The sequence below is a fragment of the Gorilla gorilla genome, chromosome 12, assembly GCF_029281585.2.
Source record: "Gorilla gorilla gorilla isolate KB3781 chromosome 12, NHGRI_mGorGor1-v2.1_pri, whole genome shotgun sequence".
NCBI lineage: Eukaryota > Metazoa > Chordata > Mammalia > Primates > Hominidae > Gorilla > Gorilla gorilla.
In genome coordinates, this window is record NC_073236.2 from 68,957,172 (window position 1) to 69,079,067 (window position 121,896).

Here is a 121,896-nt window from a genome sequence, read left to right on the forward strand (position 1 = left end):
TCAGGTACATAACATTGTGTGCCTGTTCTTGATTTTTCTATCACTGGCATGTTTATGTGACCCATTAGGTGGGACAATTTTTTTACTGTTGGCCACTATGTTCTCAGTTTTTTGTTCTCATAATCGTGACAAATAACCGATGTGTTTAGCCCTTTCTGTATTTTGTATTGTTTTTGCAGGATAGATTCCCAGAAGTAGAACTGCTGAGTCACAGGTAGGTCATTCTGTAACCTGATGCATAGTGCCAATTTATAACACCACTGGCTGTATAATAAGAGTGCTAATTCCATCACATTCTTAGCAATGAGCTCTATTAAAAGATGGAATCTTAATGGGTAAAAAAGTAGTATCTTTAAATTTAAACATCTTTGATTACTAATAAAGTTAATGTTTTGCATATTTCTTTATTTCTTTTGTAAACGGTTCTTATTTTTAACTATTTATAATGGAATGTTTTCTCTGTTTCAGACTTCCACAAGTATGAAAAATGAAAAGGCCCAGGGTTACCTTCTAGAGACAAATAAATGCAGTCTTGAAAGTTTTGGAGTCTCTCTTTTTTTTTTTTTGAGATAGAGTTTCACTCTTATCACCCAGGCTGGAGTGGCACGGTGCGATCTCGGCTCACTGCAACCTCCGCCTCCTGGGTTCAAGTGATTCTCCTGCCTCAGCCTCCTGAGTAGCTGGGATTACAGGCATGCGCCACCACACCCAGCTAATTTTTGTATTTTTAGTAGAGACAGGGTTTCTCCACGTTGGTCAGGCTGGTCTCGAATTCCCGACCTCAGGTGATTCAACCACCTCAGCCTCCCAAAGTGCTGGGATTACAGGAATGAGCCACTGTGCCCCATGGGAGTCTCTTTTTTAAAAAAGAAGTTTTGTAGTAATTCAGAGTTTAACAATTTTAAATAGCCTTGCCTCTCTCAAGTTTACTCCACTCTACCTTCTCCTTAACTTCATGCTTTGAAGAAATAGGCTTCAGGGGCTTCATCCTTTGCTTCCAACTCATTGTCATCCTCTGGGGACCTACATCTTTTTTTCATTGCTTTGAGAAATAAGTGACTGTTACCCTTCTAATAGAAATTAACCTTAATAGAAATGAAGACTTAAGCTAAAAGAGTTGTAAACATTGGCCAAGGGGAGTGAGAGTTTTCAAGGGTTTCTAGATACCCAGCTAAGGCCAAATGGCACCTTTTGTGCAAGGTAGACAGCCAAGCACCTTGAGCACAAAGACTTCGTCTTTATAACCATTGCTCACAAAGACATAGTACTTATTATAGGCTGGATTCTGTTCTCTATGCTTTCCATGTGTTAACTTGTTCTTACAACAAGCCTAAGATAATGGCATAAGTATCCCCGTTTCACAGATGGGAAAACCAAGGTACAGAAAGTTTAATTAGCTCAGCCTGCCTTAACAAATACCATAGACTGGGTGGCTTAACAACGGAAATTTATTTCTTATAGTTCTAGAGGCTGGAAAGTCCAAGATTATGGTCTGGCATTGTTCAGTTTCTGATGAGGGCTTTCTTCCTGGCTTGCAGATGACTGCCTTGTCACTGTGTCCTCATATGGCAGAGAGATAGCTAGCTTTGGTTTCCCTTCTTCTTATAAGGGCACCAATCCTATTGGATTAGGGCTCCATCCTGATGACTTCATGTAATCTTAATATCTCCTAGAGACCCTGTCTCCAAATACAGCCTTATTGGGGGTTAGGCTCTCAATATATGAATTTTGGGTGAACATATGCTGTTCATAGCATTCTGTCCCTAGCCCTTCCCCCAAATTCATTTTATCACATGCAAATTATAGGCATTCCACCCCAGCAGCCCCCAGAATCTAAACTCATTCTCACAAAGTACAAAGTCTCATTTAAATATCTTCTAAATCAGGTGTGGGTGAGACTTGAGCTATGATTCGTATCTTTCTCCAGCTGTGAACCTCTGAAACCAGAGAAGTTATGTGCGTCCCAAGCACAATGGTGAGACAGGTGTAAGATTGACATTCCTATTCCAAAAAGGAAAAATAGGAAACAAAGTGTTAATGGGTCCCAAGCAAGTCCAAAACCTATTGAGGCAAATTCCATTATATCTTAAGCCTCAAGAATAAATCCTCTTTGCTTTGATGCGGTGTCATCCTTGTGGCTTGGCAGGGTGACCTTCCCTCGGAAACTGAGGAGGAACTCAGCTCTTCTCCTGCCTGTGCCCCCTCCTCCAAAACATACACACACACACTGAGTGGCAACCCTGATCTCTGAGTTGCCTTTGGGGTCATTTCTTTCCTTTGCTTAAATAGTGCATGTTTGTAGCCAAATAGTGATATGGTCTAGTCCTCTAGAATCTGAGAAGGCTGACAGCTTACCTTCATTCTTTCCCATTTTCTCTGTCCCCTTTCTTTCCAGCTATCATTGTCTTTCTGGTATAATCCCGTCAGTATTCCTGGCTTCAGCTGAGATGGCTAATTAAGTATATGAGTCACACTCATGATCTGTTATCAAATGGTTGCTCAGCCACACCCTTAGTGATCTCTTCAGAGTAAGCTTTCTCAATTTTTGCAATATGGATAGGTTAAGAAATTTTCCAAGTCCCCAAGTTCTGGTTCCTTTTTTTTTTTTTTCTTTTTAAGACAGAGTCTCTATCACCCAGGTTGGAGTGCAGTGGCACAGTCTTGGCTCTCTGCAACCTCCACCTCCTGGGTTCAAGCGATTCTAATGCCTTGGCCTCCCAAGTAGCTGGAATTACAGGCATGCACCACCATGCCCAGCTAATTTTTGTGTTTTTAGTACAGATAGGGTCTCATCATGTCCGCCAGGCTGGTCTTGAACTTCTGGCCTCAAGTGATCCACCCACCTCAGCCTCTCAAAGTGCTAGGATTGCAGGCGTGATCCACCACACCCAGTCTGATTCCTTTTTGCTTTTGATTTCTTCAGTTTATCTCATGTTTCCCGAATTTTACTATAAGCAGTAAGGAGGACCCAAACCGCACCTTTAATACTTTGTTTAGAAATCGCTTCTGCTAAATATTTAATTTTATCACTCGCAAGTTCTACCTTCCCAAAAGCACTAGAATGCTATTCAGCCAGGTTGTTTGCCACTTTATAGCAGGATCACTTTTTTTTTTTTTTTTTTTCGAGATGGAGCTTCACTCTGTCACCCAGGCTGGAGTGCAATGGCACAATCTCAGTGCACTGTAACCTCCGCCTCCCAGGTTCAGGCAATTCTCATGCTTCAGCCTTATTTCTACCAACATTCTGCTCCTGATTATTCTCTGAGAAGATGAATGCTTCTCTCCAGCTCTCCTCTTTTCTTTCTGAATGCTTACCAGAAATATCTTTAACATCCATATTTCTACCAACAGTCCCTTTATGGCAATCGAGGCTTTTTCTAGCATAAATCTTAAAACTCTTCCATTTTCTATCAATTACCCAGTTCCAAAGCCACTTCTAGATTGTTAGGTATTTCTTACAGCAATATCCCACTCTTGGTACCAAAATCTGTATTGGTGGTCTCAAGAGAAAAAGAACCAACAGGAGATTATGTATGTATTGCAAGAAATTGGCTAATGCCTTTATGGAAGCTGAGAAGTACCAAGATCTGCAGTGAGCAAGTTGGAGATTCAGGAGAGCCAATAGGACGGTTGCAGCTTGAGTCCAAAGGTCTGAAAACCAGGAGAGCCAATGGTTTAAGTTGGAGTCCAGAAGCCACCCACACTAGGAGGACAATCTGCCTTACTTGGTCTGCTGAGTCAAATGTTAATCTCATCCAGAAATACCCTCATAGATAACTGGGATGTTTGATCATAGCCTTTTTCCTTCCCCCACCTTAAAGAGTAGCTTTGTTTGCTTGTCTCCTGGGCTTTGGGTCCCTTGTCTTCATCAGGGGGAATGGTGTAAATGAAGAGAAGGAAGGAGAACAGAAGTTGAGACTAGCTGTATTAGTTTGTTCTCATGCTGCTAATAAAGACATACCCAAGACTGGGTAATTTATAAAGGAAAAGAGGTTTAATGGACTCAGTTCCACATGGCCTGGGAGGCCTCACAGTCCTGGTGGAAGATGGAGGAAGAGCAAAGGGATGTTTTACATGGTGGCAGGAAAGAAAGAATGAGAACCGAGCAAAAGGGGAAACCCCTTATAAAACCATCAGATCTCATGGGACTTATTCACTACCATGAGAACAGTATTGGGGAAACCACCCCCATGATTCAGTTATCTCCCACTGGGTCTCTCCCACAAGTGGGAATTATGGGAGCTACAATTCAGGATGAGATTTGGGTGGGGACACAGCCAAACCATATCACCATCTTTATTAGAGAGGAAAGAGAGCTACCTACAGAAGAAAAGCTCTGGAAGGTAGGAGAAGGGTTAGGAATTCCTGGGATAACTTCCACTGGTGTGGGACTACATTGAACAAAGAGGACGGGAGAGAATTTCCCCTGCTCCCTCTCCTTTCCATCTATTCAATGACTTGCAGAACTTTTCAAGGCATTGGCAGTGGGATTATTTCTTTTGAATGTGGCATTGTAATGGAACTGGGTCTCAGGGTAAGGATGAGGAAGCCCTTAGGGATGTGAGTTGTAGACACCCTAAGCGGAATTCCTCAGAATCAGAATGAGAGCCATCTGCTGGGTCTAGCTGCCTGAGGGGCATTGGGTAGTAAGAGAGTCATGGTACCAGGAACAAATCCCTGGGTCTATCTGAGGCATCAGCTCCAAGTTTCAAGACAGACTCTGAAAGCTTTAGCACCTTCTAGGAATAAGAACTGCAGAATAATAAATCCTGCTGGGCAAGCAGTGATCATAAAAGAAAATTCTTGTGGGCTGGTAGGAGGAACTAGTGCACTTAACATCTGGGTACAGGAAGGCCTCCCCCAGAGGGACTTACATGTTATCAGGGCTCAACATGAAGAGCTCTATCCACAGCTCTCCAGGTCTGGACCTAACATGAGGGTGGGAACTGGAGTCTGGGGCTCTCTGTCTCTGGAACCACTCTGGTTATTTCCTGGTGTGGCTGGGGTTACACTGTCTGGCTGTCTCAATAGGTAATAAGACCATAAATGCTTTCACTTGGCGTCCCATTTTGTCTACAGGACAACCTTGGCCAGGTGGAGGATGTAGTAGTTTTCTGGGGCTCCCATAACAAAGCATCCCAGATGGTAATGGTAAACCACAGAAATGTGTGGTCTTACCATTCTAGAGGCTCAAAGTCTGAGATCAAAATGTGGGCAGGTATGATTTCTTCTTGGAGTGTATGTAGATGGCCACCTTCTTGCTGTGTCCTCATATGGTCATCCCTTTATGCCAGTTTGTGTCCAAATTTCTTACAAGGACTTCAGTCATACTGGATTAGGGCCCACATATATGACATCATTTTACCTTAATTACTTTTTTAAAGGATTTAGCTCCAAATACAGTCACATTGTGGAGCACTGGGGGCTAGGACTTCAACACATAAATTTGAGGGGGATGAGATTCAGCCCATAACAGAGAGCAAGTGCTGTTACCCTCACTTTATAGCTGGGTAAGGGAGAATAAGGGGTCAGGGTCTTTCCTAAGTCCACACATTCCCCTGGGACTGAGATTGGAGCCCTAGGCCCTGGACTCCCAATTCACTTCTGTTTCCAGAGCAGCATCAGCCATAGAGGTGAACTTTCATTTATTGGGTATCTTCAGAACATCTAGACTTACAATTTATCAGTGGTCTTCCTTTGAAAGCACTGCCTTCCTTCCCTTGCCCCATCTTAAAGTGGGTTCCCCTAAATGTAGATTACAATTTGAGTGTAGCAAGCCTGGTAGTCACCTGTAAGGGAGTGGGAAAGTGATATAGGGAAGAAAAGCCCAAAAAAGATGTGTGAGTGAGCAGGTAGGTTACTGCTGTGGGCAGCTGGGGCTCAATCCTGCTGAGGCTCTCTGGGAGACAATGGAGAACACTGAGGTATTCTCCCAACTCTCAGGGATGAGGGAGCCAGGCTGTTTATCCACAAACTCCTAATGGTCATTGGTTGAGGGCTGATCCCAGGGGTGTTGATTTCTCCAGCATTTCCAGCATGCCCTAGAAAAGGCCATTGATAAGCATGCCTGGGCCTATAGAGTGCTAAGCCCCCGTATTAGTTATCTATTGCTGTGTAACAAATTAATGCAAACTAAGCAACTTAAAACAACACATTTATTATCTCATGGTTTCTGTGGCCAGGAGTTGAGTCTTGGTATGACTTAACTGAGTCCTCTGCTTCAGTGTCTCTCACAAGGCAGAAATCAAGGTGTCAGCCAGGGCTGGGTTCTCAGTGGAAGGCTTAACTGGGGGAGGATCTGCCTCTAAACTTATGTGATGGTTAGTGGAATTCATTTCCTCTAGGACTTTTTTGGACTGAAGTTCTCAGTTTCCAGCTGGCTATTAGCTGGATGTCACCCTCAGTTCCTTGCCATGTAGATCTTCCAAACATGGCTACTAATGAAAGCATGCAGGTCAAGAAGCCAACTGAGACAGTCTGCTACCAAGACAAAGAATCTTATGTAATGTAATCATGGAAGTGAACATCCCATTATCTTTGCCTTATCCTGTTGGTTAGAAGTGAGCCACAGTCATGCCAGCACCTAAGGAGAGGGTAATACACAGGGCAATGGATACCAGGAGATGGGGCTCACTGTTGCACTGCCAGCTTCTCTCTCTACTAGTTATTCTTGGCCAGAAACGTTTTTGTCAGAAGACTTGGAAGATGAGAAATTTTACTGCAAATCAGTCAGAAAGTCTAATTTTAAACTATCTGGCCATGGAGGGTTAGCCGGCTGTGATTTTTCCCCAGTCTGACATGGGGGTCTCTTGTGTTTTTCTGGCCCCAGTTAAGGGCCAGGCATCTTGGGCTTGTTGCAGTGGGAGCTCTGAAGTCTCCTGGTCTCCCATTGACAGTTGGAGCCAACTACAGTTGTGGTTCCTTTTCCTGGATTTTGAAGTGAATTTGAAATTGAGAATTTCTGGAACTTCAATTAAAATTTCATATAGGCTATGAATATGGGAATTAATGAAGTCTTATTTCCTGTCTGACATTTGGACAATTCCTAAAGTCCCAGGATGGCACCACCTTCTCAGTATGCAGTATCAGATAGACCCTGGGAGAGGCCGGACATATATATATATATAAATATATGTAATATATATAATATATATTGTGTATATGTAATATATATAATATATACATATATAAACATAAATAAATATATATATGTATCTCCTGTGATGACTAGGGGAGCAGAATCATTTTTTTTTGCCAGGGGGGAAGGAGAATGTATTAGTCTTATCAGCCTTTCAGTGTCTTGTACCAGCTCTGCTTTAAAAAGTTTATTTTTGGCCAGGCATGGTGGCTCACGCCTGTAATCCCAGCACTTTGGGAGGCTGAGACGGGCAGATCACCTGAGGTCAGGAGTTCCAGACCAGCCTGGCCCAACATGGTGAAAACCCATATCTACTAAAAATACAAAAATTAGCTGGGTGTGGTGGTGCGTGCCTGTAATCCCAGCTACTCGGGAGGCTGAGGCAGGAGAATCACTTAAACCTGGGGAGAGGAAGTTGCAGTGAGCTGAGATCATGCCAATGCACTCCAGCCTGGGCGACAGAATGAGACTCTTTCTCAAAAGAAAAAAAAAAGTTTATTGTCCCCTCTGGGAGGCCATGCAGTGTAGTGGTTAGGGCCCACAAACTCTGGAGCCACAGCACTTGAGTTTGATTCATTGCTCAGCCACCCACTAGCTGTGTGACCTAGGGCAAGTGACTTAACATCCCTGTGCCTCAGTCTCTTCATCTATAAAATGGGGATGATAATAGTACCACCCTCACAGAGTTTTTGCAAGGATTATGTGAAAATGCATGTAAAGCTCTCAGAACAGTGCCAGGAACCAACAAGGGTTTGCTAGGATTCATGTGAGAAAACAAAATAACACACTAGGAAGAGAAATTTTGGGGGATGGAAATGACCAGGGTGACTTATGAAACCTGCTATTTCTAACAAAAATTCTCCATTCTTTTTGGGGGTTCTATTAAGATATAGAGCCCACCTTATCTATGACTTCTGAGCTCTGGAGAAGGGGTTCCCTGTTTCTCAGATCTCATCACCCATTAGCACCAAAAGAGCTATGGCTGCCAGGAATGACTCAATAAACATAACACTTCCTGGCTTCTTTGACCAGACAGACCTAGGTCCTGGGGTGGGGAGGGGAAGGGGTTTCATCTTGTGTGGCTGAGCCTGTTGTAATTCTTCTAGCAGGTTTTGACAGGAGAATGGGGAGAAGTCTTGTGGACTCAGTGATTCTGAATGAGAATGAGTGAGAAGCTCTGAGTGTGGAAGGAGGGTGCAGGGACCAGGTATGCATGTGTGTTTCTTGTAAGGGAAGGGGGGCTGAAGCAGAAAGACAAGTTTATCCTGGCATCTGAAACAGAATTTCTAGGGTTGTCATTAGCATTTTCTTTTCTAAATCAGTAGTATCTCTCAGAGTGGTGTTTCTAAAGTGTTAGTGTGCAAAGGAATCACTAGGGCTGCTTGTTAAAATTACCAATCCTGAGCCTACCTCCAGAGATTCTGGTTCCACAGCAGCACTGTGGTGGGGGCCAGTGACTTTTGTGGGGGTGTCTGAGGGCTGTGGTGCCCCAGAACCTGGAAGGGCAGAGGGGCCATGATCAGGTTTCAGATCAGTGGCCAGAGGCTTTTCTGGAAGCTGTACATTTTCACAAGCACATTTTCAAAAGCCCTTGGAGAGGATGTTGATTGAGGGGAGTTTTGGGGACTGGTGGAGATTATGGGGGTGAAAAGTCCAGAGCTATCTCTTAACACCCCTACTCTCTGAGGGCCAGGCCTTGAAAGTATTGGAAATGGGAGGTGCCTTAGGTACACTGTCATTTTACAGAGGAAGACAACGAGGCCCAGAGAGGTTAAGTGGGTTGATTAAGGTCTCACAGCTAGTTAAGAGCAGCTCTGAGACGGCAACCGAAGTATTCTGGTTCCCTATCCAGTTCCCCACTCACTACACACCTGTTCCTTCTGGGGCGAGAGACCTGAGGAAGGAAAGGAGTGAGAGGAGAATGTAGTGAGAGTTGGAGAGCGTTGGGTCCACAGCCCCCAAGGGCAGGGCCACAACAAAAATTTTGTCCTGGTTGAAAAGGAGTGAGAATCAGGACAGGGAGAATTTTGGTTTGGAATTCAGTCAAACAATTGCTATTAAAGTCACTAATAGAATTATCTTCCGAAGGCTAGCTGTCCTTTCCAGACGAAAAGAAATATTCCAAGTGTAAGACTTTTGCTTTCTTCCTTCCAGGGAGAATACATTCCCCCAAGGGAGCTCTGTTTCAGATTTTCTCCCTAGTAACAGACTCCCCTGCTTAGCTCTGGCCATCCCGGGTAGTGAGTGGTGCGGGGCGGGGGTGGAAGGGGGCTGGAAGCCTGGCTAGGGGGGTCTGCGGGGGAGGGGGCCGCTGCGGGGAGGAGGGGGGCGCTGCGGGGAGGAGGGGGGCGCTGCGGGGAGGAGGGGGGCGCTGCGGGGAGGAGGGGGGCGCTGCGGGGAGGAGGGGGGCGCTGCAGGGCGGTGGGGGTGCAATGCGGGGCGGTAGGGGGGGTGCTGCGGGGCGAGGCCGCTGCGGGGCGGTGGGGGGCGCTGCGGGCGGGGGCACTGCAGCACCGCGGCCCTCGGGCGGCCGGCGCGGCCTGCTGGAGGGGGCGCTGTGGGCACCGCGCAGCGGCCTTTTGTCAGCGCGCAGGGCCAGGAGAGCTCTCATTTCCTCCCAGCCTCGTGCGGGAAATGGCTTTAATTCTGACGGCAGGGCTGTGAGGGACTAGCGGGAACCCGAGCCTTTTGTCAAGGAACTGCGGCGTCGGTGGCCAGTCATCCCCGCCGCCGCGGAGCCGCTGCACTGCTGGGGGATCTCCCAGCATCTCTGACGAGCGCGGGCTGCAGCATGGGCAGAAAACGCTGCTCTGCAGATTAGCTGGGTGGATTTTTTTAAGCGCACCCCACCCCCCAAACCCATAAAATAACAAAACCAACCCGCAGTGGCCGACCGGAGATAGCTAAGATGCCGCGCAGGAGGTAAGGGTCTGGGGAGCGGGCCTAGTGGGCTGCCTGGTGTCGCTGGTCTCCTGGCGCGGAGACCCTGGCATCCCTCGGCCGGGCGGGAGCCGCTTGGCCCAGGTGGGGCGCGTCTGTTGCCGAGCGCGTCGGTGCTGCAGCCCTGGCCGGCAGCCGTGTGTTTTGCGCCTAAAGGTTTCTGGTGATGATGTAGCATCCGAGGCTCTTAGGAAATCAGGGCTGCAAGCACTGGCCCCTGCTTGGGGATGGTGGGACCCTCGCCCGGAGCGTAACGCCTGACAGGTGGGGCTTTCTTTTGGGTCCGAATGGAGGGGCGGCAAACCTCGCCTCGCCTAGCCGGGCGGGGCCGCTCCTCCCCTCCCCTCCCTCCCCTCCCCTCCCCTCCCCTCCCTTTCCTTCCCGCTCGGCCTCCGCCCTCCGGGGGAGCAGTGCGAGGCGGGCTTGGCGGGGCTGGGCGCGTCCCCGGGGGCCTCGCGATCGCTGGCTGCGCGGCGCTCAGCCGCAGTGGCCGGCCGAGCAGGTGCGGCGTCGGCAGCCGCCTACATTGAGATCGGGGCAACCGGCACGTGAGCGGGCCTCGTGGGTTTTGATTTTATGCGGCTCCACCACTTTGGAGGGAAAAATCCCACTGTACCCGAGGGGGTCTTGCCAGTCTGTTTCTTCCATCTTCCCTCTCCTCTCCCTGCCTCCCCTCCCTTTCTGCAGCCGGGGCGGAGGCCATCCCCGGTCCCGGAGGCGGGAGTCGGTGTCTGCTTATTTTTAAATCACATCACAGCCTACCTGGTGTTGGGGGGAAGGGAGGGAGGGGCAGACTGCTTTAGGATGCAGATCAGGCTCTCGGGTCTGGCCTATTGTCTTGCCTTTTCTCTTCCTTCCTTTTCTCACCCCTAATCTCCATCTCTTGCCCAAAACTAAAAATAGAAAATAGGAAATAGAAATAGAAAATAAAAAAGCAAGCTCCAGCCCACACCCTATCAAATTCTTTAAAAAACTGTCATTTATCTCTGACACATGATTAATACCCATCTGTTTCCTTACACCCACTCTTCCCTCTTGCTGTTTGTCGTCTAAGATTCAACTGACTCAGATGAGCTTTATCGATAATAGAAATCAAATCTCAGTTTCCTAAATGCACATTTCGTGCTTCCTGAGTAACCCAAAAGGAGTGGTTGGTCTGGCATCCTGGCAGAAGCAAAGGGATTGGAGAGGGTGCAAGCAACTGCTTTCACGTCTAGTTTGTGGATCTAGCTGGGATTCCTGAGATGTTTAACTTGTGCAGTGAGGGGTGTTCTCATTAATGGCATTAGAAAATTATGTTCCGTTTTAAGAGAAAAATAGCAAGTCAGCATTTGAAGTAAAAGTGTTTTAAATGAATCTGACCAAAGAAGAGAACTATGACGTTTCAGACTTGCAAATAATATCTCCATTAGCATATGAATAATATATGTTAGAGACTTAAAAGGGGGGTTTAGACCATTTAATATTTTTACTTTATAATGTTCTACTTTAATTGTGTAATGTGATCAAACTTTTCTCTGTAGAGACTTTTCTCCTATAGATCAGGATCTTGCCCAGCCTTTCTTCCCTACTCCTCCCTGCATAGGGCACAAGTAAAAGCAAAGTTTTCATTATTAGTATGATGTCAACACATTTTGAAAAACCACTAAAGATAAATTATTCTTTGATCCAAAATCCATAAGAATTTTGTAGTAAGCCCTATGTTCTTTCTTGTCGACCAAATTGCCTAGCCTTATTAGAAATATGCTTGTCATATACACAATGTACAACAATGCCTGACATGATATGCTGTGGTTTCTAGGCTTGGATTGAATTTGTTTTAAATATTAGTATAGTGTTGGAATTAGCAAATCTCAGCTATTCTTAAGGTTAACAGATGAGCAAATGTGTTTGCTGGCAGTGGGTTTAGTGTTAAGATTTTAAATATATATAAAAAAGACTAGTAGATATATTTATTTATTACCACCTCTTCCACAAGGGATTTAAGATAGTTTACAGGGATTCATAAATATGGCAAGGCAGCCTAACTTGGAAGTAGTTGGGAAAGAAAAAAGGACACTAAGGGTGGAGTCATAAAATGGTCTTAAGCGTGAGGCTGATACAAAAACATGAGCATGAGACCTTCTACAATGGCTACAGGCAGGAAACAAAAACAGCTCTAAACTTTCTTGCAGCATAAGCAAAAAAGAAATTGACGAACCCATGGCTTATATGTTTTATTTATTTGTTAAACTCATTCACACACTTCTTCACTCAACAAACATTCAGTGAGGACTTACTACGTGCCAGGTTCTGTAAGACGTACTGGGAACAAAGGGATAAAGCAGATAGACGTGGTCTGTGTCTAATGGGTGCTTAAAGACAAATGCAAGAAATGGACACTCATCAAGAAATCTCTCAAATGAATATATAATTACAAATTGTGATAACAGCTATGTGGGAAAAACACAAAACACAAAACATTATATGGCCAGAACATAAAAACACAACAATTCTTTTTTATTTTTTATGTTTTATATTTTTTTGAGACACAATCCCACTCCGTTGCCCAGGCTGGAGCGCAGTGGCATGATCTCGGCTCACTGCAACCTCCACCTCCTGGGTTCAAGTGATTCTCATGCCTCAGCCTCCCGAATAGCTGGGACTACAGGTGCGTGTCACCACGCCCGGCTAATTTTTGCATATTTAGTAGAGACGGGGTTTCGCCATGTTGGCCAGGCTGGTCTCAAATCCTTGGCCTCAAGCGATCCGCCTGCCTCTGCCTACCAGAGTGCTGGGATTACAAGTGTGAGCCACTTTGCCCAACCAACAGTTCTTGATTCCGAGACCAGAAAGGAACTTTTTCCTAATGTGACATAGTGTTTGAAATGATGCCTTCGATCACCTCCTCATCAGACACAAGGACAACTTTCATAGGGTTGTTTTTCACAATGGCCCTCAGCATGAGCTAATGATATCATGCCACAGGTCTCTCAGCCCCCTGGGGTTCTGAAGATATATGTATTTTGAAGGATCTGTGTATTCTCTGACATTAGTGGTTTTATTCCAGTGATAATCTTTTTTGCGGAGTCTTGCTCTGTCACCCAGACTGTTTGAGTAGGGATCTTGCTCTGTTACCCAGGCTGGTATGCAGTGGCATGATCATAGTTCCCTGCAGCCCAGACCTCCTGGGCTCAAGCGATCCTCCCACCTCTCCCTCCTGAGTAGCTGTGAATACAGGCATGAGCCACTGTGCCTGGCCTATTCCAGTGATAATCATAAATAATTAGCAATAAAAATGTGTTCTGGATCATCTTGATGGCAAGGCTGAAACTGATGCTGGAGTCTGCGTTTGCCTTTGTATCTTTCCATTTGAGCCATGGGCAGGCCTGGTGGCTCCAGCCACAGCCCGGGTGAAGGGAAGGGGAGTTGGAACAGTGGAGACAGTGAGTCTACACAGGACACACACAACTTGCCAACTCCAAAAGAACAGCTCCTGGCGACCACTGCTCTATTGGCAGGGATTGAAGATCTCACACCAGTTCACCTTTGTATGGATCAAGTTTGCAGCAATTTATTAGCAGCAGATGTAGTAAAAACACAACAGAAAAGTTGCTGTTGTGGATTTTAACAATATTTGAATTAGATCTTCATTTAATGCATATTTAGTAACTCTCCAATAGGCACCTTACATCTAAGAAAATGAGATGGGGCTGGGCGTGGTGGCTCACGCCTGTAATTCCAGCACTTTGGGAGGCCGAGGCAGGTGGATCACCTGAGGTCAGGAGTTCGAGACCAGCCTGACCAACATAGTGAAACCCCATCTCTACTAAAAATACTAAAATTAGCTGAGCATGGTGGTGGGCAACTGTAATCTCAGTTACTCGGGAGGCTGAAGCAGGAGAATCACTTGAATCCTGGAGGCAGAGGTTGCAGTGAGCCGAGATCACGCCACTGCACTCCAGCCTGGGCAACAGAGCGAGACTCCATCTCAAAAAAAAAAAGAAAAGAAAATGAGATGGGTAATTTGTTCTGATGGTTAAGTGACACCAGACTGTCTGACTTCAAAAATTATTTTTCTACTTACTAGCTGTGAGAGTTTAGGCAAGTTATTCAACCTCTCTCCTGCTCAATTTCTTATAATAATATAGGAATAAATATATGGCATTGATTGCATGGTGATATTATAAGAATGAGTTGTTACATGTGAAAGACTTACCTATTGCAATAAATTAATTTTATTACTTTGATATTTTGAAGTTGATAGTTGTATTTGTACATTGTTTTGGCATTTTAATAATATAAAAGCTGTAAAGCATAGGTGTTTAGAACTGGTATTTATGAGTATACATATTTAAGTTACATTTCAATAAAAGTGACTTAGGTCAACCATGAGGTCATGAGAAATTTTTTCCGCCAAAAGGGATTTTTATATAGTTTAAGCATTTTGAACTATGTACAGGGACACACACAGATTCTTGGAATAGAAATTTGAATCTTTAGAAGAGATTGCAGCCACAATATTTGACTCCACATACGTTGGCTGCTACAATTTTAGCCTGAAAGAATTTTAAAGCAATAATATGAAAAACTGCTTGTCTTCAATGACAACCACCACCAAATCTTCCAAACTCGAAGAGCACTCATGGAATGGCAAGCTTCTAGTAAAGATTTCATCCCGGTCTGTCTTCCAAGATAAACTACATAGGAAAGCTTTGCCAATGTTACTGAAAGAGATGAAGAGAAAGTGTATCCTCTGTGGAGTCCAAACTTCAGTTGTATAGATTTAAACGAGTTTATTGATTATGTTATTCAAATTTATTTTAAACTTTTCTTTGTACCTAAGTGATCTGTCAAAGAATACAAAAGATGTTAGTCTTAAATGATATTTTTGGCTGGGTGTGGTGGCTCACGCCTGTAATCCCAGCACTTTGGGAGGCCGAGGCGGGTGGATCACCTGAGGTCAGGAGTTCCAGACCAGCCTGGCCAACATGGTGAAACCTCGTCTCTACTAAAAATACAAAAATTAGCTGGGTGTGGTGGTGGGCGCCTCTAATCCCAGCTACTCCAGAGGCTGTGGCAGGAGAATTGCTTGAACCTGGGACGCGGAGGTTGCAGTGAGCCGAGATCGCACCATTGCACTCCAGCCTGGGCAACAAGAGTGAAACTCCATCTCCAAAAAAAAAAAAGAAAATGATATTTTTGACCGCTTTCCTTTTGCTATGTCCTTTAGCATGTCCTTTAAATCCATATATATATTATATACAGTTATATTTATATATTTGATATATAATTATGTAATTATATGTATAAACATGTATTTGTGTATTTTTATATGTTTTTACATAGTTATATTTGATGCTGTGTTACTTAGGGCCCTGATTGCCCAGGACTGATGGGTTTTCTGGGATGAGGGATTTTCAGTGCTAAAGCTGGGACAGTGCCAGGCAAATGGGGATGACTGGTTATCCTCTGTGACACAAACGTTGTGACCCTTGACTCTCCATTGTGGGGTGAATCTTCCATATTTCCAGACCTTTTTTGTCTCATTGTATTTTTATTTTTGTCTTAAATTTTACTGTGTGATAAGAAATCTGGTCCTGCCTTCTTTCTGTTTTCATTTCCCTGGCGTGATGCTCATTCTCTTTCTTCTTAAGCTTTCTTCTTTTATGTCATTTTGATTTTTGTCTATTTTAAACATCATAATTGGATTTTAATCCAATTGTGACTCAATTTACATTTATTATATGTGATACAGTCACAGATCTTCTAAAATTTTATTTTACATTAAAAAAATTCCAAGCTATTTTCCCACCCCCTTTCTTAACTTAAATGTAGTGTAAGAGTCCCTTGTTCTTTAGATAAAAGGGAAATTTTCTGCCCATTTTTTTCTACTAGTCTTCATTGACATTAAAAAATATAGTTGTGTTGGCCAGGAGCGGTGGCTCACGCCTGTAATCCCAGCACTTTAGGAGGCCAGGGCGGGTAGATCGTGAGGTCAGGAGATCGGCCATCCTGGCTAACATGGTGAAACCCCGTCTGTACTAAAAATACAAAAAATTAGCCAGGCGTGGTGGCGGGCACCTGTAGTCCCAGCTACTTGGGAGGCTGAGGCAGGAGAATGGCATGAACCCGGGAGGCAGAGCTTGCAGTGAGCCGAGATTGCACCACTGCACTCCAGCCTGAGCAACAGAACGATACTCTGTCTCAAAAAAAAAAAAAGTTGTGTCTATTTGTTCTTTCATAAATAATGAGAGATTTAGTATACTTTAATTCCTTCCTTCCTTCCTTTTTTTTTTTTTTTTTCTGTCACCCAGGCTGGAGTGCAGTGGTACAATCTCATCTCACTGCAACCTCTGTCTCCCGGGTTCAAGTGATTCTTGTGCCTCAGCCTCCTGAGTAGCTGGGATTACAGGCACCTGCCACCATGCCCGGCTAATTTTGTATTTTTAGTAGAGACCAGGTTTCACCATGTTGGCCAGGCAGGTCTCGAACTCCTGATCTCAGGTGATCCACCCACCTCGGCCTCCCAAAGTGCTGGGATTACAGGTGTAAGCCACTGTGCCCAGCTTTAATTTCTTTTTTGTTGCCCATCTACCCCCACTAACTTTTTGCCTTAAAAACATTTTGGCTTTTAGATCCAGATTATTGTCTTTAAAAAAAAAAAAAAGCAATGCATGCTTTTGCTTTCCAGAATTATTTTTGACATTTATGTTTCCTAACCATACTAACAGCTGCTATCTAGACTGAGAGTTATATAGGTTACAATACTCAGTCCATTTCCTATGCTCAATCTTCATTTTTACTTATTCCTTGATTAGTTGGAATCTTTTTCAGGAAAGGTAGTATATTCCGGTAGTTCTTGCTTGCCTAAGAACTTCTTTATGTTGTCGTCTCACAGTAACATCATCCTTTTGGGGCATACACTTCTTCATCATAATCTTTTTACCTAAAAACTCCAAATATTATTCTTTTGTCTTCTGGCATTTTGTATGATGGAAGATAAGTTTGTGGCCAACTTTATCAAAATAACTGTATGAAAGTCCACAAAAGTTTTGTTTCTTTCCCTTGTAATGACTACTTTATTTTTAAAAAAACCCTTAAAATATATAAAACAAAACACAGATATAGGAAAGGACATGAAACAAATGTGCAGTTTAGTGAAATATTATAAAGTGAATGCCCGTGTGACCACCATGCAGGTCAAGAAGCAGGACACAGCCAGCTCCCAGAGCCCAGTGCACCCTTGAACCACACCCTGCTTCCCCCTGGAGGTAACAACTCACCTTCCTTTTATGGTAACCATTTTCTTGCTTTCTTTTATAATTTTATAATCTAAATTTGCATCCTCAAACAAAGTACATCAGACTTGTTTCTCTGAAACTTTAAAAAATTAGAACTGTACCATTTGTATCTTATTCATTGTTACAACATCTCCATGGTGACTACTTTGATGCTTCAAAAAATATATATCAAATTTATTCCAAGAATATTTGGAGCCCTACTTTGCTTGGTGCTCTGAAACTCATTTTGTCTGATTATTGGGGAATCCAGCACAACCAAGAAGGAAGTGGTTTGTGTAAGACAGTGGTCAGTTTTAGACAAGACAAGTTTGAGGTGGGGATGGCCAGCAGAGAGGCAGACGTATGCATGTGTCATGGCTGGGACCCAAGATCTGAGTTGCAGGTTCAGGGTTATAAACACACATGTGTAGGTTTCAGAATGGCACCATGGACCTAAATATTTGCCTTTCTTTTCTTCAAAGTGTCCAAAGACAAATATAGTAAGGAAAACATCGATTTGAGTTTCAGAGAAGAGAACAAACACTGGGCCTAGATTCTTTAAGGACTCTGTAAAAGTTAGAGTACAGATGGTGCCAGCCAATATCACCCAGCCCATGAGCATCAACAAGGGGCTTTCCTGGGAAGAAGCAGTGATGTCCTCTCAGCTGAGTGCTAGTATCCCCAGGCTCAATGAAACAGGGCTAGATGGGCTGTGGTATGGTCAGTGGGGTGGGGATGAGGGATATAAATCTAAGGGCCGTGGGAAATCTATCAGCACTGCCACCTTGAGTGGCAGACCCCCATCTTAGTCTGCCTGTGTTGCTATGAAGGAATATCCAAGGCTGGGTAATTTATAGAGAAAAGGTTTACTTTGCTCATGATTCTACTGGCTGGAAGACTGGGCAGCTTGTGGAAGCCTCAGGCCGCTTCCACTCCTGACAGAAAGCAAAGGGGAGCTGGCGTGTGCAGAGATCACATGGCAAGAGAGGAAGCAAGAGAGAGGGGAGGAGATGCCAGGCTCTTCTTAACAACCAGCTGTCATGGGAATGAAAAGAGTGAGAACTCACTCACTACTGCAAGAATGGCTCCAAGCCATTCATGAGGGATCCACCACCATGACCCAAACACCTCCCACCAGGTACCCCCTCCTTCAACATGGGCTTTGGAGGGATCAAATATCCAAACCATAGCACCCTCAGTTCCTCAGACATGTGCTGAGGGAGCTCCCAGTAAAGTGGGGATTCAATATATCCAGCTTCAAACAAGGTTGATTCTGATCACTTCACCAGATGCAGCTAAAAATAAAGATACAAAAGTACGTAAATAAACGCTACTCCACCCAGCAGTAAATACCTGTAATGTATTTGATCTAACATAGGGCCTCATCCTGCAAGCTTCCAGGGCAGGATCTGGAGGCCAGGGAGCTTAGGATCTAGGTACCTGAATACAAATTTCAGTGCTCCATTTAATGCCTGGAATGGTTTTCTCTGTGCCTTTTTTCCAGCTGTGAAGTGGCTGAAAAAAACTTTCTAAGCCAAGTAGTAAATCCCTGTGGCTTCTATCAGTAGCAGCTCTAAGGACCATTTGACATCCTTCACCCCATCCCCATGGTTCCCTGAATTGATGACAATTCTAGTAGTTTCCATGAGTCCAGGCTAGACTTTGGTTTCCATGTCGATGTTGCCTTCCATTCTGCCTGGGCTACTTTGCTTGGGTTCCTGTTTCATATGGCCACACTGCCCCTGGCTGAAACTCTGGATTACTTTAGAGTCCCCCCACCTTCTTCCCTGCTTCCAGCCCAGTCTTCCTCCATCCATAGTTTATTATTATTGTTTTTCTGAGACAAGGTCTCACTCTGTTGCCCAGGCTGGAGTGCAGCAGTGCAATCATGGCTCACTGCAGCCTTGACCTCCTGGGCTCAAGCAATCCTCCCATCTCAACCTCCCAAGTAGCTGGGAGTACAGTGTATGCCAGCATGCCTGGCTTATTATTTTTTTAATTCTGGTAGAGACGAGGTCTCACTATGTTGCATAGTTGATCTTTTTAAAACAAAAATCTAATCTCATCATTTCTCTACCCTCCGGATAAAGCCCAAGCTCCTTACCTGCCTCAACTGCTTTTCCTCTTTTTCCTTTACGCTCTACCCCCTAGGTAGGCTGAACCACTCCATTTTTCTGAACATGCTTTCCCACCCTCCCAGTCCTTCCAAAGCAACTCTTTCCACCTCCTTATATGCCCTCTCCCCACCTTTTATCCAGCCAGTTAGTTCTTTTAGAAAGCCAATAAAATAGACAAACTTCCAGAAAGCCTAATTAAGATACAAAGGCAAAAAAATTCACAAAGCTAGAAATGACATATGGAGCAGCATGGAGAAAAGATGTAAAATCTCAAGAACATTGTGCATTATTGTATCCCATCATCTGTGAAAATCTTGATGAAATGGACTATTTCCACTGAAAATATGCATTACCAATATTTACTCAAGAAACAGAATGTCATGTTCCCAGATGGGAAGAACCGATGTTATAAAGATGTTGATCCGTCACAGTTCCTGCCGCGTGAATGGCAGCCTCCCTGGTAACCAGAAGTGATGGAGATTTGTTCCTATTTTTACGTTCCTTCGGTAATTTTCTGTGGAATTTTGAAAGGGTCGTTAAATGTGCTTGACTGTGAATCATTTTATTGAAGGGAAAATCAATACAAGGGCATTTGAATGTTATTTTTAAATTGTTTTTCTCCAAGAACAAATGAAGTTATTAAACTTTGAAATGCATGGAGGCTTTATGAAACACAATTTCATTTAACAATGGATGTGATTTTCTGCCTGTGTTATTTTATTGAGTATGAATTTTATCATGTTTGCTTTCTTTACTCGGCATGGAGTCTCCATAAGAATATCTAGGGGTTTACTTTCAAAAATCTACTGTGAAAAGACAGGAAAAGTGAGGGCGGGTTTGGTTCTTTCCTGCTTTCCTCATGTCAGATGGCAGAGCATCCATACTGATTATCTCAGTATCCCTTTTTTTAGAATTTATTCTCCTTCCCTCTTAACACCATATTTCTCTTAGATCTTTCCAACACCCTCATTTGTGTCTTAAATTAGCTACATCTGTTACCATAGTTATGCAGTATCCAGCTTAACCGTTCCATACTCATTCCCACCATACTGTGTGTGAGACTTCCTCTCTCTTATTTCATAAAATATATCATTATTTTTCTTTATTCGTCTCCTGTCCCCAAACTTTTAGTTTTTAAGGCAACACTTGTTCATACTTAATGAGTCAAATAGGACTGAAGGGCTTCTAATAAAAGGCAACAATCCCTGTCCAAATCCCACCCCAAATCCCTTATCCACAGGCAAACCAATTTTAGCTGTGTTTTTTTGTTCTGCTGTAGATACCTCTGTATCCCAAAATAATATGAATGTACTGCTGTTTCTGAATGTATCAACTGTGATCATTGTCTAGTGACTTTCTGCCATAAAAATTAAGGTTGAACCAGCCAGGCGCGGTGGCTTATCCCTGTAATCCCAGCACTTTGGGAGGCCGAGGCAGATGGATCACTTGAGGTCAGGAGTTCAAGATTAGCCTTACCAACTTGGTGAAACCCTGTCTGTACTGAAACTACAAAATTAGCCAGGTGTGGTGGGGCATGCCTGTAATCCCAGCTGCTTGGGAGGCTGAGGCAGGAGAATTGGGTGAACCTGGGAGGCGGAGTTTGCAGTGAGCCAAGATCGCGCCATTGCACTCCAGCCTGGGCAACAAGAGCTAAACTCTGTCTCAAAAGGAAAAACAAACAAACAAAAAACCCTCGAGGTTGAAGCTTACTTGCACTACAACTCCATCTCTTCACCTCTCTTCTGGCCATCCCTACAACTCCAGACAATAGATTCATTACAACCAGATTTCCCATTCCATCCACTGTTGATCGTGTCACCTGACTCTATGCCATAAATAAGGCTATTACCACCACGTCTCCTTGCCTGCTCCCTCCTTCTCTAGCTGTACATTTACTTTTGTACTATCAAAGTTGATAAAATACTCTATTTCCTAGCCATGGTTGGTTTCTGTGATTTGTCTATAAGGTAATTAAAACAAATGAAAACTCCTAACAGTGTTCAGTATCTGACTGAGTTGATATTGCTTACTGCACAATAAGTAGCATGCTAGGATTTCATCTTTCTTAGGACTCCAATGTCCCAGTCCAGGGTGAAATTCACATGAATTGTTATCTGGGGCTCCGTAAGTGACCCACAGAGATAGGCTTTAATCTGCGGGCACCAATACCACCATAGTATGGCCCTAGTTCTCTCCTGCAGTGTGTGCAGTTTCTCTAAGAACACCTATCTAGTGATTGAAGCTAATAAATCCAAAAAGAACTGTGTCTGCATGCTATTTTGAGATAAAGAGTTAATTCAACTGAGTGCCTGACTGGGGACCGCTGTATGTTGGGGGAGGAAAGGGGGTAGGCAGGATCTGCTGTTCTGTATAGAGAGCTGCAATTTGTGCTTGTGTTCAGCCTCTTTTGTTTTTCTTTCTTTCTCTTTTTTTTTTTTCTTTTTTTTGCTGAGATGAAGTTTCACTTTTGTTGCCCAGGCTGGAGTGCAATGGCGTGATCTCAGCTCACTGCAACCTCTGCCTCCCGGGTTCAAGCGATTCTCCTGCCTCAGCCTCCCAAGTACCTGGGGTTACAGGCATGTGCCACCATGCCTGGCTAATTTTTGTATTTTTAGTAGAGACAGGGTTTCACCATGTTGGCCAGGCTGGTCTCGAACTCCTGACCTCATGATCTGCCCGCCTCGGCCTCCCAAAGTGCTGGGATTACAGGCGTGAGCCACCGTGCCCGGCCGTAAACATTTTTTAAAATAGATAAATTTGACCTGGATAGCAGCCCCACTGTTCATTTTTATGAGGAGAGGGAGGGAGGGCTAAATAAAAAATATTTAAGAAAATGTGCATTTACATTTGCTGGAGGTGTACTAGATGATGAGTAATTGGTCACAATGGTAGGTAAGTGTATGGTTCAACCCAGCTCATCAGTCAGTCAACAAGTGTTTACTGAACACCTTCTATGTGTGGTTACTGTGCAGTGCTGGGGATGCCACAAGCCAGGAGTTTACACTCTAGTGAGGAGAGACAGACACTAAGCATAAAAACAGTGTCAAGCATTGATACCCATTATGCAGAAGATAAACTCATTTTAACATGAGGGAGGAGGCTGCTTTAGCCAGAGTGGTCAGGGAAGGCTCTTTTGGGAGGCAGCAGTGAGCTGTTGCAGGTGGGTTCGTGAGACGGATCAGAGGATAAGCTAGTGGTGGCTGATTGCAGGCATTTTCATTATGCTATTTGAGGCCACATCATTGGCCGAGAGTGGAGCGAAGAGGGAGTCAGGGAAATTTGAGATGAGAAGGTGGGAAATGATCCTGTTGAAGAGTTTGTACTTCGAGAGAAGGGCAGGTTGCTTGGCAATGTTAAGAAATCATTTGAAGGTGTAGAGGGTAATTTGAAGTGAGTCCAGTCCACAGAGTTTTGTGCAAGGGTCAATGGCCCAGATGCAGGCAGGGGCAAAGTCACATAGGGTTTAACTAAGGGTGGGGCTCTGTGAGGTAGAAACAGTGGTGGGTGAGAGGGCAGAGGAGTTAGAGGTGTTTTGCGAGGGAATGGTTATCCAGTTGGATAATTTAAGCTACATGAGAAGAGATGGGAAAAGTAGAGTTGGAGATAGATAATTAAAAAGTGATTAGCAGGTATCAGAGATGTTGGAGAATTGCTAGGAGGTGGGGTGCCAGAGCTGGGCTGGAAGGGGATGGTCAGAGTAGGATGTTGACATCCACACATTGAAGGTGGTGATCTTGGTAGCAGCAAGATCTAGGGTATGACCACAGGAGAGGGTGACTGAGGCTGGGGTGGAAGGAGAGATAAGTGGCATTGGAGGCCATGAAGATGTGATGGTGGGTGTCGGGTGGATCACCATGTAGATGTCAACGTCAGCAGGAGTGAGTAAGGAGAGTGGTGGAGGGGAAGATGGTTAGCCAGGAGCTGGAGTCCTCGGAGAATGAGAGGAGTGGCTGGGCAGTAGAGGAGAGTCACAAGGAGGAGTGACAGGAAGTCAAGTTGGAAGACTGTGCTTCCAAGGTGATGGGGTTTTGAAGGAGTGGAAATAGACAGAGGTGACTATAGGGCTCGAGGAGATGTGCACCCAGGCCCTGAGTACCTGGGATGTGGAAGAGAGTGCTGTGGGGCAATAGTGTGCTGTGGGAGAGCCACATTTTAGCTTCTTCGTTTGTGGATCACAGAAAGTGGGCTTTATGTAGCTGAATTTGGAAGTGCTGCCAAGAATTATGTGATTGTTCAATTTGATTGGTTTCTAAGCAGGAAGGAAGGTAACCAAGGAGGCATTATTGACTTTGGGCTTGTTCAAAACTCAATTAAAGGTAATTAACAGTACTTGGTGTTGTTTACCAAAGCACTTGTCTCAGGAGGGATCTCCTAGCAGTTCTTGTGAATTGTAGGAACTCCCTCCCTTGAGGCATCTTGTGTTTTCATGTCATTAATTCCTGCCTCACCCCTCAGCCATAAATCTCATGGAGGGGATAGAAGGCTTCTGTCCTTTTGTATCATCATCTTGCTGTGGCTCTATGATGACGCCCTTGTCTAGCCTTGTTCTGCTGACAGTGACCTTTAATGTAATAAAATGCTTACAGGAATAATGAGAATTGATGGAGAAGATGCACTTTCTTGTGATTTATGCCTCTATGCATTAGAACATGAGGACATTTTGGAGGAACGAAGCATGTTATGGGAGAGCGTAGGGTTTTTCAGATGCGTGGCCGAAAATCTCAAAAAAAGCATCCTGTGCTACCTGGCAATTCTAAGGCATTTACTTTCTCACTTTCCAGAATGACGAATTCACTGCTCTTTTCTCCAAATTTCCTTTCCTCTCCACCCCACCCACCTTTCTGGGTGCCTCCAGCTTCATTGAGAAACAGAAACAGTGATCCCGGAGCTCTCCTGTCTTCCCACCCCCCAACCCCTGACACACATCCCTGACATGCTGCTCTGGGTTGAGTGGCCCCTGCTTCTATCAGAGGCCGTCTTTTCTTCTGGGCTCTGGGGCCTTTTCCCTCTCACCATCTCAAAAACACCACCATGGCAATTGGCCTTTCTCTTTTCTGCATCATCAACCTCTTTCTTCCTTCCCCCCTCCTCCCATTTCTCCCTTTATGTTCTCCTTGAAAGAGTTGGCTTTGCTCTGTATCTCTTCCTGTTCCCCACTGTTTATACTTGTCCTCTTTATGGCACTGAGGCTATTCTTGTCAAGGTCATTGAAGATGACCTCCATATTGCCAAATCTAATGGCCTCTTCTCTGTTCTTATCTTACTTGACCTGTCAGCAGCACTCAACACTGTTGACCACTTCTTGAAACATTTGGATTATCTGGCCTGGAATACTGCCCTTTTCTGGTTTTCCCTTGCCTCACTTGCTGTTCCTCCTTTTCTTCTGTGCAGTTCCTTTTCCTCCACCAGACCTCTAAGTGTGAGAGAGCTTTGCCCTGCACCACTTTGTCTTCCTTATACACTCTCTCTGGTGAGCTCTTTTGGGCCTTGGCTTTAGACTTCATTTTTGTGCTGATGAATCCAAAGTTCCTATCTCCCCAGAACTCTACTTCACTGCTTCTGGAACTTTACTGTACACACTGATCACCTGGGGAGCCTGTTAAAATGTAGATTCCAGTCTCATTTGTCTGGAGTGGGGCCTGAGAGTTTGCATTTCCAATAAGCTCCCAGCGATGCTGATGTTGCTGGTCTCCGGATCTTACTTTGGGTAGTGAGGCTGAAAACCTGTATATCCAACTGCTTCCCTGACATTTCTACATGCATGTCTTACAGGCGTCTCAGACCAACCCTAAATGACCCTCTTAGAGCTCTTGATTTCTTTACTCAAACCCATTTCTCTCTGCATTTTCCTTGTGTCATCATCCCAGTTGCACAAGCCAAAGATTTTGGAGTTGTCCTTGGTTTCTCTTTCCTTCACTTTTTCATCCAGTCTATCAGCAAATTCTGCTGGCTCAGTCCTCCAAAACATATCCCAAATCTTTCTACTTGGCTCCCTTATAATAGTAGTAGCTGATATTTATTCAGTACTTCCTGCATGTCAGGCTGTGTTAATGACATATATTTATATTTATAAGTATTTAAAGTCTAATCATCACAATAACCCTGTGAGGTAGGTGGTATTATTATTCTCATTTCTTGGATAAGAAAAGTGGACACATAAAAGGCAATAAATAATTATTTGCAGATGGAATACATGAATAAACTTTATAACTTATAACTAGGTAACCCTACATAGACCTGCAGTTAATGACCTAAAAAAAACCCAATTTATTCTCTTGGTTTATTTTTCTCCCTTGTTATGAATATAATAATAATGCCATTGATATGCTTAGAGAATTAGGGTTTCTGTGTCCTTGTTAGGCACCAATGACATTGCAAATGTCCATTGGCAAATGTCCAAAGCACGTGTGTGTTACAGAATTTGTAGTGTCTTTGGCTTGAAACCATTTTTGACAAAGGCTATATGCATTTAAGGCACTAAAAATGTTTATGTCTGATAATTACAATGTCTTGATGTGCCTTGCTGAAACATTGTCTCTTGTGTGCCCTTGTGAAAAGCAGGGACTGTTATATTTCCCATCATATCCTTGCATTTTCTGGAACTGGGGAGATATCTTGAGAGAATGACTTCAAGCTCCAAGATGTGTTCCTTTTCTTAAGTTTCCTTTATCTTGATTGATTTTGAGAATATTGTTCTCTGTGCTGGTTATCACAGTTACAGTGTATGATGATAAATGATTGGTGCTCTGGATAAAACAACCTAAATAGTCAAGTAGATGGAAACAAGCTCATATGACCAAAGTCTAAAAGAATCGAGTTGTTTCGATTGGAGAAGAGCAGTTAAGCAACTACTTTCTTATGCCGTTTATTGTAAAGGAAATCTTTAGTAAGCTTTTTCATAAAGTAAAGACATCTTTTGTAATGTGAATAATTAACCTAGTTTTAGGAGTGTAAGTTTCTTTTAAGAATGGGAAAGGGAGATACATTCATTTTTGTCCTAGTAGTTTCTATCACAACCCTCCAAAAGAATCCTCTCTCTTAGGACTTTTAATATGCTAAGGCAAACATAACACCAAACGTAACACTGTATTCCTTTTTCTAGTTTAGTTCAAAGAGACATCCTAGGAAGTAAGATTTTTCTATATAAGTGGACTCAGAAAAGCTAACAAGGTACCCTAAGCATTAGTAAGGGCCTGCTGCTCCGACCTCATCCCAACCAGCCCTGCCCATCTTTAGGTTTCTGAGTAACAAGAGTCAACTGTTATATACTGAAACATTCCCTCTGGAATTCCAGAGTGTCAAAGTGGAAGGGATCAAACAGATCTTCCAGTCCAACCTCTTCATTATAGAAATCAGACACATGAAGCTGAGAAAAGATAAGGCACTGATCCAAGGTGAGGCAGATTAATTAATGGCAAATTCAAGGCTCCTGAAAAGTTTTTCTTTAGGGCATTTATATTCAAATGTCAGCGTCTCCCATTTTTAAAGTCAGAGTTTTCAAGATGCTATTTGATTTCAAGGAAAAGTGACAGGAAGCATATCAATTTTTTATAAGAATGTAAAATATGGTAGAGGAGCTAGGGTGTGGGGAGGCAGTTTCTCTACGTGGCCAGGTCTCAGTGTTGGCCCTTAATTCTCATTCCTGGACACAGGAAAAAATTATAGTAATTTAGACATGGTTATAATGTTACAGAGTATATTAATTTCCCAGGGCTGCCTTTACATGGAGATGGCTTAAATGGAGATCTCCTTAAATGGAGATGGCTTGACGTAACCAAAATGTATTCTCTCTCAATTCTGAAGGCTAGAGGTCTGAAATCAAACTGCTGACAAGGCCGTGCTCCCTCTGAAGGCTCTAGGGTACTCCTTCCCTGTTTCTTCCTACCTTTGGAGGGTGGCAGTAATTCTTGGCATTCCTTGGCTTGCAGCTACATCAATCCAGTCTCTACCTCTGTCATCACGTGGTCTTTCCTCTGTGTGTGTGTGTCTTCTCTATGACTTTGATGACTAAATCTTCCCATTCCTTATAAGGATGCGGACCATTGGATTTAGGACCTACCCTAATCCACTATGACTTCATCTTCACTTGATTGCATCTGCAGAGATCCTGTTTCTAAATAAGGACGAATTCACAGGTTTCAGGTGGATATGAATTGTTGGGAGACACTTTGGGGACATGAATTTTGAGAGACTTTTATGTTTCAACATTTGCTAAGAATTTATGTTTGTACCTCCTGGAAAGGCATGATGTTTCCCTGGTTGAGAGAAAGAAAAAGAAAGAGCGAGCATGAGCACGTGCACACTTGGAGCATTGTTTCTTAAGGTATATTTGGTAGGACATTATTCCCAAGAGATGTAACGTGAAATAAGTGTCCATGGCCAATAGAATTTGGGAGACACTGTACTCTGCCCCCCTCTCAAGAGCATCATCAGGCACCTACGATATGAAAGGCTCAGAAAGGTCCTGTAACAAGGACCTGTGTATACCCCACTGATCCCCAAACTGATTGGACAGGAAAATCTTTTGTCTGTGTGACACTCTATATTGGTTAAGAATTGCCTCCAGCTGCATGAAGCAGAAACCTAGCCATAGTGGCTTAGCCAAATAGGGACTTATTTCCATTCCCCAGAAAGTCCAGAGGTTGGCAACCCGGGGCTGGTGCAGCGACTCCTTATGGTACCAATGTGCCAGGCTCCTGTCTGCCTGCTCTGCCATGCTTAGCAGGTGGTATTTTTTATCCTGAAAGTTTGCAGCTACTCCATTTCCAGCCTTTAACTACCTTCTAGACAGGGAGAAGGAGGAGGAAGAGGTGAGGGAAAAGGATAGTATTTCCATCAGGAAATTAGACTTTCTCAGAAATTCCCAGAAGATTTGTGCTAACACATTATTGACCAAGACTGTATCAAATGGTTGCTTCTAGCTTTGGGGAAGGCTGGAAAATGGGTTTTTTTTTTTTAGCTGGCCATATTGTTCCCTGATAGGGAGGAAGAAGGGGAGGTGAATATTGCCTAGCTAGCAGTGACTGTCACACATATAACTTCCCCTGGCATTAGTGACCAGGAAGTTGCCCTTGTTAAACATTTGTCCTAACTGTCCTTCACAAGAGAGTGCTTCCTATGCAATTCTAGGTTTTTAGCATTAGCCTCTGATATGGTTTGGCTTTGTGTCCCCACCAAAATCTCATCTTGAATTATAATCCCCTATTCCCCGTGTGTCATGGGAGTGACCCTGTGGGAGGTAATTGAATCATGGAGGTGGTTCCCCCCATGCTGTTCTCCTGATAGTGAGTGAGTTCTCACGAGATCTAATGGTTTTATAAGCATCTGGCATTTCCCCTGCTGGCTCTCATTCTCTCTTCTGCCGCCTTGTGAAGAGGTCTCTTCTGCCATGATTGTAAGTTTCCTGAGGCCTCACCAGCCATGCAAAACTATGAGTCAGTTAAACCTCTTATCTCTATAAATTACCCAGTCTCAGGTATTCCTTCATAGCAACATGAGAACGGACTAATACAGCCTCCAAGTTTGATCCTGCCAAACAGGATCTGTACTGAGTTAGTTCAGTACAGCTCAAGCAGTTTAAGTGTGCCCATACTCATATAGCTCAATGCTGCACTAAGTGCCTTTTAAATTATTTAATGGCTTGAACTGTGTTGCACTCCTAAGCTAATTTCATTTTCTTTAATGTGCAATAATGGCATTTGGGACTTACCTCTCTACAAACCTCCAAAATCCTTTGGACATATAGCTGCCACATTTAAAGTAATATACTTGAAATGCATTGTAGAAGCAATGCTTTCTTCTGGCCAGCATTTTAAGTGGTGAAAAGACAGAAGCTTTCACTTTCTCAAAGAGTGGCTCAGAGGACCTTGTCAGTGGCAGGGGTTTTCAGTGATCACTTCTGTGGTCACACGTTCTAATCACCAGGGGAGCCAAAGAGCAAGTCTCCATTCCCAGGTAGGAAGTGCTCTGCTTTGGATCTGGATAAAATGGACCTGCTATGAGGAGCCTATTGTGGCAGGAGAAGCCATAAAGATCTTTGTCTTTTAGTTCTCCTTGTTTTACCTTAAGTGGTCAGAGAGGCCACACAAGACCAGAGGGAAGGAGTCTAGTTACTACAGCATAACTCAGCTTACTTTGATGAATAATAATGTCAATGATAGCTACACAGAGACACAGAATAGATTCCAAAAAAGGATTCCTTTTTTTTTTTTTATCAGTGTTTGAATATGTGACATTTCTGATTTTACCTCTAAATACTTGGAGTGAGGAGGAGGGCAGGACCCACATGATAAGGCAAACATGTCTTCAAACTTAAGAACAGAAATTTTCTTCACAAGTGAGGGCATGGTGTCCCAGGAGAAAAACTATATGGAGGTTGTGCCATCTCCATGCCCTGCTGTGACCACAAGCTCTTTTTTTGGTTCTGGGTGCAAAGATTAAAAAAACACTTGTTTTTCCTATCAGCAATAATATGTCAAGATTTTTAAAAACCATTAAAAATTTATGCCATTATAAATTTTCAAGGAAGTGCAGGTCACATAAAGCCTCATATCCAAAGGTGGAAGCTGAAAAGAGCAAATGCCTTTGTACCATTTCAATTGTTGACCTACTATACAAAAAACAATTGAATTTCAAATTGTAATCCCATTGAGTGCAAAGGAAACAATTTGTTTACAAGTTTCCACTGAGCAATGTTTCAGAAAGGTCAATCTGAGATTATAAGTGGCTCCTAAGTCACTAGTCCATAAAGAGATACTGTCGCTGGACACAAAATGTGTGTAGAAGATATAAAGAAAAGGGTAATGTAGCAGAAGACAGGATGGGTTTCTCTTGCCTGAGTGACTATGCTGTGGCATGATGGGAAAGCATGACTCATAATGGGTGAACACATAGCATGATAGGAAGGCATATAGCATGATGGGAGAGCATGTGGCGTGATAGAGCCTGTGGCATGATGGGAGAACACATGGCATGATGCGAGAGCATGTGGCATGATGCGAGAGCATGTGGCATGATGGGAAAGCACATGGCATGATGGGAAAGCACATGGCATGATGGGAGAGCATGTGACATGATGGGAGAGCACATGGCATGATGGGAGAGCATGTGGCATGATGGGAGAGCACTTACCATACAGCTCTGGATTGTAATCTTGAGGTTCAGCTTTCTTGTTTAAATCCATATTGGACTCTTAGGCTGGGCACGGTGGCTCACGCCTGTAATCCCAGCACTTTGGGAGGCCGAGGCAGGCGGATCTTGAGGTCAGGAGATCGAGACCATCCTGGCTAACACGGTGAAACCCCATCTCTACTAAAAATACAAAAAATTACCTGGGTGTGGTGGTGGGTGCCTGTAGTCCCAGCTACTCAGGAGGCTGAGGCAGGAGAATGGTGTGAACCCGGGAGGCAGAGCTTACAGTGAGCCAAGATCAGCGCCACTGCATTCCAGCCTGGGCTACAGAGCGAGACTCTGTCTCAAAAAAAAAAAAAAAAAAAAAAAAAAAAAAATCCATATTGGACTGTTAGCTCCTGGAGTGCAGGGACCATTTGCTAAATCTTTGCTGTCTCTCAGCACATAGCCCAGTTTTCAAAAACTGTGAGAAGAGTAGACATTTGGAGAACAATGATGCCTAAGTAAATCTATCCAAAAACATTTGGCTCAGATGCTAACTTGGCAGGCCCAGGCTGTGGGTCAGTGTTGGGAAGGCCAGGCATGGGGGCTGTTGCTATCTTGCTAGAGTGTGGATGAGACCTGAATTCTGAGGAGGCAGAGAAATCCTAGAGGCCAGTGGACTCAGTGAGTATCCTAGGGCTACACAGCTGACAAACTAATAAATACAAACTTGACTCCAATTGTTTTCCCTCCCGGCCCAGTGTTTTCCCATCCTACCCTATTGGGGAAGTGGTAGAGTCAGACTGCGTGAGTTAGAATCCTAATTGCCCCCAAGTACTAGCAATGGGAACTTGCACATGTCTACTCACCTCTCCTACTGTTTCCTCATCTTGGTGCTACCTACTTCAGTAAGGTTATTGTGGGGACTAAAGGGTTAGTGCTTGGAGTTAGTGCCTGGTCCCATGAATGTTCCATAAGTATTAGCAGCTGCAAGCTGTACTACTGCTGATGCTTTTAATGTTTGCATATTCTTTAAAGCTCCAAAAGGAAAAGGAAGCTGAGTAGTATGCTAGGTACTGTAATCAAAAAGAACTATTCGAGAGATTTACCATGGTAAATAATTCCACCACCCACTGATGAGCGCCCTCAGAGCTCATAGAAGAGGCCTATTAATTCTGCTCCAGAGATCAGAGAAAATCTCACAAAGGGGTTGACATTTGAGCTGGGCCTTACAAAGCAAGTTGGAATATTCTTGCTTGGTTCAATTCCTTCTTGGAAGAATCCCTTTAATCACAAAAGCTATTTTATTTATTGGGTGCTATTTTACAAGTCATTATCATAACGACAGTCTCACTAGCTCATTATTGAGTTCTGAAAAAGGGATATCTATTATTTACAACTTTTCCCTGTCATTTCCATAACCTGTAGGTTTTCAAAATAGATTTGTTTCACAGTGAATTTAGATAAAAACAGTCCTTATTTTGACAATAACTTACATTGAGTGATATTTATGTAATACATACAATTAATCTGTTTCTCTAACTATTGGCTACAGGGGTTGGACTCAATTTATCTCCTCTCTGCAGGGTCTTTTGTTGTCCTTGGATACCACCTCACATATGTCCCTGAGTATATAAACTCATTAATCATAAAGATGGTGACATTCCTTGGAGTAATTGGACATTATATAAAAAGCATCTGCTGTGCTTTCTCAAGAAAGAGGGGCAAGCAATCTACTGTTCCCAGCTGCTCTCCTGGGAGGGTTTTTGGTGAGGCTATAGTCTGGCTTTGGATGGAGATCTCCTGCCCCTCCTGCTTTCCCAGCACGTGCCATTTTTCTGTTTTGTGTGGGGATGTTAGAAACACTGTGAACCTCAGAGAAGCGGCCTGCATCTCAGGAGGAGACCAACCCCTTCACATCTAAGTACAATGTTCACACTCTGAAGCCCTCCTCTCACATCTTAACTTGTTCCCTCTCCTCTGATTCTGTACTTTGTGGTACTGTCCAGAAAGGAGTGTGGGAATAAGAAACAAAAACAACAACAACAACCCTACAGCAAGAATGGGGTTGGGGTACTTTAATAGTTCACCTTGAAATCTTCTTTTTTTTTATTTTGAGACGGAGTCTCGCTCTGTCGCCCAGGCTGGAGTGCAGTGGCATGATCTCGGCCCACTGCAAGCTCCGCCCTCCGGGTTCACACCATTCTCCTGCCTCAGCTTCCCGAGTAGTTGGGACTACAGGCGCCCGCCACCACGCCTGGCTAATTTTTTGTATTTTTAGTAGAGACGGGGTTTCACCATGTTAGCCAGGATGGTCTCGATCTCCTGACCTCAAGATCCGCCCGCCTCCGCCTCCCAAAGTGCTGGGATTACAGGCGTGAGCCACCGTGCCCGGCCGTTCACCTTGAAATCTTAAGTTCAGTTCCATTAACTGATCCAATGCTCGAAAGAAGACAATTAGAGGTACATTCAAGTCACCACCAAGTCCTGTGTTTTGTTTTGTTTGTTTTTGTCTCCTAAACATCCGAAGCCTATCCACTGTTCTCCAGCTCCCCCAGGCCCTGAGTCCAAGCCCGGTCTTCCCCACCTGAACATCTGCTGCTGCCTCTAACTGACCCCCACACGCCCACTAGTGACCCATCCCCTATTCTGTTTTTCAGTGTGAGCATTCAATATGAAAATGGGACCTTGCTATCCTCCATTTAAAGCCCATTAATGTTTCCCATTATTCTTAGAAAAAAGGCAGAATTCCTCTGTGCTCGAATCTCATAGACCTTACCCTTTGCCACTCAGCTTCAGCCACAATGGACTTCTTTCAGCTCCTTCAACTCATCAAATGCTGTCTAGCCTTCGAGCCTTACATTAGCTGTTCCCTGCACTAGGAATGTCCTTTCATGTCATTTATATCTCAGCCTTCCACCTCTTCAGAGGCCATTTTCCCTTTTTCTCCCTGTCCCAGCATGTCTGTATGTATTGTCCACACATACAGCTATACAAACACATACACACAATTTAGTTCAGAACCGTTTGAATGAAGTGCAGATATCATGCTATAATAAATACTTCAATGTGTGTTTCCTGAAAACAAAGACATTCTGTTACATAATTGCCCAATACAATTTTTGGTAATTGTAAACTAGACAATTAACATCGACAAACCTTTCATAAACCAGGCAATTAACATTGGTACAATCCTACTATCTAATCTATAGGGTTTATTCAAATTTTGCCAATTCCAATTATTTCCATGGTGGTTACCAAATGGTGAATATGTTGCCCTATTTTAATTCTTGTCATAGTTCTTATTACTCTGAGTTTTAAGAGTGTAGGATGTATTATCCATTTAGGATGTAAACACTAAAAATAAGCTCCTTACCTGGCCTGTTTACTCCTGTATTTCCCCTGGCACCAGGAACAGTGTCTGACACATAGAAGATAAATATTTGATTGATGAACAAATGAGTAAATGGCTGACTGGATGGCTATGACCTAGCATGATTTGGCTGCCATGTGTCATCCCTGCTGTCCCCTCTAGGCTTCTCAGCTCTGCTCTGGCCACACTGGCCTTCCTTTAATTCCTCATGCTCTGTATGCTCTGATCTACCACAGGACCTTTGTACATGCTATAGTAATCTGGCCTGGAACACTTTTTTCTTCCTATTTCATTGTTGACTCTTGTTTTTCCTTATAAGACTTGATGCCTTTAAATACAGTATAGCCACAGCTTCCAGGAAGCCTCTACTCTAGGTTTTTCAAACCAGATTTATTTTAAAATAGACCTGGCAAGAATCTCAGAATTTTACAAACTTCTTTGAAATGTTACACACTTGTTGAGAAGAAAGAGCATTTTCTTCTCTTCTTCTCCCACTGTTAAGTGTTTTGAAGCAGATATTGTCCCTAATAAATTACCTGACTGGTGGTAACATACAAAGCAGCCTGGAGAGAGGAGACAGCCATAAGACGCTGCCTCTTCCTCTGTGAAATGCTGAACTTTTCCTTTCGACCAGAGGTGCCTTATGCTCACATTTCTTTCATGGTAATCCAGCTCTCAGAGAAGTGGAGTAAAAATACAACCAAATTATATTTTGTACATGTCCTTTTATGAGTCATATGCTACTGTATGTATTATCCAATTACACATGCACAGTACTGTGTGGGGTGATACATGGAGAGCCATGCCCTATTCCTCATATCCACTGAGGAGATGTTCAAGGATAATTTTGACTCCAGCCAATATTGACCGTACTGACAGGCTATGGACGCTGACCAATCTATCATAAGATGTGACTTTGCTGTGATAATTTTGACCTCCTTAGCTAATTCATTAAATACAGTCTTGGATTCTTGAGTGGACTGTGCTATGCAACAGCAGTACTAATATTTTTGAAGCAAGATTCTCACTTAACACATCTGTAACATAGGATCCATAGGATAGGATTTAATAAGATTTTCAAAGAGAGTGTATGTTTTTCCCTCATGGGCAAAGTTAAACATACATTGACAAACTTAAATATCACATAACTTAAAAAAACATAACATTAAGATGTATGTAAGTATAGCCAGGGACCTCATTTGTAGGCTCCCTAGGTGCTGTTCAAATGGTGTTCTATGGCAGGGAACATAGAACTCTTTTGCCAGATTTATACATACAGAGCACATCAAGGACTTGAGTGGATTGTATTGCCCTAAAAGGTCAGCCCCAAAGACAGAAAATGGCTACCGTACTTTGTTTTCTTTGCGGCATTCCTCTTATTTCATTCACTGTTGCTCTATAGGCAACAAGAGTTGAAGAATCAATAGGTACCAGTTGAGCCTGACTTGATGTTTCACCTTGAGCTCCATCACTTTGATTGCAGATATCGTCATATTTTCTTTTAGAATTCCCGTTCTTCAACCAGCAGTCCATTTCTTTTTTTAAGGGAAATGATTTCACTTCATCTAAAATAAATAATATGTATAAATATTAAAAGTTAGCTAAGAACACCTACAACTTAGTTCTGCCTTGTCAAGAGCTGATTCCAAGCAGATGTAGCTGAGCTGTTTCTGGTGTGTCACTGGGCCCAGTGAATATTTTCTCTGGTAATGTACTTGATTATACATTTTCATGTGAGCAGACACAAATGGGTTTTACTCTCTAAAAAATAACTAGCTCAGAAATAGCACTTTCTTAACCAAAAACATGTTTTGGGTCGTTCTTAAATCTGCACAGGCAGGGAAGCTTTATTCTGACGTCAAGGAAAAGAAGAATTAGCACAAGGTATTGGTAGTCTCAGATGTATTTGAATTAGGAATATTAAAGGTGTAGTATATAATGGCCTTTTAAATAGTTAAAACAGATTGGATCAAATGCTTGTAGAATCCCTGATGTACCTCTTGGAAACTTCCAGGTTCTTGGAACACAGTTTGAAAACTTCCAATCCAGTCCAACATCTTCATTTTATTATTGATTAGAGAAATGTCAAAATTGGTTAATGGATTTGCCTGGGAGCCCACAGCTGGGTGGGATGTGTGGGGGAGGAGCTGGTATTGTGACCGAGGCTGCTGATCACAACAGGCCAACCTATACTGCAGTACCAAGACACCATATGATTTCAGTGGCTGAACACAACAGAAATTTATCTCTTGCTCCTGTTGCATGTCCGTTGAGTTTCAGTGTGTGTGTGGGTCCTGTCCCATGTCTTCCTTACTCAGAGATTTAGCTGATGGAGTTGTCGTCATCTGGAAATTGCTGGTGACTGCAGCAGGAGGAAGGCTTTAACATGCTTCTTCCCAGAAGAACGTTTGTTCATATTTTATTGACTAGAAAAAGACGTATGGGAATGCTGACCTGGAATGTGGTGGGGAAATGTCATCTTCTCCTGTAGGCCAAAGTAGAGAGGAAACACATACTGGTGAACAATAGCATCCATCACACTTAAAAGCTTGCCTCCCAAAGGAGCTGCCCTCTTCGTTAATACACTTGCCCTCACTGTCCTTTCTCCTTTATTCTCCCAGAGCACCACTAACACGAAGCTCTTCTGCACATCAGACTCTTAATCAAAGGATTGGGCATATCAGAAGGTAATTATAGTGTAAGGCTGTAAACAACTTTTAAATTCAATGTCAGATGTCAGTAATTCTCAAAATTTATTGATCATTCACTGTTACAGGGAGTTTCTCACTGGCTGTTTCTTTCTGTAAGCTACTGTTCTTTGCCGTGTTCTTGTCTTGATGCTCCTGACTTTCTTTCTGTCTCCCATTATTTTCCCACTGCTGATATTTGGTAACTTTCTCTACAGGGCAATTTATCATTTCTTTTTTTAAATCGTCCTCTCCCACATCAAGATTTGTGAAATTTGACAAAGGAGCAGGAACTCACTTTTCACATTTTAAAGGACCCATCAAAAAATTTCTTAGACCAAGGCTGGGCACGGTGGCTCATGCCTATAATCCCAGCACTCTGGGAGGCGAAGGCAGGTGGATCACTTGAGGCCAGAAGTTTGAGACCAGCCTGGCCAACATGGTGAAACCCCGTCTCTACTAAAAATATAAAAATTAGCCAGGCATAGTGGCACAGCCTGTACGCTCAGCTACTCGGGAGGTTGGGGTGGGAGAATCACCTGAAGCCGGGAGGCAGAGGTTGCAGTGAGCTATGATTGTGCCAGTGTACTCCAGCCTGGGTAACAGAGTGAGACCCTGTCTCAAAAAAATAAATAAATAAAAATAAAAATAAAACATTTCTTAGACACACACACACAAAAACAACAAAAAGCAAACAAACAAACAAAAAAATCCCCACAAAAAGCAAGACAACAAAAACTCTGCCATCTCCCTGAGGATAAATGATGCTTCTCCTAGAATGAAGAAATTGTTAGCTGAGGTGTTTTGTTTTTAACCAGCATTTTACTCTGCTCTGCATGCTTGCAGTGAAATTGCTTACTATAATGTAATTTTTGCCACCCAAATCTATTAGGTTTCTGTTTGTATTGTGAGATTGTGGATAGTGAGGAGGGATACCTTTAAGTCTAATTAGTCAACCGATTCAGGTTTCTTGTATTCTCCTATCCTCTTTTTTAAGCCTCTTTGTCAAGGACTGAAAAGCATATTAAAGTAATCCATTATTATTATGATCCTGTTATTTTCTTACTGATTCTCAACAGTTTTTGCTTTACATATATAGTCCAGTGCTATGTTATTTAGTACATAATTGTTCAATAGGCTAGTTTCATTATGGGGTTTACTTTTTTCAAATATAAAAATATTTTGAATCACTTAGAGCTTTTAACCTTAACTTTTATTGTCTCTGATATAAATATCATAAGCCATAGTTTGTTTATTTTTTCCTAGTGCATATTTATTGAGCTAATTATTTTATTATTTATCTATTTTAGTTTTTTAACTTTTATTTTAGGTTCAGGGGTACATGTGCAGGTTTGTGACGTAGGTAAACTTGTGTCACGGGGATTTATTGTGCAGATTATTCCACCATGCAGGTACTAGGCCTAGTATGCAGTAGTTATTTTTTCTGATCTCTCCCTTCTCCCACTCTCCACCCTCAAGTAGGCCCCAGTGTTTGCTGTTCCTTTCTTTGTGTCCATGTGTTCTCATCGTGTAGCTCCCACTTATAAGTGAGAACATGCAGTATTTGGTTTTCTGTTCATGTGTTAGTTTGCTAAGGATAATGGCCTCCAGCTTCACCCATGTCCCTGCGAAGGATGTGATCTCATTCTTTTTCATGGCTACATAGTATTCCATGGTGTATATATGCCACATTTTCTTTGTCCAGTCTGCCGTTGATGGGCATTTAGGTCTTTGCTATTGTGAAAAGTGCTGCAATGAACATATGTGTGCATGTGTCTTCATGGTAGAATGATTTATATTCCTTTGGGTACATACCAGTAATAAGATTGCTGGGTCAAATGGTAGTTCTGCTTTTAGCTCTTTGAGGAATCACCACACTGCTTTCCACAATGGTTGGACAAATTTACACTTCCACCAACACTGTATAAGTGTTTTCTTTTCTCTGCAACCTTGCCAGTATCTGTAATTTTTTGACTTTTTAATAATAACCATTCTGACCTGGTGTGAGATGGTATCTCATTGTGGTTTTGATTTGCAGCCCTCTAATTATCAGTGATATTGAGCTTTTTTTCATATGCTTGTTGGCCACATGTATGTCGTCTTTTTAAAAGTGTCTTCATGTCCTTTGCCCACCTTTTAATGGGGTTTTTTTCCTGTAAATTTGTTTAAGTTCCTTATAGATGCTGGATATTAGACCTTTGTCAGATACACTGTTTGCAAATATTTCTGCCCATTCTGTAGGTTGTCTGTTTACTCTCCTAATAGTTTCTTTGGCTGTGCAGAAGCTCTTAAGTTTACTTAGATCCCATTTGTCAATTTTTGCTTTTGTTGCAATTGCTCTTGGCATCTTTGTCATGAAATCTTTGCCCATTCCTATGTCCAGAATGGTATTACCTAGGTTGTCTTCGAGGGTTTTTTAAATAATTTTGGGTTTTACATTTAAGTCTTTAATGCATCTTGAGCTGATTTTTGTATATGGTGTAAGGAAGGGGTCCAGTTTCAATCTTCTGCTTATGGCTCAGCTAATTATTTTAAGTAATATTTTATGACTTGATCATAGATACATCTCTTTACAAGTAGCCTAGAGGTGGATTTTGTCTGACTCCCACACCCATCCTGTCACAGGCACTTTTTATGTGTGTCTTCAAATCTCTGGCTGCAATACAGCATTGGAATCCACATCTGTCCCTGGCCATGTTGCATGACCAGCACTGCGGTCCTGGTACAGATGAAGCATGAGGCAATACAGGTGTGAAATGGCTGTGGCCTCTCAAGGAGTAGCTTCCATATCACAGTGGGAAGGTTGCTCACTTTTCTGGAGGGTACAGACCCTGAGCTAGGAGGCAGGCAGGCAGTGAGGGTGGAATAAAGCTTTATCTTTCAGCTGATTAGCTTTCTCTCCTCCAAGTAGCAAAGACAAGTGCCTATATGAATCCCTCTTCTTGCTTCTCTTTTCAGTCTCATAGATCTCGATGAGTAAATGATCATTCATCATTCTGGCCCTAGGCTAATTGTCAGTCTTCATTTTTGAAGTTCTTATGAGTTATGATCTAATTTTGTGTGTGAATTGACGTTGGTTTTTAGTGAAAAGTTAGGTGAGGTTGACTCATGGATCACTAGCCAGACAGCATCCTGAACTGGAATTTCTTAGGATATTTATAATCATTTGAACATCCTGTTCTTCCCTTATTGGATTTTTGTTTTGTTTATAGATATGTCTCCCAAGTAGTGTTTAATTTATTTTAAGAATTAAACAAGCTGCAGAAACAACACGAGGCCTCATAGTGTACTGGGCTTTGGAATCAGATGAACCCAGATCCAGTGTTCAGCTCTGCCACTTATTGGCTGTGTGCTCCTGAGCAAGTTGCTGAAACTCACTGGGTCTCAGTTTCCTTTTCTATAAAAGGGGGATAGTAATTTCCACTCTAAAGAGTGGTAGGGAAGATCAGGGGCAGGCTGTAGTGTTTTACCCATGACTTGTGCTCCTTTGGCCTCATGTGAATGTGAGAAGCTGAATCACAATCAGAAGAATTTTTTGGGAGATGGAATCAGAACAGGGGGACTTGGATGAATTGAATGTTTCAAAACAGTATCAAGCCTCTTTTTTAAATTTATTTATTTTTATTATACTTTAAGTTCTAGGGTACATGTGCACAATGTGCAGATTTGTTACATATGTATACATGTGCCATGTTGGTGTGCTGCACCCATTAACTCGTCATTTACATTAGGTATATCTCCTAATGCTATCCCTCCTCCCTCCCCCCACTCCATGACAGGCCCCGGTGTGTGATGTTCCCCTTCCTGTGTCCAAGTGTTCTCATTGTTCAATTCCCACCTATGAGTGAGAACATGCAGTGTTTGGTTTTTTGTCCTTGCGATAGTTTGCTGAGAATGATGGTTTCCAGCTTCATCCATGTCCCTACAAAGGATATGAACTCACCCTTTTTTATGGCTGCATAGTATTCCATTGTGTATATGTGCCACATTTTCTTAATCCAGTCTATCATTGATGGACATTTGGGTTGGTTCCAAGTCTTTGCTATTGTGAATAGTGTCGCAATAAACATACTTGTGCATGTGTCTTTATAGCAGTATGATTTATAATCCTTTGGGTATATACCCAGTAATGGGATGGCTGGGTCAAATGGTATTTCTAGTTCTAGATCCTTGAGGAATCGCCACACTGTCTTCTGCAATGGTTGAACTAGTTTACAGTCCCACCAACAGTGTAAAAGTGTTCCTATTTCTCCACATCCTCACCAGCACCTGTTGTTTCCTGACTTTTTAGTGATCGCCATTCTAACTGGTGTGAGATGGTATCTCATTGTGGTTTTGATTTGCATTTCTCTGATGGCCATTGATGATGAGCATTTTTTCACGTGTCTGTTGGCTGCATAAATGTCTTCTTTTGAGAAGTGTCTGTTCATATCCTTCACCCACTTTTTGATGGGGTTGTTTGTTTTTTTCTTTTTATAATAGATGTTCCCTCCTTCTCTCCTGGACTAATGATTCTGCTTACCTCCAAGCTCATATTATTTGAGCATTCATTCAACTTAAAAAAAAAAAAACAGCAACACAGTGGGGAGAAATAGATTCTCATTATGTCCAATACAGTGTGAGGAAAAATAGATTTCTCTTCAGAAACCATTAATAAGATCTTCTGAACTAGGCAGCTTCTTGAAAAGTATATGAAAAGTTCTAGAAGTTATGTAGTAAGCTAAATAACTTATCTCAGTACAAAGCACTGTGTCCTGTGTCATGTCTTACTTGGTTTAGAAATTTCAACTGAATGTTGTGGCAGACTTCAGGGGACTGTCATGCTTATACCATGAAACCTGGAGGGTCATTTTGCAAAAATACTTAAAAATTCTAAGTCAGTACAGGTGAGGAGCTATCATAAGTTTTCTGTCTACTCAATAGGAACAGAACCAGTTTAAATGTCATCACCATGTGAGAAGTCATATCCAGAAATCCCAGTTAACCGGTGCTGTGTTTCTCCTTTATGCTGATGACATTTTAACACTACTTGATGATTAGGACTCCAGGCATCTGCCTAGCTGGCTCAGCCCTTAATCCAGTGCCAATCCAACTAGTACCTCTTTGACTCTCCTTTATGCCATCATACCTGTCCAATTCTCCTTTGTGACATAGTCTTTATGTGATGGGAGACAAGTCATACCCTCTATCTGATTGTTCTCAGCCTTTCTGCCCCCCACCCCCGGCAGTTAGAGACTCTGGATTTGAGTATAGGGCTTCTTCCCTTGCCCTGTTGTGCCCTCCTGATGGGGGAATGGCATGACTGCCTGGTCAGGCTTCTGCGATGGAAAGTGGGGGAATATGGGCTGTGTGTGGCGGCTCATGCCTGTAATCTCAGCACTTTGGGAGGCCAAGGCAGGTGGATTATTTGAGGTCAGGAGTTCAAAACCAGCCTGGCCAACATGGTGAAACCCCATCTTTACTTAAAAAAAAAAAAAAAAAAAAAAAAAAGCCAGGCATGGCTGCGGGCACCTAAGGCAGAATTGTTTGAACCCGGGAGGCGGAGGTTGCAGTGAGCCAAGATCACGCCACTGCACTCCAGCCTGGGCGACGGAGTGAAACTCCATCTCAAAAGAAAGAAAAGCAAAAAAAAAGCGGGGGAATAGAGATAGAGACTGGGCTTGGAAGGAGAGGTGAACATGGGTGTGGGGATCAAGGAAGAATATGTGGAATGAGGTTTTACATTTGCACAATGACACTGAGTTTGTTAGGAAAGAGGGAGGAGGGAAAGAAGGCAGAGCAAGCAGGCTGGGGCAGAGGAAATTTTAGGGGTGGGGAGGTCAAGGTTTGAGGAAAAAGGCATGGAGGTTGCTGTGTATGTGGGTGCAGCAAAAGGGAAATTTTTAAAAGCTCCCCTGGAGTGTTTGAGAAATTCTAGCAAAAAAAACTTGAGATACTTTAAATTTGGGTTGTGTGAACTGTGCCCCCCATGTGATGGAGTTTTGATGTGCTAATACTGTCAGATTAACATCTAGTCCAAGTAGCTGAGGAGTCATTTTCTTTTCACTTAATCATTATGCAAATCTCTGCCCGCAAACATCCTGTGTGTTCACAGGGTTTCATTCAGAGGGCACTCTTTTTTTTCCCCTTCTTTTCTCTGTTTGGGTGTCTCACTGTACCTTCCTGTGCTGACAAAAAAACAATCACCATCATCATTAATAATAATAATAAGGCAATCATAATAACTGTGACAGCTAGAAAAAGCACTGGGAAAAGTGAAAATCGAACTAATACTGTTTGAAATTTTCGAGATAACAGTTTAACATTTTTTTCCTCATAATTATTTCAAAATTCTGAACACTTTCTGTAGGTGATTTCACAGTGTCTAAAATAAGGATTCACTCATGAAGACAAATCCTCACTAGCCTCTAGTACACACAAGTTCTTCCAGGGCTATGGGAAATAGAAAGATGGGTCAGAACTTGATCTCTCAGGGCTCTTGGTTTAAAAAGAGAGATAACACACTTACCCAAATAGGTGCAATGCAAGCTAGATGGTGCTAAATTCAGAAAGGGTACAGAGGTGGTTGGCTTGGGGAATTCAGAGAATTAAGCACATGGTTGCTTTTTGGATAAGACTGTCCTGAATGGGTATCATGTCCAAGCTCCCTTTAATTTCATGCCCACCCTCTTCCACAGAGCATATCCCCAAAGTTACTGGTCATCCTTTCTCCTCTCCTGCCAGTGGCTGGCTCACTCCTCTGTCTTTCTTCCATTTCAGTTCTCCCTTCCTCAGAAATAGTGACATTGGGGTCTTCTCTTCCCTCCTTCCAGACCAATGTGCTACCCCTAACTCCCCTAAGTGCCATGACCTGGGAGCATTTCACCAAGGCCTTTTACCCCAAGAGGCTTCCCTGGGGCAGGCCAGAGTGCCAGGTCTGGTCCATTGGTGATGCCAGTGGGCTAACTTTGTCATCTAGAGAAACATGTGTGTGTGCCTTGAGGGGGTGAGGGGTGGGGGTAGATGTTTTAGAGGGAGAAAGTGCTGGGCCAGCATTGAGTGGCCAATCCTGCTTCCCTAAGCCATTCCATATAAGATGGGTCAATCACTTGGCCATTGTCCTAGATCCATGCCAATTGTCCTTTCCTTTTCTATGTAGATAAACTCATTTTTCCCCCATGTGTCTGTTCATCTGGCCTGTGCACCCACCCGATGGTTGGTTTGAGCCGTTAATAGAGCCCCCAACTCCAGTGATGTGCTAGAAATTTTGCTAGAGAAAGGGTCTTCAGTGTCCCCGGGGAGACGGGGGTGGAGATAGCAGGTCCCGGCAGGAGAAGTGGGCGGAAGGCACTGCTGAGGCCAGACCCAGGCTTTCTAATTCTAGAGCTAAGAACAGACTGGTTTCCTTGACAACAGAGATGAAGTCTGCTCATCTGCTGCTAGGGGTGGGCTTTTGTGTGTCTGTGGAAAGCACTGGGACTTGGGGACAAGAAAGGCAATCCTTTCTTTATCAGTACAGCAAGCCATTTCTGAAAATTCGCCAGCTCTTACTGTATTATTAACAATATTAAAACCCTCCCAGGTGGCACAGTGACATCAGTTATGTAATCTGTAAATTGGGAATCCAGATATAGAATCTTCCGTTCCCTTCTGCCTCATTGCCTCTGATCCTTGATACATTTTACCATACCCAGAACACCTTTTTGATAACATGTTTTGTTAGCCGACATGTACTCAGCCAAATCTGCATTCACTCTTACCACTTTCAATGGCTACATCAAAAGCATTCCTTCCTTCCTTCCTCAACAGGCAATGATTTGTGTGCCCTGGCTGCTGGGAGGAAATTAAACTCAGCGCTTGATAAGCTGATGTTGGCTCAAACCTGCACTTGTCTGATGGCATCTTCAGAAAAGCCTCTGCAATCCAAACCTTCATGCTCAGTGCAAACCAGAAAACTTCCTCTAAAAACTGGTTCATTTGCTTTAACCACCAGGCCTGATTTCAAGGCAGCACATCCTGATAGTGGCATGGTGTTTTATGCATGCACCGCCTTCCCTTCCTTTGCATTATTAAAGCCTCCTTAAAAAGCAGCTGAGGGATCACTGGGGAGAAGACGAGCCAGCAGTGATTTTACATCTCTCTGCAAGAGGCAACATCTGCCACCAGAAAAACTCAGGGAAAAGATTCTGCAAAATTGTAGCCTATGCCAAATCTAATAGAGATGGCCCATGGACCCTGGGCTTATAAAAGTAGCTAATTTGTTCAAACGTGGCTAATTTTTGTAGCATGTAATCCTTGAATGCTAAATAACCTAGATGGGAAACTGTGAGAGAGACTCATGAGCCAAGAGTGGCTGTGATGAGATGGGAATTAATTAGCAGGGGAAGGCAGATCAGACAGATGTATGAACAGACAGATGGAGGCCAGAACCCTACACTGTTTCCCCCAGGCATTTCAGCAACTCTTTCCCCTTGTGAAGTTCACAACACTGGGGCTCAAATTTAGCTCCTGCACATCCTCCTCCCCCAAATAACCAGTGGTGAGCTGTGGCATTCTAAAGCCCTCCGAACAGTTCCTTTGTTTCCTTCATCTCCCCAAAGGAAAGACACTGACTTCTCCAGGCAAACAGTGGGCTTGGTTCAGAGGAGACTTTAGCTGGCCGAGTTATTTGTGTAGAGGCAACAACCTCCCAGCCCCCGGGGACCTTACTGCTCTGGCTCTAGACAGACAGGATCCTCCTCTCCATGCCCACCTCTGACATCCCTGAAAGCCATCTGAGGATGGCTCAGGGAGATCCGGGACCAGACCCTGGTCTCGTAGTCTGTCCAGTGCTTTTCCCTCATGATGCAGTGCCTAGAATGCCAGCTTAGTGCCTTGCCTTCTCTGTATAGGGCAGGGGTCAAGTGCATACCCAGGAATTAGGAGAAACTTTCTACTTCATATATATGTGCTCTCAATTGATCCAGATATCATTGCATTCAAATGTTTCTCAATTGGACAGGAATTAGTTGTGGACTTACTGTAAGCTCAGCATTCAGCAAGGTGCATGCATCTGGATCTGTGTAGACGAGCTTTAGGAAGGAGTGTTGCTGGCTACATCCAGAGCTGTTTTTGGTTGACAAAATGGTTTTGCAAACTGTGAAGACCTAAAGGCTTCATACTATATATTTTTGTACAACTTCATGCTTTGGTTCCAACCCACTCACTTTGTCCTGCCTTCCTTCAGAATCATGCCTGGGTTCTCCCCTGCTGCCTGTGCCACTTCATCCTCTCAACTCAATGAGAAGGGAGGGGAAGATTGAAAATATGACCATAAACATTACCTTGGGGCATCAGGTCCCACAGAATATCAGTGGTTTCATTTTGCTTGTGGTGCTTCAAAAATGAAAGGTGGAAGGCACCCCAAAGAATTTCCATTTGTTGTCTTCTGGTGCAGAGCCTGCCACTCATTGGAAGGTTAGGTTAAGGGAAACTTAAGGCTGGTTGGTGCATTGTCTACCTCCTCTTGTGGGACTGCCTGACATGACACATATGGGCTGGCCATATAGCAGGTGCTGCCTAATGAAGGCAGTGTCCCTGGGGAACAGCAGAACTCAGCAGTGCATCGCTGTGGGGTCCGTAGAGGGATTTGTCTTTTCTCCAGCAGCCCATTTATAACTCCAGCAAGAGATCTGTGCAGCCACACATGATCATTGGGCCTTGTGGAAATGAGGGGATTAGAAGGGTCTTGAGGTGTCCTCTGCTTGCACTTTGGTGTGTACATGCACCGAACCAATTCCTGCTGAGCACACCTCTTAACGCTATTCTGGGTGCTGGGGATATGGTGATGCACAAAGTCAGACAAGGCTTTGTCTGCTTAAAACTTCCAGTCTAGTGACAGGTGAAAGCACAGTCTAGTTCTTTGCTATTTTTAGGATTTCAATAAAGAACTGTCCCCCAATGAACTTTCTCCTAATCGCACATGGTCTTTGCCATTTCCTTTGTCCCCTACTTTAGTGTCAGCCTTCTGCTCACATCTCCTTTATCCTAAAGAGGAAGCAATCCTGAGACAGTAGTAGGTGTGGACAGTGGCATCCTGTCCAGGCAGGGTAGTCCTGTGCAGACCCTGGGTAAGCAGACATTTCTTCCTCATTTTCTCTTTGGTGTCCCATCAGTTTCTAAGTACCCCTTTTCCCCGCTTGCCCAGGTGTCCAGGGCTCCCCATTACAATAAAGCAAGGCAGCCTGCATCCTCCTGGTATATTCCCCTAAGCACTCCATATTCTTTGGGTTCTCCAACCTGTCAGCCCCTGATGTCTGCAAAGCACCAGGAAGAAAGCTGTCTCATTTGGCCGCATTGATGTATGAAGGATTAAAAATTTAATCACATGTTGCTTAATGACAAGGCTGTGTTCTGAGAAATGCATTGTTTGGTGATTTCATCATTGTGGGAAAATCAGAGAGTGTACTTACACAAACCTAGCCTGCTACACACCTAGGCAATATGGTATAGCCTATTGCTCCTAGGCTGCAAACCTTGCAGCATGTGACCATACTGAATACTGTAGGCAATTACAACACAATGGTAAGTATTTGTGTATCTAGACATAGAAAAAGTACAGTAAAAATATAGTATTATAATCATATGGGACCACCATCACATATGTGGTCTGTCATTGACCAAATCATGCAGCATGTGACTGTATCCGATCAACTCTTCCAGGAGCACTGACTTTTAAAAAGAGGAGACATATTAGTCAAATCCATCTTCAAATGATTGAACTTCAGGCAAAGAGGAGTAGGGGAGGATGTGTAAGTGGCCTGGTAAGATTTGGGGCAGAGAAGCCAGCCTCACTTCATGCCCGTAGGTTAGCTTGCCTTGCCTCTCAGGCTCACATAGACTGTGGCTATTTTGTCCTGCAAACACAGGACATAACAGGTGTGTGTAAATGTGTGCCTGTGTGTCCATGTCTTCTTGTTAGGTCAGTGTTTAACTTGTATGCATCTGTGTGACTAATTTTGGCCCATAGGCCCATGACGGGTGGAGGGGGTCTGCCTTTTGAAGAACCTCTGTGTGCGGAGGCCCGATGTGGTATCATGCTCACATGTCCCCAGCATCCAACCCCAGAGCAGTCACTTTCATCTTCTCACCACTCCATTCACACTGGGGGAAGGGCTGAGATATCTCACATATAGCATCCCAGGGCTGCAATTTGGGAGCAGAATAGGATTCATTTTCTTGACACTATATTTCACCATTTACAAATGGTAACTATTGCCTGTGGGACTCTTGAGAAATCATGAAGTGTTAATTAGCAGAAGCACTGTGTATTTAAAATATATGGCACTCTTAAGTAACTATTACTTTAAACCTACTTTGCAGAGTTGAGAAACCATCTGGTCCAAAAATGCGTGGACTTGAATTTTGCTACATATATTAAAAGAAAGTTTTAAATGCTTTTAGAAATGGTCATTTTGTATTATGTTAATTTCCTTAAATATGGAAATGCAGGCTGGAAATGCAAGCCTGGAAGCAGGCAGTGACCTGGTTGTGGTCACAGTCTGGGCTACTCTAGTTGACGTCTCCATCTCTCAGAAACAAGGTTTAAATCGTTTCTGATGGTCCAAGGGGGTATTTAGAAAGTGTAAAGGACTGGAACTGCAACTGTGGTTTTTCCTTAGAAGCCACACATTTCAAAACTGTTGATCCCAATGACTCTGGATTCTTTTGGATTAAAACTAAAAATGAAGCATGTCCTGCCATATTTTGCAGAGGTGTGGAGGACAGAAACTGAGAAACCCAGGCCAGTCACTGACAACTAAGTATCCGTGAGTCTTTTTTGGACAAAGCACACCACTCTTGGCCTTGGTTTCTTCATAAGTTCAGTGAAGGGGTGGGGGAGAGGTTGGGCTATGTTTCAGTCAGGGCCTAACAAGGTAAATAGAAATTTCTTCAAGTGTTCCAACCGAGGGAATTTAATGCAGAAAATTTACACAGGTAATGAAGGAGCTGAAAACCAACCAACCAACAAACAAGGCTTGGGGAAGTGGCCCAGAGACCTACCCTGAGGCAGAGGGAGGAAGGAGGTAGTGTTATTCCAGCCCAGGGGTCAAGGTCACCCTGCAGAAACTGGAAGGAACATGGTGGGCCTCTGGCAGAAGCTGGGGCCACGGAGGAGGTATTTCTTGAGACAGTGCATGAGGGAAGGAGTGCCCTGGCATCTCCTCCCATCTTCAGGCAGTGCCTCTAATTGCCCCCAACCCAGCATGGAGCCAGCTGCCATGGGAGCCTGCAGGGGTCAGCAGGAAAGGCTGAGGAATGGTTAGGCCAGTGAAGGCCCAGGCCAGGCTGCCTTCGAAGTCCCTGTAACTCTGACATTCAATGACAGCTGGAAGCTCAGCGTATCTTTGAGAGTTTGCCAGTGGAAAACCATGCCGACAGGCCCTAGTGGTCTTCAGTGAGGCTTCCCTACTCCCGCACCACCAAAAACAAACATTGCCAAGGTGCCTTTTCTGCACTGGACTTGCCTATGTGGGAGGAAGACAAGGCAAGCCCTCAAGGAAGGTGTCTGTGTGTGGGTAGGAGGAGGATGAGAAAGAGGAGATAGAATAGGGCTTATGCTTGTGGGTGGAAAGGGACAGATGAGGCCAGACCCAAAGGTATAGACGTCAAAGGGCTTCTCCCATGAGCGGGGATGGTTACTGTCTGTGCAAAAAGTATATATCCCATCATAAAATAACTCGCAAAAGGGCAATGTCCATAGCATGTTTTTCTAGAGCATTTAATGTATTTTCACACACAGCACCTTTTTCAGAGAGTGTCTTCAATCAATACCTGTCAAACTGGATTGATTTGGTATCCATTCACCTAGTGCACCTCTTCTCGAAGGAGGGCAAGTGGTATTGGCAGGCACACTCTGACATCAGCCCAGGACTGACTCCTCACACAGGCATCTCAGCTGTTGTGAAATTTGAGGTGCAGACTGACCCCCGCTGTGGGCTTCAGGCTCTTTATCTATAAAGCGAGGGGGTTGGGTATATGCTAAGGGCCTTCCCGACTCTGTCACACTGGAGCCCAGCCCAGATCCTGGCAGACAGGTACTGGAAATGGCCTTTTAAGGCAATGGGAAAGAGAGCACATACAGGCCGTGGCCTATGAGGTCCAGAGAGCACTGCAGTGGCCTCAGGGACGGACAAGAGTGACCAGCAGAAGCTCCTTGTAGTGACTCCAAACATTTACTTGTATTTCTTGAATATGACATGGGGAGAATGCGGAGCACAGCAGTGTTTCTTCTAAATCCACTTTTCTCTGCCTTGCCGTTGCCCTTGAACCTCGCAAAGCTTCTCCTCTCTCAACAAAAGGCCCCTACAAATCCACGGACGTCCTTGAGGTCCCATCCTCCTGTTCTTATCCTGTCTCCCTTCCCTGGCAATTCTGCATTTTATTTATTTATTTATTTATTTATTTATTTATTGACAGAGTCTCCCTCTGTTGCCCAGGCTGGAGTGCAGTGGCATGATCTCAGCTCACTGCAACCTCAGCCTCCTGGGTTCAAGCAATTCTCCTGCTTCAGCCTCCCAAGTAGCTGGGATTACAGGCATGCATCACCACGCCCAGCTAACTTTTGTACATTTTAGTAGAGACAGGGTTTCACCATGTTGGCCAGGCTAGTCTTGAACTCCTGACTGCAAGTGATCTGCCCACCTCAGCCTCCTAAATTGCGGGGATTATAGGCATGAGCCACCGCGCCTGGCCAATTCTGCATTCTAAAGACCCAAGGAGCCAGTGAGTCAAGGCAGGCTTTTCTGGGAGTTCAGGGAAGAAAAGGGTCTGAGGGAGTGGAAAATCCGGAAATACTCATACAGGAGTCATTTTTGTCCTGACTCATCTACAGAGATGAGTAATAGCAGGAAAAGAAGGCAGTTTAGTGATGAATGGGAGGCACTGGAGCCCAGGAGAGGGAGAGGTAGAGGCAATTAGGTGTTGGGGAATGGAGGGATGGATGAGGAAGGGGAAAGTTCTGCTGGACCCCAGCCACAGAGGCAGGGTCACATGTTAGGGAGTGTTGGGGCTGGTATGGGCTTTGTCTGGAGTAAGCGTTTCATATAAGAGTGGGAGATGATTTAATGGTAGCTCGAGGAGCTTGAAAGCCACAAGATAACTTTATCCTGTTGTCCTGAAAGAAATGGCACAGTGCCAGTCTTCCTGCTCCGAGTCTATGGCAGACACTGGAAATCAATCCTAGCATTCTTCCCACGGAGCGTGAAGAAGGACTCAAGCTCTTCTAGGTAGCCACTACCGATCGATCAAAGCCTGAACATGGTATAAAGCTTTGTGACCATTTGGCTGTGGCCCACAAGAAGTCATGGATGGTTTTTCTGGAGCATTTTGAAATATAACCCTGTGTGCATTGTGGGGTTGGGGACTGGAGAGACATCAGTGGGAGAATCCAGGGAGAATGTAGGCTAAGGGCTGTCTGTATCTCCTACCAATTCCTGTGTTGGATTTGGTAGACCAGCTTTTTAAAAATGTTCTTGACATAGGCTGTTTTAGTGGGTAAAGCTACCTCCCCAAACCTGGGGCATGCATGCCAGGGGCCTCTCCTCTCTTGTCTACCAAAATGAGCTTCTCGGAAGAGCACAGGCTACATTAGAGGTGAACTCTTGTCTTTTTGGATCAAGTGTTTTTCGCCCATAAAAGCATTAACACAAAAGTCCTGATTTATACATTTCCATCAAGTTCATTGAAATTAGGAACCTGAGATTCTGTCACCAACATTTCCATTCTCCCAGGAATTGTTCTGGGCCATCCATAAGGCAGGGATCATAAAACCTTTTTCTCACCCCTAGCAAAAAGGATGAGACTACTTCTTGGTTGACCCTGTTAGGGAGTGATGAACTGGAGCAGTCAAAACTCATTAGCACTGCCTGGGTGAGCTGCTATTCAATTCAGAAGCATTGATTGATCCCAGGGACAAGTGCCACTAAAGGTCAATGGCTTCCTTCCACTCTTTATCCCACAGCTGAAAGCTGGGCTTTCATATGCTGTCACAGTGGCCCAGCGTTGTGGCTGACTGGATCTACAACCTCTGCCCCTTTGTTTCCAGTGGTTTCCTTTGTCATCATGGTGCTGCTGATGACAATACATTCTTAAACCTTGCTACTCAAAGTATGGTTTGTGGACCAGCAACACTGGCATCATTGGGGGCCTTTGAGACATGCATACTCTCAGCCCTCACCCCAGACCTGCTGAATCAGAATCTGCAGGTTAGCAAAATCCTCAGGTGGTTTGTATGTACATTGTGGTTGGAGAAGTGCCATGACAGTTTTGGAGGCCAGAAGTCCAAACTCATGGTGTCGGTAGGGCTGTGCTCCATCCAGAAGTTCTAGGGGAGAATGCTTCCTTGCGTCTCCCAGCTTCTGATGGCTCCTGGTGTTCCTTGGCTTGTGGCTGCCTCACTCCAATCTCTGCCTCCATCTTCACAGGGCCATCTCCTGTGTGTCTGTGTCTTATAAGGACACTTGTGAAGGGATTTAGGGCTTACCTGGATGATCCAGGATTATTTCGTCTTGAGATGCTTAACTTTATTACATCTGTGAAGATCCATTTTCTAAATAAGATCACATTCACAGGCTCTGGGAGTTAGGACATACACACATATATATATATTTTTGGCAGGGGGTTGGGGAGGAATATTCAACCCAATACAGATTCCCTTGGAACATTCCCAGACAGCATTCTTCCCAGGTCCTCACTTGCGCTCAACTTCTTCAGCTAGTCCAGCCTAGTTTTCTGATTTACCCACACTGACTGTAAACTGTCAGATAAGACCAGCATTATTGAATGCTTCTTCTATGACAGGCATTATCGTAAGTGTTTTACATGGATGAACCCATTTAATTGCAACAGCCCCTTGGGGTGGCTACCATAATTACCACTCTGCTTTACAGATGAGGAAACTGAGGTACAGGGTGGTTCGGTAACCCTCGCAGCTTGTAAAAGTACACCCAGGATGTAAACTAGGCAGACTGCACAGTCTTTGTTCTTCACCTTTATGGGATAATGCTTCTGAAATTATGAAGGGTTTAAAAGGTTATCTTCCTGACAGAAAGAAGAGGCAGTAGAGGAGAGAGATGGCATCAGGGGCCTTTGTTCCACTTTCTGGAGAGGCTTGGGTGCAAAGAGGCTTGGGTGTATCAAAAATATCTTGATACAGTGTGGGCATCTGTCCTGTCCACACCCAATACTGTGTAAAGTTTGGGGCCCCCCAGCTGTTGGCACGTGGAGGATGTAGAGCACATCTACCTCACCACTGAGTGGCTGGCACCTAGCACAGTGCCTCGCCTCTGCATCAGGGGAGCACAAGCACAGCCGTGGCCAGCAGCAACCCCAAGTCCTGCAGCCTTGAGAGGGGGCCCAAGTCAAGGAGAATCCAAAGCAAAAGCAGAGAGCCTGGCAGGGGGACCTAGAGCCACAAGAGTGATGACAGCAGGCCTCCTTGTGGGGAGCTTGGGGGAGCAGCCCAGGGAGCCATGCAACCTGGCCTGAGCTCCGGGAAACCCACGTGCATAGTGTGTGTCGGGGAGCAGTGTGAGGGTGGGCGGGGGCAGAGACATACCTGCCCTGGGCAGGTGCACTGCTTCATTAGGAAGCTGGCAGCTGAGCCAAGTTCTGAATCCCTCATGAAGAGGCTACCCAGAAATGCAGGAGGAACATTTCTTATGACAGAGGTACTGCAATGGTCACCATTGAGAAATGAGCACACAGTGGTGGAGGGGCTCACCAAGGCCACAGAGCTGCTAAGGCCCTCGCTCCACAGCACGGGGTGGGTCCTGGAATGACAGGCTCATGGCAGAACAGTGCTGGCACAGTGTCTGGACAGAGAAGGCACTTGAAAGTATGTATATTGAGTCCACCCCAACACCTTTTTCATTTAACACGATGAAGGTACATGTTTCCACAAGACAGCTTTTAAGGCCTATGTCATGTGTACATCATCCAAGAAGGTCGTTAGGTGGATATTCACTGTGGCCTCATCACTGGGCACTTTTGGTCCATACCCTGCCTTGGGCTAATACATTCCATTTGTTTGCTAACTAGTATATGAAGCCTCATTGAATGTGCTTGAAATGCCCTTTTCTAAGTGGTGAGAGGTGGGGTCTCCCCTTGCATTTACTCTCCTTATACCATTCATGGTTTTTGGCCTTAGTCTGTAGCCCTTTGCCATTTTTTTTCTCCAGGCCAAAAATCTGACCCCATTCTTTGAGTTCCAAGCTCAAAGAAGATCCTCCTGCGGTGCAAGTGTGTCAGGAGACGGCTGGGCACAGCATTTTGTGCCTATAATTAATGGCTGGGTCAAGGGGGTCAGGGAATTAGCTGAAAAAACCTGTAACCCAGTCCAGACATTCTCACCAGGCATGCAAGCAGTGTTGTAACCAACACTGGGGGCTGCAGATTACCTGCTCAGACGGAAAAGTGGAGCCCACCATTTAAAGTGCGTATCAGCTAAAAATCTATCTATGTCTTGTAGTGCAGAAATTCAGCAGCAGACATAACCTGCCTGATTTTATTCAGCTCAGTTTCAGATTCGTTGATGTTCCCTTGAGAACATTTGATGGAGCAGTCAGCCCAGATGTGTGCTTGCTGACTAGATAGAATCCAGACTGTGATAAAAAAAAAAAAAATTCAATTGTTGCAATGTTAAGAATCCATATGAGGAATGATTTAATAGTAGCACCTAACATTTGTGGAGTCCTTACTATTTGCTGGGCCCTGTGCAAAGCCTGTGCTGTCATATATTATCTTAGATAATGCTCTGAGGAGGGACTGTTCTTCTCCACATTGGACAAAGAACCTGAGGTTTAGAAAAATTAAGCAACTTGTTCAAGGTCACATAACTAGAAAGAGGCAGAGCTGGGATTCATTCCTAGGCCCTTAATGCCATTCAGAGCCTGGATTTGTAGCCATGGTGCTGTATGGTGGAACCAATTCCCTGGGTCCTTCATGTAGAGAAATAGTTTGGGGCCTCTATGAAGTTATTGACCTCCTCCCCAGCATAGTTTTTAATTTTCTCTCCTACTCCCAACTTTGGGAAAACATAGGGCAGAATCAAATGGCAGATTTGGGAGTGTTCTTGTAGAGAGAATATAGGGGATGGGAACTAGCATTGATCGAGCACCTACTCTGTACTATGTCCCCCTGGAGAACAAAAGCCCTTGTGGTTTTCATGGGCTGAGCCTAATCAGAAATATAGGTGGTGGGTCAATTTCCATTTTTATCTCATCTTGTTGCCTCTCATCTTAGTCTGGTCTTGCCTGATGACATTAAGCTCTTATTTCACAGTACAGGAAGTTGCTTCCTCAGCAGATGTACTGAGATATACACTGAGTGAAAACCTGTTTGGGGGCTATGCACACCAGTCTGCCTTGTTGTAGCTCTCAGGACACTGTACTGGGCAGAAGCATGGATTGACAGCCAACAAATCTGGTCTACTGATAAGCCCTGAATCCAGGTGTCAAGGGGCTCTCCCAAGGCCCTCATGGCCTGTTTCTCTTGTCTCATCCTTCAGCTCCCTGACCCAGTAGATGATCTGCCACCCACCATGTAAAAGGCAGTCCCAAAATGGTGACATCAACTTCTAAGTTGAGTTCCTTACTTCATTGATTCTAAGACACACATTTCCCCAGCATTTCAACATCTTTGAAGTTGGGATGTGTCCGCCAATCAATGATGACTTATAATGATAGTTAGCAATGTTTTTTTTTCTTTCTCAGTAATATTTAAAATAATTGGTGTGCCAATCAATCAAAGATATCTTAGAATTGAAGAATACAGTCATGCCAATGCTCGTTTTATTTTTACCCCTCTATCAAATCAACACCTGGGCTTGGATCTCTCAGCCTTCACTTCTGAGACCTACAACAAAGAAAGTTGTTCTTTATGCTCATTGGTGTGACTCACCTCCCATGCCATTCCTTTAAGCAGGAGATGTCCTAGAAGTGAGGCTGGCCTGGGTCTCCAGGATCTGCTAACCCTGCTATCAAATTGTTATCATGATGTTTATTTTTCATTCCCTCCTTCCTCTATCTTATTAATAGTTTTATGGCATTGCAGGAAATTGCAAAGCAGGGGGTCATATTTTAAGATTTGTGGGCTCGCCTAAGTATTTATTTCCTTAAGTCTGATGTTAGTCGCCAATCACTCCACCATCCAGAAATGAGTTTGATTGAATTTTAAGTTTTCTATAAATGGAGTACCCATTTTATAATCTGCATGTGGGATTGGGCTGGTTTCCTTGATACTTGTCCTTTTGTATCTCTAATTTTAATTGGACTAATCATTAAGGTAATTTCTTTGTTCATGTTAGTACAGAAATTGCCTGGAGATATTAAAAGTCACTATTAATTATGTGTGCACCACACTTGATTTCCAGAAAACACGTGGCTTTCTCAACACATTTTGCCGGAAGCTATTTTCCCTGAAGGTTGTATCTTAGGGGACTTGATTTCACCTTATTTGAGAATAAAGGAAAACAATTAGAAATATCTTGAGAAAATACACTTCAGGGGAAGATAAATGATCTGTAGGACTCAAAAGGAACATTTACCTCTGATAATAACCTGCTGTAGGCACCAGAAGAATGTCAGAAAGCTGGTATCCTTAGTATATATGGTTCAAAAACACATGGCTTCTAAGAAATAGAGTCATGGGGGGAGAATAGACTAAGATGAAAGATCTGAGGTGAAAATGGATATAAAGTAAGGATAGTATGCAAAGTGATAAAATGTTTAATATCAGCATTAAAATCCACATGAATTTTGCTGAATTAAAATCAGTGAAGTGGGAAATACTGACAAACTGTGAGAATGTAAGGAAAATGTCAACAGAATCAGTGAGAAGATAACAATAGATTTAGAGAGCAGAGATCCAACATATAGATAACTGATGGTCCTGCAGGTGACACTAGAATAAGACTATTCTGACCTAAAGGGTGGGAATATGTTTTTCAGGGTGGGTGACCTGCCATAGCAACAGCCTCAGAATCTCCAATCAAATAGATGCTCAGTGGGCTGCTTGCAGTGACTTCCCACTTTCTTCCATTTGGTGGCTGCATCATTTCCTAGAGCCTGGGAGTTTCCACTGAATCCTCTGCCTCCAGCAGGGAGGCAAGGGAGGAGAAAGGGAGTGGAGAAGGCACCTCCACTCTTAATTGCCTTGGCTGCAGGGGATGCCATCATTTCTGCCTACTTTCTGCTGGCTTACATTCCCTAGGGTTCTGTCCAGACAAAAGCAGGCCTGGGAAACATGGGCACCCAGGAAGAAGAGGAAATGGGTTTGGGGAGCACATAGCATTGTCTCTGACACATGGATGTGCAAACATACACAGAAATATACAGAAGGTGAAATAGCTCTTTCCTTAATATCTCCGTAATCCAATAAGTGAAATGGGAAATACAAACTGTCAGAATGTAGGGAATATGTCAACAATAGAACTGATGAGAAGAAAAATGATAGATTTAGAGAACAGAGATCCAACATATGGTTAATTGGTGATCCTGCAGGAGACACTAGAATACAGAATCATCGGGGAGAGGAGTGGACAGTCGAACAACATCTCTCCTATTTTCGCCATCCTGTTCCTAACACCCTATCATGGCCTGAGCCTCACTGCCCAGGCTTTTGAGATGTCTCCACATGGAGATTCCGGAGGCCAGCAGTTCCCCATGTGAGCCTTTAGACCTCCCACCCTTAACATACTCCCTCTGCTTCCCACCATCTCCTCTCTCTGGACCTACTAACTTTCCTCCTTCCCCTCCTCCACACCAGCACTCCCAAGTCTTGTTTCAGTTTTGAACGTTCACAGCTTCCCCAGTCTGGAGAGGGGAGGGATAGTGCAGGATTACCCTCCAGTTTAGATGCAAAGTGTTCCTATTTTCTCTTATGCCCAAACAGTGGGGGGAAATGCCCAGTAAAAAAAAACCCACAAAACAATTTCAACCTTAATGTGCCAAATGAGCATTTATTCCCGCTTCTTATGGCTTAGGATATGGTTTATTCTATTAGACAAAAAAGGATACATACCCAATAGCTGTTTCCTTGATTTCTTGGTGGGGGGTGGTTGGGGATGGGGACAAGACAATCCTGTCACATGATCCAGTGAGTTACACTTCACCTTCCTGTTGAAGGACAGATGCTCTCAGATTGGGCCAAAGAGCAGAATCAACTGTTTCATGTTTGAATTTGATTGAGGCGAAACTTTTCAAAATATAGCTCCACTGACTTGCCTGAAGGCCAAAGGCAGGCAAGATGACTGCTTAAAAGTGTCTGTGACTGGATTCCAGGACAGCCTGAGGTGGAACAGTGAATCAGGACAGTCAGCTCAATTAGACAGCCTTTTTGATGGGCTTTTATCTGCATAGTTTCCAAGTTTGACCTTTTTACTGAAGGCACTGAGAGTGGGAAGACTGAGCCCAGCCATCCTGCTAGCTCAGCACTGTCTCTCCATCACCAGGGCTTCCCCAACAACCCTTTCTTCCCTTTCACGAAGGCATGAGGTCCACATGGTTTTGTGATCAGTGGCAGAGGCTCCTGATGAGTGGGTTAAAGCCCAGTGCTGGAGCCTTGAGGTTAGGACCCCCTGGTCACCTTCATGAACCTATACCAGAGCACTGTACCCCAGTATTGTAATCATGTCTCTAGAGCCTCCTCCCATGCCCCTGTCCTGGGCCTTTTGAGAAATGGGATTACGATTGCATCCCTTCACATCCCCAGTGGTGAGCCAGGTCCTGACCCATGGCAGATATTTTAGTGGAAGGATTGTATTGAGTCCAGATGAAGCAAGTCTCATAGGTGGCTGTACCCACACTGCAGTGACTGGCAGCCCTGGGAGTGCAGGTGGGTGACCCACCACCAGCTGTCACCACTGCAGCCCACCTGTCCTCTTGAGGGGCCAGCAGGATCTTCTTTACCTAAAAGCTAAGTTCACTTTGTCAGTGAGTACCAGAGGTGCCTACTCTCTTCCTTGCCTCCTAATCCCCATTTCTGTGCTGGGGAAGAGCTTGGTTCTGAGCCCCGCATGCCAGAAACAGGAAGTAGAATCATCCTTTCTGGTGCTGGCCAAGTCCTCAGGGCTTCTGTCAGGAATATAGAAATTGGGCCCTGGCCACTTGCTGATGTCCATTCCCCCACCTCCTACCAGGCCCCTGGCATCTGCTCCCCTTTGTTCGAATGAGGGGCAGAAAGTGTGGTGAAGTAACAGGAGAACAGGCTCTGGAACTAGAGGGGTTCAAACCCAGGTTCTGCCTTTCACCAGCTCTGTGGCCTGAATCAAGTCGCCCAGGTTCCTGCAGCCTCAATTTCCTCTCCCGAAAAACCAGGATGCTGGGTCCTTCACTGCAGGGCTGGGCATAGCACTGGGCACTTATTGGAGTTTCACAGCTTTTGTTGATTGAATAATGTCTTTCTTCAGGATCTAACTCAGGACCTTGGTCCTCATTATGTGCACCCAAGGTTTCCAGTCTCCCTTCCCAACAAGCGTTAAACACATTCATTTCTGATCACCTCAGCATTCATTGTTGGGGCCCTGTAGTGTGTTGCCCTTAACAGTTAATTACATATCTGCATATATGTGCATGTATCTATGTATGTTTCACTTGCATGCATGTTTTTCAGGAATACGAACATGACTGTGGGCCTCTAGCAGGCAGGGCCATGTCTCATTTCTCCCAGCCATCTTCCCTCTCACATCCAATTCTAGTTCTTGCTCACTCCCGGGCACCAACAGATACTTGACAAATAACTCTTTATTTAGTTAGAGGGTATGGGAATGATTCCAAGTCTGTAAGAAAGAATACTCAGTCCATTCATGCCGCAACAATCCAATTCCTGGATAGAAGAACAGAAAAACATTGCCTACCAACTATTAGGTTTGAGGTCGTTTGCTGGAGGGCTTTTAAAATTCACTGGACTTCACTAGGAATGTTTGCACCAGGGATGCCCAGAAATAAGTACTTATGGGGTCTGCAGCAGTGAAGGAGTTAAAGGATTCTTCCAACTAAGGGGGTGTCTGGAGATGGACATAGACTTTACCATCGCTGTCCTGCCTCTTTCTCTCTTTCTTCTTTTCAACTATTTTTGGCTTAAATGATCACAGCAGTTAATACCTAATCTAGAACTTTGTAAAATTCAGAAGCATTTGAAAAAATGATGATAAGCTTTCCCCATAATCCCACCCGCCAGAGGCATGAGCCTTCTCTTTATCTGAACACATCAGGCAGGGTGCGGTCCAGTGCCTTATTCAACTGTCTCCATTTATTCTGCAAAAGTAGCAGCAGCTCAGCCCTGACCATTTCCTCTCTCACTTGTGGGAGTCTCATTTAGGGATCGGTAAGTCTGGCTTCTGACTTCTAGCCTAAGTCCTGGAGCAAATGCTATGCCGTCCTTGTGGGGAGCTGATCCGTGGGGCCGGGGCCTGGGGCTTTCAGAGGCCAGGACTGCTGAGGGACCCATGGCCATGGCTGTTGGGGAGCACCTGGGAAGTGGCAGCTTGCATCTTTCCACTTTGAGCTCTGGGTGCTGAGCCACACAGACTGTCTGTTCCTGTCTGGAGACTCCCCCACTGAAGTGGCAGGAGACGGCGCCTGCCTCTGCTTAGGGCACATGAAGCTTAAGCCGATTTTAACAAAAAGTCAGACAACTCGGGCATCTGTTACTCCCCTTGTAGACCTTTTGTTTCTCTTACAGCCACAAGGAACGATCCATAGAAATGTGATTTCATACTCCAGTGGTTACATGTACTTGGTCTTCAGTGGGACAGGGAAGAAGATGCTTGGTGACAAGAAGCGTGTCTCGTGATGTGTAGTCTCCAGCTGCCCTCCTACCAGGGCGAATCCCAAGCAGGGACTCTGCTGAGGGGCTGCAGAGGTGTGAGGAAGTGAGCTTGCCAGGCCTAGAGGGAGCTCCTGGGTTCCTCTGTGCAGAGAGGAGGGTCCCAGCTGAGGGAGGTGAGGGGGTGCTCAAGGGAGGAGGTGAGAGAGACAGAGAAGAGAGCAGGGCTGAACATGGGAGAGCCAAGGAGGTTGTTGTGTGTGATGCATGGTATGTAATATTACCTTCCTCTCTGTCTCCCCATAATTAATGTCGGATTTGTTAATGTAAGAGTTGCAATCTGTTGCTGGGTTCTGCCTCAAATTAGGCAAGAAGGGTGGCTGAGGGGCCAGCCACTCAGTTATATACCAAGACAAGAGGTGATTTGGGCACTGAGGCACCTGCCATGCACTCCTCCATGAACACTCAGCACCTTACCCTTCAGGGTCTGTCTCCTCACACTGTACCGTGAGCTCCCCTCAGGCCTCACTTGCTGCTGGGACCTCAGGGCTGGACAGGGCTGCTTTGTTAAGCTGGTCCAGCTCTTCCCAATTTACCTTCAACTAACATTTGTTCAGCACTTAACTGGCACCAGGCCCTATGGCAACAGGGAGGATAGAGAAACGCAGAGACACAGGCTGCCTGCCAGGAGCTCACGGTAATAGATTGTTGCTGCCAGGCTGCAAGTGGAATGGAAGAGGCAAGTAAAAGTGATGTGAAAGCCCAGGGCGGGGGTGTAGGGGGCAGGCTGCCAGAGGAGAGGACACATGAAATGCAGGGAGGAGGTGAAGAGAGGAGGGTGTTCCTGGCAGACTCCAGCCCCAACCAAGAATCTGCTTTGTGCCTCTTGGGTCCTGGGAATAGCCCCTGGAGAGCAGGGCAAATGCAGAGAGGTCAGGGGGCTGGGAATAGAGGTATCATCTGAGTCTCAGCCTCATCCTACAGGGTAGCTGTCCTCAAGGAGAAGGGGCTGGCAGAGAGAAAAACGCACAGCTCCCAGCTGGGCATCAATGGGCTTGGATTGTTAACATGGGGTGTGCATTTGGTTTGACAAAGCCCATTTGGATTTAACACTTTATATTTGGAAAATGTGAAAAGTATACCTGCCATTTTGGTAATAAAGGCTAAATTTGACTAGGTTTTGGTTGGAAAAGCAGGGCTTTAAAAAGAAAAAAAAAGGTTAAGGAACACGGCCCCTGGAGACAGAGGTGGATTTTTAGCAGGGCAGTGACAGGCATGGGCCAGGAAGGACTGTGGATCAGAGATCATTAAAGGATGGAAAGATGGAGGCATGATTCAGGGCCTGGCGCCGCGGGTGGAGAGATATTTAGGACATAAAACCAGAGACCTCAGTGACCAATTAAATGTGCAGGGCAAAAAGAGGGAGTCAAGGTGGGATCCCATGGTGGGATGCCTGGTTGGTAGGGGGCAGAGAGGAGGGGGCTGGGGAGGCTGTGGTGTGGGGTGAGCAGGAGTGATGGTCCGTTTGCAGGTTGATTTTTAACAAGGCTGCAGGACACAGGAGTAGGCAAAGGCCCCTGAGTGTTTTAATGTCCGGGTTCACAGTCCAGAGGGCAGCCAACAAGGACTAGAATGCACTGCCCTAACTCCTGCCGCCTCACAGCCCAGCTTGACTGCACACCAAGAGCAGGGGGCAGGTGGCTCTGAGGGGCTGTGCCTCTGGTGCTCTCTGAACCACCCAGGGGGTGTCAGGCATCTCTTTTCACTACATGGGGCACCATGGCTCACACTGTCCCTTGCATCTCTGCTCTGCCTGAGGGATGCGGGGGCTGGAAGCTGGAGAGAGCTAGGTTCTCAACGCATGTGCTAGGAAGCTGAAGGCTGCACAAGAGGTGATGCTGTGCTTGGTACAGCAGCTTCAGCAGGCTCAGAGGGTTCTGTCTGGCCAGGATTATCTAAACTCCCCCAGGACAGCAGCCCTGCTCTAGGTGCTGGGGCCTCTCTAGAGCAGCCCTGGCATTAGGCCTCTTTCTCTTTCCTTCTCTCATTAAAATTTGCTGATCTGGTGCCTGTCCTGCCCGCTCAGCCCAACTCCCCAGTCAGAGATTTGACAGTTTCATTGCCACAGGACAATGGTTTCTAGCTAATACAATTGCCTCAAATACCTCTCAGGACTATTTTCATTTTAATTAGGGCATAATACCATAACCCAAGGAATGGTGCTCTGGTGGGGAGTTTCAGCAGCAATGGGGGTTGGGGTGGGAATTATTTTGTTCACTGTATATTTACATTGGGGGTAAATGTTTGCTTTCTTACAAGAATGGTGCAGGCTACTTCTAGGGGCAAAGGATTAATTCTATTAGTACACACAAAAAATAGCTGAGATTATGAAAATTCAAATCTTAGCAGGTTGTGGCCACAGGGCAGCCTCAGACCTTCTGGGGAAGGGGAGGAAGCTGGTGTTTGAGGCTGCCAAGATTGGTACTTAGGGAGGGCAGTAGAGATACATCAGCAAACCCCACCCTGAGGCCAGCCCTGGAAGGGAGGCCATTGGAGAAAGGCAGCATCAAGTGGTGGCTAGGACCCTGTTCTAGCTAAAAATAGAACCTCTGGGAGAAGGACCTCAGCCGGCACTGGGTGTGCAGAGCACAGAGTCTCACTCTTAGAAGCAACCTGTTCCTAAGTAGATGGGCAAGCATCAGGACTGGGCTCAAGGACCATCCAGGCACTGAAACACTGAGCCCCAGGCCCCCTGGCTGGATTGAGGAGGAGGCTGAGCCTTAGTGGGTGTGCAGGTATCCTGGATTCCCACAGGCACATTGTACCTACCAAGACGAGTTCTTGTCCCTCATTGGTGGGACGAGTCTCTTCGAATGGCTCCACTCTGGACAGCATTGGGTCAGGGATGGAAGTGAGCTGCCAGTGAGCCAGAGCCATGGGCAGGCGGCGGTAGGGTGGGGGTACTCAGGGATGCTGCCAGCCCTGGGTGAGACAGCCCCCAGCAGCTCTGGGTCAGAACAACAGTATGTCCAAGTGAAAATGGAAAATGATCACTTGTCATTACTTGTCTTTATTTTTAAACATTTTGACAATTAATGCTTTGAAGACCTTGATTCCTAGGAGTTTTGGAGTAGTAACTCACCCTAGTGTGTAAGGTATTAACAACTTTATATTCCTCCTTCAGTAGTACTTTAGGACCTTTTATCCAGGTATTAGCTGGGGCCTTTCTTCCCCTTGAACTCTGGGTGAAATGGCCTTGAATTCACCCATGGACAGCCTGTGCAAATCTAAAACTCTCCCATTTTCCTGGGATGAGATATTCTTCAGGCTGCTTCTGCGTCTTGGGCTGCATCCAAACATCACTCACATTAGCATCTGTGAGTTTAGCAGCTGTTAGTGAAGTGTTTTGGGGGTCTCAGGAAGGGAGATCCTCCCAGCCCAGCAACTCGCCACCACGTCTGGGCTGCGCCCTCCACCAGGCCAGGGCAACCGCTTTCCCTGGAGGCCTTGCCAGCCAGCACTCAGCAAAGAAATTCTCCAATTCTTCTCTTTAAAAGGAATTTTGATCCCAATTGTAAAGATAATGCAGCTCTCTTTACCTTTTTTTTTTTTTGAGACAGAGTCTCACTCCCTCCCCCAGGCTGGAGTGCAGTGGCGCGATCTCGGCTCACTGCAACCTCCGCCTCCCGGATTCAAGCAATTCTCCTGCCTCAGCCTCCCGAGTAGCTGGGACTACAGGCGCCCACCACCACGCCCAGCTAATTTTTGTATTTTTAGTAGAGATGGGGTTTCACCATATTGGCCTGGATGGTCCCGATCTCTTGACCTCGTGATCCCCCCACCTTGGCCTCCCAAAGTGCTGGGATTACAGACATGAGCCACTGTGCCTGGCCTCTTTACCTTTTTAAAGGCATAATTTGCTTTTAAAATAAAAATTCATTTCAAGTTCATTTTAAGGAATTTCCCAGAAGCTCTTATAAATCAGGTGAAGAGTCATGGTGGTGCAGGCCCTGACACTTGTCGTGTTTGTGTTTTGCAGTTTCCACCTGGATGTTTGAGGTTGTGTAGATGTGGCCGGCACCCTTGAGAGTGGAGCTAGGGGGTGCAGACTGAGCAGTGAACAGAAGGAGCCTTGGACAGGGCTGGGCCAGCCTCCCGGTAAGTAAGCAGTAGTTTCTGGTGGTGACGGGGGTGATGCACACTTTTTGGTTGGGCCCATCACGTGAGGTACAGACAAGGCCCTTTGCATGAGGATGAGCTTCCAGACACTCAGGTCATTGCTATGAAGTCCCCTTATCCTGCTGACTCAAGACCTACCATAGAATCTGAAGGACCTTAGAAGTCACTAGTCCACCCCCTGCCCGTAGTTCAGCAAGGACAGAAGCCCCTTTACAGCATCCTGTGCTCACTCTGACTCCCAGCAGGGAGAACTCCCCACCTGACAAGGCAGCCTGTTCCACCTTCCCATTACTGAGCAGCTCTTGCCCTTAGGAAGTTCTCCCCCATGCCCTCAGCTGCAATCTGCCTGTCTGTAACAACCACCTGGTTTCCTAGTTCTGGCCTCTGAGGTTCTAGAGAACCAGCCTAATCCTTCTTCCACATGGCAGCCCAGCAGATGTTTTGGGACAGAATGATGGAGTGGAGAACTGCAGGATGTGGGGCTAGAGACAAACCTGGTTGAAATCCTGACTCCACTGTTATCTGTGTGACCTTGAGCAAGTTTGTTAATCTCTTTGTGATTCAGTTTCTTTATGTTTTTTTGTTTTGTTGTTTTTTTTGAGACAGGGTCTCCCTCTTTCACCCAGGCTGGAGTGCAGTGGTGTGATCTCAGCTCACTGCAACCTCTGCCTCCCAGGTTCAAGGGATTCTCCTGCCTCAGCCTCCCAAGTAGCTGGGACTACAGGTGCACACCACCATGCCCGCCTAATTTTTGTATTTTTAATAGAGACAGGGTTTCACCATGTTGGCCAGGCTGGTCTCAAACTCCTGACTTCAGGTGATCCATCCGCCTCGGCCTCCCAAAGTGCTGGGATTACAGACATGAGCCACTGTACCCAGCCTATCTTTATTTTGTTCAAGTAAAACTGGAACAATAATATCGACCTCATAGATTGGTCCTGGGGGCAAAAATACATCATGAATAAAAGTTGCCTGGTAATATTATGTCACCAATTCCCTGTCATCAGCTGGCTGTCCTACAATTCAATTCAGTTCTGACATGAACTACCCCAAGTTGAAGGGCACACAAGCTAACTACTACAAGATAAAGGACAAGGTCACCAATATGACCATCCCCACCTCAGGCACCAGCCACAAGTGGGGTCCCCAGGTCACCCACACTTCCAACTGACTTGGCTATAAATTTAGGAGTTCCCATGACCCCTCTTCAGGTTCAATAATTCATTAGATGAGTCACAGAACTCACCGAAAGTATGGTACTTGCAATCATATTTCAAAGGGTCCAACTCTGGAACACCCACATGGAAGAGATGCATCCATAGGTCAGGGTGTAAGGTGGGGCGCACAGAGCTTCCGTGCTCTCTCCTGTGGAATCCAGGCCCATAACTCTCCCAGCACATCAATGTGTTCACCAACTAGGAAGTTCCCCCACACCTTGGTGTCCAGAGTTTTTTTAAAAATCAAGGGGCATTTGTTACAGAGGCATGAGTGGTTAAATCATTTGCCACTTGTCTGGACTCAATCTCTAGCCCCTCTCCCCACTTTGGAAGTGGTGGGATTGGTGGGGGGTGGAGCTGCTGCTACAGGCTTCTAATCATGTGCTTGGGTTTTCTGGGGTGCCTAGACCCTTCCTTGAAACCAAGGGCCTATCATAAGTCACCTTATTAGTATAAACTCAGGTTCAGTTGAAAGAGGCTCATGATGAATAACAAAAGACATTCCTACTGTCTTCTGGGCATTTTAGGAATTCCAAAGGTTTTTGAAACTCTGTGCCAGGAACCAGGGACAAAGATGACATATAGTCTTTCTTATATCACACCTGGCTCATCACACGCTGGTCTCCTCTGATCTTCAGCATCCTGGTGAGCTTGTTTTTTGTGATATCGAGGTTGACCTGTTCCCATTATCTGGTTGGGAAACTGGGCATTCTCAGTCTTTTTCTGGATGTTCTTCTTTTTGTCGATGTAGCTCAAGATTGAATTAGTTTTTTAGACTAAAACACATAATTACAGTTATTTAGTGTGTACCTGTTTATAATTGAATCACAAGCCTCTCATTACTTGAATTCCTAATGCTAAGATGACTTAAGCCCCTCAATCACACATAATAAGAGTAAATAGTTAATAGCACTCGCTATATACCAAGCCCTGTTTTAAATACTCCACATACATTAACTTCACTAATCCTCACAAGTACATTTCAAGGTAGTTAATTTACTACAGTCCCCATTTTATATGTGGGGAAACGGAGGCACAGAGCAGTTAAGTAACTAGCTCAAGATTACACAGATAATAAGTGGCACAGCTGAGATTTGAACCCAGGTAGTCTTGTTCCAGAGTCTGTGCTTTTAATCGCTAAGCCATTCTGCACATAACTTTTTGGAGACAGAAGGAAGGAGCACAAGAGGATGCCTCTGATTCACAAAGCCAAAGGGTTGGCTCAGGCCCCTGTTGTGATGGTGATGGAGTCGGGGCTTCCATGTCCTACACCACCCCCATCGGAGTACCTCTGGAGCAACCCTCTGGGGCTGGGCTCTAAGAAGGGAAGGCAGGCCCTGGGGCATAGCGGTGTGAGCTCCTATCCATCAGGCCCAGAGCTTCTTGGTTCTTTGTACTTCAGGGAGGGCAGAGCTACTTCACAGCCTTCACAGACCAGTTACTGGGGAATGCAACCACTCCATGGGGAAGGGGAGAGGGTCAACCTTTTCCTGCCTGGAAGGCTCAGTACAAGGCTGTGCTGGCCAAAATGATCCCAGTCCCAGAGAAGCTGAGAGTTCAGTTGGCTTAGAGCCTGGAGTCCTAGGGAGCACAGGGGGCTCACATGCCTACGCTCACATCCAGTGTACTCACTGGGGAAGGGGAGTTGCTTGTTGCTGTTTTAAAAATAATATCAAAGGTTCAGGGCTTTGAAAGTGCCAAAGAGAATTAATTTACTATGATGAGTCACTAAACAGAGAAGGAGTGGGGTTCGATGAGGTGATGTCTCTGGAAGAATTTTGTTCTGCCGTGCTGCCTGCCCAGAAGAATCTGAGTGGGGGCCACATGTCTGTGTGGCTCTGATGCAGTTCTATTATGTTTGACTTTGTCATCCCTTCTTATCCTCAAGGTCCAGGGATGAGGTTGGGTGTCAGCATGATAGAGGTGAAATATTCTTAACTAACGCCATGCACATGGGACTGACTGGAATCCACAAGGCCAATGTGTGTTCTTTGCAGATGTTTCTCTTTTGGCATCTGACTTGTGGGAGAGGCTCTGGGGGAAAGCGGGAAGGTCTCTTGCTCCAGGAAACCCAGATCCTCCATGCTTCTGCCTTTATTACATGAATATATCTGTCTCCAACTCAGATAAATCATAGAGTGTCAGAGCTAGAAGGGACCCCAGAGGTCATTTGGTTCATTTTCTGATTTAGAGCTGGGCAAAGTGAGACCCAGAGAGAGGCAATGACTTGCCCAAGCCCATGCAGCTACTGAGTGACAGATAGGGGCAAGATTGCAGGTCCCTGACTTCTAGTCTAGAGCTCAGTCCACCAGCAACATCCCTGACTCAATCACTCTTTTTCCATTCAGATGAAAGGAAAGGGTCTGGATTTAAATGTTGCCAAGTATGACCACAACCATTCTAGCAGCCTGCCAAATCTGTTCCAAAATCTTTCTTTACAGAATCTTTTTTTTTTTTTTTGGCTCCCACTCCCAGCAGACCCCTTCCCCTACCTCTGACCCTTCATCTCCGTCCCCTATTATCAAATATTTTGTCAACACCGCTGGTAAGTGTGGTGCTGGTTGGGGGAAATCAGGTAAGGGCTTTCATAAGAAGATGACTAACTAGTGGAATGATTGAGATCATAGGTCCTGGTTTGGCAGCTTTGCAGAAGTGGGCCATGGTGGCATTTGGAGCACTCCCACTGCCTATTAAAAGAAAAATTTTAGACGAATTAAACTTAACAGAGTTTGAGCAAAGCATGATTCAGGAACTGGGGAGCCCTCAGAACCAGAATGGTTTCTGAGTGACTCTGAGGCTGCCACATGATTGGATACATTTATGGACAGAAAAAGGAAAGTGACCTACAGAAAATGGAAGTGAGATACAGAAATGGCTGAATTGGTTACAGCTTTGTATTTGCTTTATTGGAATAGTGTTTGAATAGTTGGCTACCTGTGATTGGTGGAAGCTCAGCTGCTGTGGTTGGCTGAGACTCAGCTACTTGTCGCAAGAGTAGGTTACAGTCTATTACACATCAAGTTGGGTTACAGTTTATTATACGTGGAAAAGCCCTTAGGCCACACTTAAAATATGTAAGGAGGCAGCTTTAGGCCAAACTTAATGTAACATGTCCCAGGCCAAGTGTATGATAGCAGATGGTGGTTTGAACGAGGGGAAGGGCCTAGACAGCTATGGGACTTGGCCTGTGATGTGAGAGTCAGATTATGTGAGGTTTTGTGCCATCTTATGTCAGACTTGCTAGAAATGGCCAACACCTGGAATGGATGCCTTCCATTACATGTTGGAACCATTAACATCTAAACTATAGATATTTCAACCGAGGCTGCTCACTAGGGATTAGGGAGCTTTTGAAAAATCCTGATGTCCAGGTCATACCTCAGACTAATTATATTAGAATATCTGGCATCAATAGTTTTTAAAGTTCCCAGGTGACGCTATTGTGCACCCAAGTTTGAGAACCACTGCTCTAGGCTGAGGGCTCAGGCCATCAGCTGACCCTTGAGGAACTCTGTCCATGTGCCTTCCCTTGAACGAACTGTTTGCCTTTCCCCTAGAGGAAGAATGCAAACAAGAACAACAGGAAACCATCTGTGTATTCTGGGCTGATGGGATGGCCTTCCACTGTCCTCCAGGCTTATCTATGGCATCATTCTCCCCTCACCCTACCCAGAGAGACTGCAAAGGTAGAGTGTGGAGTTCTGGTAGAATGTGGAAGAAGAGGTTACAGGCAGCTCAGGGACAACAAGAATATCCTCTACTGGACATCAGCAAAGCCTCCTTTGTAATGAGCTTCTGACCAGAATCAAGGGTAGGCTGGGGCCAACAGGACTGCTGGAGCAAGGCCGGAGGGAGCCAGGACTGGCCAGCCACGGGCAAAGGGCAGATCAGGACCTGGGAGGCCAGGAGTCTTTTCCCAAAGAACAAGAGAGCATTCCATCTCCTCATGGAATGGGAGCCCATGGAGGTAAAGCAAGGGAGTGGCAGGTTATGGATGAGAACCCAGGTGTCCTGGTCCCTTGTAATGCTCTTTTATTTGTATCTTCACATATATGTTAAAAAGCTAATTATTGTTCAGCCAAAGTATATGCTGCCTTCTGCTGAGAAGAGAATCAGCCAGCAGGGAGAAGGCCAACGCTCTGTAAGGCCACCCTGGGTGTTGAAGGGGCAGAGCACCGATTTGAAGGCCTTGCAGTGCCGACAGAGGAAAGGAGACGGGCTTCGCCAAATTCCCACAGCCGGGAAGTGAAGCCCGGAACTGCAGGCTTACTCTTCAGAAGGGCTCCAAGATAGCAACAGAAAACATTTCTTCATTCATCATTCACGCATTTTAAAAAGCATGCTTGATTAGAAAAAATCCACAGCTTTCCCCCAGCTTGACTCTCCAGAGGCTGTCGTGGTCCTTGCTCCGGGGAGCAGGTTTACACGCGGCACGTGCGGCTCTGGCAGCCGGGCAGCATGGCACCCTGCAAACCATATTTAGTTGTTGTTTCTCAACATGAGTTGAATGGGATTGGAGAGAAAATAATTTTCCATTAATAAAGTTGCACACCTCTTTTTTAACTTGGAATAAGAATCTGATTCTGCATTAAAACAAGTTTCAGAAAAACAGATTCACCAATAAATTCCTTTCCAGGGGCCAGAGCGAAGTTTAAGTTGTAAAGAAAAGCATTGGGCAAGGCGCTTCCCACGTTTCAGTAGTTCCTGTGCTCTTTTAGTAGTAGTCTTAGTAGGCCCTGTTTAATAGTAGTGTTCTTTTGTGAATTTCCCACCATAATTTTTTTTTCTTTTTAGTTCTGTGGTACATGTGCAGGATGTGCAGGTTTGTTACATAGGTAAATGTGTGCCATGGTGGTTTGCTGCGCCTATCAACCCATTACCTAGGTGTTAAGCCCAGCATGCATTAGCTATTTCCACCATAATTTTTGAGGGGCCTTATTAGAGGGTTTCCATTTTAGATGAAGTACTGATTTCCAGTAAGTAGCTTACCACTGCATAGGTGTGCGTCACAGAAATGCCCAACAAGGTCTGCAGGTCATGTTTCCATTTGGGGAACTCTCTACTCCAAGCCAAGTGTGACCATTTAAGGGCTGGCTAGTTGGGGAAGGGAGTGGACACCTGAACCCATGTTTTTACTTAGTCTCATGGCACAGCAGCGCCGCTATAGATGGGTATATGGGGCCGCTGCTGGCGTCCTGCCCTCCTCCCCAGGCTCTGCCTCTACCATCCTAGGAACAGCCGTACCCCACTGAGAATCCAACCGAACCTAGCCCTGTGCTCTGGGAAATGTGTACCCCGATGGGGAGCACCAACCTGACCGCATACCCTCTCCTTCTCTGTAGAGTTCCAGGAGCGAATTGCAAACCCACCGGGAAAATGAGCGAAGAGACGGTCCCCGAGGCTGCCTCGCCGCCGCCCCCGCAGGGGCAGCCTTACTTTGACCGCTTCTCAGAGGACGACCCCGAGTACATGCGCCTTCGCAACCGGGCGGCGGACCTGCGGCAGGACTTCAACCTGATGGAGCAGAAGAAGCGCGTCACCATGATCCTGCAGAGTCCCGTGAGTGGGGCTGACCCGGGCGGGAGGGCGCAGGGGGCGCTGGCTCTTCAGGACGTGTACCCACCCGAAAGATGAGTAAGTCCTCTTTCCCTTGCTCAGGGTCAGTAGAAATGTAAGCCCACTGAGCAAGACGGATCTGGTCACCTGGGGCCTTGACACTGTCCCTTGTAACTGGTGGATGGCAGAACCTGGCTTGTGTGCGGCAGTTTGGCTTGGTGCGGGGGTAGGTGGGATGGAGACAGGAGTCCCCCTCAGTTTCCTGTGCCCCTTCGGAGCCTCAGTTCCCAGTCTTCCCTCCTCACCGAAAGCTATGACAGTGAACGGACAAATCCATGTAAACTGGAGACCAGCAGGGTGCTAGGAGGAGGGCTTGGGGCTCCCTTTACTGAACACCACAAAGTAAGAACTTTCTGTCCAGACAAATGAAGCTTTGACATGAATGGGATGGGGCTGAGGAGAACCTGGAAGCCCCAGGAGGTGGGCAGAGTGGAGGGCTCAGCAGGGCTGTGGGATGGGGTGCGGGAAGGGAAGGCAAGTCGGGATCACTCACCTCCCTCCTTACTTGGGGCCAGTTGGTTCCTGCCTGGCATGGACACAGCTCCTCCTTGAGGCAGGTAGTGCCTTGAGAAGGCCGAAGTGTGGGCCCTGTGGACCACTGAAGGCAGAGGGAGATCACTGTGGTGGAGGCAAGAGGGGTCTGACTGAGGAAGAGCTTGGGGGGCCTCAGGAATCAGCCCATGATCGTAAGGATCGGGAAGCCCAGGGACAGAGTTGGCATCTCCAATTGCTTGCCAGGATGGGCTCAAGAGATGGGAGCCACTCTGCCTTGGCCTTCTGGGCTCCAGAGAGCCAGGGCCTGTGCAGGGGCTGTGTGAGGCCCTGGCTGGGAGCCATGGTGCATACTCAGGCCACACAGAGCAGCTCCAGGGAATGGGCCGAGGTCCAATATCTGTGCCCAGATATTGTGCTGGGGAGCTTGGAGGAATATGGCAGATGCTGAAAGCATTGGGGTGAAGAGCCTCTGGGAAAACCCCCAGAGTGTGACTAGGAGGGGTGGCAAGGGGGTTAGGAGAGGCGGCAGAGTTAGCACCAGCCCAGATTTCAGGGCTCAGGCAGTAAATGGGGGTTGGAGGAGGGCCTGCTTCCTTCTGTCCTTTTACAGGTTGGCCAACACACCTAAGTGGCCCCCCATTTCCTCCTGAGTGTTTTCTCCTGCCACCTGGTGGGCAGGATTCCTTGCTTATGGCTTCATGGTCTGAAAAGCCAGGCTTAGAGTTGGATATCAGGAGTGGAAGCGACCTCAGAGGTCATCAAATCTTCCTGTTCTTCCTCCTACCCTTTCATTAAGCACATGAGGAAACTGAAGCCCGAAAGAATCACAGGCATCGCTAATGGAGAGGGATGGTGGCTCTCTCCATTCAGTTCTGCCTAAAAAAATGTCCTTCATTACTAAAGTGAAGTCCTACCATGTCTGATGGTGGGGAGGGGTCTTGGCCCTCATTTAGACACAGAAAGGACCTGGAATCTGGATTACTGCCCACAGGGCAAGGGAACACAAGATCCATTCCCACCATTTCTTTGTTGCTTCCCATACAGCAATTCCTGAGGTCCTAGTGGAACTGCTCAGAGTCCCCTGTAGCTGGGGACCCTGAGCATGGCCCTGACCTAGCTGACCCAGGGGCAAGGGGTGGGCACTTGGAAGAGCTCATTGTTGGGCAGCTGTGTGAGAGGCTATGGGGGGACAAGCACCTCGGGGCCTGCTTCAGTCTTTCAGGGAGGAGCTGGAAGGCCTCATCCAGGAGCAGATGAAGAAGGGGAACAACTCCTCCAACATCTGGGCCCTGCGACAGATCGCGGACTTCATGGCCAGCACCTCCCACGCAGTCTTCCCAACATCTTCCATGAGTATGTGGTGTCTGGGGAGCTGCCAGGAGCAGAGGTGGAGGGGAGGGTGGGGTGGGGAAGAGAGGGAGGAGCAGCAAGAAGCGTCTGGTTGCCAGGCTATGGAGTAAGCAGCCTATTGTGTTATCAGGCCTTGGGGAGCTCAGCAGCAGCCAGAGAGGTACCTGGCTCTGCTTCTGATGTTGCTGCAAATTAAACGTCCACAGAAAAATTACCCCAATGCCAGGAATAAGAGGGTGGAGGTGATTTCAGTGGATGGGAAGAGACCACTGAAGCCTGTGTTTCCATGCCCCACTAGACAGGCCAACCTGACTCCACAGATGAGGGCTGAGAGGAGCCAGCCAGGGCTATGCAGGAAGCCACCCTCCTGGGCTGTTATGCTCTGCCCATAACATTTAAAAAACAAGCATCAAAAAATAACTCCCCCTCAATAAGATTATTACAGGATTATGGCAGAAAACTGTGAAAATAACCAAGAAAGGGAAGCAGAAATCATTCTACTGTGTTCTTAAAGCCCTCATATTACTATTCTTAATATTTTGGTGAACATATATCCTTCCAGTCCTTTTTTTCTTAACATATATAGATTATGCAAACACAAATGTAATCACATAAAATATGGTTCTATAATATAATTTTTGGTGGATACATGCTATTTAATAAATTTCCCATTGTTGGACTTTTAGGTTATTTCCAACTTTTTGTTAGGAACAATGCAATAAACATCCTTGTAAATAAACCTGAGATTATATCCATGATTATTTTCTTAAGATAAATTACTAGTAGAATTGCTGAATTGAAGTACATGCATGCATGTTTTAAAGACTTTAATGCAGATGGCAGATTACATCCTTTCTCCAAATGGATCCAATTTACGTTCCCAACAGTAATGCGGTAGAGTGCCCATTTCCTCTACCCTGGTCCATAGTGTATACTACCATTTGTTTCATCCTCCTGATTCAGTAGGTGACAGATAATACTTTGTGTTTTAATGTGCATTTGTTTGACTACTGATGAGGTTGGATATATTAATGTATTTTCACATACATATTGGACATGATTTTCTTCCTTTCTCTCTCTCTTTCTTTCTCTCTTTCTCTTTCTCTCTTTCGTTTTCTTTTCTTCTTCCTTTCCTTTTCCTTTTCTTTCCTTTTTCTTTTCTTTTCTTTCTTTTCTTTTCTTCTTCCTTTCCTTTTTCTTTTCTTTCCTTTCTTTCACGCAGAATCTCACTCTCTTGCCCAGGCTAGAGTGTAGTGGTGCAGTCTCAGCCCACTGCAACCTTCCAGGCTCAAGCACTCCTCCCACTTCAGCCTGCCAAGTAGCTGGGACCACGGGCACGCACCACATGCCTGGCTAATTTTTGTATTTTTTGTGGAGACAGGGTTTCACCGTGTTGCCCAGGCTGGTTTGGAACTTCTGGGTTCAAGTGATCCACCCACCCTGGTCTCCCAAAGTGTTAGCATTACAGACGTGAGCCACCGTGCCCGCCCCTGAATTTCTTTTTATAGTAAATTGCCTTTTTACATCCTTTGCCTATTTTCCTATTAGTGTATTATTTTCTTATAGATTTTTACATTTTTATAAAGTAAAGCTGTTTCTGTATTATCTGTCAAATATATTGCTTTTTTTTTTTTTCCAGTTTCTCCTTTGTCTTTTAGTTTTGTCCATGGCATTTTTTTTGTCTTGTAGAATTCTTTAGTTTCTGTGTAGCAGAAACCATTGTAATTTTCCTTTGTGTGTTCTGCTTTTGATTGCATGCTTAGAAATACCTTTCCCATGTTTCATCATCTGATGGAACAAATACCCTTAATTATGCCTTTGTCAATTTTCCTCAACTGTTTGTACAAGTTTATTCTTTACAATAACTTTAGGCCAAGCACAATGGTTCATGCCTGTAATCCCAGCACTTTGGGAGGCCAAAGCAGGTGGATCACCTGAGGTCAGGAGTTTGAGACCAGCCCGGCCAACATGGTGAAACCCTGTCTGTACTAAAAATATAAAAATTAACCAGGCATGGTGTTGCATGCCTGTAATCCCAGCTACTTGGGAGGCTGAGGCGGGAGAATTGTTTGAACCCTAGAGGTGGAGGTTGCAGTGAGCTGAGATTGCACCACTGCACTCCAGCCTGAGCGACAGAGCAAGATTCTATCTCAAAAAAGCAAAAACAAAAATCAAACTTTAGAATTATTTTATCAAGTCCCCCCATTGACCTTAAAAATTCCTTTTGGGATTTTGATTCGGATTACATTAAATGAATAAATTGATTTGGTGAAGAATTTATAAATTTATAATTTTATATTAGAATGTAAGCTCTGTAGGGGAAATTTGTAAGTTTGGTCCACTGCTATATCCTTTGATTTAGAATGTATCTGGCACATAGTAGGTACTTAAAAATATTTACATGAGTGAATTGTAAATCTTTTCAGAAATGAGATATGTCTTTTATTTATTTAAGTCTTCTTTCATATCCATCAGAGAAGTTTAGTAATTATTTTCATGTAGTTCTTGCTAATTTCTTATGAAGTTTATTCTGAAATTTTTAAATAACTTTGTTATTTTAAGTGAATCTTTATCCCTTCTATTTTCTTTCTGGTTCTCATTTAAGATGAATTGTTAGATATATATATATATATACATATAAGTGTGTGTGTGCATGTGTGTATACACTAGCCCCTTATTGAACTCTTATTTAAATTTTAATATCATCTCAGTTAATTCTTTTGGGTGTTGTATATACAAAAATCACATAATCTGCAAATCATGATCATTTTGCTTCCTTCATTTCAACATTTACCCATTGGTTTATTTTTCCAGTTTTCTCATTGCATCTGTTAGAACTTTCAGAACAATGTTTAATAATAGATTAGTTATCCTTGCCTTATTTCTGACTTTAATGGAAGTTGTTTTACCACAAGAGTTTGAGACAATTATTTTTTATCGTGTTGAGGAAATATCTTTTTATTCTAGTTCACTATGAGTTTTTCTCAGGAATGGATGTTGAATGTCATAAAATACATTTTGGCCATTTATTGTTTTTTTTTTTCCCTTGAACTATTGAGGTGATGAGTTTTAGTAACAGATTTCTGAGTATTGAACTCCTTTTTCATTACTGAAATAAATCATTCTTGGTCTTTATGCATTCTTTTAAAAATACCCTTCTGGATTTGATTTTCCAGAATTTTATTAAAGATTTTTGCATTCATATTCACACATGAGATTGGTTAGCAGTTCACTTTTTGGGCAGTCTTTACCTAGTATTGATACCATGCCTGTAATTTCATAACATGAATCAAGGTGATTTCTCTCTCTTTTTTACCCTGATATAGTTTAAATAAGATAGGAAATCTCTGTTCCTTGAGATTTATTATTCACTTAGAATGTCATCTAGATCTGGAATATTTTTAGGGATTTTTGATGTTTTTGTCCTCAGTTTCATCTGGGGTTTTAAAATTTATTTTGCTGCTTCTTGGTTAAATTTTCGTCATATGTTTTGTGTAAAATAAACCATTTTATGGAGTTTTTCAAAATTATGAGAGTCATTTACAATATTATTTTTATCATTCAAATTTCCTGCTAAAGTAGATGAGATAACATCCCATTCTCATTCCTGGTGCTATGTAAATTTTTGCTTTCTCTTTATTGACCAATCTAGATATTTGTTTATTCATAGATCATCTCACATAAGCCAATTCTTGGGTTTACTTATTGGTCCTGCTATTCTTTCTGCTTCCTGATTCATCAGTTTTATTTCTATATTCATTAATCCTTTTCCATAACTTTTCTATTTTGTTATTTGTGTATTTTCTAGAGTAGCATAAAATGTATTTATTTTTATACTAAATTCAATAATAAAGACATTTAAGGCTATAAATTTTTTTCTATGAGTATATGTTTGGCCTTATCTCAGGAATTTGACACATAGTAATTATTTTATTGTTAATTTCTAAATAGCTTGCAGTTGCTGTTTGGACTTTATTTTTCTTCTAAGAGCTATCTAGGAGTGTTTTCTTATTTCCAAGTGGTTGAATGCTTAGTCTTTTAAAGGTTTGCTAATAGCATTGGATTTTATGGCATTATGTTTAGAAAATGTGGCCTATTTAATTTCTGTGTTGGAGATGTATTCAGGTATTCTTTGTGGCCTAATAATATCATTTAAAAATGATAATGGGTATATACCATCTCTACAGCATGGTATTTAATCTATATTTTTGTCTTAATTTGATTTTGTAAAAAATTTTCTCCCATTACATTTGATTTCTGTTCATTTCTCTTGGTATTTATGATAGTTTTTGCTTTCTATGTCTTGAAATATTCACGGCATAAGCATGACTGATAGTTATAGCTTCATTATTGATTGCACCTTTAATTCATATAAAATGACCTATAAAATAGCTTCTTTGTATAAGAGAATATTGTTTTGCCCAACTTCTATTTTGATAATAATGTGATGACCTCTGCGTAGTTTTTGTTTATATTTGCCTGGTGTATTTTTGATCTTCCTTTTATTTTTACCTCTTTGGAGCCACTTTATTTTAGTGGGGTTTTTTTTGTTTTGTTTTTGAGACAGGATCTTGCTCTGTCTCCTAGGCTGGAGAGCAATGGTGCAAACACAGCTCACTGCAGCCTCAACCTCCTGGGCTCAAGTGAGCTTTCTGCCTCAGCCTCCCAAGTAGCTGGGACTACAGGCATGTGCCACCATGCCTGGGCAATTTTAAAATTTTTTATAGAGACGAGTTCTCACTATGTTGCTCAGGCTGGTCTGAAACTCCTAGGCTCAAGCGAGTTTTCTGCATCAGCTTCCCAGAGTGCTGGGACTCCAGGTGTGAGCCACTGTGCCTGGCCTGTTTTTATTTTTTGTAAACTTCCTATAGCATTGCCATCTGACATTCTGTGGCTATAACAGAGAAATGGGATAGCCAATTTTTTTGATTCCTTTTTAGGTCGCCAAACATTTTTTTTCTAGATGCTTATGGATATTTTCCCCTTATCCCTGTATTTCAGGAATGTTACCAGGAAGCATATAATTGTAGGTTTTTTTCTTTATATGAACTTTCCCCATAATCAGTGAGTACTCACATGCACAGGTCTTTTTTTTTTTCAGTTCAGAAAATGTTTCTTCTACCATATTCACATGGCTTATCTATAGCCGGGCTCTCTGGTTTTTATCTCCCAAATCTGTCATATTCTCTACCATCCTTTCCATGTCTGTCCTTATACTCTTCCTCCTGAGAAAGGAATAGGGCTGACCAGCATTCCCATTGCCTCACCAATCAACATCTGTCAGGAAGACAGATGGATGCCTGGAAATCTGCTTGGTACACATCCAGGATATCTGAGTCAGGGATGTGGAGAGGGGAAGTTTCAAGTACCATGAGTTCAAGCCCAGATAGGTTGTTATCTGTCTAGCTCCATTTGCCTTAGAAATTGGGGTTTTGAGCATCCGTGTGCCCTTAAGTCTTAGCTTTCAGGGACCATGGTGAGTTTTCATCTTTTTCTGTGTTTTCTTAGGTACTTTGACTAAATGGCTCAGTTAGATCTGATTTATAAACGTGACATTTAGCCATCCTAACTTTCGTGAGGCCAATTAGAATAAGCTTTTAAAAACTTGTTGTGATATTATTTTCTTTTTAAAATGGATACATAATAGTTGTACATATTTATGGGGTACATGCGACATTTTTATATATAAATAATAATGTAATGATCAAATCAGGATAATTGGAATAACCAACACCTCAAACACTTATCATTTATTTATTGGGAGCATTCGACATCTTTTCTTCTAGCTGTTTTGAAATACACTATGAATTCTTGTTAACTACAGTTGCCCTATTGTACTTTCAAATTCTAGAACTTATTCGGTCTGTCTGTGTTTTTGTACTCATTAATCAACCTCTCTTCATCCCACCTCTCTTGAGACTCAGAGCAGGGGATCGGGAGCTCCTTTTGAGCCCTCCTGTTCTCTTCTTCTTCTGCCCCTTGTACCTGTGGGTGAGGGCATCCTTAGTTGAACCTCCACGGGGTTGGGGAGAGGGACTGTCTTTGATACAGACACAGATGATGTGATGGGGTGAGTGTTTTCAGACCTGTTCTGGCCCCCTGGCCATCACTGGGGCCCCATGGTTATTTGTAGGAGAAGTATTCAAAGAACTGTGGTATAGACTACATAGACCTCCCAACATCAGCCCCACCTGCCCGCCTTTGCCTGGGGCCCTGTGCTTTTGACATGCCCTCCTTGCTGCTAGGCATGAAGCAGAGAAGTAATTTCTTGTCTGGGGAACCCACAGAGGGGAGGAGGCAATCCCAAACTGGTCAATTTGAATTAGAAATCCTTAACTTTGGAAGTTTGTTGTTGTCCTTGGCAGCCTAACTAGGCTTTTGGACCACTGCTGTCGCTGCTATCTGTGTTTGTAGGGCACCTGCCCTGGAGGTGTATCACCTCTGGTTGGCAAGGCCCTTGTGTGCGTTTCCTGACATGGGTGATTCAAGGCCTGCTCTGCTCGCTGGATGTTGGCCCAGCACCCAGTCTGCCCTCGCTTTTGTAGAACACGTCATCACTTCCACTAATGGCACACTCGATGCAGGACATACATCGTCCGCCCTCGCTTTTGTAGACCACATCATCACTTCCACTAATGGCACACTCGATGCAGGACATACGTCATACTGCAGCAAGTTTCACAGAGGTGGTAAAAGCTTCCAAAGAGCATCCTGATCCATTAAAATCTTTGGTGGGAGCTGGGAGAGGCAGCATCAGGAGGCTCCCAGCCAGACAAGATTTTAAGCCAGAACCTTTCCTATTGATTCTCTTATTAGTTCCTAGATGCTGATTCAGGTGCTGGACCTCAGATGCCCTCTGCTCCCTTCCTGAGGCATGTAGGCAGTGGTCATCATGGTTAACGGGATAGACTGGATGTCATATCCTAGACCCTTGCATGCCCTGAGGACAAGACTATCAAACCCTCTAGGCCCATTTCCAAATCCCTTCCACATCCCCTCAAATTCCCAGAAAGAACCACCGTATAGCTAAGGGACTGCATGCCCAGAGAGGAGCCTAGGTACCCTGCCTGAGGCCTCTGGCCTTTCAACCAGCCACAGCTGCACTCACTTCCAGAAGTTTATGACTTGTTAGAAAAACTTGAGGAAGTTACTTTCAGGCTGATCTGGCTTTCTTTTTTTGGGAGGGTGTGGGGGACGGAGCCTCACTCTGTCCCCAGGCTGGCGTGCAGTGGTGCACTGCAGCCACCACCTCCCAGGTTCAAACGATTCTCCTGCCTCAGCCTCCTGAGTAGCTGGGATTATAGGCGCATGCCACCACACCCAGCTAATTTTTGTATTTTTAGTAGAGACAGGGTTTCACTGTGTTGGCCAGGATGGTCTTGATCTCTCGACCTTGTGATCCGCCCGCCTCGACCTCCCAAAATGCTGGGATTACAGGTGTGAGCCACCGCACCCAGCTCTGATCTGGCTTTCTATTTTCCCTGTTTCTAAATCACAGAAAATGTGATTACATGGTGTCGTTAAAACAATGTAATAGCTGGTTTAATGACAAGTAACTTCTTCATTAATAATAACTGATGAAATATACCCATGTTTCCACTCAGAGATTTATTCTTGCTTTGATTCAGTGCCCATCTTCAGAGTTTATGGTAAGCTTGGCATTCCCAGAACCCTTCATTCTGTGGCCTTGAGACTTGCCATGATTTTTGAGCAAAAGCTTATCTGAACGAGCAGACTTTATTGGGCACAGACGTTGATTCTGTGGACTCCTCCCCCAGGTAAAGGTCAAAGAATGTTTAATTCCCTGCCTGGGGAAGTCTCCTGTGCAGTTTTAGTGCCAGTGAGAATTTGGAGAACACTGGAGCAAGGAAGGGGAGGGCAGATGGGCCCTGGCCCTGAGAGAACTGCACTGTCCCTGCAGATGTCTCCATGATGACGCCTATCAATGACCTCCACACAGCTGACTCCCTGAACCTGGCCAAAGGGGAGCGGCTCATGCGGTGCAAGATCAGCAGTGTCTACCGACTCCTGGACCTCTATGGCTGGGCCCAGCTGAGCGACACCTATGTCACGGTGAGCAGAACACCCTGGAATTGGGTGGGGCACTGCATGTGGTCCCACAAAACCCAAAGGGAGAACTCCTGACCCTTGGCATGGCCATGGCACTGCTGGTGACCTTTGGCTAAAATGCACTGAACCCTTCCAAGTTTTTTAACCACTGTGGTCATTGATAAGGCATTCTGCCCAGCGGGCACTTCTTTGGATGGGAAGGAACTCCTGGATCCTATACTAGAGCTACCCTTGATCATAGTGAGTTTCCTTTTGTAGCTCCCTTTCCCCTGCTCCAAATAAAAACTGAGTTCTTTTTATCTCTTATGGCTGGGGGGAGAGATAAGGGTTCATTAGAGGTGGACTTGGATGCAGTAGATTCAGGGGAAGAGGGGATTCAAGCACAGTGTCCTTGGAAATGTCCTCTCTCCCTCCTTGCCCCTGAGAACTTGTGTCTTTCCTCCAGTTGAGAGTCAGCAAGGAGCAGGACCACTTCCTGATCAGCCCTAAGGGAGTTTCTTGCAGTGAAGTCACAGCGTCCAGCCTGGTGAGTACAGTCCAGCATCACTGCCCACATTGAAATGACAGCGCTCTCTCTGTTCCCACAGTGCTAGGTCATCTCCAAATTGGTCACTGTTGCGCTGTGGAGCTCACAATCTGATAGGGCAGAGAAGACACATGGAACAAACTAAGTGTCCAGAGCATGATGCGACCAAGAGACCAATTGCCAGGAGGAGGTGGCAAGTGCAGTGGGAGGGAGGAGGGAGTGGAGATGGGCCTGGCATCCTCTCAGCAGACTCATGGGATGGCTACGCCTGGGATTAGACCACAATGGTTGGGAATGGGGGGCCTTTCTGGTTAGGGGGATACATTAGAATAAGAACCAAAGCAGCACGAGATTTGTCCAGCACTGGCACCATTAGAGATGCTTCTGGGTCCCTTTTCAGTGTTGCTCCTTTTAGATGAGGTAGAGGCTTGCAAAAGTTGCTTTAGTTCAGGAAATATTTCCGGATGGGGGAAGGAAAGCAGTAGAAAGGACTGTCTTAGAAACAGAAAAGGCCCAATCCTTCTCAGATATGTGGGCTGTGGCTGCTGTGCCATGTACCTCGGAGAGGAGGACACCACCCTGGGGGCTTCTGCCAGGCTTGAGACATGCTCAGGTGTAGAGTGCAGCTACTCACTCAAAAGTCCAGGCTCAGCAAGTCATAGAATATCTAGGCAGGGCAGGACTTCTACCATGGCCAAGGCCACTTGAGAGGCAAGAAAGGAAACTGGTGCCCAGGGAGGGTAAGCAACTTGCACAAGGCTACCCAAGGAGGTGATGGCCAAGTCAGAGTTGGGACCACAGAGAAAAGGATGACACAGGCTCTGTCTGTAAGGTGTTCATGGTCTGGTTGGAGGAGAGAGGCGAGGTAATCAGCTATTAAAGCTCAGGGTTACCGAGTGTTCCAGTAGAGGTGAAGGAAGCTTGGGGAGCCTGGAAAGGGGCACCCTACCCCGCCAGGAGCTGTAGGAGAAAGAGGGAATGAGGGAGGAGGCGTCTAGCTGAAACCATGGTGCAGGAGTGGAGTCAGTGGGATATGAACCAGCGGGGCAAGCAGACTTAGATCATGGTGGCAAGGAGAGGTTTGGCAGAGGTGACTGTGTCCTCAGCAGGAGTGCAGCATGCATCAAACCCAGATGCATACAAGAGCCCTGTGCATGCATTTGGGAAGACAGGCCGAGTCTGGCTCAAGTATTCAGTATCTGGAGGTAACCTTGGGAAGGGGATCTGGTCCAGGTGATAAATGGCATGGAAGATCCTGTTATGGTGCTTTGGCTTTATTCTGCTGGACACGCAGAGCCACTGAAATGCAAGCAGGGGAGTAATACAAGCAGATTTCTGTTGTAGAACGATCACTCTGAAAGCTGTGTAGAGGCCAACCGACACCTAGGTGGGGTTATTACAGCAAGCTGGGAAGGAAATTCCGGGCATGTGTGCTTAGTAGGCCTGCTGATCAGTTGGATTGGGAATATGGGATTGAGTTTGAGAAGCTGGTGGGACTTTCAAGAGATGTCAGTTGGCATTTGGTTATTCTAGGTTCAGAAGAGATGCAGGCTGGAGATACAGGTTTGAGTCATGGGCATGAGATGTTTATGGATTGTGTGTAGACATAGGGCTGCTGTGTGTGGTTGTGCAGTTTGTGCACTGCACAAGGGAGCCTGGCTAATGAGGAAGAGAAGAGAGGGTGAAATCCAACCTGTGCTCCACTCACTAAGTGTGTCCTAGCATTGGGCTTCTGTTTTGAATTTGCACAAAGGCAATACCCACACACCAAGCCCTATGTCCCTGGGCTGTCCTCAAGAGGGGGTACCTGCTTTCTCATTTGTACAAAGACACCATATGGGAGGGTGGCTGTTCTATTAGGCTGTGGAGGTTCTTGAATGACAGCAGATCACACATCCAACAATGAGATATAAAATATGTAAGATCAGAGAGAGATCATCTGAGAGAGGGAATTCTAAACAGGCCACATGTCTGAGGAAGTGGGGGAGCTGGGCTGAGGGAAACCAGAGAGCAGCACTCCACACTTGGGTTTAAAGTACCTGAGGTGGGAGAGTTGCTGCAGCTTTTAGGGGTCACGCTGCTTTGAAGTCTGTGAAATTCACTTAAAATAGGATATTGTAAGTGGAGATTTGTTGAACATCTTCCTGATGCTTCTGTGTAAGCAAACACCAGCAGCACATCCCTCCGCCCACATTAGAGTCTCTCTCCCTGCTTTGATACCCATCTTGTCCGCCTGGACTTTCTGGGGTGGGGGTGATGGGCAAGTTGAGGAACTGCCCTGTGTGCCACATTCAGGATGTCACGGGTGTCTCAGTTTTAAGGGCTAAAGTTGTCATGAGTTTTAGAGACTATCATCTGGCTTGCTAACGTCCAGGGAACAACTGCAGTCAGTGAAGTTAGGTTAACTTCCAGCTGCCGGGAGATTGCACTCCAGGAAGTCGGGGAGGTGTTCAGTGAGAGCGTACTGGGAGGGGCTGGTTTCAGGATTTGGATTTGTGCTGAGTGATTTGAGAGAGAGTTCTGTTTACCTTGGATTGTGGGCTTTCAGGACATAGGAAATTCTGTGATTGAATATTTTACTACTTTTTATCCAGGAGGCAGGGGAGTGGGGGCACGGAGTGAGGCTAGAGCTATCACTGGTAAAGCAGCCACAGCCTCTTTGAGCCTCATTGAGAAAGGGCTCAGTGTAGACATTACTCCCCCTGGAAGGCCTCTCAGATGCTCCTTTTCTGATGGGATGAAAGACTCCCCCGTCTCTGTCTAGAGAATTCTGTGCATGACTCTTTTCTAGCACTTTGCTACCCCATGTGTGGTCTGTGGATCACTTGAGAACTTGTTAGAAATACAGGCTCTCAGGGCCCCCTCAGCCTCTGAATCAGAACCTGCATTTGACTGGGCTTCAGGTGATTCACGTGAACAAAGTCTGAGAAACTCTGCTCTCGCATTTCTCCTGCTGAATTATAATCGTCTGTGCTCCCGTTAGACTGTGCACTCACTGAGGGCAGGAACTGGTTTGTTTTCTTCCAACACCAAGTCCGTCATTGCTCATGGTGTCTGGAATGTGTGAAGACAGGTGGGCGGCACATGCTGGGCCCACCAGCTGGGAGAGGAGTGAGGGGCCTCGGCCACCCTGTTGCCATAAGTCTCTCTTCTTCCCTGGCGCAGATCAAGGTGAACATTCTGGGAGAGGTGGTGGAGAAGGGCAGCAGCTGCTTCCCAGTGGACACCACAGGCTTCTGTCTGCACTCGGCCATCTATGCAGCGAGGCCCGACGTGCGCTGCATCATCCACCTGCACACACCGGCCACAGCAGCGGTGAGTGGGCTCCTTCTCAGCCACCCAAGGAAAGACGTAAGGCAGCCGAGGTTGTAGCAGTCTCGTCACTTAAAACAGTCTGGAAAGATCTAGAACTCAGGCCAAGGTGAAGCGAGAGAACTCCCAACGTGGAAACGCCCAGCCTCTCCATCTTTCTGACTACTGAAGTCATAGCATAATGTGAAGACATGGAATGTCTGTTCCATCGCATCCCCCACATACTGCATACACAAGCAGTACCTGCTAAGTTTCTACTCAGGTCAGTCCTGTTGGACCAAGGCGTGGGGCCTGCCCCCACGAAGCCAGGCTCTGGCAAGGAGATATCTTGACAGAGGACAACCAGTTAGTGGGTACCTGGAGTGTGCCCGTTTTCCCATAGCTCAGGGTAGGCTGAGAGTAGGGGACGGAGCAAGCAAAACTGGGAGAGAATACAAAGAAGAGACTCAATGAGCAGGTTGTCCCCCTCTGATCATTTCTCCATGTGTATCTAAGACACTGCGATGTCACTTGGAAAGACGGCAGGCAGACAACCAGTTCTGGGTACTCCCCCCGAACCCTACCCTATCCTGCTGACCCCCCAGGCTACACATGTACAGGGACAGAGTAGGCTGACTTGTCATCAGCCCGTTTTCTCAGCAAAACACACTGGTTATGAGCATTCAGACTTTCCAGAATTTGGACTAAGATGTGAAGATGTATTTGTGCTGAGTATGCATCTTTGCAGAGCTCAGGGCTGAGTCAGGGCAGAATGAATGAAGGAGGGCAAGGGTTCTTCTAAACCTCTCCATGCTCCTTGCTAAAAAATAAATAAATACATTATTGCACACTCTGTCCACCATGAGCAGCTTACTTTTAATAAGTGGTGGGGGAATGTGTTTCAACCCTGGTCCCCAGCACTTGTATTGTCCTAGTCCCAGGGGCAAGAGATTGCTTTTGAAGTGGGACCTTTATATTGGGCAGCAAATAATTTCATTCATTTTAAAATGGGACTTTTCAATGGGCCTCTCTGTTTGTCAAAAGTTGTGAGCTAGTCTGCACTGAAACCAAAGCTGAGGGTCTCCAGCCTACCTCAAGAGATCTGGACTCTGCTTACCCTAGCCTGGTACAAACTCCACCACAGCCTGCCTCTTCCCAGAGTTGTATGACAAGAGCAAAGCTGTGTGTGAGGTGGGGGGAGTGGGAGGGGCAGCAATAGGTCTCTGGAGTGCATTCTTTCTAGCAATTCTAAAAGGTGATATGTTGACATGGCTGCTGTGAAAACAGTGATGGAAAGACACTAGAGCAAGCAGCGTGACACAACACCCAAGCCAGGTGGTAGAGGAGCCCAGGCCTTTCTTGTGCCTTCTCCCCAACCTCACCCCTCACTCCTCACCCCTCACCCCTCACCGACCCCCAGAGTAGAGCTGGACTGTGCTGCTCTGAGGAAAGGGCAGGGAGGGCTGCAGGTGCTAACCATACCATTGTCTCTCTAAGGTGTCGGCCATGAAGTGGGGCCTCCTGCCTGTCTCCCACAATGCCCTGCTGGTGGGGGACATGGCCTATTATGACTTCAATGGGGAAATGGAGCAGGAAGCCGATCGGATCAACCTGCAGAAGTGCCTTGGACCCACCTGCAAGGTTAGCTTAGCTCTTCTGGGACAATAATCTAAAGTGGCATTGTCAAAAGCCAACATCACAAAAGTGACATATTTTCATTGGACAATAAGGGAGGGAGAGAGGGGGGAAAAAAAGAAAGATCTCTCTATCCCACTACCCTGAGATTTTGCTGTGTACCCAAAATATATTGAAATTTATATTTGCAAAACTAGGATCATAAAATAAGTTGTTTTCCCTCAGCAGTATATAGTAATTACCTTTGTATGTTATTAAATATTTTCTCTATCACCATTTTAAATTATTAAATTTAATTAAATTATAGCACAACTATTCACAGACTTCATTATGGGAATAGTTGTGCTATAATTTACCTGAATACTCTTCTGTGGTTGAACATTAAAAGGTATTTTTCAGCTGGGTGCAGGGCTCATGCCTGTAATCCCAACACTTTGGGAGGCCAAGGTGGGTGAATCACTTGAGCCCAGGAGTTCAAGACCAGCCTGGGCAACATGGCCAAACCCTGTCTCTACAAAAAATAACAAAAATTAATGAAGCTTGGTGGTATGCACCTGTGGTCCCAGCTACTCAGGAGGCTGAGGTGGGAGGATCGATTGACCCCAGAAGGTGAAGGCTGCAGTGAGCTGTGATCACATTGCTATACTCCAGCCTGGGCAACAGAGTTAGACCCCGTCTCAAAAAAAAAAAAAAAATTTCTTTTTCTTCCTGAGTTTTTTCTTAATAAAAACAACACATTGATGAAAATCCTGTCAGCTAAATCTTTGTGTGAACTTGAGATGAGTTTCTTAGGATAAGTTCCTAGGGCTGCACGGGCTAGAACTCTCACTTCATGTCGCCAAATTGCCCCACACAGTTTGTTCACTCTTCCACCCCATGTCTAGGATATGAGAGTGCCACTTCCCTGCAGTCTCCCCAAACTTGAGTGTTGTCGCCTTTATTTTTCCACCAACTTGCAAGAGAAAAATGGAATCTTGTTGTTGCTTGACTGAACTCTTGAGCCCTGTTTTATAACAGCACATATTTGGGGATGGTTAGCTCAGTATGGCACAGCCACGGAGGCTAGTCTTGGTTGATGGATGCTTTGCCGCTGTCCTGGCAAGGAATGCACTGCCTGAGTCATTTCCCATGAGTCCCTGTCTTCTCATCTCTAACACAGTGAGGTATCCCACCTCTCTCTCCTGACATCCTCCAGAACATTATTTAGAGTGTGGGGAGAGGGATGAAATGTTCACATCTACGAAGTGCTACAAGAATTTGAGAGATGGGGTATTCGTTGTTTGTAGTACTTTTTGTGGGCCACAGCCATCATCTCTTTCTGTTTCTCTGGCACTTGAGAGGAAAAAATACCAGCTGTTTTCAACAGGAGAGGATGTGATGTTTAGAGCCACCAGGCTTCAGCCCAGGCTCTGCCTGGAGACAGATCTGACACATGGATCTGTGTCCCAGCTCCCAGGCTGGTGTCATCTGGTTCCAGAGAGTTCTTGAGAGTAAAACCAATGAAGAAAAGTTTCGGAGGGAAGATGCAGTTGAACTTTGGGGAGTTGTGCTCTTGGTACAAATTCAGTTTGGGTTCCCCCACTTTTACTCACCTTTCCCTGACTGAGTCTAAAACATTGCACTAATAGTGAGAACCCCTGGCTTCTAGTTCAGATGCTTCCCCTAATTAGCTGAGAGACTTTCCGTTTTTGGTTTTTTTTTTGAGACGGAGTCTTGCTCTGTCACCGACTGGGGTACAATGGTGCGATGTCAGCTCACTGCAGCCTCCACCCCCAAGGTTCAAGTGATCCTCCCACCTCACCCTCCCGAGTAGCTGGGACTACAGGCAGGCCCCATCACACCCAGCTAATTTTTAAATTTTTGTATTTTTAGTAGAGACGGGGTTTCACCATGTTGGCCAGGCTGATCTCGAACTCCTGACCTCAAGTGATCTGCCCACCTTAGCCTCCCAAAGTGCTGGGATTACAGGCGTGACCCACCACGGCTGAGACTTTTAGTCTTTTCAGGCTTTTATTTTCTTTTCTATAAAACCGATGAGTTAGATGAGAAGGTCACTGTGGCCTCTTTCTAGAGCTGTGAGATCTCAGAGCTGACAGGGCCTTGTTGAGTTTATGGTGCAGAAACCTAAGACCCAAAGAGGTGACGTGACTCACCTGTTTCTGCAGGGCCAACTCTCAGAGAGCCGCCTCCTGGGTTTTGACTCCCACGTCAACTAAGTCACAGGAGCAAGAGATTGCTATTGAGGTGGGAACTCTGTATTGGATAGCAAACAACTTCATTCACTTTAATATACATATCAGTTTTTCAAGCTTCTAAGCTTTCCAAGGCCTAAAAACCCAGGCATTGCCTAAAGAAATTGACCAAGCTATTTAGTCTCAGTTTTAAAATGCCTTTTCAATTTCAATTTTTAAAATGCCTAAAAACCCAGGCATTGCCTAAAGAAATTGATCAAGCTATTTAGTCCCAGTTTTAAAATGTCTTTTCAATTTTTTAGGGTAGATGCTTTGAGTTAAAATCCCATGTGGGGTAGCTTTGGGGTATTTGAGTAGAGAACATAAGGAGTTGGGAGAAGGGGCCCTGGGATTGGTTGTGGAAGTTGATCTAAATAAAATGAAAAACCTCTCCCTCTTAACTAAAGTTTAGAGGACTTAAGGTTTTAATTGACTATTTATTTCTCTACAGATCCTGGTGCTAAGAAACCATGGAGTGGTTGCTCTGGGTGACACGGTAGAGGAGGCATTTTACAAGATCTTCCACCTGCAGGCTGCATGTGAGATACAGGTGAGCAAATTCTCCTGGAAAGTGGGCCCAGGAGTGGGCTCTGACAGGGGCCTGTGGGCAAACCTGGTGACCCTGTTGGCTGTGATTCAGGGAGTCTTTTGATCCCAGCCGTCTAAAAGCCTTGCCCTATTTCTCTGCCTTGGCACCATCTTATCCTTCTAAAGTTTCACACTTAGGATTAGTTCTGTGGCTTTGAAAAATGCATCAACATTGTCTAACAGGCAATAAATACCCACTTCTTAGGGGTCAGTGCCCAGTCTGGGGAGCTGCCTGGGCTCATCAACTGGACAGTGGGAGAAACTGTAATAAGGCATAGAAATTTTTTACCATGCTCATATGTTACGTGGGGTATACCTGTTGCACCTATGCCCAACAGACACACAGGTAGGTGTTTGTTTGTTTGTTTGTTTTGAGGGGAGGGGGTTGGTTTGCAAAGGCCAGGGACATGGTCAAGTCCAGAAAAAGAAGCGGAAAGCAGACCAATCGGAGTGTTGACGTGGCAGCCTTAACAGCCAGGGCAACCCCAAGTGATGTCCAGGAAGCCGTCATGAAATCCCTAACCGGGAAGGGATGGAGAAGACAGGAGTGTCAGTGATCAGGGAACCCCCTAGAGGAGTTGGAGAAGCAGTAGGAAAACAGACAAACCTGTAGTTGTATAGACAACAAGGTGGTGTTGGATAAGCCAAGCACACACTTTTCAATGTGGCAAGTTGGTCAGGGGCAGGTAGGGGGTCTTGCACAACCCTGAAAAGACCTTATTAACCAGACCAGGCTGACCAGGCTCCATCCTCCCCGCTCTGGGCTGTGTGCCCTTGGGTAGAGGACTTGCCCTGCTTGAGCCTCTGTCTCCTCAACTGTAGACGTGGGGCCCAGCGGGTCACTGTGAGGACACAAAGAGGGGTGTTGCTGATGCTATTTTTAGGACTCAACTGACATATGGAGGCCCGTTGCTCCTGGATGAGTCAGCTCTTTGCCCAGCCCCTTGGTGTCCCGTCCGCCCTCTCCTGGCTGGCCTAGGCAGAGCAGAACCCAGAGGAAGAGGTCCTTCTCTTGGAGGCACTCTGGGGAGACTGAGATCTGCCTGGAAGTGTCGCTGGTAGAGGCTCTGCAGTGGGACCTTTTCAATCGTTTTAAAAGGCTATGTGGTGAGGATAGCTGTGAAGATAATGATGAAGTATTAGAGGCAGGGGTCAGAACAGGGGCAGGTGGACACAGACCCAGGTGGTGCCTTTCTGATGTGATGTAGTGCCCCCCCGCTGCTGCCCAACCAAAGATTCTGGCCCTAAGCTCTGACCAGTGACTGGTGGAAGAATCTGGTGGAGCCTCTGGGATACCGGGAAGCTACTCTCCCTTTCCCACATCTGAACTCTTAAGAGCTCCCTATCTTCCTTCTGGAGAAGATTCTTCAATAAGAAAATATCTCCTGTAAAAACATTATCTCTGCAAAGACAGCTCAGCCCTAAAAATGAAGGGAGAGGGATGCCCATGTGTCGCACCACCCCACATGGTGAAGTATGCCTCTCCCAGGATCCAGAACCCCAGAAAGTTTCTGGGCAGTTTCAAGGGCAGAGCTGTGGGCTTCTGTACCTGACAGCCCCCTTCCCTCAGCTGCTATCACTTTCGTTTCAGGATTGGTTTGCTGAGACCTTGTTACAGGACCTCAGGCAATGCAGACAGATAACCCCGGGCAAGCTCCAGTGACCTTTTTTTCCCCCAGCTGGTAGAGCAGAGAGGCTTCTAGAGACGGGAACAGAGCTGGAAGATGTGGAAGAAAAAAGCAGGAAAGCCTAGAGGAGGTGTGGGTGGATCAGGGCATGAAAGAGCCTAGCTAACAGTGACTGCAGGTACCGCTGGGAGCGCAGCCCTAGCCAGGTCATTTTTGGGTGAAGCGGCCAGCACTGAAGCTCTGTTTCCATTGTGGGCCAAGTTTTCTTCCTTGGTGACCTTGGCAAACAAGCGAACGTGGCTGTGGTCATGTTAGTAGTTCAAGGCTGAGAGCCTATTTATTTCTCCTGGGGATGGTGTTCTCTCTGCTCCCCATCAATTTGGGGTTCCAGGAAACTGGGTCATCCCCTGCTGAGAGAGGCAGCTCCCTGCTCTGCCAACAGGCAGATGGGAAGAAGCTCAGGCAGTTCTTCTCCATCTGCTACCCATCACCATGGAAACTGGGGGAGGAAGAGGGAGGTGGGAGGAGGCAGCTCTTGCAAGGTTGTGGGCAGTCTCTCCCTCTCTTCTTCTCCATTAAGTATGGGTCCCCAGGGAATAGCACTTCTCAAAATTCATTCATTAGAACATTATACGGCACCCCATATGTACCAGGTGATACACTAAGTGCTTTAGATCTATTACCTTAAAGACTTCTCACAAGGTAGGTTCTGCTATTTTCATTTTAGAGGAAACTGAGGTACACAGATGGTAAATAGCTACTAAAAGTCACACAGTTGGTAAGTGGCAGAGCCAGGATTCAAACCTGGGCAGCCTGGTGCCCAGGTCTGTGCCCTTAAACACTACCTGGAGAAGCACTGCCTCACCAGGGCTGTGAGGGGCAGTGGGAGAAGTCTGTTTATCTTCTGCTAGACACATGGCTTGGACGAGAAGGGCGTAGATAATATTCTTGCTTCCTTCTCTTCACAGGGTGACGGGGGTCACCTGGGGGGGCTGCCTGGCTGACCTCAGAGAAGTATCACAGGGGCATTTGTTAAATGATGAATTTAACACACTCTAAGGTCTGTCCCTGATCCTCTTGGGTTCATAGATCTGCATTTGTCAGCAGGTTAAATTGGATTTTTTCATTTCCAGTAAAAAATAACTGTCACAAAAATACTGAAAGTTTGCATAATTAAAGCAGTTTCCCATAACAAGCAGGCTAACATGGGATATGATATCTTATTCAGAATGCTAATATAATAATGTGCAGTGCAAAACACCTGGCTCACCACCTGGAATATTCATAAGCCATTGTCTCTTTATGTAGCTAGATTTGTGATCCAGGAAGCCAAACCCTAACCAATTATATCTGAGTGGTAGATACATGAGGGTAAATAGAATGTACCATTAGATAAGCACAGAATTAAAAAAATAAGGGGATTTGTTAGATTAATGAGTGTTTTTTAGGATCATTCTAAAATTGCCTGCTGTATACACACAGCTCTTGTCCTAATACTCAGAGTCCATTGCCTACAACCACCTTCATTGCCCTCCCCATGGAGCCTTGACAATGAGACAGACACTCTAAGTCCATGTGTGGGAACTTTCACCCCTGCACAGTGCTTGGCTGTATGCTACAAGCATTTTATCTGTCTCCTTTCTCTGGGCTTCCTTGACTGACTAACCCCATTGTGGAGAATGTATTCTTCCTTTGGACCTGTGAATTCATCCCATGAGGTTACAAATAAATTTCATTGGCTTGGGAGCCAGCCTATTTCTTTCAAGTGACTTTTAAAAAAATATAGGAGAGGTCAGCAATGGTGGTTCATGCCTGTAATCCCAGCACATTGGGAGGCCAAGGCAGGTAGATTGCTTGAGCCCAGGGGTTCAAGACCAGCCTGGCCAACATGGCAGGACCCCCATCTCTACAAAAAATACAAAAATTAGCTGAATGTGGTAGTGCACATCTGCAGTCCCAGCTACTCAGGAGGCTGAGGTGGGAGGATAGCTGAAGCCTGGGAGGTTAAGGCTGCAGTGATCCGAGATTGTGCCACTGCCCTCCAGCCTGGGCAACAGAGACACTGTCTCAAAATAAAAATAAAAAAAATAGGAGATATTTCAAACATACAGAAAAGTGCAGAGACTAACATAATAGACACCCATACCTACCAATCAGATCAAACATATTCATAACCTCTGGCTTCAAATCTTGAAGAAACAAAATATTACAAACAAGAACTGAAGTCTGCTTTGAAGTCCTTTCCTGTCTCATCTTCCCTCCCTCCCCAGATATAATCACAATTCTAGGTTAGTCTGTATCCCAGGTAACTTTCAGTCCTCTGTTTTGATTCTTAAGGTTTAATACTTGCTATTTCCTTCTTTATAATCTCTAAGAACTGGCATCAGAAAATAAACTAATAGCTCTTTTCTTGGAAATGGGCGCATGCCCATCAAGTATGGGTGGCTTTTTCTCAGTTTGGCCTCTAAGTTCTCCTCTGTGACTCCCCATTCTCTCATCACATACAGGAGCATAGATAAGTGCAGGGTACCCATGTGCACATGGGCTGAGGGCTCTCTGCTCTTTGCTACAGGTGTCGGCTCTGTCCAGTGCCGGGGGAGTGGAGAACCTCATCCTCCTGGAGCAGGAGAAGCACCGGCCCCACGAGGTGGGCTCCGTGCAGTGGGCCGGGAGCACCTTTGGGCCTATGCAGAAGAGTCGGCTGGGGGAACATGAGTTTGAGGCCCTCATGAGGATGCTGGACAACCTGGTGAGTCTCCTGCCATTGCCCTACCAGCCCAGTCCATTGAGGCTTAGCCCCCTGGAACCAGGAAGTACAAGGCATCGGGTGGGCACAAGAATCGCCAGCATCACAACTAGGTTGTTGAAGCCTCATTGATGGGAAATTTGATTTAGAATGTGTGGTTATTTTAATAGTAGTTGAATTTTTGTAAACTGTGGACTTTGCCACCCACAACTAAGTGCTGTGGATGTTGTCATATCTGCAGTGTCCTCTATGAAAAGTCATAGTCCAGGCTGGGCGCAGTGGCTTACACCTTTAATCCTAGCACTTTGGGAGGCCAAGGCAGGCAGATCACGAGGTCAGGAGATTGAGACCATCCTGGCTAATGCAGTGAAACCCTGTCTCTGCTAAAAAAAAAATACAAAAAATTAGCTGGGCATGGTGGCACATACCTGTAGTCCCAGCTACTCAGGAGGCTGAGGCAGGAGAATTGAACTGGGAGGTGGAGGTTGCAGTGAGCCGACATTGTACCACTGCACTCTAGTCTGGGTGACAGAGTGAGACTCTGTCTCAAAAAAAAAAAAAAAGGTCACACTCCAGTAAAAACTGGGACACAGAGCCTATCTTATACTGGGGCTTTGCTCATACCTCTTATATAGTTAGTTCTGTCTTTCCATCCATTTCATGACTTTAATGCAGAAAACACATAATACTACTAATTTCCTTAATCCTAGGCAGCACCTTTGTAACTACCCTATTGTAATGAATAAATGAACCAATCAGTCATGTAGGGAATTAAACTAGTATGTGTCTAGGAGTGGGCTGGCTCTTCAAAGGATACAAAAAAAATTTTAAGACATTCTTTCTTCTTCTAAGGGCTAACAATTTAGCTGATAATACGAGATATAAACAGGTGACAATTCAAGAACAAGAGGAAAGCATATGCAATGAGGAGCTAATTGCATAAGAGGCTGTAACTTCTTAGATTGCTCAGAGAAGTGAAAGATGAAATCTATCTTTATAACATTCCATGTGATTCATTTTTCCCATCCTCACTGCTACCATCTTGGGCCTTCTTTATCATGTCAAGGTTATGGCAATAATTAATACATTTCTCCCTGTCTTCAGTTCCTCCAAATCATCTCTACTTTGTTACCAGGCTGACCATGAGGGCCGCTTTATAATAATGAAAGGTACAATCCACAATGAAAATACAACTCCCATTAACATTTGTATGCTGAGTAATCTATGCCTAAAGAAAGCACCGCGACTAGATGGTTTCATACAAGAATTCTTTCCAACCTTTAAGACACAGATAATTCTGTTATTTAAACTCTTTCTGAGAGGAGTGAAAAAAGAATACTAAGCCATAATAATTGTAACATATTTAGACCAATTTTTCTTTGAACGTTGATGAAAAATGCTACATGAAAACTAGCAAATAGTATCAAGCCTAATAGTAGAATAATAATATACAATAACTGGTGGCTCATTCCTAGAATTCAGGGATGGCTTAATAATATCAATCTATAAATCTTTTAAATGTATTTCATGATATTGAAGCATCAAAGGATAAAAACTTTTGATCTGTCCAGTATGGTGTCTCACATCTGTAATCTCAGCACCTTGGGAGGCTGAGACAGAGGTGGATCGCTTGAGCCCAGGAGTTCAAGACCAGCCTGGGCAACATAGCAAGACCCTGTCTCTACAAAAAATACAAAACATGGCCAGGCATGGTGGCATGTACCTATTAAACTTTTAAACAAAACAATTATTCTTGGTCATTGCACTATTATTTAATATTATTCTAGAATAATATTGGAATTCAATCCAAGGCAATGAAGCATAAGAGGTATAAATATTATAAAGGAAAGGAAATTATTATTTACAGATAATATGGTTACATGCCTATAAAGTCCAAAAAAAAACTGAAAAAATATTAAAAATAATGAGAATACTTTTGTAACCACCTGATGGGTTCTTCCTGCCCATTGCACAAGCAAATTCAGTTCACAGAGACCATGGCATTACAGTAAAGAAAGAGTTTAACTGATGTGAGGGTGGCCATGCCATGCAGGAGACAGACTCAAATCAATCTCACTGAAACCTCAGAGGTTAGGGATTTTTCAAAGGGGGTTTTTCAAAGATTCCTGGTCTTAAACACTTGGGTTCAAGTGACTCACCTGTCTCAGCCTCCTAAGGTGCTGAAATTACAGGTGTGAGCCACTGTGCCAGGAAGATTCAAAGATAGTTTGGTGGGTAGGGGGCTAAGGTATGGGTGATACTGATTGGTTGGGGATACAATCATAGGAGTGTGGAATATGGTCCTCGTGCACTGAGTCTGCCTGTGGGTAGGGCCACAGGACTGACTGAGTCCCAGGGCCATCCAGTTGTCAGAAATGCAAAAGCCTGAAAAGGCCAATTTTAGGTTCTACAATAGTGATATTATTTACAGGAGCAATTGGGGAAGTTGCAAATCGTGTGACCTCTGGAATAATAGCTGGTAATTATTTAACTATGCCTACATTTTAGTAAAATTCAGGCCCCTTTCCTCTTCCTAACTTGGTGGTCTTTCATCAGTTTTACAAGGACAGTTTAGTTTTTGGGAAGGGCTATCATCATTTACACTATAAACTAAATTTCTCCTGAAGTTAGTTTGGCTCACATCCAGGAATGAGCAAAGCCAGCCAGCTTGTGAGGCTAGAAGCAAGATAGAGTACTGTCATAATTTTGCAAAGGTGATTTCAGTTTAAGGTGGACAATTATGCAAATATATACAAAAATCAGTAGTTTTTGTATCTTAACTACTTTGAAAATATAATAATGGGAGAAAATAATCCTATTTGCAAATGGATCACAATCATAAACACTAAAAAGCAGAATCCATGTTTTTAAAACCATAAAACTTTATTAATAGACATCAGAGAAAACCTGAAGTCAGTGAAGAGCTATAATTTATTCTTGGTTAGAAAGCTTCAATAGGGTAAAGAGGTTACTTCCCCAAAATTAATCAATAAACTCAGTGGATTTCTTTCAAACATGGGGGAAGGTATGAGGACTTGACAAAATATCCTTCCATGTGAAATTCAGAATGGCTAGGGCAATGTTGTAAAAAGAAAAGTAATTAGGAATACTAATTCCACCTCATGACAAAGTGTGATAAAACTTTGGCAACTAAATGGCGTGGCACTAGCAGAATGGATGTGCAAAACAATGCAACAGCTTAGAGAATCTAGAAATAGATCCAAAATATATGAGAATTTAACACAGGAAAAGCAGGCACTTTATAAATCAGTGCGGGAAAGATAGACTACTTGCCATCTGGGAAGGAAAACTAAGGCAGATTGCTACCTCATTTATTTCAACAAGATAAATTCCTGGTTTGTCAAAATGGTAAACATAAAAAGTGAACTCATAGGGGTATTAAAAAACAGATTTATGTTTTTGATGCCCTTGTGTTAGGGAAGACTTATCAAGCACGGCAGAAAAGGCTGCAATCTTGACAAATATTAATAGATATGATATTAAACAATTCAAAACTTGCATTTCTATAAGCCATTCCCCCACCATAAACAAGGTAAAAGACAAAGTATGGAGGGAAATATTTTCACCATCTATGACAGTGAAAAAATTAATATTCTTAATTTACAAAGAACTTACAAATCAATGTGAAAAAGAGAAACATCAATAGAAAAATGGGCTGAGAACATAAACAATTTACAAAGGAAAATAGTTAAGTAGCCATTATATGTAATTTGAAATATCCATTTTACTAGTATCAAACATATATGGACACACATGTATATGCATAGAGATATGACTGGAAAGGTTTTTAGTGATTGTCTCTGGGGTGAGAGTTTGCATAAAATTCCGTTTTTTCCTTATTTTTTTAAATTTTGCTTAATTTTTCTACATGGATCTGTATTTCCTTTATAATCAGAAAAATACCTTAATGTCATTTTAATTTAAAAATAAAAGAAGACAAACAGAGCTGAATATTGCTCCAACAGCTGCCAAGATTCCAGAATGTTTGTTCTCTCCAAGAAGCAGTCAGCTCCAGCTTTGAGGGGACGTGGCCTTGCTTAGGAGACAGGAATGTTCTTGAGTCTGATTTCAGGGTTCCTAGAAGGAAATTCTTAAGAAGTTTCACAGTCAAGGAAGGGAGGGGTGACTGTTAAATCAGCTGGGAAGCTTTTAAAGATCCTGTAGCCCAGGCCACACTGTGATCTGATTAAATGGGCAACTCTGCATCAGGGCCCAGGCATCAGTGTTTGTGTGAAGCTGCCCCGGTGATTCTAGTGTACAGCCAGGGCTGGGAGCCACTGGACCAGAGGAAATCTGTGGCTCCATTTGGATGAGGAGCTCTGTCTATCTGGTCCACAAAGGTCTAGGGATTTTCTCAGCCCTGATCAGAGGACTTGTTGGGGTAGAGAAAGAGAGGGGATGGGGGACCAGGAGGAGGGAACAGTTCTGAAATATACCAGAAGAGTGGAAAGCCTAGATTGTTTAATGGAGATTTGGGTTTACATGAAGAGTCCTTTAAGTAGACGGAAGGAAAGGTGTGTGTGCATGTATGTGCAGGTACAGGCCTTTTTTCTCACCCCATAAGTGGTTCTATTTTTGTCCTTTATAGGGCTACAGAACAGGTTACACGTATCGCCACCCCTTTGTTCAAGAGAAAACCAAACACAAAAGTGAGGTGGAGATTCCAGCCACGGTCACAGCCTTCGTGTTTGAGGAGGACGGTGCCCCGGTGCCCGCCCTGCGACAGCATGCCCAGAAGCAGCAGAAGGAGAAGACCCGCTGGCTCAATACGCCCAACACCTACCTGCGGGTCAATGTGGCCGATGAGGTCCAGAGGAGCATGGGCAGCCCCCGACCCAAGACCACGGTAAGGGGGAGCCCAGGACAGACCCGGGCAGAGAGGGGCAGGCTGCATTTGCAGGGTGAAGCATTTTTAAAACGGGAACAGAACAAACCTCTCCTGCCCCAGGTTAGTAGCATCCTCTTTGGGCTTCCTATTAGGCCTCTGGGAGCAGCTGCTCAGGCCCACTGAGCCCCTGACCACTTCTTCCTTGCACCTCTGCCTGAGTTTTTGGGTCTAAGGAGCAGATTTCTCCAGAGGGCAGTTGGACCAGGCACATGACCCAGAACCAGTTGGTTTGTGCTTCTTTCTCCCCCATCCACAGGGGGCTCCTGGGAAATTCAAGGGAGGAGCATTTAACATTGGGACTTCAGATCTGATGCAAGCCCAGGAGGTGGGCTGTACAGCCACTTCTATGAAGCTATATTTTCTCTCCCTGTCCCCACCCACAAGCTCTCAATTTTTCATTAACATAAAAGTAGCCAACAGCCAAATAGAATAGCTCTTCATAAAACAATATGAAGCTCTCCAAACTCAAATCAAGTTACCTAATACTGAAGCCCAAGTGGTTGCCTGTGTGTCAAAGCTGGTTCCCAAGGTTCTGACCCCAACTCTTGGATGTTCTTTATAGCCGACCTTTGGCCTGAGGGCCTTCATTGGTAACTGGGTCATCTGTTGCCATTCTCTGCTCCTGGAGACAGACATCAAAGAGGCCTAAGAAGAGAGAGTGTCTATGAGTAGGCTTGCTGACCTTCCATGCAGGCCGTTGGGCCCAGATCTCATGGGTGGACCACTGGGGAGGACTCATGGGCCTGTTCCCTCACCTCAGCCCCATGGCCTTGTGTTTGTGCAGTGGATGAAGGCTGACGAGGTGGAGAAATCCAGCAGTGGCATGCCTATTCGCATCGAAAACCCAAACCAATTTGTGCCTCTCTATACTGACCCCCAGGAAGTACTGGAGATGAGGAACAAGGTAAGTGGGGTCTGTTTATCCCACTCTCTCTTCTCCCACATTGGGGGGTCTCAGGTCCCACAAACAGGAGCTGAGTTCCCAGGATGTGCCTGACTCGCTGACATCTCACATGCCTCACAGGAGAGAGAAACTACCGTTGACTGACCATGGCCCAGGTGCTGTGCTAAGCGCTGTACTCGTGTGGTCCCGTAACCCTTTACCTAGAGCACAGCTTGGTTTACACATCAGCTGTCTCTGAAAGTCCTGCCCACAAAATGAGTTTTAATAAATTTTATACCATTTTCCTTTTGGCTTATTGGCAATATTTCAAGATTGCTGTGTTTGTTTCCGGACTTTTGCCTGACAGTTCACTTGCGTGTATTTTTAATGTTACTTTAAAACTGCAGTTGTAGCAGGCACCTCTAACAGATCAGATCGCTCACAGGATAGTGTTGCAGTGTGTGGACCCGGATACCCTACAGCACTTGTTGAAAGTTGAGATTCCTGGGTCACCCTCCCCTACCACCCTCCCTCCCTCTCCCCTCTCCCCAGATATTCAGATTCAATGGTGGGGGGTGCCTAGAATCTGTATTTAAAACAAATTCCTCAGGGGCTTCTTAGGATCAACTATGCCTCATTTTACTTTTCATAGTTTACAGCTCCTTCTGGTTTCATGAAAATCTGGTGGTTTACATAAATTGCTAATTCACCCTGGAACAGACTTGGAGGCCCCCCCTTAGAGTACAAGGATTGCATTAGGATAGGAGACAGGCTCCCACACCGCTAGAGGACCTTTCTAGACCCCAGACACACCCGTATGCCCCCTCCCAAACTCCACGCTGACCCTGAACAGCCAGCTCACTCTCCCTCTCCCCTTTCCACACAGATTCGAGAACAAAACCGACAAGATGTGAAGTCAGCGGGGCCTCAGTCCCAGCTCCTGGCGAGCGTCATTGCCGAGAAGAGCCGAAGCCCGGTAGAGCAGAGGCTGCCCCTGACTGGCGGGGAAACGTGTTTGCCTTCAGGGTCTTCTGTGCCTGGGGCTGGGTTGCAGGACCCCTGAGTCCTCATACCCACCTTCCCCTGTGATCTTGGGTGCCGGTGCTCTTGCTGCAAAATCGAGGCCAACCTGACAGGGGTGCTGTGAGGACCAGGGAGGACAATGTCTGATGGCCCCTGTGGGCACTGGGCGGGAGAACAGCAGCCCAGCCTGCCTGCAGGAGTGATGCGGCCGGCTTCCGTACCTCCTGCCACGGAACTCCACTCTGTCCTCCCTTACTACCCTGTGAAGTGGGGGCTCATAGGCTTGGGGCTGGAGACTCCCAGGTGCCCCAGGTGTGCCCAGCCCTGAGAGTCTCTGACCTCTGAGCCTGGTATGACATCATCCAACCAGAGCTCTGGAAAGATGATCATGTACCCAGAGAGAAGGGGTATATAGACAGGACCCATGCTCCTACAGGATGGGAAGGGACAATATTACCCACACAAACCCACATTGAGTTAGAAAGTATTGTAATTGTTTTTGTGCTTGAGATAGAACAGTGTTTTGTCTAGTGCTTAGCAAAAGGGGTGAAGTTCAGAATTCTGGCATGTGTTTGAAATCACTGCTGCTCCTTGCAAGGTAGCAATGGGCATGACATTTTCCTTAGCAGTAAAAATTGGGGAAATACAGGAAATGTTCCTCTCTGCAGGGCAAATTGTGATGATGCAATGATTTCAGGTCAAGACTGCAGCCCACAGGGTGGGTGCCCATTGGCAGAAGTGTGAAAGTTGTATCATCACACTTACCTCCCCCCAACCCCAACTCAGCGAAGATGGGGAACACTGAATATCCCGCAGGGTCAAGTATAGAAATAGCCATGTTCTGGCGGGAGGTGAGAGTTCATTACAATGAGCAACACTGTTAAAAAAACAAACAAAAATCTCCCCTGCCATTTATACCAAGTGCTCTTCTCGGAGTCCCTCTTCTTGGGTTTTTGGTCTTGGATTCTCGGTTGACTCCATGATTCCCTACGTTAGGCGTACTGTGGCCTCCCTTTTGGAAGGGGCCCAGGGGCAGAAGACCTGGCGGGCCAGGGCAGGGAGGACTGGCAGCCTCCAGGCTCACCTCCCTTTGGCTTCACTCTCTTTGCTCCTCAGCTTCAGAGCACTGCATCCTCAAAGGCCAAGATGAGGATGCTGAATTAGGAAAAAAGGCTGTGCAGTCTGAATTTTAGTTCCTATCTTGGGCTAGAGGGGTCAAAGAATTCCTGAAGCTTATGTAAGGGCCGGCTGGTCAGCTCCCCAGAACCACGGGCTCCACAGAGGTGGCAAAACCCAGTGATTTTGCCAGTATCCCTGCAGGGACCTGCGGTACAGGCAGGTTGAAGATCTGAGACTCAGGAACCTTGGCCCCTTTGTCACTTACAACTGTGTGTGAAACAGGACTAACAGTTTGGACTGAGAGCACTGAAGCTGCTGTGTGTTGTGCATATAATTTAATGCTGTGTGTTGTGGCTTGCACTGCTGTGGGGGCGGGGAGGGCAGTGGTGGGGAATGGCTGGCATGAAGCTTGCTTGAGCCAATGCTATGCTTGCTGGGCTTTGGCTGACTGGCTTTGGGCCACCAACTGTATTTGCATAGTGATGGCTTGGAAGTGTCCATAGAAGGGATTGCAATAAAGGTGTGTCTTCCTTCTGCTCGGGAGCATCCTTTGATTTTATTTCAGGGGCAGACTGTGGACCCCCTATATTCATCCAGCCAGTTGCAAAATCTAGGGGTAAGGTAGCAATGGGGAGGAATGAACAATCCCTACCCCAAGGCCCTGAGCTGTTTCCAAGGAGCTGCATGCCACGCTGTCCCTAGCAAGACCGCTTGCAGCCACATGAATCTAAAAGGAAGCTGGGGCCTGCACCCCAACTGCGGCGTTCAGAGAGCGACACACCCTCTGTGGTTAACTTTCAGTCTACAGAGAGCCAGCTGATGTCCAAGGGAGACGAGGATACCAAAGACGATTCAGAGGAGACGGTGCCCAACCCCTTCAGCCAACTCACTGACCAGGAGTTGGAGGAGTACAAGAAAGAGGTGGAGAGGAAGAAACTAGAACTTGATGGTAAATGACCCTGAGGCACCCTTGCTTCCAAGTCCCCCAGGGTGGAGGGGAGAGCTCAGGACTACCAAGAGAGGACCTTCCTGCCCCATCATCAAAGAATATTTCTACCGTAGTTCCATTAATCACAAAAATGCCCTTCATTGCTCTGTTCCTGACAGTTACTCGGTGCCTTCATGACCTCACTTGACCCTCTTACCGGGCATAAAGGAGTTAATACTTGTAATGTGCTTACAGAAGTGCCTACAAATATGGCTTAGGCCAGTAAACACCAGATCAATTTTAGCTATAATAATGATCATAGTCATCATTATTATTTCCCACCAGGTCTAGTATAAGCCTTGTAGCCTGGCAATCAAAACCCTCCACCAGCTGACACCTTTGTGTCTTTCTTGCTCCTTTATTTCAGATTCTTGAGTGAAGCCCATCTCTCTGTGTTGACTCCCAAATATTCACTCACAGTAGCTTGTATGCCTTTGTTCCTACCTTTGTCTCTTCCTGGCATGGTTCCCCTTCTTGGCTAGCCTAATCAGTCATCGACACTTCCAGCTTCCTCTCAAACCCCTCTCCAGCTAGGAAGGGCCTCCCTGTCACCCTCTCTACTCCACCCAAATTGAGCTGTCCCTTCTCTTTGCTTCCTGACCACTTGGGGTCTGAGACACATAATTCAGCTTTTGGTTGTGTCCACTGGGCTAGACTGACACTCCCTCAGGGCAGGGTCTTCTTCCACCGTCTCCATTCCTCACCCCAAGTCAGCCACCTTGCTGGACACAAAGCAGGCACTTAAAAAACCCTTGCTGGCCGGGAATGGCCTGTAATCCCAGCACTTTGGGAGGCCAAGGCTGGTGGATCACCTGAGGTCAGGAGTTCGAGACCAGTCTGGCCAACATGGTGAAACCCCGTCTCTACTAAAAATACAAAAATTAGCCAGGCATAGTGGTACACACCTGTGATCTCAGATACTCAGGAGGCTGTGGCAGGAGAATTGCTTGAACCCAGAAGGCGGAGGTTACAATGAGCTGAGATCACACCACTGCACTCCAGCCTGGGTGACAGAGGGAGACTTCATCTCAAACAACAACAGCAAAAACCAAAAAACCCTTGCTGGTTTGCTTGGAGCTCTAATGTGCCAATTGAAAAGCAAATAGAGGAACATGGCACTTTTTATCCCTAGGGATTGTTTGGACAGAAAATGCAAATTTGATGAATTAAACAATAGTTACATGCAAAGAAATCATGGGTGTTTTTAAGAGGAGTCAGCAAAAAATAAAATAAGGGGAGTTGGTGGTTGTGTGTCCACCTCTTACCCGTTGATGTGCTCTGTGCTCACGACACAAAGCTCCTGGCTGGTTCTCTTCAGAGACAGGACAGGAACGAGAGCCAGGCTCTGGTCTGGCCGTGTGCGAGTTCTTCAGTGTTGCCCTCCACATCTGGAGTAACATATTGGTAGGTGTGTTTTGATGAAGGAAACATGACTCCACCCTCTCCCATTGGCCTCCCAGGGAAGTAGCAGAAATCTAAAAAGGTCAGGGGGAGGAGCTAACTTCAGCTAGAAGGCTCATTATCAGCCAGGAGGATTGATGACCAAATAGAAAAAAGTAATTTTTAGAAGGCTTTATTTCCCCGCCCATCTCTTCTCTATTTGACCTCTATCCTGAGGTGTTTTTCTGTTTTTTCAGGAGAGAAAGAAACTGCCCCAGAAGAGCCTGGCTCACCTGCAAAGTCTGCACCTGCTTCTCCAGTGCAGAGCCCAGCGAAGGAGGCAGAGACAAAGAGCCCTTTAGTCTCTCCTTCCAAGTCTTTAGAGGGTGAGTCCAGCTGAGCAGGCTGGGAGGGAGGGAGAGGGGTGCATCTGAAGGCTGGGAAGGTGCCCTGCCTTCCACTCGTGTTGCCCCTAATCTGAAAATCTTTCCCCTCTGCTGTTTCTAGGAAATCAGAAATAGGGGTTATCAAGTTTCATGTTGTTTCACTCACAAGCTATAACACTACACCTTGCAGCTTAAACCCAGTATAAGCAATGAAGAATAAGTTACTGGCTGACCCCCGGCTCCTTGCCCCAACTCAGACATGGCCGGGGCTGTTAGTCCTCTCCAGATGCACTAGCCCCTTTCTCAGACCTTAACGTGTATAGGTACCACCTGGGGATCTTGTGAAAATGAAGATTCTACTTAGTAAGTCTGGGATGTGGCCTGAGACGCTGAATTTCCCAGGTGAGGGTAATGATGTCATACTCAACCTTAACCGCACATTGGAATCACCTGCGGAGCTTTAACCGTCTTGATTCTTGGATTCCCACCCCCAGCTTTTCTGAGTTAAGGAAAACTCAGAAAAGTCTGGAGTCAGGTGGGTTTAGGAGTACAGCCTGGAGTTTTCACATCTCTCCAGGGGAATCTAAAGTGTGGTCCAGGTTGAAAACAGCTTCAATAGAGAGCTACTAGCTTAAAGAACGGAGTTCGAGGCCCAACTGACCTGCTAACTAGTAATAACTGCTAATTTTAGCAAATCAGCATCTCTGAGCCTCAGTTTTGTTGACTGTCATATGGGGCTACTAATATAGTCCCTTTTTATACATGTATAAGGGAAGTGTAGGTGAAAACATACTTTGAAAGAGTAAAAGCAGGACTTAAATAATTTAAGATGCAATTACAGTTATGGTTAATAGTATACATAAAGTGGATAAGAATTATAGTTCCTGGCCACCTAAATCATAAAAGTATCTTTACTGAGCTCCTGGAATCACTCCAGGGCATGCACACTCCATCCCAGGTCCCCAGAGACCCCCACCAGACAGAGCCATCCTGCTATCCAGAGAGCAGCAATCTGGTGGTCTATTGGAATCTTCTCCCTCTGGGGTAGAACGGCCACACATGTGGATTCTGATAGAATCCCCCAACCCTGAGCTCCCTCCACAAGCAAACTATTGCCTCATGTGCAGGCCCAGTGTTGCCAGAGGAAACCCGTCTGCTTGAGGCCAGAGCCCCAAGCGGATGTACCCCGACTGTTGTGTTCATTGTGTCTCACCGTGGTGTTGTCAACCTGTCTCCACAATGTCTTCCTTTCTCTTCCCATTTGTGCCTTCATCAAAGGAGTTTCCTCCGATTCTGAATACTTGTCTCTGTAGTAAGTATAGAGAGGCTGTTTACTAACTTACTGCAACCCTTGCAATGGGGGAGGGAGGATTTTTTTTTTCAAAAGAAATAGATTTCTCCCCACATTTTTCTTTTGCAACTCACAACTCTGCCTTTGGGAAGTTTCCTGGCTGTAAAATTCATGGCCAATTCCACATGCACTATGCATGGATTAGGCTTCTCTACACGAGATGTGGATATACACACATAGGCCACACACATACACAAACACACAGGCACACACGCCCAGAAGCAAAAAGCTCCCAAGAGTTTTCAGGCAGTAGGGCCAACTCTTGGGCACTCCTGGCGGTAGAGTGCTTACGGCTCTCAGGCACTCACTCCTACCCCTCTTCCTAATGCACAGGCACCTTGAAGGAACCTGTGGCCTCATCTAGGTTTTGGGCTAGAGCCTGAACTGCCTTATAAGGATGCATAGAGGGCCTGGTCTGCTAGGGTCTTCAGGACATGTGTTCCAGCTGCAGGAAGGAAATCCAGGGCTGGAGAGGAGGCTCATGGAGGAGTGGGACAAGGGCCAGGAGGGGCGTGCAATGGGTGGGATAGCTGTTTACCCACTGCCTGACATTTTACACCCTGTAGCAGGGTTCTTCATTCTTCCCCTGTAGGGGCCCACTGTTGAGTTGTTAGAAGAGTTGTCTTGAAGACACTTCCCATAACCCACTTCCTATAACAGACAGAGCTAGGGAGCATGGCACCTTGGAGCAGACCCTGCATGATGAGGACACAAGCTGTAGTTGGGTGGGGAGCCCGGTGTGAAGCCTTGGCCAGGCTGCTCACAGGCTTGCCGAGCTCCTGGGCAGACAGAACTGACCCACCATGCAAGTCTCTGCTTTTTCACATCTAGCCCACCCATCAGATCAGGGATGGCTTTTTCCAACCATTTGCCACCATGTCCTCAAATCCTCTTATGCTGAGTCGCCTCAGTGTCACTCCTCATGTGTCTACCTGACTCCTACCCCATCAGCCTCTCTGAAGGCTGGCCATCAGAGACAGCCTTTGCATCTGGTCATCTGTGCTATCACCTCCTCTTTAGCTCCTGTCAGACCCTTGTCCCAACTCACCTTATCCTCTGCTGAACCCTCAGGGCAGCTGGCTACGCCTGCAAAGAAATAGCCCTGTATTTGACATCACATGATCAGCTCTGCCACTAACTAATCTAGCCATCTCAAACAAGTCATTTAAAAACACTGCTGGATGGGAATAACATGAATCTTTGCCTTTCCTAACCCACAGCATGTTGTCAGGATAAAATGAGCTACTGAATATAAAAGCACTTTGTAATATGCTTTACATAAGTTAGTCCTTTTTGTCTACCATGTTCTCCAAATTGTAAGAGCTAATACAGCACTTGATGTTTTAAGCCACTAAGTTTTAGGGTGGTTTGTGATGCAGCAATAATATTTGATTTAAGTCATGGTATAGAATAAGAACTAGTATTACAGAAATTAGTTCTTTTGTGGGTTGACTGGGGTTGTTGGGGCTTAGCTGGATGATTTCTAATTGATGTGATATCTGCGGAGGGCTCCAGTCAGTAGGGAGCTTGACTAAGCTGGAACTTCCAAGATGGTGCACTTACATGCCTGGTACCTTAGCAGGGGCAGCTAGAAGGCTGGGCTCAGCTGGGACACTGAGATGGCTGGGTGTCTGTCTGTCTGTCTGTCTCTCTGTCTGTCTGTCTCTCTCTCCCTCTATGTGGTCTCAGGGCCCACCCATGCGGCCTCTCTACATGTTTTTCCATCAGGGTTGTTGGACTTTATACATGGTGGTATAAGCCTCCCAAAACTGTGAAAATAGAAGTTGCTAGGCCTTCTTAAGTCTTTGGCCTGAGGCCTGCTTTGTGGATCTTCCACTGCATTCTATTGGTTTTGCCAGCCACAGGGCCAGCCCAGATTCAGTGTGGATACCCGGAGGGATAGCTCATTGGGGTCATATTTGCACACAGGCTCTACCAGATACTGAAAGTATATTTGGGTACTTAGAGGAACATTTGTATCCTAGCTGTGGTGAGTGGATGGGAGTCACAGAGTCCACTGCATCCATTTATGAGAAGCTCTACTTTCTTTTTTATCAGTGGTACTCTCAGTTTTTGGGGGTAAGTAAACGTCAGATACAGCATAGCATTCTAAACTTATGTTTCTCAATGTGTGGCTAATGGGCCTTTTGTATCAGAATTACCTCAGGACTTGTTAAAAATATCTATTTCTTGGTCCACCTTCTGTTTCAGTTTATTGTGAGGACAACACTAAGAAGCTGCATTTTCACAAGCTCTCTGGGTGATTCTTTCAGACACGGATGTTTGAGAGTTTAAACCCAGACAGAAACTCTGTTGCAAACCTCTCTGCGTGGCCAGCATCCAGCTCAATGGTCGGCCATGGGCGGCTCAGCTTGTTGCTCTTCTTCCCCTCTGCTCTGTTCTTTGAGCACCCGTGGGCCTTCTTGACTGTTGCTGCATGAGCGCCCAGCCCTTGTGTCAACATAGGACATGTGTTTTTTCAAGGTCTTTAATGAATCTCCCTATGACCTCTCTATGCAATGGTGTGGCACTGCCTTTTCAACAGAAAAGTAAAAGCAGTACATGGCAGTGACCAGTTCTCCTTGCATTTGGAATATAGGTCAGGATCCACCTGATTGACCTTGTGTTCAGAAGTGCGTCAGCAAATCCTGTTTCTAGGCCCTCCACTGGTGTCTTCCCTGCTGCAAAGAGAGGGCTTCTCAAAGCTGGGGGGCTTGAGGCAAGAGGTCATGTGTTTGAGCCTGAGATGTCAGCAGGCCAGAGAAGGAAAGGCAGCCTTGCTCCTTCAATTATGCAAGGTCCATATTCCTTCTCCATGTCTTTACCCTAGTGCATGGCCACAGAAGAGCCCAGCTGCTGAGCTGATACAAGGCATCCTCTGTTGAGCCTTCATCTGACCTCACTTGGCAAATGTCAGCAGCAGTAAACATGGCTTGAACATGTCACTGAGCTGCATGATGATTGTTAGAGACGTAAAAGAGTTTCTGTCATGAATAGTGTACTTGGGTGATGAATAGACTCAAAAGAAAAAAAGATAAATGACACATGCAAGTGTAAAATGAATATGTGAGCAGTGGGTTTACAGGAAGGCGAGCTCATTGTCCAATGTCAGGGGAGGCTGTCCAGATGCAGTGTGGCTTGAGCCAGACCTTGGATAGGCACATGCTTGGAGCGGCAGACAGGAGTGGAATGGGCTGTGCAGGGGTGGTGCCTAGGAAGCTGGGGGAGCTGGCATTCCTGGAAGGGGACCGTATTAGAGTTCTCCAGAGAAACAGAACCAAGGGGATATATAGAGAGATAAGAGGAGACTTCCTAGGGGAATTGCCTCATGTGATTATGGAGGCTGAAGAGTATGTTGTCTCCAGGCTCTAGAACAGGAAAGCCACTGGTGTAACTCAGTCTGAGTTTGAGGCCTGAGAACCAGGAGCTCTAAGCTTCAGGGCAGGAGAAGATGGGTGTCGCGGCTCAAGAACAGAGAGAATTTGCCCTTCCTCCACCTTTTTGTTCTATGTGAGAGGGCCCTAAACAGATTGGATGGTGTCCAACAATGTTGGTGAGGGCAGATCTTCTATATTCAGACTACTGATTCAATGCTAATCCTGGACGGGCATGGTGGCTCACACCTGTAATCCCAGCACTTTGGGAGGCTGAGGCTGGTGGATCGCCTGAGGTCCGGAGTTTGAGATCAGCCTGGCCAACATGGTGAAACCCTGTCTCTACTAAAAATACAAAAATTTGCTGGGCGTGGTGACATGCGCTTGTAATCCCAGCTACTCGGGAGGCTGAGGCAGGGCAATCACTTGAACCCGGGAGGCAGAGGTTGCAGTGAATTATTGCACCATTGCACTCCAGCCTGGGTGACAAGAGCGAAATTCCATCCCCCAACCAAAAAGCGAATCTCTTCTGGAAACACCCTCACAGACACACCCAGAAATATTGTTTTATCAACTATCTGGGCATCCCTTACCCAGTCAAGCTGACACATTAAAATTAACCACCACATGTTCATTGGTGGCCAAGAGACAGCCAGTGGTTGGAGGCTGTGGGCTAGCGAGAAATCAAGTTGGAGAGGCAGAGTGTCCAAACCAGCTCTGCGCCTCCCACAGAAGCCCCCCTCCTCCTCCAGCCTCTAGCAGCCTTTTAGTCCTTTGTCTCCCAACCCACAGGGTCTGGGTGTGGGCCCTGACTTCAGAGTCCAGTCTCGTTCCCGTCACCTGTTCTCCCAATGCCTCCTGTCTCTCCCCCAGCTTTCCAGTCACCATCCTTGGACAGAGCCCCCATTTTCCAGCTTCTGCCCCACTCTACTCACCCCCACAATATCCCCTATTCCCAGAGCTCCAGGTTCCCACCATTCAGGAGATAAAGTCAAAGGTTCTTCTTAGAAGAGGCTAGAAGGTGAGTTCCCATCTGACCCTAGTTCCTGGGGCCTCTCCCAGCCTGGTTTTCAGCCTGTTGACAGAGGAGGGGTCTAGGCTATCAGAGCCTGTCCTCAGTACTTTCCAGGGGCCTAACACATGTTGATTTCTGGAGCCCTGTCCCTTCTCTTGGCCAGTGGAACCCTCCAGTGGTCTCTGACTCTATAGTTGAGGGAGTGGTGACCTTAGTTGGGAACCTGGCTCCTCCAAGCCCCATTTTCCATTTGCTATGACTCCTCAAACAGTTCATGATGTGGAGCCTCTCTGAATCATGGCAGATGCACCATCTGTGGCCCCCACTTTCTACATGGTGAGAAGAACCTTGGGTGTTGCTCTCCTAAACCAGACACACACCAGGGGCTGAGGCTGTTGCTTAGGTTGACAGCAGAGCAGGTATGGGCAAAGGGACATGGATGAGGGGCATGGTTGAAGGAGGCCATTGGAGTGAGGATACTCATTGCCACCAGGCAGGAAATGACACTTGGACAGAAAGTGGGAGCCCCTCTTATCCATAGTTGTCTTCACGGAGCTAGAAGGCAAGTGCCCCAACCATCTTAGAGGAGAGCGCCAAAGATCAATCTTGAGAAATGCATCCTAATGTGTCATCCAAGTGAAGGCCCTGCAGTGAGGATCTAGTTTGAAGTTGCAGAGCCATGGAGAGCCCAGGAAGATGAGAGGGAAGACCAGGGCATAGGTACAGGAGACAAAGGCCAGCACTCAGGGCTGGTGTTCATTTACATGAGTGAATCCAGTTCAGCTTAGAAGGCTCAGGCTGGGATAGATAAGAAAAGATTAGGTGATGATATTGGCTTGGTTAGAATAAATCCATTCACATATTCATTTATTTGCTCATGCCTTCAACCATTCATGGATTCCACAGACCTTTTCTGAGTGCCTTCTGTGAGCTAGTGACATAGGTCATTAGACACAATTTTGCCCTAATTCATTTCAGTGTAGAAGGGGGAGGAGATAGGCATAAAAAACAAGTGTGGGCTGGATGCAGTGGCTCACGCCTGTAATCCCAGCACTTTGGGAGGCCAAGGTGGGTGGATCACGAGGTCAGGAGTTCGAGACCATCCTGGCCAACATGGTGAAACCCCATCTCTATTAAAAATACAAAAATTAGCTGGGCTTGGTGGCGGGCACCTGTAATCCCAGCTACTTGGGAGGCTGAGGCAGGAGAATTGCTTAAACCTTGGAGGTGGAGATTGCAGTGAGCCGAGATTCCGCCATTGCACTCCAGCTCTAAGCGACAGAGCAGGACTGTCTCGGAAAAAAAACAAAAAAACAAATGTGATCGTTTTGCAGATGCTGTGATGGAAGTTTAGATAGCAGAGGCAGAAAGGAAGGAGTGATAAACTCTACCTGGAAGTGGGAATGAGGATCAGGAGAGACTTGAAGGAAGAAGTAACACTCAAGGTGATTCATTATATGGAGTGAAGGCTGGGGACACAGAGGAGAGAGAAGGGCCTTCCAGAGGGGAATGGGCTGGGATGACAGTGAGAGGTCCAGGACCAGCAGCTTGGTATGGCAAAAAGCAGGCAAAGTGGGAATAGGAGAGTGGACAGAGAGATGGTTGTGTCCAGCCTGGTTTATGGCACTCAAGAGTACTGCCAAGTGATGGCCACAGGATTACGTGGCAGGACGGGAGGGGACACTGGATGAGGATGACAGGACATGGGCTGGGCAGTGGGAAGACTGGGAGCAGTGGCCAAAGTCTTTGATACCAAGAGGGAGCTGGTGCTCCGCAGTGGTCTGGAGGGGGCACTTTGACTTGCCCAGCAGTGTCAGGAGTTACAAAGACTTTGTTACAGGGAGATCTGGCCCAGGTGGTTCACTAGTCCACTCTAACTGTCCACAAGTTACCCCACTCTGTCCCATCCTCCATGTAACCGTGCACTTCCCCAGACTTCACCCCTGTTAAGACCCCAGGCTTCTCCTAAAACTGAGTCCTTCACTCACTCCCTCTGTAACACTGACTATACCTTCCACATCACCCACGATTCCATACACCTCAGCATGCCGGGTTCCTTCTTGTGATGTGGCAACACATACACACTGCCTTCATATGTGCCCATCACACACACACCACACAGGTGTGTCACACACTCACTTGCACACATTCACACCCTCGCATATGCTCATGTGCACTCACACACACTTACACACACAAACATTTGTAAACGCTCACTCCCACACTCATATACCATTCACTGTCACACACACTGGTTCGCACATGCTCACACCACACACGCTCACAGACACACTCATGGCAAACAATCTCACTTGCATACTCAAACTTACACACTTACACCACCCACAGCCTGCCCACTCACACACACACTTGCACACCCTCACACACACACTTGCACACACTCACACACACTTGTACACACTCACACACACTTGTACACACTCACACGTGCTCACCCACACACACTCCTTTCAGTTCCCGTGGTGAGAAGAAGCTGAACTGGAAGTTGGTAAGCCGAGGTCTGCCCACCATGGTACTGTGTTCTTCAGCCTTCTTAACTGTGCAGTGGGGAGGAGAGGCATCAGATGATATTTACCTTGCTTTCTACTTTTCAGTCTGTGGTTTTTCAATCTCCCTGACTCTCACCCCATCCAGGCATCTGAAAGGTTGCGTGGAAGCAAGGTTGAGTGAGAGTGGGGAGGGGGAGAAAGGGTGGCAGGAGGGTTTGGTTTCTGGGGCCTGAGTAACTCTGGCCTTGAACATGCCCGTGATCCCAACAGATTCCCAGGTGGAATAAAGACCTGGGGGCCCCAGTGGCTGCTAGAAAAGGCTGACCAGGGGTCTTCCCCTTTTGACTAACATGTCTTGGAAATATGGGGTCCGTGTTATATAAGGAATTCCACTCTCCCTCTGCCTACTGGGAAGATATTCTCCATATTTCTTGGAGTTCCTCACTGGTGTAGAAAATGAAATGGGTTTGAGGACATGTAATTTCCATATTTTTATTGGTGAAACTAAACTGGTTACAGCAATGCTTAGATGTCTCCACCAAGCTGTACACCTCATGCCTTCTCCTTTCTCTGTGTCTGTTTCTTCTTTCTTGCCTAGAAAAACTGTGAGCTGGACCCCAGCCGGGCCTCCTGCCACTTCAGACATTAATATCCATCTAAATTCATAGACAAGAGCCCAGAGCTGCCAGCCTGCAAGGGGGTGTTCCCAGGACAGGCCACATGGAAGGTGCAGATCAGAACCCAGTCCTTCCATCTGTCTCTGGTAGCCATCCCTCAACATCAGGCTGGCCCTCCCCTCGCTCTGGATTGATTTTATAGAATTCCCTAGAAATGGTTCTGTTAGCCCCAGGTGGAAGCTGTCACCTGAATGAAATCTTACAGGTCATATCTTTTGATCTTTTTCTAGAAGGTACTAAGAAGACAGAAACAAGCAAAGCCGCCACCACAGAGCCCGAAACAACCCAGCCGGAAGGGGTGGTGGTCAACGGGAGGGAGGAGGAGCAGACGGCAGAGGAAATCCTCAGCAAAGGCCTGAGCCAGATGACCACCAGTGCTGACACGGATGTTGATACCTCTAAGGACAAAACCGAGTCGGTCACCAGCGGCCCCATGTCCCCAGAGGGCTCACCTTCCAAGTCTCCCTCAAAGAAGAAAAAGAAATTCCGAACCCCCTCCTTCCTGAAAAAGAGCAAAAAGAAGGAGAAAGTGGAGTCCTGATTCATGACACCCTTGGGCTCCCTCCTGCCTCCTCTCTCTCCTCCCCTTCCCTTCTCCCATCTCTGTCCCTGCAAGCACAGGGCTAAGGAGGGATAGAGTAGGACCCTGGACCACATTCGGAAGGGGAACTTAGAGATCACCCGACCAACCCTTCGTTTTACAGTTGCCCAAGAGAAATCAGGTGACTTGCCCAAGGTCACACAGCTAGTTAGCGGCAGAGCCTGCACTCGAATTCAGGTCTCCTGACTTCCAGTCCAGGGCTCCTTCTACTACACAACACTGCCTAGTTGTGGGCTGCCTTTGTTTGGATGCTGTCCACCAATCTGAGCCTAGGGCAAGAAGGCCAGAAATGGGCCGTGAGCTCTCACAGGCTCAGACTAAATCAGAGGTCAAGGCTTCCCCTGAGTAAGGTCCATTTCTTCCCAGGAATCCAATCTCCTGCGGATGGAGCTATCTCTACATTTAAAAATCTCTTCTCTTTTCCACTTTGGGTCCCTGCCCTGCTGCTCAAAGTAACTAGCCAAACTGACCCCTCCAACAGAAAGTAATCTTTGTTCCCAAGGGCTGATGGCTTAGCTTGTACTTCCCCAAACATTAACCCTGAGCTTTCTTCATGGAACCTCTTGAATGATGGACGGAAGAGCTATAAGAGGTGGCAGGCATAAGGGCAAGCCATGTAAGCTGAGGATTGGGGATGGTTTCATCAACATAAGAGGCCAGGAACTTGACCCCTTTGAATTGTGCATCTCAGGCACTTCAAAACTAAAACCAAATTTAGCATAGGAAAAAGTTGTTTAATGCTCAGGGCAGAAATTTGGGGAAGTTGAAATCCTCTGTTGGCTTTGGGTTGTATAAGGAGGATCAAAACAACAGAGGAAATGCCATGACTTTCTAGCTTTGCAAGACACCTGGAGCAATGCACTGTACCTGCCTCACTCCTGTCCAGTAGTCAGGGGACCCTGACCTTCCCTCACCCCCAGAAACACTTGCTTACAGACCGAAACTGGCATCTTACTCTTGGCACCTTGACTTGCACCCTCTGAGGTTCCAACTCTGAGTCACTGTCCAGCAGAGGAGAATCAGAAATGAGCCCTTCAGGATTAATCCTCTTGCACCAGCTCTCAGAGAAATGCTGGGTGTCCCTGTCCCTGTCCCTATCTGTCCATCCTGGGGCCTGGTAATGGCCACAGTTATTGTTTTAAATGCCAACACTGTCTTCTCATGTTCTTCCGTGGGGCATTGATTAATGAGCATTTGTTGGCTCCTAAAAATTAGACAATCCATTCTCTTGAAAGCACAGTGTCTTGAAAGAATATTTTTCCTTTTGATCTGACTATCGTGAAAATATTTTTGAAAGTTCTTAATCATAGTTTTCCACTTTTGAGCACTTGCTATCTATAGACACTGTGCAGGCTTCACATACATTACATTCTTTAACCCTCACAGTAATCCTTTGAGGGGGGTAAGATCATTCCCATTTTGTGGGTGAGGAAATTTACCCCCTAAAATGATAATTGACTTGTCCCAGCTGACTTGGCTAGAAAGATCTGGATCCTGGATTTGAATCCAGGTCAGTCAGAGTCCAGAGCCCTTGCTCTTAACAGCTATGGTGAACAGACAACTTTAATCCCCAGGGGAGGTGGTTTTCATCCAGGATTTGTCTCTATGACTGTTCTCCATTGCATAATGTTAGCACTTGAAGCAAAGGTAGGGAACGCCCTGTGCTCATCCTCATCACTGCACGTGAAGTTCCTGGTCAATGTGGACTGTGGTGATGCTACTGTGTGCCTCTGACAAAGGAGAGGCAAGAGCCTTCTGGTTGGGGCGGGAAATACCATCCGTAGTTGGCTATTTCTTGAGAAGGAAGGAAACTGACCTAGGACCAAGGTAAACCTGACACTGTGTCTCTCTAGTGCAGATTCCTAACTGCTACCCCAGGCTCCATCTCTATTCTACTTCCTGATTGGGTCAAATTTTAGGAGGGACAACCCACTCATGCCTCAGAAAAATCTGTCATATGGGAAATGCCTTTAAAAGCCAATCCCTTGATGCCTTCTTTTAAAAAAAGTAGATTTCACATTTATTCATTTATCCTTACATGGTATTTGTTAAGGATCCACTGAGCACCAGGCATTATGCTAACGTTGAAAGAGAGCCATCATTATGACTAGAATAATAAGTGGCAAACGATGTTGTGAGAATGGTGAACACGACCTCTGATGCAGCCTTTTGTGTGTGAGTTGTTCTACTTCGGGGGTGATGTTGATTGCCTCTGCATTCAACACACTCTATTCCCTTGACAATGAGGCCTCACTTAGGCCTCATTGGGTGGAGTCTTGCTGCAGCATTATTCTTGGAATTTATGTCATGGGCCCACTTTCTATTGATAGATGAACCTGTCAGTTGGTTCATTCCTCATGCATTCCAAAAACATGCATTGAGCTTGGGTCAAGGGCCAGGCATGAGAATAGGCATAGTTCCTGCCCTCAAGAAGTTCATGAGCATAGGAGGTGTATAGACAAATTGCAAAACAGGCAAGGGTACCAAGGTGGCATAAGAAAGCAACAATTAACTATCTTGGGGACCAGAGAAACCCTGAGAGAAGCAATGGCTGTTAAGGTTTTAAAACAAAGAGTAAATTTCCAGTAGAATGAAAGGATTGGCAGGGCATGCCACGATGAGTGAAGAATGTGTGCAAAGGTGTGGACGCATGAAATGCCATGATGGGTTCCGCTGAGCAATGTGGCATTGCCAGAGCATGATGTGGAAGCTCAGGGGTTGAGGGGTCCCTTCATAGGTAGGCAGGGCTGAATCCTAAGGAAACTGGTAGGAAGTGTGGAGGAGCTAGACTTGTCATGGAAGGGGTTTGGAGCCTTTAAATCAGGAGAGAGTCATGATCAGAATTGCATTTTAGGAAAATCCCTTTGGTGGCTGAATGGAGACTGTGGACTGGATGGGTGTGGGATGGTGGCATGGGAGCTATGAGGCCTTTTTGAAATGTCAATACTAAAACATAGTTGATGGCCTGCTTTACACGATGTTTCCTCTACAGCAGATAGTGAGTTTCCAACACAAAATTTATTTCCATAAAAGTCTTTGGATAAAGCACCTTAAGAGGAATTTTCAACAAGGAGAGGGGAGCATTCAAAGAGCTAATGTTTCCAGTTTTATTTTGTCTTGGTGTAGAATTGCTGGGAGAGGTGTCCAGCCATCCTGCCATTTCTTCTTCCCTTGCACAGAATGTGGCACATTTAGCTCCAGGCTTGATTACATGCACCAAATGCTACAGAAACAGACATGTGGTCCAAACAAATCTACAGGCTATTAGAAAGGAAAGGCCATTTTCTTTGGCTGTGGATAAAAGTTGGCTGAAAACTTTGACCAATATCTGACTGGAGAAAATGTGTATTCAAGAGCTCAGATTTGGTGGGCAGTAGGTTCATGTCTGGTTGAGCCACTGTGCTTGGATGTGCTAGAGAAAAGGGTAACATTTGAACAAATGTGCTGCTCTGTGGCTGGCTGAGCTGGGAAATGGAGAGGTTTCTGAGCTTATTTCCATTGGAAGGCAGGCAGGAGGAGAGAGGACAAGAAGGATTAGTGGTTTCACAGAGACAGGCTTGGCTCCAACGGCTCCCTGCGTAGTGTTGGCTGCACCCAACAGTGGTGTGAGAGAACCGTCCATACCATGTGACCTTCCTCCGAAACTGCAGAAAGAGACACCTTCTAGCCCAGATCTGGACTCCCTAAAAGCCTCCTGGCCTGCATGCAACCCAAGTAACTGTCCTACTTTGGCCAGTTGACCCCCTCCACTCTCCTATAACTAAAACAGGGTTCTTCCTCTGTGAACAGATAAGTTCTTTTTAAAGGACTTGGGGGAAATTGGATGAAGAGCAGTAAGTTCTTACAGTAAGAACCCCACTGTAAAGCACTGCCCTCTGCCACTGATCCATGTAGACTGAACTTGAATCCCATTCCCTGTGGATGATACCGTCACTTGCTCATGGTGACATGGCAGGACAGTCATTCAGATGTTTGGCATTGTTGTAGCAGGGCTACTGCCAGTGTGGGGGAAAATGCTATAAATCCACTTCTTTGATTGCCATGGATTTGAAAGAACCATTTGCCCAACAGCATGATTCGCCTCTGAAAGTCTAAAAATAATTTTCAATTTTTCCATGAAGGTATGTGGAGGATAGACACACAGCCTACCCATAGGTCTGCATGACATGTTTTTTCTTTTTCTTTTCTTTCTTTTCTTTCTTTCTTTCTTTTTTTTTTTTTTTTTTTTTTTTTTTTTTTTTTTGAGACGGAGCTTTGCTCTTTGTTGCCCAGGCTGGAGTGCAGTGGTGCGATCTTAGCTCACTGCAACCTCTGCCTCCCGGTTTTTCAAGCAATTCTTCTGTCTCAGCCTCCCAAGTAGCTGGAATTACAGGAGCCCACCACCTTGCCCAGCTAATTTTTGTATTTTTAGTAGAGACGGGGTTTCACCATGTTGGCCAGGCTGGTCTTGAACTCCTGACCTCGTGATCCACCTGCCTTGGCTTCCCAAAGTGCTGGGATTACAGGCATGAGCCACTGTGCCAGCTGACACGTTTTTTCTTTTGTGTGAATTTTATGTTCTAGTTTTGGGACAAGGGTAATCAGTTCTTGACTACTGAACAAATGAGAGAACATTTACCCCTTACTCATTTTACACATGCAGGTCAGCAGAAGCCCTAGAGTTGGTTGGCACAGTCGCAGTTGACTCTGAGCATAGAGGAAACCGGTCTTTTTACATTCTCGCTCATCACTTGAGCTCAGTTGAACTCTCTAAGACCTTAGCACTCAAAGAGTCTGAAAAGAAATGAGGGAGAGGATAAATTTAAGCTCTCCACTCCCACAGAAAGGACAGGGCACCCTACAGTCTAAAAGCCAGTGAGGCAGCCTATCATCTGTTTCCCATCTGTTCTGAAAGGGATAGTTTAATGCAAGAAGTAAGAGGCCTGTAGTGACTGTAAACTCATGAACTGTGCACATTTCCACTTGCACCATAACATAAGAAAGCATACTTGGAGTGTAATTACTTCCAGAAGCCCCGTCTAACCAACCTATTCAGATGTGGCACACTTTCTGTCATAAATGAGAGACCACACGTAGAGCTCGGTCACCAAGGAGTGCCCAACATCCCTTTACCTCTCACAATGAGCAGCCACGCTCACCGGGAAGCAGTGTGGGGACTTCAGTGGGGTGTCCCTTAGTGGAGAACACCTTTCATCATTTTTATAGAGACAATTCCCTTGAGAATGTAGGCTTTTCATCTTAGGAACAATTAGGAAGAATCTCCAGCTGGGAGTGTTCTTACATATACAGAAACAATGGGTCGCATTGGTTCATACTTAGGTGATATTAGGTTTGGCTATATTGATGTTTGGTGCCGCTTACCTTCTAGATTTTCCCAAAAGTTGGGTCATTGCTATGGGAAATTGGGGCCTGCAGATGGGGGGGAAATGATCATTATTGATGCAGGGAAGGGGTTCAGGCAGAGCTGGAGTCTGAGGCTCAGTGTGAGAAAGCACTGGTGGTTTTCTAGTAGAGTCAGGTCCTGGGCTCCTCTCCTCACCCACTGTGTCCCGAACTGAGGCCAGCTGTGATCGGCAAATTGCTTATCTCTAGGTAGTTTAAAGAAAACGTAAGAGTTTGGGGGGTGGTGGGAGAATAACTGTAGAAAGACCCTAAACTCTTCTCTCCCCCAGCAAATTATCTTGTATAATGTTTAAAAACCCAAAGGCCAGATCTCCCCTTTTAACGTGAATCAGAAGGAGGATGGCAATTGGACCAAGGGCAGAGTGGCCACACTTGAAACACATTATAAAATGGGAATATATTTCAGGGAACCCCACCCCCACACTTCCACTCCACCTCACACCTGTTGGTCCTGCTTTGTGGGTGATTGATTGATACCCAAGGATGGCCCCACCTTTAAATTCCTGCAATTTATGCTGCAACCAACATCCTAGTGTTTGCTCTCTCCGGGAAGAGGCCAGGTGGGGGAGAACAGACGGTCCAGAGCCTGAGATCGCCTGGCTGGGGTGCAGGCAAGCAGGAACCCAGTCTAGATAGAGTGCAGTGTTCTCTAAAGCTATGGATGGTTTCAGTGAAATGTCTGTGTCTGACAATCGTCACGCAAGAGTACTTACTGTCTTCCTTTGTACATACATTGTCTGTGTTTAGCTTTTCCTAGTATTGTGAGGTTTCAAGTAGGGGTTCCATGTAAATACTCTTTCTGCTACTGAAATGCCGGCCCCCTGGAGTATGCATCACCCCCACAAATGGTTTTGCCTTTCTCTATGCTAACACTTTGAGCCACTGACGTGCAGATTGGTGGTTAGTTTCTTGGGCTTTTATTTTGCAATTTTATATATATACACATATAATATATATATATTTATGGGTTGGTTTTGTATAGTTTTCTGTTTGAATCTCTGAGCACCAAAGCTGCCCTTTGATTTTCACGAGAACTTTCCAAAGCCACTTCCTGAGCCCTCCTGCTGCTTTGGTGTCTGACGGTGATGCTGGGGTGGCATCTCTGCCCGTGAATTTCTGTATGTGTGTGCTGTTACCTCACCTGCAGACATGACCCTAGTAAATCTAACGTGCTTGGCTTCCCAGTGTGTGTGCCCCATCTCTGTCGGCTCCTCAGCTCTCCTGGCCCCCAGGGGAGAAGTCAGAAAGGGGGCCCTGTGGAAACATGGACCACGCAAGAAAATTGTACCCTTGAGGCCATTTCTCACACATGGAAAGCTGAACATGTGTCTACTTGTGTTCTGATTTGGGAAGGGCGGTTATAAAATACTAGACTCCCCTGAAAAGGAAATGGCCATGTGGATTTGAAACAGCTCTGTGGAGGAAGCTCAGTTTAGGTGGGTTGGGATAGGGGAGGAGCATTGCACAAACACATGTGGACGGCCCTGCAGGGCAGCAGCAGCGGCAGATCTATAGGCTGGAATGGAAGAGGGTGTCAGGCCAGAGTGAGAATCTTGGAGAGGGCTAAGAAGTCACCCCAAGGGGTGAAAGGGGAACAGAGAGACTAGGTGGGGAAAAAGGAAGAGAGAAAAGAGGAAAGAGAGCCTTTGGTTCCTCTTTATTCAAAAACTACTGTGGAAGCTCAGTATTCCTTGAGCATCCACACATATGTGGCAGGTGTTGTTTAAGTATCTCATGCATCGCACACACTGAGCCCCTATAAAACCCAGAGGGTGATTCTGTTATTACTACTTACTTTACAGATGAAGTAAGGAGACTTTTCTTGGGCCACGGGTTAATATGTGGTGAAGCCCAAGTTCAGCTAAGGTCTTGTGGGTAACCAAGCCCTGGCTCTTTCCGCTGCTGCTCCCTGCCGGGTGCCCTGAGCACAAGAGCAGTCCCCGTCATTACTCTCAGGCCCACTGTTCTGGGCAGGTCTGCTTTCCACAGACTGCCTGTATCCAAGGGTAGAGCCCCTCTTCCTCCTCTTGCATCCAGGTATCCTGAAGTTTCCACAGCTCCTGTAAACTTGGAAACAAGGAACCCAACCCCTCGGGTGCCCCAAAGCCGTCAGTTTCTCCCTTGCTGCAGTCACCCAGGAATCCACCTGTAAGGAATATGACTTCTGTGTGCTCTCACAGCTGTGTACATCAATCAGGTCAAGGACAATAGTCAATCTGCTGACACCACTTTATAAAGCTTGCTACAGTTTAAGATTATCATGCTGAGACCAGCCTGACCAACATGGAGAAA

The 121,896-nt window shown here is 45.5% G+C and overlaps 2 protein-coding genes across 2 annotated transcripts in view; both read left to right on the forward strand.

Annotated features, from left to right (window-relative positions):
- FIGLA (folliculogenesis specific bHLH transcription factor) overlaps positions 1-541 on the forward strand; it is a 13,602-nt gene extending 13,061 nt beyond the window's left edge. The window contains exons 4-5 of the mRNA XM_004029381.4: positions 180-214; positions 469-541. Of these exons, the coding sequence (XP_004029430.1) occupies positions 180-214; positions 469-484 (51 nt within the window). The 3' untranslated portion in view covers positions 485-541. The remainder of the gene's footprint in view (positions 1-179; positions 215-468) is intronic.
- Positions 542-9,653: 9,112 nt separating this feature from the next.
- ADD2 (adducin 2) lies at positions 9,654-120,785 on the forward strand. Its single transcript, XM_063695814.1, has 16 exons — positions 9,654-10,060; positions 64,453-64,571; positions 71,152-71,368; positions 73,135-73,273; positions 81,192-81,343; positions 81,786-81,866; positions 85,032-85,181; positions 86,655-86,798; positions 89,475-89,573; positions 93,812-93,988; positions 98,595-98,852; positions 99,679-99,798; positions 100,664-100,753; positions 102,721-102,868; positions 104,545-104,673; positions 113,831-120,785. Exons 3-16 carry the CDS (start codon positions 71,186-71,188, stop codon positions 114,139-114,141), a joined length of 2,181 nt encoding a protein of 726 aa, XP_063551884.1. The 5' UTR covers positions 9,654-10,060; positions 64,453-64,571; positions 71,152-71,185; the 3' UTR covers positions 114,142-120,785.
- Positions 120,786-121,896: the final 1,111 nt, after the last annotated feature.

Excerpts from the sequence above, each read along its gene's own strand:
- ADD2 (XM_063695814.1), top strand. The coding sequence starts at position 71,186 with ATGAGCGAAGAGACGGTCCCCGAGGCTGCCTCGCCGCCGCCCCCGCAG. Across the intron at positions 81,344-81,785 it reads TGAGCGACACCTATGTCACG|TTGAGAGTCAGCAAGGAGCA; the intron begins GTGAGCAGAACA and ends TCTTTCCTCCAG. Across the intron at positions 102,869-104,544 it reads GAAGAAACTAGAACTTGATG|GAGAGAAAGAAACTGCCCCA; the intron begins GTAAATGACCCT and ends CTGTTTTTTCAG.